The 110003-nt window shown below is 55.7% G+C and overlaps 2 protein-coding genes across 3 annotated transcripts; both read right to left on the reverse strand.

Moving 5' to 3' along the window:
* Positions 1–15382: 15382 nt before the first annotated feature.
* Positions 15383–36794, reverse strand: LOC146751686 (glutamate-rich WD repeat-containing protein 1-like). Of its 2 annotated transcripts, XM_085533791.1 has the most exons (7): positions 36495–36794; positions 34840–34957; positions 29372–29543; positions 23106–23319; positions 20630–20772; positions 19731–19940; positions 15383–15745 (listed from the first exon to the last, which is right to left on the reverse strand). In XM_085533791.1, the coding sequence occupies exons 1-7, from the start codon at positions 36724–36726 to the stop codon at positions 15431–15433; spliced, it is 1404 nt and encodes a 467-aa protein (XP_085389917.1). In that variant the 5' UTR covers positions 36727–36794; the 3' UTR covers positions 15383–15430. The 2 variants fall into 2 exon arrangements, with proteins under 2 accessions (XP_085389917.1, XP_085389916.1); XM_085533790.1 differs by lacking the exons at positions 29372–29543; positions 34840–34957; positions 36495–36794 and adding an exon at positions 16654–16716 and having other exon boundaries at positions 15445–15745; positions 23106–23345.
* An 8135-nt stretch (positions 36795–44929) lies between these two features.
* LOC107307479 (glutamate receptor ionotropic, NMDA 2D-like) lies at positions 44930–106099 on the reverse strand. The gene is made up of 13 exons (XM_085533782.1): positions 105922–106099; positions 101987–102027; positions 97935–98335; positions 85308–86050; positions 77785–77899; positions 72903–73114; positions 66103–66268; positions 62345–62498; positions 60095–60220; positions 56097–56326; positions 52551–52711; positions 49654–49841; positions 44930–45279 (listed from the first exon to the last, which is right to left on the reverse strand). Exons 1-13 carry the CDS (start codon positions 106059–106061, stop codon positions 44930–44932), a joined length of 3027 nt encoding a protein of 1008 aa, XP_085389908.1. The 5' UTR covers positions 106062–106099.
* Between the last annotated feature and the right edge of the window lie 3904 nt (positions 106100–110003).

The raw sequence follows: 110003 nt of genomic DNA on the forward strand, positions 1-110003 counted from the left end.
GTTAATTAATTAATGACCTTGTTAATTAGTGTTAATTAACGTTAATTAACAGATAGAGGAGGACGCGTACCAGGAGGACCTTGGCTTCAGCCTGGGCCATCTGGGCAATGCCACCCCCCATCCCCCCCCCCCCCCACTAATTAATGCCCTTGTTAATTAATTAATGCCCATATTAATTAGTGTTAATTACTGTTAATTAACAGATAGAGGAGGACGCGTACCAGGAGGACCTTGGCTTCAGCCTGGGCCATCAGGGCAATGACCAACCCCTAATAATCAATTACCCCCCCACACTAATTAATGACCCCCCCCCACTAATTAATGCCCATATTAATTAGTGTTAATTAACGTTAATTAACAGATAGAGGAGGACGCCTATCAGGAGGACCTTGGCTTCAGCCTGGGCCATCTGGGCAATGACCCCCCCCATCCCCCCCCCTCACTAATTAATGGCCGTGTTAATTAATTAATGACCTTGTTAATTAGTGTTAATTAACGTTAATTAACAGATCGAGGAGGATGCCTATCAGGAGGACCTTGGCTTCAGCCTGGGCCATCTGGGCTATGTCCAACCCCCAATAATCAATTATCCCCCCCCCACTAATTAATGACCCCCCCCACTAATTAATGACCATATTAATTAGTGTTAATTACCGTTAATTAACAGATAGAGGAGGACGCCTATCAGGAGGACCTTGGCTTCAGCCTGGGCCATCTGGGCAATGGCCAACCCCCATCCCCCCCCCTCCCCCAATAATCAATTACCCCCCCCACTAATTAATGACCATATTAATTAGTGTTAATTACTGTTAATTAACAGATAGAGGAGGACGCCTACCAGGAGGACCTTGGCTTCAGCCTGGGCCATCTGGGTAAGGCCGGCAGCGGCCGCGTGCGACAGACTCAGATCAATGAGGCCAATAAGGCCAGGATCTCCAAGACCCTGCAGGTGGGTGATGGGACCCCCCCCATATTAATAGGGACCCCCACCCATATTAATAGGGACCCCCACCCATATTAGGGACCCCCACCCAAATAGGGACCCCCCCCTTTAATAGGGACCGCCACCCTATAGGGGACCACCACCCTATATAGGGACCACCCCCCAAATAGGGACCCCCACCCATATTGGGGACCCCCACACTATATGGGACCCCCACCCTATATGGGACCCCCACCCATATTAAGGACCCCCACCCATATTAATAGGGACCCCCACGCTATAGGGGACCCCCCCCATATTAATAGGGACCCCCACCCAAATAGGGACCACCACCCTATAGGGGACCCCCACCATATTGGGACCCCCCCCCTTTAATAGGGACCCCCCCTTATTGGGACCCCCCCCCATATTAATAGGGACCCCCCCCTTTAATAGGGACCCCACCCAAATTGGGACCCCCCCCATATTAATAGGGACACCCCCTTTAATAGGGACCCCCCCCTTTAATAGGGACCACCACCCTATATGGGACCCCCACCCATATTAATAGGGACCCCCCCCTTTAATAGGGACCCCCACCCTATATGGGACCCCCACCCTATATGGGACCCCCACCCAAATAGGGACCCCCACCCTATATAGGGACCCGACCAAATAGGGACCCCCACCCATATTAATAGGGACCCCCACCCAAATAGGGACCCCCACCCATATTAATAGGGACCACCACCCTATATATGGGACCCCCACCCTATATGGGACACCCACACTATATGGGACCCCCACCCTATATGGGACCCCCCCCCAAATAGGGACCACCACCCCATATGGGACCCCCCCCTTTAATAGGAACCCCCCCCCCAAATAGAGACCCCCCCCATATTGGGGACCCCCACCCTATATGGGACCACCACCCTATATGGGACCCCCCCCATATTAATAGGGACCCCCACCCAAATAGGGACCCCCCCCCCTTTGATAGGGACCCCCCCATATTGGGATCCCCCCCCTTTAATAGGGACCCCCACCCATATTAATAGGGACCCCCACCCATATTAATAGGGACCCCCACCCTATATGGGTCACCCACCCAAATAGAGACCCCCCCCAATATGGGGGGGATATTGGGACCCCCACCCTATATGGGACCCCCACCCAAATAGGGACCCCCACCCTATAGGGGACCCCCACCCATATTAATAGGGACCCCCACCCTATATGGGACACCCACCCAAATAGGGACCCCCACCCATATTAATAGGGACCCCCACCCAAATAGGGACCACCACCCTATATAGGGACACCCACCCAAATAGGGACCCCCACCCTATATGAGACTCCCCCCATATTGGGACCCCACCCCTTTAATAGGGACCCCAACCCTATATGGGACCCCCACCCATATTAATAGGGACCCCCACCCAAATAGGGACCCCCACCCTATAGGGGACCCCCACCCATATTAATAGGGACCCCCACCCTATATGGGACCCCCACCCTATATGGGACCCCCCCCCCTTTAATAGGGACCCCCACCCCCCTTTAATAGGGACCTCCAACCTATATAGGGACCCCCATTTATATTGGGACCCCCACCCATATAGGGACCCTCCATATTGGGATCCCCCCCCTTATTAGGGATCCCACCTTAATAGGGACCACCCCCAAATAGGGACCCCCCCCCTTTAATAGGGACCCCCACCCATATTGGGACCCCTCCCCATATTGAGACCCCCATCCATATTGGGATCCCCCCCATATTGGGACCCCCCCCCTTTAATAGGGACCCCCCCCATATTGCCCCACATTGGGACCCCCCCATATTGGGACCCCCACCCTATATGGGACACCCACCCTATAGGGGACCACCCCCTTTAATAGGGACCCCCCCAATATGGGGGGGATATTGGGACCCCCACCCTATATGGGACCCCCACCCATATTAATAGGGACCCCCACCCTATATGGGACCCCCCCCATATTAATAGGGACCCCCCACCCTATATAGGGACCACCACCCTATATAGGGACACCCACCCTATATAGGACCCCCCCCTTTAATAGGGACCCCCCCTTATTGGGACCCCCCCCCATATTAATAGGGACCCCCACCCATATTAATAGGGACCCCCACCCTATATGGGACACCCACCCTATATAGGGACACCCACCCTATATGGGACACCCACCCTATATGGGGACACCCACCCTATAGGGGACCCCCCCCCATATTAATAGGGACACCCACCCTATATGGGACCCCCCCCCTTTAATAGAGACCCCCACCCGAATAGGGACCCCCACTTATTGGGACCCCCCCCCATATTAATAGGGACCCCCACTCAAATAGGGACCCCCACCCATATTAATAGGGACCCCCCCCATATTAATAGGGACCCCCACCCATATTAATAGGGACCCCCACCCTATATGGGACACCCACCCCAAATAGGGACCACCACCCTATATGGGACCCAAACCCTATATGGGACCCCCACCCTATATGGGACCCCCACCCAAATAGGGACCCCCACCCATATTAGGGACCCCCCCCCATATTGGGGACCCCCACCCTATAGGGGACCCCCACCCTATTAATAGGGACCCCCACCCTATATAGGGACACCCACCCTATATGGGACCCCCACCCTATATGGGACCTCCACCCTATATGGGACCCCCACCCATATTAATAGGGACCCCCACCCTATATGGGACACCCACCCTATATGGGACCACTGCCCTATATAGGGACACCCACCCTCTATGGGACCCCCACCCTATATAGGGACACCCACCCTATATAGGACCCCCCCCTTTAATAGGGACCCCCACCCTATATGGGACCCCCACCCTATATAGGGACCCCCACCCTATAGGGGACCCCCCCCCAAATAGGGACCCCCACCCTATATGGGACCACCACCCTATATGGGACCCCCCCCTTTAATAGGGACCCCCCCCTTTAATAGGGACCCCCACCCATATTAGGGACCCCCCCCTTATTAGCCCCCCCTCCCTTATTAGGGACACTCTTCTTAATAGGGACCCCCCACCCCCTTTAATAGGGACCCATACCCTTAATAGGGACAATTAATTCCCCCCCCATTCATTAATTATCCCCCATTAATTAATTACCCCCATTAATTGCCCCCCATTAATTAATTGCCCCCGTTAATTGCCCCCCAGCGCACCCTACAGAAGCAGAGCGTTGTCTATGGGGGCAAATCCACCATCAGGGATCGATCATCGGGAACGGCCTCGTCTGTGGCCTTCACCCCATTGCAGGTATAGGGCTATGGGGGCCTATGGGGCCCTATAGGGGCTTATGGGGTCCTATGGGGTCTGATGGGGTCTTATGGGGGTTCTATGGGGTCTTATGGGGTCTTATGGGGGTTCTATGGGGAGATATGGGGGGATATGGGGTCCTATAGGGGCTTATACGGGCTTATAGGGTCTAATGGGGGTTCTATGGGGAGATATGGGGGTATATGGGGGGCTATGGGGGGATATGGGGTCCTATAGGGTCTTATAGGGTCTTATGGGGTCGTATGGGGGTTCTATTGGGAGATATGGGGGGATATGGGGTGGGTATGGGGGGCTATGGGGGGGATATGGGGTCTTATAGGGTCTGGAACAGCCTCGTCTGTGGCCTTCACCCCACTGCAGGTATAGGGTTATGGGGTCCTATGGGGTCCTATAGGGGCTTATGGGGTCTTATGGGGATTCTATGGGGGTTCTATGGGGTCTTATGGGGGTTCTATGGGGAGATATGGGGGGATATGGGGTCCTATAGGGGCTTATGGGGTCCTATGGGGTCTTATGGGGTCTTATGGGGGTTCTATGGGGTCTTATGGGGTCTTATGGGGGTTCTATGGGGTCTTATGGGGTCTTATGGGGGTTCTATGGGGAGATATGGGGGTATATGGGGGTGTATGGGAGGCTATGGAGGGCTATGGGGTCCTATAGGGTCCTATAGGGGCTTATGGGGTCCTATGGGGTCTTATGGGGTCTTATGGGGGTTCTGTGGGGAGATATGGGGGTATATGGGGGTGTATGGGAGGCTATGGGGGGCTATGGGGTCCTATGGGGTCCTATAGGGGCTTATGGGGTCCTATGGGGTCTTATGGGGTCTTATGGGGGTTCTGTGGGGAGATATGGGGGGGATATGGGGGTATATGGGGGGCTATGGGGGGCTATGGGGGAATGTGAGGGTATATGGGGGGCTATGGGGGGGATATGGGGTCTTATAGGGTCTTATGGGGGTTCTATGGGGAGATATGGGGGGGATATGGGATCCTATAGGGTCTTACGGGGTCTTATGGGGGTTCTATGGGGGTTGTATGGGGGGGCTATGGGGAATATGGGGGAATATGGGGTCTTATGGGGGTTCTATGGGGAGATATGGGGGGATATGGGGTCCTATAGGGGCTTATGGGGTCTTATGGGGTCTTACAGGGTCTTACGGGGGTTCTGTGGGGAGATATGGGGGGATATGGGATCCTATAGGGTCTTATGGGGTCTTATGGGGGTTCTATGGGGAGATATGGGGGGGATATGGGGTCCTGTAGGGTCTTACAGTGTCTTATTGGGGTTCTATGGGGAGATATGAGGGGATATGGGGTCCTATAGGGTCTTATAGTGTCTTATTGGGGTTCTATGGGGATATATGGGGGGCTATGGGGGATATGGGGTCTTATGGGGTCTTATGGGGGTTCTATGGGGAGATATGGGGGGATATAGGGTCTTATGGGGTCCTATAGGGGCTTATGGGGTCTTATGGGGGTTCTATGGGGAGATATGGGGGTATATGGGGGGGATATGCGGTGGGTAGGGGGGTATATGGGGGAATATGGGGGTATATGGGGGGCTATGGGGGGGATAAGGGGTCCTATAGGGTCTTATAGGGTCTTATGGGGTCGTATGGGGGTTCTATGGGGAGATATGGGGGGGATATGGGGGGCTATGGGGAATATGGGGGTATATGGGGGAATATGGGGGGGATATGGGGGCCTATAGGGTCTTATGGGGTCTTATGGGGGTTCTGTGGGGAGATATGGGGTATATGGGGGAATATGGGGGTATATGGGGAATATGGGGGTATATGGGGTATATATGGGGGGTATATGGGGAAATATGGGGGTATATGTGGTTCTATGGAGAGATATGGGGGGCTATGGGGGGGTTATGGGGTCTTATAGGGTCTTATGGGGTTTTATGGGGGTTCTATGGGGAGATATGGGGGGCTATGGGGGGGATATGGGGTCTTATAGGGTCTTATGGGGTCTTATGGGGGTTCTATGGAGAGATATGGGGGGCTATGGGGTGGATATGGAGGGCTATGGGGGGGATATGGGGGGGATATGGGGGTATGTAGGGGAATATGGGGGTATATGGGGCATAATGGGGGGGTATATGGGGGAATATGGGGGTATATGGGGGCCTATGGGGGGGATATGGGGTCCTATAGGATCTTATGGGGTCTTATGGGGGTTCTATGGGGAGATATGGGGGGGATATGGGGGAGATATGGGGGAGATATGGGGGGATATGGGGGAGATATGGGGGGATATGGGGGAGATATGGGGGCTATGTGGAGATATGGGGGGGATGTGGGGTCCTATAGGGCCTTATAGGGTCTTACGGGGTTGTATGGGGGTTCTATGGGGAGATATGGGAGGGATATGGGGTCCTATAGGGTCTTATGGGGTCTTATGGGGGTTTTATGGGGTGATATGGGGGGATATGGGGGGATATGGGGTCCTATAGGGTCTTATAGGATCTTATGGGGTCTTATGGGGGTTTTATGGGGTGATATGGGGGGATATGGGGGGATATGGGGTCCTATAGGGTCTTATGGGGTCTTATGGGGGTCTTATGGGGGTTCTATGGGGAGATATGGGGGGTATATAGGGGTAATTGGGGGGGTATATGGGGCATAATGGGGAGGTATATGGGGGTAATGGGGTGGTATATGGGGTTATTGGGGGTATATGGGGCATAATGGGGTGGTATATGGGGGGTATATGGGGTTATTGTGAGTATTATGGGGCATAATGGGGGGGTATATGGGGTTATTGGGGGTATATGGGGCATAATGGGGGGGTATATGGGGCATAATGGGGGGGTATATGGGGTTATTGGGGGTATATGGGGCATAATGGGGGGGTATATGGGGTTATTGGGGGTATATGGGGCATAATGGGGGGGTATATGGGGTTATTGGGTTTATATGGGGCATAATGGGGGGGTATATGGGGTTATTGGGTTTATATGGGGCATAATGGGGGGGTATATGGGGTTATTGGGGGTATATGGGGCATAATGGGGTGGTATATGGGGTTATTGGGGGTATATGGGGTATAATGGGGGGGTATATGGGGTTATTGGGGGTATATGGGGTATATGGGGTATAATGGGGTGGTATATGGGGTTATTGGGGGTATATGGGGCATAATAGGGGGGTATATGGGGCATAATGGGGGGGTATATGGGGTTATAGGGTGTATATGGGGCATAATAGGGGGGTATATGGGGTTATTGGGGGTATATGGGGCATATGGGGCATAATGGGGTGGTATATGGGGTATATGGGGTTATTGGGGGTATATGGGGGAATATGGGGGTATATGGGGTGTATATGGGGCATAATAGGGTGGTATATGGGGTTATTTGGGGTATATGGGGTATAATGGGGGGGTATATGGGGTTATTATGGGTATATGGGGCATAATGGGGGGGTATATGGGGTTATTGGGGGTATATGGGGTTATTGGGGGTATATGGGGCATAATGGGGGGGTATATGGGGTTATTGAGTTTATATGGGGCATAATGGGGGGGTATATGGGGTTATTGGGTTTATATGGGGCATAATGGGGGGGTATATGGGGTTATTGGTGGTATATGGGGTATATGGAGTATAATGGGGGATATATGGGGTTATTGGGGGTATATGGGGTATATGGAGTATAATGGGGGATATATGGGGTTATTGGGGGTATATGGGGTATATGGAGTATAATGGGGGGGTATATGGGGTTATTGGGGGTATATGGGGTTTTTGGGGGTATATGGGGTATAATGGGGGGGTATATGGGGTTATTGGGGGTATATGGGGCATAATGGGGGGGTATATGGGGTTATTGGGGGTATTATGGGGTTATTGGGGGTATATGGGGCATAATGGGAGGGTATATGGGGTTATTGGGGGTATATGGGGTTATTGGGGGTATATGGGCCATAATGGGGGGGTATATGGGGTTATTGGGTTTATATGGGGCATAATGGTGGGGTATATGGGGTTATTGGGGTATATGGGGTATAATGGGGTGGTATATGGGGGGTATATGGGGTTATTGTGAGTATTATGGGGTATAATGGGGGGGGTATATGGGGTTTTTGGGGGTATATGAGGTATATGGGGTATAATGGGGTGGTATATGGGGTTATTGGGGGTATATGGGGCATAATGGGGGGGTATATGGGGTTATTGGGTTTATATGGGGCATAATGGGGGGGTATATGGGGTTATTGGGGGTATATGGGGCATAATAGGGGGGAATATGGGGTTTATTGGGGGTATATGGGGTTATTGGGGGTATTATGGGGTTATTGGGGGTATATGGGGTATAATGGGGGGGTATATGGGGTTATTGGGGGTATGTGGGGTTATTGTGGGTATATGGGGCATAATGGGGGGGTATATGGGGTTATTGGGTTTATATGGGGCATAATGGGGGGGTATATGGGGTTATTGGGGGTATATGGGGCATAATGGGGGGGTATATGGGGTTATTGGGGGTATTATGGGGTTATTGGGGGTATATGGGGTATTATGGGGGGGTATATGGGGTTATTGGGGGTATATGGGGTTATTGGGGGTATATGGGGTATTATGGGGGGGTATATGGGGTTATTGGGGGTATATGGGGCATAATGGGGGGGTATATGGGGTTATTGGGGGTATATGGGGCATAATGGGGTGGTATATGGGGTTATTGGGGGTATATGGGGTTATTGGGGGTATATGGGGCATAATGGGAGGGTATATGGGGTTATTGGGGGTATATGGGGTGGTATATGGGGTATAATGGGGGGGGTATATGGGGTTATTGGGGGTATATGGGGTATAATGGGGGGGGTATATGGGGTTATTGGGGGTATATGGGGTATAATGGGGGGGTATATGGGGTTATTGGGGGTATATGGGGCCGTATATGGGGTTATAGGGGGTATATGGGGTTATTATGGGGTCATTGGACCCATTGAATCCCCCCCCCCCAATTTAGGGCCTGGAGATCGTGAACCCGCAGGCGGCCGAGAAGAAGGTGGCGGAGGCCAACCAGAAATACTTCTCGTCTATGGCAGAGTTCCTCAAGGTCAAGAGCGACAGGGGGGGGACATGAGACCCCCAAAGACCCCCCCATTATGGGACCCCCCCCCATTAGGGGACCCCCCCACAAAGACCCCCCATTATGGGACACCCCCATTATGGGACCTGAGACCCCCAAAGACCCCCCCCATTAGGGGACCCCCCCCCATTATGGGACACCCCCATTATGGGACCCCCCCCCACAAAACCCCCTATAGACCCCATAACCCCCCCCCATTATGGGACCCCCCCCCCCCATTATGGGACATGAGCCCCCCACAAAGACCCCCCCCATTATGGGACCCCCCCCACAAAGACCCCCCCCATTATGGGATCCCCCATTATGGGACACCCCCCTATTATGGGACCCCCCCCCTATTATGGGGCATGACCCCCCACAAAGACCCCCCCCATTATGGGACACACCCATTATGGGACCCCCCCCCACAAAGACCCCCCCCATTATGGGATCCCCCATTATGGGACCCCCCCCATTATGGGACCCCCCCCATTATGGGACCCCACCCCAAAGATCCCCCCCCATTATGGGATCCCCCCCAAAAAGATCCCCCCCCATTATGGGACCCCCCCCATTATGGGACACCCCCATTATGGGACACCCCCATTATGGGACCTGAGACCCCCAAAGACCCCCCCATTAGGGGACCCCCCCACAAAGACCCCCCCCCCATTATGGGACACCCCCCCATTATGGGACCTGAGACCCCCAAAGACCCCCACATTAGGGGACCCCCCCCCCACAAAGACCCCCCATTATGGGACCCACCCCCCATTATGGGACCCCCCCCGTTAAGGGACACCCCTCCAAAGACCTCCCCCATTATGGGACCCCCCCCCAAACCCATCCCCATTATGGGACCCCCCCCCACAAAGACCCCCCTATTATGGGACCCCCCCCACAAAGACCCCCCCCCATTATGGGACCTGACCCCCCCACAAAGACTCCCCTATAGACCCCATAACCTCCCCCCCCCCCATCATTGGACCTCCCCCCCCCAAACCATGGGACCCCCCCCATTATGGGACCCCCCCCCCCAAATCCCTGTCTGTGCCCCCCCCCCCAGTTCCAATACTTGTTGTTTTCTATTGGAGTCTCGTGTTATTTGGGGGGGGGGGGGGGAGGGAGATATGGGGCAGATATGGGGCAGATATGGGGCACGGGGGGGGGGGTGATATGGGGTCCACAGAGCTCATTTTTGGTAAGAAACCCCAAAAATGACGTTTTTTATATGAAAAAGAAGCTTTTAATGCAACAGAAAAAGCCCCTTTGGGGCCCCCCCTTAATCCCCCCATCCCCCTTAACCCCCCCAGACCCCATAACCCCCCCATAGACCCCATAACCCCTCATAGACCCCATAACCCCCCACAGAACCCATAGCCTTCCATAGACCCCATAACCCCCCACAGAACCCATAGCCTTCCATAGACCCCATAACCCCCCCTATCCCCCATAACTGCCCCAGACCCCATAGACCCCATAACTCCCATAGACCCCATACACTCCCCATAGAACCCATAACCCCCCATAGAACCCCATAACCCCCCCATAGACCCCACAGCAACCCCATAGACCCCATAACCCCCCCATAGAACCCCATAACCCCCCCCATAGACCCCATAACCCCATAGCCTTCCATAGACCCCATAACCCCCCCATAGACCCCATAACCCCTCATAGACCCCATAACCCCATAGCCTTCCATAGACCCCATAACCCCCCCATAGACCCCATAACCCCTCATAGACCCCATAACCCCATAGCCTTCCATAGACCCCATAACCCCCCCCACAGACCCCATATAGACCCCATAACCCCCCCATAGACCCCATATAGACCCCATAACCCCCCTATAGACCCCATAACCCCATAGCCTTCCATAGACCCCATAACCCCCCCCCCAGACCCCCTATAGACCCCATAACCCCCCTATATCACACACACACAGTCCTAAACACACTGATCCCATTAATCCCAGTACATCCCCCATAGACCCCATATAGACCCCATAACCCCCCCCATAGACCCCATATAGACCCCATAACCCCCCCATAGACCCCATATAGACCCCATAACCCCCCTATAGACCCCATAACCCCTCATAGACCCCATAACCCCCCTATATCACACACACAGTCCTAAACACGCTGATCCCATTAATGCCAGTACATCCCCCATAGACCCCATATAGACCCCATAACCCCCCCCATAGACCCCATATAGACCCCATAACCCCTCATAGACCCCATAACCCCCCCACAGACCCCATATAGACCCCATAACCCCCCTATATCACACACACACAGTCCTAAACACGCTGATCCCATTAATGCCAGTACATCCCCCATAGACCCCATAACCCCCCTATAGACCCCATAACCCCATAGCCTTCCATAGACCCCATAACCCCCCCCACAGACCCCATATAGACCCCATAACCCCCCCATAGACCCCATAACCCCCCCATAGACCCCATATAGACCCCATAACCCCCCCATAGACCCCATAACCCCCCCATAACCCCATATAGACCCCATAACCCCCCCTATATCACACACACACAGTCCTAAACACGCTGATCCCATTAATGCCAGTACATCCCCCATAGACCCCATAACCCCCCTATAGACCCCATAACCCCATACATCCCATATAGACCCCATTACCCCCCCATAACCCCCTCATAGACCCCATAACCCCCCCCATAGACCCCATATAGACCCCATAACCCCCCATAGACCCCATACCCCCCCCCATAGACCCCATATAGACCCCATAACCCCCCCCATAGACCCCATATAGACCCCATAACCCCCCCATAGACCCCATATAGACCCCATAACCCTCCTATAGACCCCATAACCCCATAGCCTTCCATAGACACCATAGACCCCATAACCCCCCCAATAGACCCCATAACCCCCCCCACAGACCCCATACAGACCCCATAACCCCCCCATAGACCCCATATAGACCCCATAACCCCCCCATACATCCCCCCCATAGACCCCATAACCCCCCTATAGACCCCATAACCCCATAGCCTTCCAGACACCATACAGACCCCATAACCCCTCTATAGACCCCATAACGCCATAACCCCCCCCATAGACCCCATATAGACCCCATAACCCCCCATAGACCCCATAACCCCCCCATAGACCCCCTTAACACCCCCATACATCCCCCCCATAGACCCCATATAGACCCCATAACCCCTCATAGACCCCATAACCCCCCCATAGACCCCCTATAGACCCCATAACCCCCCTATATCACACACACACAGTCCTAAACACGCTGATCCCATTAATCCCAGTACATCCCCCATAGACCCCATATAGACCCCATAACCCCCCCCATAGACCCCATATAGACCCCATAACCCCCCCATAGACCCCATATAGACCCCATAACCCCCCTATAGACCCCATAACCCCTCATAGACCCCATAACCCCCCTATATCACACACACAGTCCTAAACACGCTGATCCCATTAATGCCAGTACATCCCCCATAGACCCCATATAGACCCCATAACCCCCCCCATAGACCCCATAACCCCATAGCCTTCCATAGACCCCATACAGACCCCATAACCCCCCCATAGACCCCATAACCCCTCATAGACCCCATAACCCCATAGCCTTCCATAGACCCCATAACCCCCCCATAGCCCTATAGACCCCATAACCCCATAGCCTTCCATAGACCCCATACAGACCCCATAACTCCCCCTCAGACCCCATAACACCCCCCAGGCCCTATAACAGACCCTATAACCCCCCCATAGACCCCCCATAGACCCCATAACCCCCCCATAGACCCCATAACCCCCCCCATAGACCCCATATAGACCCCATAACCCCTCATAGATCCCATACCCCCCCCATAGACCCCATACAGACCCCATAACCCCCCCATAGACCCCCTATAGACCCCATAACCCCCCTATATCACACACACACAGTCCTAAACACGCTGATCCCATTAATCCCAGTACATCCCCCATAGACCCCATAACCCCCTCATAGACCCCATAACCCCCCCCATAGACCCCATATAGACCCCATAACCCCATAGCCTTCCACAGACCCCATAACCCCCCAATAGACCCCATAACCCCCCTATAGACCCCATAACCCCATAGCCTTCCATAGACCCCATAACCCTCCAATAGACCCCATAACCCCCCTATAGACCCCATAACCCCATAGCCTTCCATAGACCCCATAACCCCCCTATAGACCCCATAACCCCATAGCCTTCCATAGACCCCATAACCCCATAGCCTTCCATAGACCCCATAACCCCCCCATAGACCCCATAACCCCCCCCATAGACCCCATATAGACCCCATAGACCCCCTATAGACCCCATAACCCCCCCACAGACCCCATATAGACCCCATAACTCCCCCCATAGACCCCATAACCTCCCTATATCACACACACACAGTCCTAAACACGCTGATCCCATTAATCCTAGTACATTACCCATAGACCCCATATAGACCCCATAACCCCCCCTATAGACCCCATATAGACCCCATAACCCCATAGCCTTCCATAGACCCCATACCCCCCTATAGACCCCATAACCCCATAGCCTTCCATAGACCCCATAACCCCTCATAGACCCCATAACCCCATAGCCTTCCATAGACCCCATAACCCCCCCATAGACCCCCTATAGACCCCATAACCCCATAGCCTTCCATAGACCCCATAACCCCCCATAGAACCCCATAACCCCCTCATAGACCCCATAACCCCCCCCACAGACCCCATACAGACCCCATAACCCCCCCATAGACCCCCTATAGACCCCATAACCCCCCTATATCACACACACACAGTCCTAAACACACTGATCCCATTAATCCCAGTACATCCCCCATAGACCCCATATAGACCCCATAACCCCCCCCACAGACCCCATACAGACCCCATATAGACCCCATAGACCCCATATAGACCCCCTATAGACCCCATAACCCCCCTATATCACACACACACAGTCCTAAACACACTGATCCCATTAATCCCAGTACATCCCCTATAGACCCCATAACCCCATAGCCTTCCATAGACCCCATAACCCCTCCCAGACCCCATATAGACCCCATAATCCCCCCATAGACCCCATAACCCCCCCCATAGACCCCATATAGACCCCATAACCCCATAGCCTTCCATAGACCCCATAACCCCCCCATAGACCCCATAACCCCCTCATAGACCCCATAACCCCCCCCATAGACCCCATATAGACCCCATAACCCCTCATAGATCCCATACCCCCCCCATAGACCCCATATAGACCCCATAACCCCTCATAGACCCCATAACCCCATAGCCTTCCATAGACCCCATAGATTCCATAACCTCCCCCAACCCCATAACACCCCCCAGGCCCTATAACAGACCCCATAGACCCCATAACCCCCCCCACAGACCCCATATAGACCCCATAACCCCCCCACAGACCCCATATAGACCCCATATAGACCCCATAGACCCCCTATAGAACCCCATAACCCCCCTATATCACACACACAGTCCTAAACACGCTGATCCCATTAATCCCAGTACATCCCCCATAGACCCCATATAGACCCCATAACCCCCTCATAGACCCCATATAGACCCCATAACCCCATAGCCTTCCATAGACCCCATAGACCCCATAACCCCCCCATAGACCCCATAACCCCCCATAGACCCCATATAGACCCCATAACCCCATAGCCTTCCATAGACCCCATAACCCCCCTATAGACCCCATAACCCCATAGCCTTCCATAGACCCCATATCCCCCCATAGACCCCATAACCCCATAGCCTTCCATAGACCCCATAACCCCCCCATAGACCCCATATAGACCCCATAACCCCCCCATAGACCCCATACATCCCATATAGACCCCATAACCCCCCCATAGTCCCCATAGCCCCCCTATAGACCCCATAACCCCCCCCATAGACCCCATATAGACCCCATAACCCCCTCATAGACCCCATAACCCCTCATAGACCCCATATAGACCCCATCGAACCCCATAACCCCATATAGACCCCATAACCCCCCTATATCACACACACACAGTCCTAAACACACTGATCCCATTAATCCCAGTACACAGCATCACCCCTGGGCACTGCGGGTGCCACCTCAGCTCTTTAGGGTCGGGGTCCCCCATATGAACAAACAGAAGCTGTGGGGGGAGCTCGTCATCCCCCCCCATATCCCCTATATCGGCTTCGGGGTCTCTTTCCAACCCCAAATCCCATTGGGTCAAGGCGTCGTCTGCCCCACAAGCTGCCAACACCCCCTTTTCTGTGGGGCACCATTGGAGGGATGTTATGGGGCCGCTGTGGAACTTCAACGTGGCGGCGCTGCGGCCCGTCTGTGGGGCAGAACGGGGTCAGAGAGGGATATGGGGTCAATAGGGGGCTATGGGGTCTCTATGGGGGGCTATGGAGTCAATAGGGGTCTCTATGGGGGGCTATAGGGCCACTAGGGGTTGTTATAGGGGGCTATGGGGTCACTAGGGGTCTCTATGGGGTCTCTATGGGGGTCTATGGGGTCTCTATGGGGTCAATAGGGGGCTATGGGGTCTCTATGGGGGTCTATGGGGTCTCTATGGGGTCAATAGGGGGCTATGGGGACTCTATGGGGGGCTATGGGGTCGATAGGGGTCTCTATGGGGGGCTATGGGGTCTCTATGAGGGGCTATGGGGTCTCTATGGGGGGCTATGGGGTCTCTATGGGGGGCTATGGGGTCATTAGGGCTCGCTATGGGGGGCTATGGGGGGCTATGGGGTCTCTATAGGGGCCTATGGGGTCTTATGGGGGTTCTATGGGGTGATATGGGGGGATATGGGGGGGGATATGGGGTGGGTATGGGGGTATATGGGGGGATATGGGGGGCTAGGGGGAAATATAGGGGTGTATGGGGGGCTATGGGGGGGATATGGAGTCCTATAAGGCATTATAGGGTCTTATGGGGTCTTATGGGGTCTTATAGGGTCTTATAGGGTCTTATGGGGGTTCTATGGGGAGATATGGGGGGTTATGGGGTCTATAGGGGGGTTATGGGGTCTATATGGGGTCTATGGGGGGGATGTATGGGGGTGTTAAGGGGTCTATGGGGGGGTTATGGGGTCTATGGGGGGGTTATGGGGTCTATATGGGATGTATGGGGTCTTATGGGGGTTCTGTGGGGAGATATGGGGGGGATATGGGATCCTATAGGGTCTTATGGGGGTTCTATGGGGAGATATGGGGGGGATATGGGGTCCTGTAGGGTCTTACAGTGTCTTATTTGGGTTCTATGGGGAGATATGGGAACTTCAACGTGGCGGCGCTGCGACCCGTCTGTGGGGCACAATGGGGTCAGAGAAGGATATGGGGTCGGTATGGGGGGCTATGGGGTCTCTATAGGGGGCTATGGGGTCTCTATGGGGGGCTATGGGGTCTCTATGGGGGGCCATGGGGTCAATAGGGGTCTCTATGGGGGGCTATGGGGTCTCTATAGGGGGATATGGGGTCTCTATGGGGGGCTATGGGGTCTCTATGGGGGTCTATGGGGTCTCTATGGGGGGCTATGGGGTCAATAGGGGTCTCTATGGGGGGCTATGGGGTCTCTATAGGGGGATATGGGGTCTCTATGGGGGTCTATGGGGTCTCTATGGGGGCTATGGGGTCTCTATGGGGGGCTATGGGGTCAATAGGGGTCTCTATGGGGGGCTATAGGGCCACTAGGGGTTGTTATAGGGGGCTATGGGGTCTCTATGGGGGGCTATGGGGTCTCTATGGGGGTCTATGGTGTCTCTATAGGGGGCTATGGGGTCTCTATGGGGGCTATGGGGTCACTAGGGGTCGTTATAGGGGGATATGGGGTGGCTATGGGGGGCTATTAGGCTATTAGGGGTCGCTATGAGGGGCTATGGGATCTCTATGGGGGGCTATGGGGTCACTAGGGGTCGCTATGGGGGGCTATGGGGTCTCTATGGGGGGCTATGGGGTCACTAGGGGTCCCTATGGGGTCTCTATGGGGTCTCTATGGGGGGCTATGGGGTCTCTATGAGGGGCTATGGGGTCAATAGGGGTCAAAAGGGGGCTATGGGGTCTCTATGGGGGGCTATGGGGTCAATAGGGGTCTCTATGGGGGGCTATGGGGTTGTTATGAGGCACTATGGGGGACTATGGGGTTATCAGGGGTCGTTATGAGGGGCTATAGGGTCATTAGGGGTCGTTATAGGGGGCTATGGGGTTGTTATGGGGGGCTATGGGGTCACTAGGGGTCGTTATAGGGGGATATGGGGTGGCTATGGGGGGCTATGGGTTCATTAGGGGTCGCTATGAGGGGCTATGGGATCTCTATGGGGGGCTATGGGGTCGGTTTGGGGGGCTATGGGGTCACTAGGGGTCTCTATGGGGTCTCTGGGGTCAATAGGGGTCTCTATGGGGGCCTATGGGGTCAATAGGGGTCCCTATGGGGGGCTATGGGGTCAATAGGGGTCTCTATGGGGGGCTATAGGGCCACTAGGGGTTGTTATAGGGGGCTATGGGGTCACTAGGGGTCTCTATGGGGTCTCTATGGGGGGCTATGGGGTCTCTATTGGGGGCTATGGGGTCAATAGGGGTCTCTATGGGGGCCTATGGGGTCAATAGGGGTCTCTGTGGGGGCCTATGGGGTCACTAGGGGTTGTTATAGGGGGCCATGGGGTTGCTATGGGGGGCTATGGGGTCGTTATGGAGGGCTATGGGGTCATTAGGGGTCTCTGTGGGGGCCTAATGGGGTCATTAGGGGTCTCTGTGGGGGCCTATGGGGTCATTAGGGGTCTCTATGTGGGGCTATGGGGTCATTATGGGAGTCTATGGGGTCATTAGGAGTCGCTATGGGGGGCTATGGGGTCGGTATGGGGGGCCATGGGGTCAATAGGGGTCTCTATGGGGGGCTATGGGGTCAATAGGGGGATATGGGGTCACTATGGGGTCAATAGGGGCTGCTATGAGGGGCTATGGGGTCTCTATGGAGGGCTATGGGGTCTCTATGGGGTGCTATGGGGTCTCTATGGGGGTCTATGGGGTCTCTATGAGGGGCTATGGGGTCAATAGGGGTCTCTATGGGGGGCTATGGGGTCAATAGGGGGATATGGGGTCACTATGGGGTCACTAGGGGCTGCTAAGAGGGGCTATGGGGTCTCTATGGGGTCGGTATGGGGTCTATGGGGTCAATAGGGGTCGCTATGGGGGGCTATGGGGTCTCTATGGGGGCCTATGGGGTCATTAGGGGTCGCTATGGGGTCTCTATGGGTCCCTATGGGTCTCTATGGGTCCCTATGGGTCTCTATGGGTCTCTATGGGTCCCTATGGGTCTCTATGGGGTCTCTATGGGTCCCTATGGGTCTCTATGGGTCTCTATGGCTCCCTATGGGGTCATATGGGTCCCTATGGATCTCTATGGGTCCCTATGGGTCTCTATGGGGTCCCTATGGGTCCCTATGGGTCTCTATGGGTCTCTATGGGTCCCTATGGGTCTCTATGGGTCCCTATGGGTCTCTATGGGCCTCTATGGGTCCCTATGGGGTCTCTATGGGGTCTCTATGGGTCCCTGTGCGTCTCTATGGGTCCCTATGGGTCTCTATATGTCTCTATGGGGTCTCTATGGGTCCCTATGGGGCGCTATGGGACACTAGAGGGTCCCTATGGGGTCCTATGGGGCCATATGGGGGATCTATGTGGCACTATGGGGTCTCTATGGGGTCATATGGGTCCCTATGGGTCTCTATGGGTCCCTATGGGCCTCTATGGGTCCCTATGGGTCTCTATGGGTCTCTATGGGGTCTCTATGGGTCCCTATGCGTCTCTATGGGTCCCTATGGTTCCCTATGGGGCGCTATGGGACACTAGAGGGTCCCTATGGGGTCCTATGGGGTCTCTATGGGTCTCTATGTGTCTATGGGTCAATCTATGGGTCAATCTATGGGTCAATCTATGGGTCACTCTATGGGTCACTCTATGGGTCACTCTATGGGTCCCTATGGGTCAATCTATGGGTCAATCTATGGGTCAATCTATGGGTCAATCTATGGGTCCCTATGGGTCAATCTATGGGTCAATCTATGGGTCAATCTATGGGTCAATCTATGGGTCCCTATGGGTCAATCTATGGGTCAATCTATGGGTCAATCTATGGGTCTCTATGTGTCCCTATGGATCTCTATGGGTCTCTATGTGTCTATGGGTCAATCTATGGGTCAATCTATGGGTCAATCTATGGGTCCCTATGGGTCAATCTATGGGTCAATCTATGGGTCAATCTATGGGTCAATCTATGGGTCCCTATGGGTCAATCTATGGGTCACTCTATGGGTCAGACCCACCTGGAACACCCTCAGGTCCCAGACCCTGACGGCTCCGTCGTCCCCGCCGCTGATCACGTGATGCCCCGCCCCCCGCCCCGCCCCCCCCCAGCTGATGACGTTGACGTCCCCGGGGTGGGCGTGGTCAACGCTCAGCATGGCCCCGCCCCCAGGGGGAGCCCGGATGTCCCAGATCCGAACCGACGAATCACAAGAGCAGGACACGAACACCTGGGGGGCACCGACCAATCAGAACCCACACACCCGGTAGCCCCGCCCCCACATTTGCATAACACCCGCCCATTACCCACACCCCACATTTGCATAACCCCGCCCCATTTTCCCCTGTAGCCACGCCCCCATTGCTTCACCCCCAACCCAATTGGCCGTAGAACTGCCTCATTTGCATAGCCCCGCCCACCAACCATACATTTACATAGCCCCTCCCCTTTTGCCTTAGCCCTCCCTCCCCATTGGCTGCAGCCCCGACTCAATTTGCATAGCCCCTCCCCCTTTGGCCGTAGCTCCTCCCCCATTGCTTCATCCCCAACCCAATTGGCCGTAGTCCTGCCTCATTTGCATAGCCCCGCCCCCCTTTGCCATAACCCCACCCCATTGGCTATAGCCCAGCCTCTATTTGCATAGCCCCGCCCCCCTTGGCCGTAGCCACGCCCCCTTGCACTAACCTCGCCCCCTTGGCCATAGCTGTGCCCCATTGGCTGCAGCCCCGCCTCCATTTGCATAGCCCCGCCCCCACTGCTGTGCCCCCACCCCATTGGCTGCAGCCTAGCCTCTATTTGCATAGTCCCACCGCTATTTGCCGTAGCCCCGCCCATAATGCCTTTAAACCCCGCCCCCATTGCTGTATCGTCACCCCATTGGCTATAGTCCCCACTCATTTGCATAGCCCCGCCCCTTACCGGCGCCTCCCTTGGCGCCCATTGGACGTCCTCCACCGCGGCCGTGTGACCCCGGAAGGGGCGGGGCTTCACGTCCCAGGTCCCGCCCTCCCTCGGCTCCCATTGGTGGATGCGGCCGCCATTATCACCGGACAGAAGGCGGCCTGGGGGGCGGGGCCAAAGGGAACGGACCAATGGGGATGAGAGGAGGGGAGATGGAAGGGAGAGTGAGCCAATGGGAGAGGAGGCACATAGAGCCCCATAGCCACCCCATAGAGCCCCATAGAGCCCCATAACCACCCCATAGGACCCCATAACCACCCCATTGTGACCCATAGACCCCATAGGACCCCATAACCATTCCATAGGACCCCATAGAGCCCCATAACCACCCCACAGGACCCCATAACCACCCCATAGAGCCCTATAGGACCCCATAACCACCCCATAGAGCCCTATAGGACCCCATAACCACCCCATAGAGCCCCATAACCACCCCATAACCACCCCATAGAACCCCATAGAGCCCCATAACCACCCTATAACCACCCCATAGAGCCCCATAACCACCCCATAGGACCCCATAACCACCCCATAGAGCCCCATAACCACCCCATAACCACCCCATAACCACCTCCAACACCCCCTAACCACCTCCAGCACCCCATATCTACCCATAGAGCCCCATAACCACCCCATTACACCCCATAACCACCCCATAGAGCCCCATAGGACCCCATAACCACCCCATAGAGCCCAATAACCACCCTATTGTGACCCATAGACCCCATAACCACCCCATAGAGCCCCATAACCACCCCATAGAGCCCCATAGGACCCCATAACCACCCCATAGAGCCCCACAGAGCCCCATAACCACCCCATAGAGCCCCATAGAGCCCCATAACCACCCCATAGAGCCCCATAGGACCCCATAACCACCTCATAGGACCCCATAACCACCCCATAGAGCCCCATAACCACCCCCTAACCACCCCATAGAGCCCCATAGAGCCCCATAACCACCCCCTAACCACCCCATAGAGCCCCATAGAGCCCCATAACCATCCCATAGAGCCCCATAACCACCCCATAGAGCCCCACAGGACCCCATAACCACCCCATAGGACCCCATAACCACCCCATAGAGCCCCATAGGACCCCATAACCACCTCATAGGACCCCATAACCACCCCATAGAGCCCCATAGAGCCCCATAACCACCCTATAACCACCCCATAGAGCCCCATAGAGCCCCATAACCACCCTATTGTGACCCATAGACCCCATAACCACCCTATAACCACCCCATAGAGCCCCATAGAGCCCCATAACCACCCTATAACCACCCCATAGAGCCCCATAACCACCCCCTAACCACCCCATAGAGCCCCATAACCACCCCCTAACCACCCCATAGAGCCCCATAACCACCCCCTAACCACCCCATAGAGCCCCATAGAGCCCCATAACCACCCCATAGAGCCCCACAGGACCCCATAACCACCCCATAGACCCCATAACCACCCCATAGGACCCCATAGGACCCCATAACCACCCCATAGGACCCCATAGAGCCCCACAGGACCCCATAACCACCCCATAGAGCCCCACAGGACCCCATAACCACCCCATAGAGCCCCACAGGACCCCATAACCACCCCATAGAGCCCCATAACCACCCCATAGAGCCCCACAGGACCCCATAACCACCCCATAGGACCCCATAACCACCCCATAGAGCCCCATAGAGCCCCATAACCACCCCATAACCACCCCATAGGACCCCATAACCACCCCATAGAGCCCCATAACCACCCCATAGAGCCCAATAACCACCCTATTGTGACCCATAGACCCCATAACCACCCCATAGAGCCCCATAACCACCCCATAGGATCCCATAACCACCCCATAGGACCCCATAACCACCCCATAGGACCCCATAGAGCCCCATAACCACCCCATAGAGCCCCATAACCACCCTATTGTGACCCATAGAGCCCCATAACTGCCCCCAGTGCCCCATAACCACCCCATAGAGCCCCATAGAGCCCCATAACCACCCTATAACCACCCATAGAGCCCCATAGAGCCCCATAACCACCCCATAATCACCCCATAGACCCCATAGAGCTCCATAACCACCCCCTAACCACCCCATAGAGCCCCATAGAGCCTCATAACCACCCCATAATCACCCCATAGACCCCATAGAGCTCCATAACCACCCTATAACCACCCCATAGAGCCCCATAGAGCCCCATAACCACCCCATAGAGCCCCATAACTGCCCCACAGAGCCTCATAGAGACCCATAACCACCCTATTGTGACCCATAGAGCCCCATAACCACCCTATAACCACCCCATAGAGCCCCATAACCACCCCATAGGACCCCAAAGAGCCCCATAACCACCCCATAGAGCCCCATAACCACCCCATAGAGCCCCATAACCACCCCATAATCACCCCATAGACCCCATAGCCCCCTTACCAGGCACAGTGGGTGACCAATCCATCGCGTACCCCTCGTCCTGGTGCCCCCCGAAGCTGAACGTGGGTTTCTGCTCCTTCAGCTGCCGCAGGTTGGGGGTCCCATCGCCCCCCTCCTCCTCCAGGACCCCCAGGGCTGGGCCCAGCTCATAGAGCTCCACTGAGCCCCGCTCGGACCACACGGCCGCTATGGGGCCAGGGGGAAGATCTGCCACCTGTGGGGCAGAAAGGGGTTATGGGGTGGGGATATGGGGTACTATGGGGCCCTATGGGGTTCTATGGGGCAGAAATGAGGAGATAGGGGGACCATGGGGTCCTATGGGGTGGATATGGGGGGCTATGGGATCCTATGGGGTCCTATGGGGCAAAGACAGGGGGACTATGGGGTCCTATGGGGCAGAGATGGGGGGGCTATGGGGTCCTATGGGGTTCTATAGGGTCCTATGGGGCAGGGATGGGGAGATAGGGGGGCTATGGGGTCCTATGGGGCAGAGAGAAGTGATGAGGTGAGGATATGGGGCCCTATGGGGCCCTATGGGGCAGAGATAGGAGGGCTATGGGGTCCTATGGGGCAGAAAGGGGTTATGGGGTGGGGATATGGGGCACTATGGGGTCCTATGGGGCAGGGATGGGGAGATAGGGGGCTATGGGGTCCTATGGGGTTCTATGGGGTCCTATGGGGCAGGGATGGGGAGATAGGGGGACTATGGGGTCCTATGGGATTGATATGGGGGGCTATGGGATCCTATGGGGTCCTATGGGGCAGAGATAGGAGGACTATGGGGTCCTATGGGGTAAAGATAGGGGAGCTATAGGGTCCTATGCGGCAAGAGGGGATTATAGAGTGGGGCTATGGGGTCCTATGTGGTCCTATGGGGCAGGAGTAGGGAGATAGGGGGGCTATGGGGTCCTATGGGGTGGATATGGGGGGCTATGGGGTCCTATGGAGCAGAAGGGGTTATGGGGTGGGGCTATAGGGTCCTATGGGGTCCTATGGGGAAGAGATAGGGGTCCTATGAGGTTCTATGGGGTCCTATGGGATCCTATGGGGCAGAGATAGGGGTCCTATGGGGTCCTATGGGGTGGGGTTGGGGGTCCCATCGCCCCCCCCCTCCTCCAGGACCCCCAGGGCTGGGCCCAGCTCATAGAGCTCCACTGAGCCCCGCTCGGACCACACGGCCGCTATGGGGCCAGGGGGAAGATCTGCCACCTGTGGGGCAGAGACAAGTGATGAGGTGGGGATATGGGGCCCTATGGGGTCCTATGGGGCAGAGATGGGGAGATAGGGGGCTATGGGGTCCTATGGGGTCCTATGGGGTCCTATGGGGCAGGGATGGGGAGATAGGGGGACTATGGGGTCCTATGGGGTGGATATGGGTGGCTATGGGGTCCTATGGGGCCCCATGGGGCAAAGATAGGGGGACTATGGGGTCCCATTGGGCAGAGATGGGGGGGCTATGGGGTCCTATGGGGTTCTATAGGGTCCTATGGGGCAGGGATGGGGAGATAGGGGGGCTATGGGGTCCTATGGGGCAGAGAGAAGTGATGAGGTGGGGATATGGGGCACTATGGGGCCCTATGGGGCAGAGATAGGGGGACAATGAGGTCCTATGGGGCAGAAAGGGGTTATGGGGTGGGGATATGGGGTACTATGGGGCCCTATGGGGTCCTATGGGACAGGGATGGGGAGATAGGGGTACTATGGGGTCCTATAGGGTGGATATGGGGGGATATGGGGTCCTATGGGGTTCTATGGGGCAGAAAGGGGGTTATGGGGTGGGGATATGGGGCCCTATGGGGTCCTATGGGGCAGAGATGGGAAGATAGGGGAGCTACACGGTTCTATGGGGTCCTATGGGGTGAAGATAGGGGGGCTATAGGGTCCTATGGGGTTCTACGGGATCCTATGGGGCAGAGATACGGGAGCTATGGGGTCCTATGGGGCAGGGATGGGGAGATAGGGGGGCTATGGAGTCCTATGGAGCAGATATGGGGGCTATGGGGTCGTATAAGGCAGAGATAGGGGTCCAATGGGGTCCTATGTGATCCTATGGGGTAGAGATAGGGGTCCTATGGGGTCCTATGGGGTGGGTCCCTCCTCCTCCAGGACCCCCAGGGCTGGGCCCAGCTCATAGAGCTCCACTGAGCCCCGCTCTGACCACACGGCCGCTATGGGGCCAGGGGGAAGATCTGCCACCTGTGGGGCAGAGAGGGGTTATGGGGTGGGGATATGGGGCTCTATGGGGTCCTATGGGGTCCTATGGGGCAGGGATGGGGAGATAGGGGGGATATGGGGTCCTATGGGGTTCTATGGGGTCCTATGGGGCAGGGATGGGGAGGTAGGGGAGCTATGGGGTCCTATGGGGTCCTATGGGGCAGAGATAGGAGGACTATGGGGTCCTATGGGGTAAAGACAGGGGAGCTATAGGGTCCTATGGGGCAGGAGGGGATTATAGAGTGGGGCTATGGGGTCTTATGTGGTCCTATGGGGCAGGGATGGGGAGACAGGGGGGTTATGGGGTCCTATGGGGTGGATATGGGGGGCTATGGGATCCTATGGGGTCCTATGGGGCAAAGATAGGGGGACTATGGGGTCCCATTGGGCAGAGATGGGGGGGCTATGGGGTCCTATGGGGTTCTATAGGGTCCTATGGGGCAGGGATGGGGAGATAGGGGGGCTATGGGGTCCTATGGGGCAGAGAGAAGTGATGAGGTGAGGATATGGGGCCCTATGGGGTCCTATGGGGCAGAGATAGGGGGGCTATGGGGTCCTATGGGGCAGAAAGGGGTTATGGGGTGGGGATATGGGGCCCTATGGGGTCCTATGGGGCAGGGATGGGGAGATAGGGGGGCTATGGGGTCCTATGGGGTTCTATGGGGTCCTATGGGGCAGGGATGGGGAGATAGGGGGGCTATGGGGTCCTATGGGGTTCTATGGGGTCCTATGGGGCAGAGATAGGGGAGCTATAGGGTCCTATGGGGCAGAAGGGGATTATAGAGTGAGGCTATGGGGTCCTGTGGGGTCCTGTGGGGTCCTATGGGGCAAAGATAGGAAGGCTATGGGGTCCTATGGGGTTCTATGGGGTCCTATGGGGCAGGGATGGGGAGATAGGGGGGCTATGGGGTCCTATGGGGCAGAGATAGGGGGGCTATGGGGTCCTATGGGGCAGAAATGGGGATATAGGGGGCTATGGAGCCCTATGGGGCAGGGAAGGGGGGACTATGGGGCACTACGGGGTCCAAAAGAGCACTTATAGGGCACTATGGTAGTTATGGGTCTGCCCCACAGATCTATGGGGTCTCTATGGGGTCTCTATGGGTCCCTATGGGTCTCTATGGGTCTCTATGGATCTCTATGGGTCCCTATGGGTCTCTATGGGTCCCTATGGGTCTCTACGGGTCTCTACGGGTCCCTATGGGTCTCTATGGGTCTCTATGGGGTCTCTATGGGTCCCTATGGGTCCCTATGGGGTCTCTATGGGTCTCTATGGATCTCTATGGGTCTCTATGGGGTCTCTATGGGGTCTCTATGGGTCCCTATGGGTCCCTATGGGTCTCTATGGGGTCTCTATGGGTCCCTATGGGTCTCTATGGGTCCCTATGGATCCCTATGGGTCCCTATGGGTCTCTATGGGTCTCTATGGGTCTCTATGGGTCCCTATGGGGTCTCTATGGATCTCTATGGGGTCTCTATGGGTATCTATGGGTCTCTATGGGTCTCTATGGGTCTCTATGTGTCTCTATGGGTCTCTATGGGTCCCTATGGGTCTCTATGGGTCCCTATGGGTCCCTATGGGTCCCTATGGGTCTCTATGGGTCCCTATGGGTCTCTATGGGTCCCTATGGGTCTCTATGGGTCTCTATGGGTCCCTATGGGTCTCTATGGGGTCCCGATATTTCTCTATGGGTCCCTATGGGTCCCTATGGGTCCCTATGGGTCTCTATGGATCTCTATGGGTCTCTATGGGTCTCTATGGGTCTCTATGGGTCTCTATGGGTCTCTATGGGTCCCTATGGGTCCCTATGGGTCTCTATGGGGTCCCGATATTTCTCTATGGGTCCCTATGGGTCCCTATGGGTCTCTATGGGGTCTCTATGGGGTCCCTATGGGTCCCTATGGGTCTCTATGGGTCTCTATGGGTCCCTATGGGTCTCTATGGGTCTCTATGGGTCCCTACGGATCCCTATGGGTCCCTATGGGTCTCTATGGGGTCCCGATATTTCTCTATGGGTCCCTATGGGTCCCTATGGGTCTCTATGGGTCCCTATGGATCTCTATGGGGTCTCTATGGGTCCCTATGGGTCTCTATGGATCTCTATGGGTCTCTATGGGTCTCTATGGGTCCCTATGGGTCTCCATGGGGTCTCTATGGGTCTCTATGGGTCCCCATGGATCTCTACGGGGTCTCTATGGGGTCTCTATGGGTCTCTATGAGTCTTTATGGGTCTCTATGTGTCCCTATGTATCCCTATGGGGTCTCTATGGGTCTCTATGGGTCTCTATGGGTCCCTATGGGTCTCTATAGGTCCCTATGGATCTCTATGGGGTCTCTATGGGTCCCTATGGGGTCCCTATGGGTCTCTATGGGTCTCTATGGGTCTCTATGGGTCTCTATGGCGACCCTATGGATCTCTATGGGGTCCCTATGGGTCTCTATGGGTCTCTATGTGTCCCTATGGGTCTCTATGGGTCTCTATGAGTCTTTATGAGTCTTTATGTGTCCCTATGGATCTCTATGGGGTCTCTAAGGGTCCCTATGGGTCTCTATGGGTCCCTATGGGTCTCTATGGGTCTCTATGGGTCCCTATGGATCTCTATGGGTCCCTATGGATCTCTATGGGTCCCTATGGGTCTCTATGGGGTCTCTATGGGGTCCCTATGGGTCTCTATGGGTCTCTATGGGTCCCTATGGGTCTCTATGGATCTCTATGGGGTCTCTATGGGTCTCTATGGGTCCCTATGGGTCTCTATGGGGTCCCTATGTGGTCCCTATGGGTCTCTATGGGTCTCTATGGGTCCCTATGGGTCTCTATGGGTCCCTATGGGTCCCTATGGGTCTCTATGGGTCCCTATGGGTCTCTATGGGTCTCTATGGGTCTCTATGGGTCCCTATGGGTCTCTATGGGTCCCTATGGGTCTCTATGGGTCTCTATGGGTCTCTATGGGTCCCTATGGGTCCCTATGGGTCCCTATGGGTCCCTATGGGTCTCTATGGGTCCCTATGGGTCTCTATGGGTCCCTATGGGTCCCTATGGGTCTCTATGGGTCCCTATGGGTCCCTATGGGTCTCTATGGGTCCCTATGGGTCCCTATGGGTCCCTATGGGGTCTCTATGTGTCCCTATGGGTCTCTATGGGGTCCCTATGGGTCTCTATGGGTCTCTATGGGTCTCTATGGGTCCCTATGGGTCTCTATGGGTCCCTATGGGGTCTCTATGTGTCCCTATGGGTCCCTATGGGTCCCTATGGGTCTCTATGGGTCTCTATGTGTCCCTATGGGTCCCTATGGGTCCCTATGGGTCTCTATGGGTCTCTATGGGTCTCTATGGGTCCCTATGGGTCTCTATGGGTCTCTATGGGTCCCTATGGGTCTCTATGGATCTCTATGGGGTCCCTATGGATCTCTATGGGGTCTCTATGGGTCCCTATGGGTCTCTATGGGTCCCTATGGGTCTCTATGGGGTCTCTATGGGGTCTCTATGGGTCTCTATGGGGTCTCTATGGGTCTCTATGGGGTCTCTATGGATCTCTATGGGTCTCTATGGGTCTCTATGGGTCTCTATGGGGTCTCTATGGGTCTCTATGGGGTCTCTATGGGTCTCTATGGGTCTCTATGGGGTCTCTATGGGTCTCTATGGGTCTCTATGGGTCCCTATGGGTCTCTATGGGGTCTCTATGGGTCTCTATGGGTCTCTATGGGGTCTCTATGGGTCCCTATGGGTCTCTATGGGTCCCTATGGGTCTCTATGGGTCTCTATGGGGTCTCTGTGGGGTCTCTATGGGTCTCTATGGGTCCCTATGGGTCCCTATGGGTCTCTATGGGTCTCTATGGGTCCCTATGGATCTCTATGGGTCTCTATGGGTCCCTATGGATCCCTATGGGTCCCTATGGGTCTCTATGGGGTCCCGATATTTCTCTATGGGTCCCTATGGGTCTCTATGGGTCCCTATGGACCTCTATGGGTCTCTATGGGTCCCTATGGGTCTCTATGGGTCTCTATGGGGTCTCTATGGGTCTCTATGGGTCTCTATGGGGCGCTGACCCACCCGTACGCGGTTGATGGTCCCATAGTGTGGGATCATGGCCAGGTGCAGCCGTGGGCTCCGCTCTTCATCTTCATCTTCATCCTCATCCTCCTCATCCTCACTGTCGCTGTCTGCCCCACTGCCGGCCCCACGGCGCGGCCCGTGGAGGTTCAGCATCTTCAGCACCATCAGCCTGTGGGGAGATGTGGGGCAGCCCTATAGATCTGTGGGGCTGGACCCATAGATCTCTATTGGGGGGCGGAGAGATGGGGGGCTGGACCCATAGATCTCTATGGGGAGGGGAGAGATGGGGGGCTGGCCCCATAGATCTCTATTGGGGGGCAGAGATGGGGGTCTGGACCCATAGATCTCTATGGGGGGCGAAGAGATGGGGGGCTGGACCCATAGATCTGTGGGGCTGGACCCATAGATCTCTATGGGGGGCGGAGAGATGGGGGGCTGGACCCATAGATCTGTGGGGCTGGACCCATAGATCTCTATGGGGAGGGAGATGGGGGCTGGCCCCATAGATCTGTGGGGCTGGCCCCATAGATCTCTATTGGGGGGCGGAGAGATGGGGGGCTGGACCCATAGATCTCTATGGGGGGGGGAGATGGGGGGCTGGACCCATAGATCTGTGGGGCTGGACCCATAGATCTCTATTGGGGGGCGGAGAGATGGGGGGCTGGACCCATAGATCTGTGGGGCTGGACCCATAGATCTCTATTGGGGGGCGGAGAGATGGGGGGCTGGACCCATAGATCTCTATGGGGAGGGAGATGGGGGTTGGCCCCATAGATCTGTGGGGCTGGACACATAGGTCTCTATGGGGAGGGAGATTGGGGCTGGCCCCATAGATCTGTGGGGCTGGACCCATAGATCTCTATGGGGAGGGAGATGGGGGCTGGCCCCATAGATCTGTGGGGCTGGACCCATAGATCTCTATTGGGGGGCGGAGATGTGGGGCTGGACCCATAGATCTCTATGGGGGGGGAGATGGGGGGCTGGCCCCATAGATCTGTGGGGCTGGACCCATAGATCTCTATTGGGGGAGGAGATGTGGGGCTGGACCCATAGATCTCTATGGGGATGGAGATGGGGGGCTGGACCCATAGATCTGTGGGGTTGGACCCATAGATCTCTATGGGGGGGGGAGAGATGGGGGGCTGGACCCATAGATCTGTGGGGCTGGCCCCATAGATCTCTACTGGGGGGCGGAGAGATGGGGGGCTGGACCCATAGATCTCTATGGGGGGCGAAGAGATGGGGGACTGGCCCCATAGATCTGTGGGGCTGGACCCATAGATCTCTATTGAGGGGCGGAGAGATGGGGGGCTGGACCCATAGATCTGTGGGGCTGGACCCATAGATCTCTATTGGGGGGCGGAGAGATGGGGGGCTGGACCCATAGATCTCTATTGGGGGGCGGAGAGATGGGGGGCTGGCCCCATAGATCTGTGGGGCTGGACCCATAGATCTCTATTGGGGGGCGGAGAGATGGGGGGCTGGACCCATAGATCTCTATGGGGGGCGAAGAGATGGGGGGCTGGACCCATAGATCTGTGGGGTTGGCCCCATAGATCTCTATTGGGGGGCGGAGAGATGGGGGGCTGGACCCATAGATCTCTATGGGGGGCGAAGAGATGGGGGGCTGGACCCATAGATCTGTGGGGTTGGCCCCATAGATCTCTATTGGGGGAGGAGATGTGGGGCTGGACCCATAGATCTCTATGGGGGGGGAGATGGGGGCTGGACCCATAGATCTGTGGGGCTGGACCCATAGATCTCTATTGGGGGGCGGAGATGGGGGTCTGGACCCATAGATCTGTGGGGCTGGACCCATAGATCTCTATTGGGGGGTGGAGAGATGGGGGGCTGGACCCATAGATCTGTGGGTCCCCATGTCTCCCTATGTGTCCTGCCCCATAGATCTATGGGTCCCCACGTCTCCCTATGGCTCCTGCCCCATAGATCTATGGGTCCCCATGTCTCCCTATGTGTCCTGCCCCATAGATCTATGGAGCCCACCCCACACATACATGGGTCCCCATAGAGCCCCATAACCACCCCATAGATCTATGGGTCCCCATGTCTCCCTATGTGTCCTGCCCCATAGATCTATGGGTCCCCATGTCTCCCTATGGGTCCTGCCCCATAGATCTCTGTGTCCTGCCCCATAGATCTATGGGTCCCCATGTCTCCTATGGGTCCTGCCCCATAGATCTATGGGTCCCCATGTCTCCCTATGGGTCCTGCCCCATAGATCTATGGGTCCCCATGTCTCCTATGGGTCCTGCCCCATAGATCTCTGTGTCCTGCCCCATAGATCTATGGGTCCCCATGTCTCCCTATGGCTCCTGCCCCATAGATCCATTATGTGTCCAGCCCCATAGATCTATGGGTCCCCATGTCTCCCCATGTCTCCCTGCCCCATAGATCTATGGGTCCCCATGTCTCCCTATGGCTCCTGCCCCATAGATCTATGGGTCCCCATCTCTCCCTATGGGTCCTGCCCCATAGATCTCTGTGTCCTGCCCCATAGATCTATGGGTCCCCATGTCTCCCTATGGCTCCTGCCCCATAGATCTATGGGTCCCCATGTCTCCCTATGTCTCCTGCCCCATAGATCTATGGGTCCCCATGTCTCCCTATGGGTCCTGCCCCATAGATCTATGGGTCCCCATGTCTCCTATGTGTCCTGCCCCATAGATCTATGGGTCCCCATGTCTCCTATGGGTCCTGTCTCATAGATCTCTATGTCCTGCCCCACAGATCTATGGGTCCCCATGTCTCCCTATGGGTCCTGCCCCATAGATCTATGGGTCCCCATGTCTCCCTATGTGTCCAGCCCCATAGATCTCTGTGTCCTGCCCCATAGATCTATGGGTCCCCATGTCTCCCTATGGCTCCTGCCCCATAGATCTATGGGTCCCCATGTCTCCCTATGTGTCCTGCCCCATAGATCTATGGGTCCCCATGTCTCCTATGTGTCCTGCCCCATAGATCTATGGGTCCCCATGTCTCCTATGGGTCCTGCCCCATAGATCTATGGGTCCCCACGTCTCCTATGTGTCCAGCCCCATAGATCTATGGGTCCCCATGTCTCCCTATGGGTCCTGCCCCATAGATCTATGGGTCCCCATGTCTCCCTATGGGTCCTGCCCCATAGATCTATGGGTCCCCATGTCTCCCTATGGATCCTGCCCCATAGATCTCTGTGTCCTGCCCCATAGATCTATGGGTCCCCATGTCTCCCTATGGCTCCTACCCCACAGATCTATGGGTCCCCATGTCTCCTATGGGTCCTGCCCCATAGATCTGTGTCCTGCCCCATAGATCTATGGGTCCCCATGTCTCCTATGTGTCCAGCCCCACAGATCTATGGGTCCCCATGTCTCCCTATGGCTCCTGCCCCATAGATCTATGGGTCCCCATGTCTCCCTATGGGTCCTGCCCCATTGATCTATAGGTCCCCATGTCTCCCTATGGCTCCTGCCCCATAGTTCTATGGGTCCCCATGTCTCCTATGGGTCCTGCCCCATAGATCTATGGGTCCCCATGTCTCCCTATGTGTCCTGCCCCATAGATCTATGGGTCCCCATGTCTCCCTATGTGTCCTGTCCCATAGATCTCTGTGTCCTGCCCCATAGATCTATGGGTCCCCATGTCTCCTATGTGTCCAGCCCCATAGATCTATGGGTCCCCATGTCTCCTATGGGTCCTGCCCCATAGATCTATGGGTCCCCATGTCTCCCTATGTGTCCTGCCCCATAGATCTATGGGTCCCCATGTCTCCTATGGGTCCTGCCCCATAGATCTATCGGTCCCCATGTCTCCCTATGTGTCCTGCCCCATAGATCTATGGGTCCCCATGTCTCCTATGGGTCCTGCCCCATAGATCTATGGGTCCCCATGTCTCCAAAGTGTCCTGTCCCATAGATCTCTGTGTCCTGCCCCATAGATCTCTGGGGCCCCATGTCTCCTATGGGTCCTGCCCCATAGATCTATGGGTCCCCATGTCTCCCTATGGCTCCTGCCCCATAGATCTATGGGTCCCCATGTCTCCCTATAGGTCCTGCCCCATAGATCTATGGGGCCCCATGTCTCCCTATAGGTCCTGCCCCATAGATCTATGGGTCCCCATGTCTCCCTACAGGTCCTGCCCCATAGATCCATGAATCCTGCCCATAGATCTATGGGTCCCCATGTCTCCCTATAGGTCCTGCCCCATAGATCTATGGGTCCCCATGTCTCCCTATGGATCCTGCCCCATAGATCTCTGGGGCCCCATGTCTCCCTATGGCTCCTGCCCCATAGATCTATGGGGCCCCATGTCTCCCTATGGATCCTGCCCCATAGATCTGTGTCCTGCCCCATAGATCTATGGGTCCCCATGTCTCCCTATGGGCCCTGCCCCATAGATCTATGGGTCCCCATGTCTCCCTACGGCTCCTGCCCCATAGATCTATGGGTCCCCATGTCTCCCTATGGCTCCTGCCCCATAGATCTATGGGTCCCCATGTCTCCCTATGGGTTCTGCCCCATAGATCTATAGGTCCCCATGTCTCCCTATGTGTCCTGCCCCATAGATCTATGGGTCCCCATGTCTCCCTATGGGTCCTGCCCCATAGATCTATGGGGCCCCATGTCTCCCTATAGGTCCTGCCCCATAGATCTATGGGTCCCCATGTCTCCCTATGGCTCCTGCCCCATAGATCTCTGTGTCCTGCCCCATAGATCTCTGTGTCCTGCCCCATAGATCTATGGGTCCCCATGTCTCCCTATAGGTCCTGCCCCATAGATCCATGAATCCTGCCCCATAGATCTATGGGTCCCCATGTCTCCTATGTGTCCTGTCCCATAGATCTCTGTGTCCTGCCCCATAGATCTCTGTGTCCCCATGTCTCCCTATGTATCCTGCCCCATAGATCTATGGGTCCCCATGTCTCCTATGGGTCCTGCCCCATAGATCTGTGTCCTGCCCCATAGATCTATGGGTCCCCATGTCTCCTATGGGTCCTGCCCCATAGATCTATGGGTCCCCATGTCTCCCTATGGGTCCTGCCCCATAGATCTATGGGTCCCCATGTCTCCCTATGTGTCCAGCCCCATAGATCTATGGGTCCCCATGTCTCCCTATGTGTCCTGCCCCATAGATCTATGGGTCCCCACGTCTCCCTATGGGTCCTGCCCCATAGATCTATGGGTCCCCATGTCTCCCTATGGGTCCTGCCCCATAGATCTGTGTCCTGCCCCATAGATCTATGGGTCCCCATGTCTCCTATGGCTCCTGCCCCATAGATCTATGGGTCCCCATGTCTCCCTATGGGTCCTGCCCCATAGATCTATGGGTCCCCATGTCTCCCTATGTGTCCTGCCCCATAGATCTATGGGGCCCCATGTCTCCCTATGGCTCCTGCCCCATAGATCTATGGGTCCCCATGTCTCCCTATGGGTCCTGCCCCATAGATCTATGGGTCCAGCCCCACCTGTTGCCCTGGGCCGTGTTGGCCTGTGTCCCCGCACACAACAGCAGCGACAGCGGCAGCGACTCACGATCGTCCCCCAGGTCGTCCTTAATGATGTCCAGGCTGAGACATGGGGCTCCTATGGGGCAGCCCCATAAGTGACACATAGAGACACATAGCCACCCCATAGAGACCCATAGCCACCCCATAGAGACCCATAAGTGACCCATAGAGCCCCATAGCCACCCCATAGAGACCCATAGCCACCCCATAGAGACCCATAACCACCCCATAGAGACCCATAGCCACCCCATAGAGACGCATAGAGCCCCATAACCACCCCATAGAGACCCATAAGTGACCCATAGAGACCCATAACCACCCCATAGAGCCCCATAACTGCCCCATAGAGCCCCATAGCCACCCCATAGAGCCCCATAAACACCCATAGAGCCCCATAGAACCCCATGACTGCCCAATAGGGCCCCATAGAGACCCATAACCACCCCATAGAGACCCATAACCACCCCACAGAGACCCATAACTGCCCCATAGAGACCCATAAGTGACACAGAGTCCCATAACCACCCATAGAGTCCCATAAGTGACCCATAGAACCCCATAGAGACCCATAGAGCCCCATAACCGCCCCATAGAACCCCATAAATCCCACATAGCCCCCCATATCCCCCTATATACCCCCATAGAACCCCATAACAGCCCCATAGAACCCCATAGAACACCACTGAACCCCATATCCACCCCATAGAGCCCCATAGATCCCCATAAAGCCCCACAGACCCCATAGAATTCCATAGAGCCCCACAGAACCCCATAGAAACCCACAGAACCCCATAGATCCCTATATAACCCTATAGGACCCCATAGAGCCCCATTACTGCCCTATAGGATAACATAGAGACCCCATAAAAACCCCATAGACCCCATAGAGCCCCACAGACCCCATAGAACCCCATAGAGCCCCATATAACCCCATATAACCCCATAGAGCCCCATAGAGCCCTATATAACCCTATAGGACCCCATAGACCCCATAGAGCCACACCGAACCCCATAGATCCCCATAGAACCCCACAGCCCCCATATACCCCCATAGACCCCATAGAGCCCCATAGAAACCCCATAGGACAACATAGGGACCCCATAGAGCCACATAGAACTCTATAGACACCCCATAGACCCCATAGAGCCCCATAGAACCCCACAGATCGCCATAGAAACCTATATAACCCTATGTAACCCCATAGAACCCCATAGAGCCCCATAGAACCCCATAGGATAACATAGGGACCCCACAGAGCCCCACAAAACCCTATATAACCCTAAGGGACCCCATAGAACCCCATATATCCCCATAGAGCCCCATAGAACCCCATATATCCCCATAGAACCCCATATATCCCCATAGAGCCCCATATATTCTCATAGAACCCCATAGAACCCCATAGCGCCCCATAGAGCCCCATATATCCCCATAGAACCCCATAGAGCCCCATATATCCCCATAGAACCCCATAGAGCCCCATATATCCCCATAGAACCCCATAGAGCCCCATATATCCCCATAGAACCCCATAGAGCCCCATATATCCCCATAGAACCCCATAGAGCCCCATAGCGCCCCATAGAGCCCCATAGAACCCACAGTCCGTTACCGGTCCCGGCGCGGTGCAGCAGCCTATAGGCCGCAGTGTCCACCACCATTTCCTCGTCCGGACCGGGCGGGGGGGCTCGACCCGGAATATAAACACGTCCAGCCCCATTTCCGGTTGACCTCGCCCCATTTCCGGTTGACCTCGACCCACTTCCGGTAGGCCTCGAGCCTCTCCGCCGATCCCGGGAGCTCCGGAGCCTCGTGGATCCAGCGTTACCGCTGCGGGCCGCCATCTTGGTCTGCTTCCGGTCACGTGCTGCACGCACTTCCGGTCACGTAAAGCAAAATGGCGGTCGCTTCAAACGCACTTCCTGTCTCATTGCAATTCTACTTCCGGTTCTTCCCTCTCTCTTTTCTTATTGGTACTTCCGGTGTTCAGCTGGATGCACTTCCGGTTCGACGCGCAGCACTTCCGCCTTCTTGCCCCTTTCACTTCCGGCCCGGCCGCCATTTTGTTGCCCTTGTTGCCATAGCGACGGTGCAACCCGCGGCCTAGTCGCAACCCCCGCCTTGATTTTAATTAATTAACGCGTAATTAACGACGCTTAACGAACTTAATGAGCTACAAAAGCTTTAATTAAGGACGAGACAGCAGAGCACGGAGACACGGAGGGGTAAAATGGGGGAAAAAAGGGCAGAAAAGGGACCAAAATGGCGGCGGAAATGAGGGGGGGGGGGGGAGACACAGAGCGGCCATTTTGGGGTCACGTAGGGTCATGGTAGGGGTTACTAAAGGTCATTGTAGGGGTTATTTAAGGTCATTGTAGGGGTTATTTAAGGTCATTTGGGGTCATTTAAGGTCATTGTAGGGGTTATTTAAGGTCATTTAGGGTCGTTTTGGGGTTATTTGGGGTCATTTTAGGGTCGTTTTAGGGTCTTTTGGGGTTATTTAGGGTCATTTAGGGTCGTTTTGGGGTTATTTAAGGTTATTTAGGGTCGTTTTGGGGTTATTTGGGGTCGTTTTGGGTCATTTAGGGTCGTTTTGGGGTTATTTGGGGTCATTTTAGGGTCGTTTTAGGGTCTTTTGGGGTTATTTAGGGTCATTTAGGGTCGTTTTGGGGTTATTTAGGGTCATAAAGGGTCGTTTTAGGGTCTTTTAGGGTTATTTAGGGTCATTTTGGGGTTATTTAGGGTCATTTAGGGTCGTTTTGGGGTTATTTAGAGTCATTTAGGGTCGTTTTGGGGTTATTTGGGGTCATTTAGGGTCATTTAGGGTCGTTTTAGGGTCTTTTAAGGTTATTTAGGGTCATTTAGGGTCGTTTTGGGGTAATTTAGGCTCATTTAGGGTCGTTTTGGGGTTATTTGGGGTCATTTAGGGTCGTTTTGGGGTTATTTATGGTCATAAAGGGTCGTTTTGGGGTTATTTAGGGTCATTTAGGGTCGTTTTGGGGTTATTTAGGGTCATTTTGGGTCGTTTTGGGGTTATTTAGGGTGAAAAAGGGTCGTTTTAGGGTCGTTTTGGGGTTATTTAGGGTCATTTAGGGTCGTTTTAGGGTTATTTAGGGTCATTTTAGGCTTATTTAGGGTCACTTTAGGGGTCCTTTAGGGTCATTCTGGGGTCACAAAGGACATTTTGGGGTCACAGGGGACAGTTTAGGGTCTATTAGGGTCCATTAGGGGTCATTTAGGGTCATTTAGGGTCACAAAGGACATTTTAGGGTCATTTAGGGTCATTTAGGGTCATTTTAGGGTTATTTAGGGTCATTTAGGGTCATTTTGGGGTTACTTAGGGTCGTTTTGGGGTCACAAAGGACATTTTAGGGTCATTTAGGGTCACTTAGGGTCATTTTGGGCTCATTTAGGGTCATTTTGGGGTCACAGCTGCGGTCGCTCACAGTTATTATTATTATTATTATTATTATTATTATTATTAATTTCTTTGTATTTCCGGCCCCAAAATGACCCAAATTTGGGTCAAAATGGAGACGGTCACAGTGACAATATGGCGGATGGGGGGGGGGGGGGGGTGTCAATGTTACCCTATGGGGACCCCCCCCACCCCATTGACTCCCCCCCCTATAGGGTCACCCACCTATAGGGACCCCCCCCCCCCATTGGACTCCTCTATAGGCAGCCCCATATAAGGACCCCCCCCCTTTATTATGGGGACACTTCAATATCACCCTATGGGGACCCCCCCCCATCCTATTGGTACCCCCTTATAGGGACCCCAACCCCATTGTAACCCCCCTCCCCCCCATAGGGAGCCCCCACACTTTATTGCTACCCCCTATAGGGACCCCCCCCCTTATTACAATGGGGACCCCTCAAATCCCCCCCCCTTATTAAGACCCCCACACCCAATTGCCACCCCCTATAGGGACCCCCCCCATTACAATGGGGACCCCTCAAAGCCCCCCCCCCCCCATTAAGAGCCCCCCCACCCCATTGGAACCCCCCTATAGGGACCCCCCCCATTACAATCCATTACAATGGGGACCCCTCAATGCCCCCCCCCTATTAAGCCCCCCTCCTCTATTGACACACCCTATAGGGACCCCCCCAACCTATTGGTACCCCCTTCCCCCCCTATATGGACCCCACCCACACTATAGGGACCCCCTATAGGCCACCCCCCCCCATTGCCACCCCATATAGGGACCCCCCCCATTACAATGGGGACCCCTCAAAGTCCCCCCCCCATTAAGCCCCCCCCACCTCATTTGTATCCCTTTACATGGACCCCCTCGACACTATAAGGACACCCCACCCCCCTATAGGGACCCCACCCACACTATAGGGACCCCCTATAGGGCCCCCCCCCAATTAAGACCCCCCTCACCCCATTGGTACCCCCCTCCAACCCTATAGGGACCCCCCCACCCTAATGCCACCCCCCTACCCACCTATAGCTATATTGTAATCCCCCTCCCCACCTATAGCCCGCCCCCCCCCCCATTGCCACCCCCTATAGGGACCCCACCCACACTATAGGGCCCCCCCATAGTCCCCCCTCCCCCCATTGCCACCCCCTATAGGGACCTCCCATATAGGGAGCACCCCTTACCCCATAGGGATCTCCCTATAGGGACCCCCCCCATTACAATGGGGACCCCTCAAAGCCCTCCCCCCAATTAAGACCCCCAAACCCCATTAATACCCCCCTATAGGGACCCCCTCCCACTATAGGAATCCCCCCACCCCATTTAACCCCCCTCCCACCCTATAGGGAACCCCCCTTACCCCATTGCCCCCCCTATGGGGACCCCCCCCCCACTATAGGGCCCCCACCCCACCCCATTAAGACCCCCTATAGGGACCACCCCCCTACCCCACTCTAACCCCCCTCCCTCCCTATAGTCCCCCCCCCCCCCCCCCCCCCCCCATTGTCACCCCCTATAGGGACCCCCCCTATAGGGCCCCCTATAATCCCCCCCCCACCCCATTGCCCCCCCCCCTATAGGGATCCCCCCCACTATAGGGCCACCCTATAGGGCCCCCCCCTATAGTCCCCCCCACACCCCATTGCCCCCCCCTATATAGACCCCCCCCCCACTATAGGGACCACCCACCCCCCTATAGGGAACCCCCCACACTATAGGGACCCCTATAGTCCCCCCCCACACCCCATTAAGACCCCCTATAGGGACCCCCTTATTACAATGGTGACCCCCCCCCCCCCCCCATATTTCACACCTCGGACTCCAAGCTGGAGTAATGCGGCTCCCCCCTCCTCCCCCCCAACCCCCCCCACCCCCCATTAAACCCCATTTCCTCCTCCCCTCCCCCCCCCCTCCCCATTGACACCTATGGGGTCTCCTCGGGGGGGGGGTCCAAGCTCTTCCCCCTCCCCCACCCCATCCCCCCCCCCTCAATTTCCTGCCTCCCCATTGGCTGAGATCCTCCAGGCTCCTGGATGCGGTGGGGGGGGGTGGGGTGGTTAATGGGGGGGGGGTCGTTAATATGGGGGGGGGTCGATGATGGCGGCGCCGGTGGCGGCGGTGACAGCGACAACGGGGGGGGTGGGGGTGGGGGGGGGCTATTAAGGAATGGGGGGGTCCCATATAATAAGGGGGGGGGTCCCAATCTCGGAGGTGCTCGGCTGAGCAGCAGCGGGTCGGGGGGGGCTCATAGGGGCAGGGGTGGGGGATGGGATGGGGGGGGGGCAGCGGCTCTAAGCTGCCCCATAATGTGGGGGGGGGGCCTCTATTGCCCCCTCCCCCCCCCCCCATCCTACCCCCCCCATCATGGCGGACGGTGCAAGCTCCGCCCCCTTTATAGGCCACGCCCCCATCGGAAACCACGCCCCCTTTATAGGCCACGCCCCCTCCGGAAGCAACGCACCAATCACAAGCTCGGCCTTTTTTAGAGGCCACGCCCCCCTTTGAAGCCACGCCCCCTCTATAGGCCACGCCCCCATCGCAAACTCCGCCCCCTTTATAGGCCACGCCCCCTCCAGAGACAGCGAGCCTATCAGAAGCCACGCCCCCTCCAGAGGCCACGCCCCCATCGCAAACCCCGCTTCCTCTATAAGCCACGCCCCCTCCGGAAGCCACGCCTTCTTTAAAGGCCACGCCCCCCTCACAAGCTCCGCCCCCTTTATAGGCCACCACCCAATCACAAGCGCTGCCTCCTCCCGAGGCCACGCCCCCTTTTGTGACGTCACCCCTTCCGGAGGCTCCGCCCCCTCTATAGGCAACCGCCCAATCACAAGCGCCGCCTCCTTTAGAAGCCCCGCCCCCTTTAGAGGCCCCACCCCCTTTATAGGCCACCGCCCAATCACAAGCTCCTCCTCCTCCAGAGGCCACGCCCCCTTCGTAAGCCCCGCCCCCTCCCGAAGCCCCGCCCCCTTTATAGCCCACTGCCCAATCGCAAGCGCCGCCCCCTTCGTAAGCCCCGCCCACTGTCTCAGCCGACCAATAGCGTGGCCACAATGGCTGGCAATGGGGCTGTGGGGGGGGGCAGCAGTAATGGCGGCGGTGGGGGGGGCAGTGGTGACAATGGTGGGGGGGGGGCGACGGGGAGGAAGCATCTGATTCGCTGTCGCTGGAGTCGGAACCGGAAGTGAGGGGGGGTTGTACTTCCGGGTCGGCTCTTCCACTTCCTGTCACGTGACTGTCATGGCGGTGATGATGATGATGGTGGTGGGGATGGTGGGGGGGGGTGGTCACGTGGGGTGGGGGGGCACTTCCGGGTGGGGGAGGGGCACGTTCGTCTTCGTATGATAATAAAGTGTAAGGGGGGGGGCGATAAGGGGGGGCACTTCCGGTCCCACCCCCCCCACTTCCTGTCCAGCCTCCACTTCCTGTTCCTCCCCCTCCACTTCCTGTTCCGGTCCAATGAGGGGTCCCACTTCCTGTCCAGCCCCCCCCACTTCCTGTTTCTCCCCCCCCACTTCCTGTTCCGGTCCAAAGAGGGTCCCCACTTCCTGTTCCTGTCCATAGGGAGCTCCCACTTCCTGTCCACCCCCCCCCACTTCCTCTTCTTCCCCCCCCACTTCCTGTTTTCACCCCCCAACTTCCTGTTTCTCCTCCCCCACTTCCTCTTCCGGTCCATAGGGGATCCCCACTTCCTGTCCAGCCCCTACTTCCTGTTCCTGCCCCCCCACTTCCTGTCCCTCCCCCCTTACTTCCTGTCCAGCCACTTCCTGTCCAGCCCCCACTTCCTGTTCCTGCCCCCCCACTTCCTGTCCAGTTACTTCCTGTCCAGCCCCCACTTCCTGTTCCTGCCCCCCCACTTCCTGTCCCTCCCCCCCCACTTCCTGTCCAGCCACTTCCTGTCCAGCCCCCACTTCCTGTTCCTGCCCCCCCACTTCCTGTCCAGCCCCCACTTCCTGTCCCCCCCCCACTTCCTCTTCCTGTCCACCCTCCACTTCCTGTCCCCCCCCCACTTCCTCTTCCGGTCCCCCTCCCCCCCCCACTTCCTGTCCTCCCCCCCATAGAGAACAATGGGGGGCTCCTGTTATAGGGGGGGGTTCCCATAGGATCCAATGGGGGGTTGGGGGTCGCCCCACTGAGTTCAATGGGGCCGTAGAAGTGATGGGGGGGGGGGGGGGTGGTCGTGGGGGGGGGGCGGGGGGTCGATGGGGGGGGGAGGGGCTGGTGGGGGGGGGGGAGGGGGTGGGGGGGGGCGTCTTCGGGGCGGCAGCAGCTGTACATGCCCTATAGGGAATAGGGGGGGGGGGGTTAGTGCTATGGGGGGCCCCATATCGACCCCCATATCCCCCTATATCCCCCCATAGAGCCCCATTACTGCCTCATAGAGCCCCATATCCCCCCATAGATCCCCATTACTGCCCTATAGCCCCCCATAGAGCCCCATTACTGCCCCATAGAACCCCATTACTGCCCCATATCCCCCTATATACCCCCATAGAACCTCATAACTGCCCCATAGAGCCCCATTCCTACCCCATATCTCCCTGTATTCCCCCATAGAACCCCATTACTACCCCATATCCCCCCATAGAACCCCATTACTGCCCCATAGACTTACCCTACTGATGGCCAGCAGCCCCCCATGTCCCCGTAGCGCCCCATAGACCCCCATTACTGCCCCATAGACGCCCTTACAGGCCCATAGAACCCCATTACAGCCCCATATCCCCATAGACTCACCCTACTGATGGCCAGCAGCCCCCCATGTCCCCGTAGCGCCCCCCGCAGGCGTCGATGCACGAGGTGCTCAGCCCCGAATGCGATGAGGCTGAGCCCCATAGCGACCAGCAGCCCCCCATAGACCCCCATATCCCCCCATAGAACCCCATAACTGCCCCATAGACCCCCATATCCCCCCATAGAACCCCATATACCCCCATATCCCCCCATAGAACCCCATTACTGCCCCATAGCCCCCCATAGAACCCCATAACTGCCCCATATCCCCCTATATCCCCCCATAACCGCCCCATATCCCCCCCATATCCCCATAGACTCACCCTACTGATGGCCAGCAGCCCCCCATGTCCCCGTAGCGCCCCATAGAACCCCATAACCGCCCCATATCCCCCTATATCCCCCCATAGAACCCCATTACTGCCCCATATCCCCCTATATACCCCCATAGAACCCCATTACTGCCCCATATCCCCCTATATCCCCCCATAGAAGCCCATTACTGCCCCATATCCCCCTATATACCCCCATAGAACCCCATTACTGCCCCATAGAGCCCCACATCCCCCCATAGAACCCCATTACTGCCCTATATCCCCCCACAGAGCCCCATTACTGCCCCATAGAGTCCCATTACCACCCCATAGCCCCCCATATCCCTCTATATCCCCCCATAGAACCCCATTACTGCCTCATAGAGCCCCATATCCCCCATAGATCCCCATTACTGCCCTATAGCCCCCCATAGAGCCCCATTACTGCCCCATAGAACCCCATTACAGCCCCATAGAACCCCATATCCCCCATTACAGCCCCATAGACTCACCCTACTGATGGCCAGCAGCCCCCCATGTCCCCATAGCACCCCATAGAACCCAATAACCGCCCCATAGCCCCCTATATCCCCCCATAGAACCCCATAACCGCCCCATAGCCCCCCATATCCCCCTATATCCCCCCATATCCCCCCATATCCCCATAGACTCACCCTACTGATGGCCAGCAGCCCCCCATGTCCCCGTAGCACCCCCCGCAGGCGTCGATGCACGAGGTGCTCAGCCCCAAAGGCGATGAGGCTGAGCCCCATAGCGACCAGCAGCCCCCCATAGACCCCCATATCCCCCCATAGAACCCCATTACTGCCCCATAGAACCCCATTACTGCCACATAGAACCCCATTACTGCCCCATAGAACCCCATTACTGCCCCATAGACCCCCATATCCCCCCACAGAACCCCATAACTGCCCCATATCCCCCCATAGAACCCCATTATTGCCCTATAGAACCCCATAACTGCCCCATAGTACCCCATTACTGCCCCATATCCCCCTATATACCCCCATAGAACCCCATTACTGCCCTATAGCCCCCCATAGAGCCCCATTACTGCCCCATAGAACCCCATTACAGCCCCATAGAACCCCATATCCCCCCTATTTCCCCATAGACTCACCCTACTGATGGCCAGCAGCCCCCCATGTCCTCATAGCGCCCCATAGAACCCCATAACCGCCCCATAGCCCCCTATATCTCCCCATAGAACCCCATAACTGCCCCATATCCCCCTATATCCCCCCATAGAACCCCATAACCGCCCCATAGACCCCCATAGCCCCCTATATCCCCCCATAGAACCCCATTACTGCCCCATAGAACCCCATTACAGCCCCATATCCCCATAGACTCACCCTACTGATGGCCAGCAGCCCCCTATGTCCCCGTAGCGCCCCATAGAACCCCATAACCGCCCCATAGCCCCCTATATCCCCCCATAGAACCCCATAACTGCCCCATATCCCCCCATAACTGCCCCATATCCCCCCATAACCGCCCCATAGCCCCCCATAACCGCCCCATATCCCCCCCATATCCCCATGGACTCACCCTACTGATGGCCAGCAGCCCCCCATGTCCCCGTAGCGCCCCATAGAACCCCATAACCGCCCCATAGACCCCCATATCCCCCCATAGAACCCCATTACAGCCCCATATCCCCATAGACTCACCCTACTGATGGCCAGCAGCCCCCCATGTCCCCGTAGCGCCCCCCGCAGGCGTCGATGCACGAGGTGCTCGGCCCCGAATGCGATGAGGCTGAGCCCCATAGCGACCAGCAGCATGTAGAACACCCCGGCCATGTTGTCAATGTCCAACTTGCTGCTCACGGCCTCACTGCGCTCCTGGTGGCAGATACCGGACAGCCACAGCCGCTCCAACAGCTCCAGCTCATCTATGGGGCACCAATGGGGCTGGGTTACCTCTATGGGGACCTATGTCATCTCTATGGGGTCCTATGTCACCTCTATGGGGCAGCAATGGGGCTGGGTTACCTCTATGGGGCAGCAATGGGGCTGGGTTACCTCTATGGGGTCCTATGTTACCTCTATGGGGCAGCAATGGGGCTGTGTTAACTCAATGGGGCCCTATGTCATCTCAATGGGGCTCCAGCCCATCTATGGGGCAGCAATGGGGCTGGGTTACCTCTATGGGGCAGCAATGGGGCTGGGTTACCCCAATGGGGCCCTATATCACCCTATAGCTGTGTCACCCCATAGCTGCGCTCCTGGTGGCAGATACCGGACAGCCACAGCCGCTCCAGCAGCTCCAGCTCATCTATGGGGCACCAATGGGGCTGGGTTACCTCTATGGGGTCCTATGTCACCTCTATGGGGCACCAATGGGGCTGGGTTACCTCTATGGGGCAGCAATGGGGTCCTATGTTACCTCTATGGGGCAGCAATGGGGCTGGGTTATCTCTATGGGGCCCTATGTTACCTCTATGGGGCAGCAATGGGGCTGTGTTAACTCAATGGGGTCCTAAGTCATCTCTATTGGGTCCTATGTTACCTCTATGGGGCAGCAATGGGGCTGTGTTAACTCAATGGGGTCCTAAGTCATCTCTATGGGGTCCTATGTTACCTCTATGGGGCAGCAATGGGGCTGTTATCTCTATGGGGTCCTATGTCATCTCAGTGGGGTCCTATGTCACCCCAATGGGGCTCCAGCTCATCTATGGGGCAGCAATGGGGTCCTATGTTACCTCTATGGGGCAGCAATGGGGTCCTATGTTACCTCTATGGGGCAGCAATGGGGTCCTATGTTACCTCTATGGGGCCCTATGTCACCTCAATGGGGTCCTATGTTACCTCTATGGGGCAGCAATGGGGCTGTGTTATCTCTATGGGGCCCTATATCACCCCATAGATGTGGGACCCCATAGCTGCGCTCCTGGTGGCAGATACCGGACAGCCACAGCCGCTCCAGCAGCTCCAGCTCATCTATGGGGCAGCAATGGGGCTGGGTTATCTCTATGGGGCAGCAATGGGGCTGGGTTACCTCTATGGGGCTGCAATGGGGCTGGGTTACCTCTATGGGGCACCAATGGGGCTGGGTTACCTCTATGGGGCAGCAATGGGGTCCTATGTCACCTCTATGGGGTCCTATGTCATCTCTATGGGATCCTATGTCACCCCAATGGGGCTCCAGCCCATCTATGGGGCAGCAATGGGGCTGTGTTACCTCTATGGGGCAGCAATGGGGTCCTATGTTACCTCTATGGGGTCCTATGTTACCTCAATGGGGCTCCAGCTCATCTATGGGGCACCAATGGGGTCCTATGTCACCTCTATGGGGCCCTATGTCACCCCAATGGGGTCCTATGTCACCTCAATGGGGCTCCAGCCGATCTATGGGGCAGCAATGGGGTCCTATGTTACCCCTATGGGGCAGCAATGGGGTCCTATGTTACCTCTATGGGGCCCTATGTCACCTCAATGGGGCTCCAGCCCATCTATGGGGCACCAATGGGGCTGTGTTACCTCTATGGGGCAGCAATGGGGCTGTGTTAACTCAATGGGGCCCTATGTCATCTCAATGGGGCTCCAGCTCATCTATGGGGCAGCAATGGGGTCATATGTTACCTCTATGGGGCAGCAATGGGGCTGGGTTACCTCTATGGGGCAGCAATGGGGTCATATGTTACCTCTATGGGGCAGCAATGGGGCTGGGTTACCTCTATGGGGCAGCAATGGGGCTGGGTTACCTCTATGGGGCACCAATGGGGTCCTATGTCACCTCTATGGGGCAGCAATGGGGCTGGGTTACCTCTATGGGGCACCAATGGGGTCCTATGTCACCTCTATGGGGCAGCAATGGGGCTGGGTTATCTCTATGGGGCAGCAATGGGGCTGTTATCTCTATGGGGTCCTAAGTCATCTCTATGGGGTCCTATGTTACCTCTATGGGATCCTATGTCACCTCAATGGGGCTCCAGCTCATCTATGGGGCAGCAATGGGATCCTATGTTACCTCTATGGGGCAGCAATGGGGTCCTATGTTACCCCTATGGGGTCCTACGTCACCCCAATGGGGCTCCAGCTCATCTATGGGGCACCAATGGGGTCCTATGTCACCTCTATGGGGACCTATGTTACCTCTATGGGGCAGCAATGGGGCTGGGTTACCTCTATGGGGCAGCAATGGGGCTGGGTTACCTCTATGGGGCAGCAATGGGGCTGGGTTACCCCATTGACTGTATCCACCCCATAACCCCACATATTTACACTATATCCCCCCATATCAGCCCCACATCTCCCCATATCCCCCTATATCCGCCCCATATCCCCCCATATCTGCCCCATATCCCCCCATATTAGCCCCATATTCCCCCCTAAAACCCCATATCCCCCCATATCCCCCTATAACCTCCCCCTGGCCCCCCATATCCCCCCATATCTGCCCCATATCCCCCCATATAACCCCATATTTATCCCATATCCCCCCATATCTGCCCCATATCCCTTCATATCTGCCCCATATCCCCCTATATCAGCCCCATAACCCCACATATCCCCCACAGCCCCACATATCCCCCCATATCTGCCCCATATCCCCCCATATCCACCCCATATCCCCCCATATCTGCCCCATATCCCCCCATAACCCCCTATAACCCCCCCAGCCCCACATATCCCCCCATATCTGCCCCATAGCCCCCCATATCTGCCCCATAACCCCCTATAACCCTCCCCAGCCCCACATATCCCCCATATCCCCCCATATCTGCCCCATATCTGCCCCATATCCCCCCATATCTGCCCCATATCCCCCCATATCTGCCCCATATCCCCCCATATCTACCTCATATCCCCCCATATCCCCCCCCAGCCCCATATCTGCCCCATATCCCCCCATATCCCCCCTCACCGTCCCCCAGCAGCTGTAGCAGTGCCAGGTCCATGGCCCTTTTCCATGGGGATCCCTTTTGCAGCCCCAGCCCGTACCCACCCCATAACCCCCCCCAGCCCCATATCTGCCCCATATCCCCCCATATCTGCCCCATATCCCCCCATATAACCCCATATTTACCCCATATCCCCCCATATCTGCCCCATATCCCCCCATATCTGCCCCATATCCCCCCTTACCGTCCCCCAGCAGCTGTAGCAGTGCCAGGTCCATGGCCCTTTTCCATGGGGATCCCTTTTGCAGCCCCAGCCCGTACCCACCCCATAACCCCCCCCAGCCCCATATCTGCCCCATATCCCCCCATACCTGCCCCATATCCCCCCATATCTGCCCCATATCCCCCCCATATCTGCCCCATAACCCCACATATCCCCCCATACCTGCCCCATATTCCCCCTAAAACCCCATATCCCCCCATATAACCCCATATTTACCCCATATCCCCCCATATCTGCGCCATATCTGCCCCACATATCTCCCCATATCCCCCCATATAACCCCATATTTACCCCATATCCCCCCATATCTGCCCCATATCCCCCCCAAGCCCCACATATCTCCCCATATCCCCCCATATCAGCCCCATGTCCCCCCCATAACCCCCTATAACCCCCCCCAGCCCCACATATCCCCCCATATCCCCCTATATCCGCCCTATATCCCCCCATATCAGCCCCATGTCCCCCATATCCCCCCATATAACCACATATTTACCCCATATCCCCCCATATGTGTCCCATATCCCCCCATAACCCCCTATAACCCCCCCAGCCCCACATATCCCCCCATATCTGCCCCATATCCCCCCATATCAGCCCCATAACCCCACATATCCCCCACCAGCCCCACATATTTCCCCATATCTCCCCATATCTGCCCTATATCTCCCCATATCTGTCCCATATCCCCCCCATAACCCTCTATAGTCCCCCCCAGCCCCATATATCCCCCCATATCTCCCCATATCTACCCCATATCCCCCCATATCCGCCCCATATCCCCCCCATAACCTCCTATAACCCCCCCCAGCCCCCCATATCCCCCCATATCTGCCCCATATCCCCCCATATCTGCCCCATATCCCCCATATCTGCCCCATATCCCCCCATATCTGCCCCATATCCCCCCATATCAGCCCCATATACCCCCCATAACCTCCTATAACCCCCCCAGCCCCACATATCCCCCCATATCTGCCCCATATCCCCCCCATAACCCCCTATAACTCCCCCAGCACCATATCAGCCCCATACCTGCCCCATATCCCCCCATATTTACCCCATATCCCCCCATATCTGCCCCATATCTCCCCATATCCCCCCATATCCCCCCATATCTGCCCCATATCCCCCCTTACCGTCCCCCAGCAGCTGTAGCAGTGCGAGGTCCATGGCCCTTTTCCATGGGGATCCCTTTTGCAGCCCCAGCCCGTACCCGGTGCTGGCGAACACTTTCCCGGCTCCAATAGTCACCAATTTACAGCCCTCGTCCTTCCGGGCCATGTAATTCAACACGGCAGCGTCGTAAATGAAAGCGTCCAATCGCCTGAGGGCATGGATATGTAAATTAAGGAGACCGACCAATCGCGGGGCACGGCCACACACCTGTAGGATGCGCCCATTGGGTAGAAAACCCGACCGTTGAGGAGCTGAGCCAATCAGAGGAGGCGCAGTAGGCATTAGGCCACGCCCACAGCTCATGAGCCCCGCCCACCTGCCATAGGATGTGTCAATCACCCACAGGCCACGCCCACTAACCCATAGGCCACGCCTATTGAGGAGCTAAGCCAATCAGAGGAGGCACAGTAGGCATTAGGCCACGCCCATAGCTCATAAGCCCCGCCCACCTGCCATAGGACGCGTCAATCACCCACAGGCCACGCCCACTAACCCTGGGCCACGCCCACTAACCCACAGGCCACGCCCATTGAGGAGCTAAGCCAATCAGAGGTGGGTATTATAGGCATTAAGCCACGCCCACAGGACATGTCAATCACCCGTAAGCCACGCCCACTGACCATAGGCCACGCCCACAACCCATAGGCCACGCCCATTGGCTAGAAATCCCGCCCATTGAGGAGCTGAGCCAATCAGAGGAGGCACAGTAGGCATTAAGCCACGCCCACAGCTCATAAGCCCCGCCCACCAGCCATAGGATGTGTCAATCACCCGTAGGCCACGCCCACCACTCATAGGCCACGCCCATTGTGGAGCTGAGCCAATCAGAGGAGGCACAGTAGGCATTAAGCCACGCCCACAGCTCATAAGCCCCGCCCACCAGCCATAGGATGTGTCAATCACACATAGGCCACGCCCACTAACCCATAGGCCCCGCCCATTGTGGAGCTGAGCCAATCAGAGGAGGCGCAGTATGCATTAGGCCACGCCCACAGCTCATAAGCCCCGCCCACCAGCCATAGGACGTGTCAATCACCCATAGGCCACGCCCGCTACCCATAGGCCACGCCCATTGGCTAGAAACCCCGCCCATTGTGGAGCTAACCCAATCAGGGGTGAGCAGAGGAGGGATAAAGCCACCATCCATAGGCCACACCCCTTCCTGTCTAGGCCCCTCCTTTTCCTGTTTAAGCCCCTCTTCTTCCTGTTTAGGCCCCTCCCCTTCCTGTCTATGCCCCTCCTCTTCCTGTCCAAGCCCCTCCACTTCCTGTTTTAGCCCCTCCCCTTCTTGTTTAGCCCCCTCCTCTTCCTGTTTAGGCCCCTCCTCTTCCTGTTCATGCCTCTCCACTTCCTGTCTATGCCCCTCCCCTTCCTGTTTAAGCCCCTCCCCTTCCTGTTTTAGCCCCTCATTCTCCTGTTTAAGCCCCTCCCCTTCCTGTTTAGGCCCCTCCCCTTCCTGTCCAAGGCCCCCCCGCCCCCAAATCCTGTCCAAGCCACTTCCTCTTCCTGTTTAGGCCCCTCCCCTTCCTGTCCAAGCCGCTTTCCTTTCTGTTTCTGTCTAGGCCCCTCCCCTTCCTGTTTAAGCCCCTCCTCTTCCTGTTTTAGCCCCTCCCCTTCCTGTTCGTGCCCCTCCCCATCCTGTCGAAGCTACTTTTTTTTCCTGTTTAGGCCCCTTCCTCTTCCTGTCCAAGCCCCTCCCCTTCCTGTTCGTGCCCCGCCCCCTTCCTGTTTAGGCCCCTCCCCTTCCTGTCTTAGCCCCTCCCCTTTATGTTTTAGCCCCTCCCCTTTGTGTTTTAGCCCCTCCCCTTCCTGTTTTAGCCCCTCCCCTTCCCGTTTAAGCCCCTCCCCTTCCTTTTTAAGCCCCTCCCCCTTCCTGTTTAGGCCCCTCCCCTTCCTGTTTCAGCCCCTCCCCTTCCTGTTTAGCCCCTCCTGTTTAGCCCCTCCCCTTCCTGTTTTAGCCCCCTCCCCTTCCTGTTTGTGCCCCATCCCCTTCCTGTTTTAGCCCCTCCTCTTCCTGTTTTAGCCCCATCCCCTTCCTGTTTAAGCCCCTCCCCTTCCTGTTTAAGCCCCTCCCCTTCCTGTTTAAGCCCCTCCCCTTCCTGTTTGTGGCCCCCTCTTCCTGTTTAAGCCCCTCCCCTTCCTGTTTTAGCCCCTCCCCTTCCTGTTTTAGCCCCTCCCCTTCCTGTTTAGGCCCCTCCCCTTCCTGTTCAGCCCCTCCCCTTCCTGTTTTAGCCCCTCCTTTTCCTGTTTTAGCCCCTCCCCTTCCTGTTCAGCCCCTCCCCTTCCTGTTCCCACCCTTCTCTTCCTGTTTAGGCCCCTCCCCTTCCTGTTTAGGCCCCTCCTCTTCCTGTTTAGGCCCCTTCCTTTTCCTGTCTATGCCCCCTCCTTTTCCTGTCTTAGCCCCTCCTTTTCCTGTTTAAGCCCCTCCCCTTCCTGTTTTAGTCCCTCCTTTTCCTGTCTAAGCCCCCCCTCCTGTTTAGGCCCCTCCCCTTCCTGTTTAAGCCCCTCCTCTTCCTGTTTGTGCCTTTCCTGTTCCTGTCTAAGCCCCTCCCCTTTCCTGTTTAGGCCCCTCCCCTTCCTGTTTCTGCCCCTCCCCTTCTTGTTTTAGCCCCTCCCCTTCCTGTCCAAGCCCCTCCCATTCCTGTTTTAGCCCCTCCCCTTCCTGTTTTAGCCCCTCCCCTTCCTGTTTTAGCCCCTCCCCTTCCTGTTTTAGCCCCTCCCCTTCCTGTTTCCGCCCCTCCCCTTCCTGTTTTAGCCCCTCCCCTTCCTGTTTCTGCCCCTCCCCTTCCTGTTTGTGCCCCTCCCCTTCCTGTTTGTGCCCCTCCCCTTCCTGTTTAAGCCCCTCCCCTTCCCGTACCCGGCCTTGAGGTGCCGCAGCGCGTCCTCGACCCCCCTCTGGTTGTAGGGCGCCATGTGTCGGTGCATTGTGGGGTAGTTGCTGCGCAGGTTCTTCTCGGTGCTGCCGTTGGGGACCGTCCCAAAGCGGAGGGGGGGGTACTGCTCGTGGGGGCGCTGGAACTGGAATATAGTGACCCATAAGTGACCCCATGGCTGCCCCATAGCTGCCCCATAGCTGCCCCATAGAGACCCATAGCTGCCCCATAGAGACCCATAGCTGCCCCATAGAGACCCCATGGCTGCCCCATGGCTGCCCCATAGACACCACATAGATAGCCCATTGATACCCCATAGCTGCCCCATAGCTGCCCCATAGATGCCCCATAGATGCCCCATAGCTGCCCCATAGAGACCCCATGGCTGCCCCATAGAGACCCCATGGCTGCCCCATAGATACCCATAGAGACCCCATAGACAGGGGTACTGCTCGTGGGGGCGCTGGAACTGCAACATAGTGACCCATAAGTAACCCCATAGCTGCCCCATAGCTGCCCCATAGACACCCCATGGCTGCCCCATAGATACCCATAGACACCCCATAGCTGCCCCATAGATACCCATAGAGACCCCATAGCTGCCCCATAGCTGCCCCATAGACACCCCATAGACATCCCATGGTTGCCCCATAGAGACCCCATAGACAGGGGTACTGCTCATGGGGGCGCTGGAACTGAACCATAGTGACCCATAAGTAACCCCATAGCTGCCCCATAGACACCCCATAGATAGCCCATTGATACCCCATAGCTGCCCCATAGAGACCCCATAGCTGCCCCATAGATACCCATAGAGACCCCATAGACAGGGGTACTGCTCATGGGGGCGCTGGAACTGAACCATAGTAACCCATAAGTAACCCCATAGAGACCCCATATACCCCAACCAGCCCCATATCTCCCCGCATATACCCCATATCTCCCCCCATATCCCCCCATATCCCCTTTTATACCCCATATCTCCCCCCATATACCCCATATAACCCCATATCTCCCCCCATATACCCCATATAACCCCATATCTCCCCCCATATCCCCTTTTATACCCCATATCCCCCCATATCCCCTTTTATATCCCATATCTCCCCCCATATCCCCTTTTATACCCCATATCTCCCCCCATATACCCCATATCTCCCCCCATATCCCCCATATCTCCCCATATACCCCCCATATACCCCATATCTCCCCCCATACACCCCATATACCCCATATATCTCCCCCCATATACCCCATACACCCCCATATCCCCCCATATACCCCATATATAACCCCATATCTCCCCACCTTCCTATTGCTGAGCCCAGACACCGTATCCACGTACTCCTCCTGGATCATACACACCCCACACCCCCCATATACCCCATATACCCCATATCTCCCCCCATATACCCCATATATCCCCCCATATCCCCTTTTATACCCCATATCTCCCCCTATATACCCCATATACCCCATATCTCCCCCCATATTCCCCATATCCCCCATATAACCCCGTATCTCCCCATATACCCCCCATATACCCCATATCTCCCCCCATATCTCCCTCCATATACCCCATATACCCCCTTATCTCCCCCCATAATCCCATACACCCCATATCTCCCCACCTTCCTATCACTCAATCCAGACACGGTATCCACGTACTCCTCCTGGATCACATACCCCCATATACCCCATATCTCCCCCCATATCCCCCCCATATCCCCACCCAACCCCATATACCCCATATCTCCCCCCATATACCTCATATCTCCCCCCATACACCCCCCATATACCCCATATAACCCCATATCTCCCCCCTTATACACCATATACCCCATATCTCCCCCCATATACCCCATATCTCCCCCATATCCCCTTTTATACACCATATATCCCCCCATATCCCCTTTTATACCCCATATCTCCCCCTATATACCCCATATCTCCCCCTATATACCCCACATCTCCCCTAATATACCCCATATATCCCCCCATATCCCCTTTTATACCCCATATCTCCCCCCATATACCCCATATCTCCCCCCATATACCCCATACACCCCACATAACCCCCCATATCTCCCCCCATACACCCCATATCTCCCCCCATACACCCCATATCTCCCCCCATACACCCCATACACCCCCATATCTCCCCCCATATCCCCTTTTATACCCCATATATCCCCCCATATACCCCATACACCCCATATCTCCCCCCATATACCCCCATATACCCCATATCCCCCCCCATATACCCCATATCTCCCCCCATATACCCCATATCTCCCCCCATATACCCCCATATACCCCCATATCCCCCCCATATAAGCCCCCCCCAGCCCCATATACCCCATATCCCCCCCCATATGCCCCATATACCCCCATATCTCCCCCCATATACCCCATATACCCCCATATCTCCCCCCATATACCCCATATAACCCCATATCTCCCCCCATATACCCCATATAACCCCATATCTCCCCCCATATAACCCATATCTCCCCCCATAACACCCTATCCCCGCTCATATCCCCCCATATACCCCATATTTCCCCCCATATACCCCATATCTCCCCCCATATCCCCTTTAATACCCCATATCTCCCCCTATATACCCCATATAACCCCATATCTCCCCCCTTATACACTATATAACCCCATATCTCCCCCCATATACCCCATATACCCCATATCTCCCCCCATATACCCCATATACCCCATATCTCCCCCCATATCCCCCATACACCCCCTATCTCCCCCCATATACCCCATACACCCCATATCTCCCCTAATATACCTCATATCTCCCCCCATACACCCCCCATATACCCCATATACCCCATATCTCCCCCCATATACCCCATATCTCCCCCCATATCCCCCATATATAACCCCATATCTCCCCACCTTCCTATCGCTGAGCCCAGACACCGTATCCACGTACTCCTCCTGTATCATACACACCCCACACCTCCCATATACCCCATATCCCCCCATATACCCCCCATATATCCCCCCATATACCCCATATCTCCCCCCATATACCCCATATTTCCCCCCATATAGCCCATATACCCCATATAACCCCATATCTCCCCCCATATACACCATATAACCCCATATCTCCCCCCATACACCCCATATCTCCCCCCATACACCCCATATCTCCCCCCATATCCCCCATATACCCCATATCTCCCCCCATATACCCCATATCTCCCCCCATATCCCCCATACACCCCATATCCCCCCATACACCCCATATATAACCCCATATCTCCCCACCTTCCTATCGCTGAGCCCAGACACGGTATCCACGTACTCCTCCTGGATCATATACCCCCCCTATACCCCATATACCCCATATCTCCCCATACCCCCCCCATATACCCCATATATCCCCCCATATCCCCTTTTATACCCCATATCCCCTTTTATACCCCATATCTCCCCCCATACACCCCACATCTCCCCCCATATACCCCATATCCCCCCCCATACACCCCATATCTCCCCACCTTCCTATCGCTGAGCCCAGACACGGTATCCACGTACTCCTCCTGTATCATGAATGCCGCCAGGTTTGCGGTGTAGCTGGCGAGGAAGATGACGGCGAAGAAGGCCCAGACCAGCACCAGGATTTTACTGGTGGTACCGCGGGGATTCTCCACCGGAACCGAGTTGTTGAACACCAGGGCCCACAGCAGCCAAACAGACTTACCCACTGTGAATGTGGGGCCGCCAGCACCTGCATAGCATAGAATGGGACCCTATGGGATCCTATAGGACCCTATGGGACCCAATGGGACCCTATGGGATCCTATGGGACTCTATGGGACTCTATGGGACTCTATGGGACTCTATGAGACCCTATGGGACCCTATGGGACCCTATGGGACTCTATGGGACCCTATGGGATCCTATGGGATCCTATGGCACCCTATGGGACCCTATGGGACTCTATGGGATTCTATGGCAACCTATGGGACTCTATGGGACCCTATGGGACTCTATGGGATTCTATGGCAACCTATGGGACTCTATGGGACCCTATGGGAAACTATGGGACTCTATGGCACCCTATGGGATCCTATAGGACTCTATGGGACCCTATGGGACCCTGTGGGATCCTATGGGATCCTATGGGACCCTATGGCACCCAGTAAGACTCTATGGGACCCCATAAGACCCTACGGGATCCTATGGCACCCAGTGGGACCCAATGTGATCCTATAGGACCCTATAGTACCCTATAGGACCCTATAGGACTCTATGGGACCCTATGGGACCCTATGGGACCCTATGGGAAACTATGGGACTCTATGGGACCCTATGGAACCCTATGGGACCCTATGGGACCCTATGGGACCCAATAAGGCCCTATGGGACCCTATGGCACCCAATGGGACCCAATAAGGCCCTATGGGACCCTATGGCACCCTATGGGACCCTATGGGACTCTATGGGACCCTATGGGATCCTATGGCACCCTATGGGATCCTATGGGACCCTATGGAACCCAATGACACCCAATGGGACCCAATAAGACTCTATGGGACCAATGGGACCCTATGGGATCCTATAGAATCCTATGAGACCCTATGGGACCCTATGGGACCCTATGGGATCCTATGGGACCCTATGGGAAACTATGGGATCCTATAGTACCCTATGGGACCCTATGGGATCCTATGGGCCCACAGCAGCCACACAGACTTACCCACTGTGAATGTGGGGCCGCCGGCACCTGGAGAGCATAGAATGGGACCCTATGGGATCCTACAGGATCCTATGGGACCCTATGGGACTCTATGGGACTCTATGGGATCCTATGGGCCCACAGCAGCCACACGGACTTACCCACCGTGAATGTGGGGCCGCCAGCACCTGCATAGCACACAATGGGACCCTATGGGATCCTATGGGACCCTATGGGATCCTATAAGACCCTATGGGACCCAAAGGAACTCTATGGGACCCTATGGAACCCTATGGGACCCTATGGGACCCAATAAGGCCCTATGGCACCCAATGGGACCCTATGGAACCCTATGGGATCCTATGAGACCCTATGGGACCCTATGGGATCCTATGGGACCCAATGGGACCCTATGGGATCCTATGAGACCCTATGGGACCCTATGGGATCCTATGGGACCCTGTGGAACCCAATGACACCCAATGGGACCCAATAAGACTCTATGGGACCAATGGGACCCTATGGGATCCTATAGAATCCTATGAGACCCTATGGGACCCTATGGGACCCTATGGGACTCTATGGGACCCTATGGGACGCTATGGGACTCTATGGGATAGAATGGGATCCTATAGCACCCTATGGGATCCTATGGGACTCTATGGGACCCTATGGGACTCTATGGGACCCTATGGGATAGAATGGGATCCTATAGCACCCTATGGGATCCTATGGGACTCTATGGGACCCTATGGGACCCTATGGGACTCTATGGGACCCTATGGGATCCTATAGGACTCTATGGGACCCTATGGGACCCTATGGGACCCTATGGGATCCTATGGGCCCACAGCAGCCAAACAGACTTACCCACTGTGAATGTGGGGCCGCCAGCACCTGCATAGCACACAATGGGACCCTATGGGATCCTATAGGACCCTATGGGATCCTATGGGACCCTATGGGATCCTATGGGACCCAATGGGACCCAATGAGACCCTATGGCACCCTATGGGACTCTATGGGAAACTATGGGATCCTATAGAATCCTATGAGACTCTATGGGACCCTATGGAACCCTATGGGATCCTATGGGACCCTATGGGACCCAATGGGACCCTATGGCACCCAGTAAGACTCTATGGGACCCAATAAGACCCTATGGGACCCAATGGGATCCTATGGGACCCAATAAGACCCTATAGCACCCAATGGGACCTTATGGGACTCTATGGGACCCAATAAGACCCTATGGGACTCTATGGGACCCAATGGGATCCTATAGAATCCTATTAGACCCTATGGGACCCTATGGGTCTCTATGGAACCCAATGACACCCAATGGGACCCAATAAGACCCTATGGAACCCTATGGGACCCAATGGGATCCTATGGCACCCTATGGGACTCTATGGGACCCTATGGGACTCTATGATACCCAATGGAATCCAATGGCACCCAAATGGTATCCCAATGGCACCCAATGGGACCCTATGGGATCCTATAGGATCCTATGGGACCCTATGGGACCCTATGGCACCCTATGGGACTCTATGGGATCCTATGGGCCCACAGCAGCCAAACAGACTTACCCACCGTGAATGTGGGGCCGCCAGCACCTGGAGAGCATAGAATGGGACCCTATGGGATCCTATGGGACCCTATGGGACCCAATGGGATCCTATGGGACCCTATGGCACACTATGGGATCCTATGGGACCCTATGGGACCCAATAAGACCCTATGGGACCCTATGGGATCCTATGGGACCCTATGGTACCACAGCAGCCACACGGACTTACCCACTGTGAATGTGGGGCCGCCAGCACCTGCATAGCACACAATGGGACCCTATGGGATCCTATAGGACCCTATGGGATCCTATGGCACCCAATGGGATCCTATGGGACCCTGGGACCCAATAAGACCCTATGGCACCCAATGGGACCCTATGGAACCCTATGGGATCCTATGAGACCCTATGGGACCCTATGGGATCCTATGGGACCCTATGGGACCCAATGGGATCCTATGGGACCCTATGGGATCCTATGGGACTCTATGGGACCCTATGGGACTCTATGGGACTCTATGGGATCCTATGGGATCCAATAAGACCCTATAGTACCCTATGGGACCCTATAGGACTCTATGGGACCCTATGGGACCCTATGGGATCCTATGGGCCCACAGCAGCCACACGGACTTACCCACCGTGAATGTGGGGCCGCCGGCACCTGGAGAGCATAGAATGGGACCCTATGGGATCCTATGGGATCCTATGGGACCCTATGGGATCCTATAGGACCCTATAGTACCCTATAGGACCCTATAGGACTCTATGGGACCCTATGGGACCCTATGGGATCCTACGGGACCACAGCAGCCAAACGGACTTACCCACCGTGAATGTGGGGCCGCCGGCACCTGGAGAGCATAGAATGGGACCCTATGGGATCCTATGGGATCCTATGGCACCCTATGGGATCCTATGGGACTCTATGGAACCCTATGGGAAACTATGGGACCCTATGGCACCCTACGGGATCCTATGGGACCCTATGGGATCCTATAGGACCCTATAGTACCCTATAGGACCCTATAGGACTCTATGGGACCCTATGGAACTCTATGGGATCCTACGGGACCCAATAAGACCCTATGGCACCCTATGGGACCCTATAGGACCCAATGGTACCTCATGGCACCCAGTAAGACTCTATGGCACCCAATGGGACCCTATGGCACCCAATGGCCCCCATTGGCAGCCAATGGCCCTTAATGGCCCCCAATGTCCCCCCATGTCCCCCCACTCACGCTTGCCGCTGCTGAGGCTGCGGTTGTATCCGACGGGGCTGAAATACTCGAAGATGAAGACGGTGACGGCCACGACCGTCAGACACATGACGAACATCATCACCCACACGGCCGGGCTGTACGGCTCTATGGGGACAACATGGCGGCATCAACAACATGGCGGCATCAACATGGCGGCATCAACATGGCGGAAACAAGATGGCGGAAACAAGATGGCCGCATCAACATGGTGGAAACAAGATGGCGGTATCAACATGGTGGAAACAAGATGGCGGCATCAACATGGCGGCAACAAGATGGAGGAATCAAGATGGCGGAAACAAGATGGCCGCATCAACATGGCCGCAGCAACATGGCGGAAACAAGATGGCGGAAACAAGATGGCGGCACCAAGATGGCGGAAACAAGATGGCGGCACCAAGATGGCGGAAACAAGATGGCGGCACCAAGATGGAGGCACCAAGATGGCGGCATCAACATGGCAGCATAAAGATGGTGGAAACAAGATGGCAGAAACAAGATGGCGGCACCAAGATGGCGGAAACAAGATGGAGGCACCAAGATGGCGGAAACAAGATGGAGGCACCAAGATGGCGGCATCAACACCAAGATGGCGGATCCAAGATGGCGGCTCCAAGATGGCGGCACCAAGATGGTGGCATCAACATGGCCGCATCAACATGGCGGCATCAACATGGCGGCAACAAGATGGAGGAATCAAGGTGGAGGCATCAACATGGCAGAAACAAGATGGCGGCATCAAGACGGTGGAATCAACATGGCGGCACCAAGATGGGGGCATCAACATGGCGGAAACAAGATGGCGGCATCAAGATGGAGGCACCAAGATGGCAGAAACAAGATGGCGGCATCAACATGGTGGCATCAACATGGCGGAAACAAGATGGCGGCATCAACATGGCGGAAACAAGATGGCGGAAACAAGATGGCGGAAACAAGATGGCGGCATCAACATGGCGGAAACAAGATGGCGGAAACAAGATGGCGGCATCAACATGGCGGAAACAACATGGCGGCATCAACATGGAGGAACCAAGATGGAGGCATCAACATGGCGGCAGCAACATGGCGGAAACAAGATGGCGGAAACAAGATGGAGGCACCAAGATGGCGGCACCAAGATGGCGGAAACAAGATGGCGGCACCAACATGGTGGAAACAAGATGGTGGAAACAAGATGGCGGCACCAAGATGGCGGCAGCAACATGGCGGAAACAAGATGGAGGCACCAAGATGGCGGCATAAAAATGGCGGCATCAACATGGCGGAAACAAGATGGCGGAAACAAGATGGCGGCATCAACATGGCGTCCCCTATTGACCCCCGACCCCCATATCCCCCTATAATCCCATATCCCCCCCTACTGACCCCATATCCCCCCATATACCCCCATATCCCCTCCTATTCCCCCCATATCCCCCTATATCCCCCCATACACCCTATATCTCCCCATATACTGACCCAGAAATGCCGATGGTGACACGGTCCCGTTGCTCCGTGCCACCATGACGCTGATACCCCCATATACCCCCATATCTCCCCATATACCCCCCTACTGACCCCATATCTCCCCATATCACCCCATATCCCCCCATATCACCCCATATACCCCACTATTGACCCCATATCACCCCATATACCCCCCTATCGACCCCATATCCCCCCATATACCCCCCTATTGACCCCATATCCCCCCATTTCCCCCCCATTCACCCCATATACCCCCCTACTGACCCCATATCTCCCCATATCCCCCCATATCCCTCCCTACTGACCCCATATCCCCCCGTATCCCCCTATAACCCCCCATATCCCCCCATATCTCCCCCATATCCCCCCCTATTGACCCCATATCTCCCCATATCCCCCCCTATTGACCCCATATCTCCCCATATCCCCCCCTATTGACCCCATATCTCCCCATATCCCCCCCTATTGACCCCATATCTCCCCATATCCCCCCCTATTGACCCCATATCTCCCCATATCCCCCCCTATTGACCCCATATCTCCCCATATCCCCCCCTATTGACCCCATATCTCCCCATATCCCCCCATATCACCCCATATTGACCCCATATCACATCATATCCCCCCATATCTCCCCATATCACCCCATCTTGACCCCATATCACCCCATATCCTCCCATATACCCCCCTACTGACCCCATATCTCCCCATATCCCCCCATATACCCCCATATCCCCCTATATCTCCCCCTATACTGACCCAGAAATGCCGATGGTGACACTGTCCCATTGCTCCGTGCCACCATGACGCTGATCCCGGTCTCGACGAATGGGACGCTGAAGTCGATGACCTCGGAACGTTCCTCATTAATAGTCAGCGAACCAATGGCCATGTCCGCACGGCCAGACACCACCTGACCAATCAGAGAGCGGCTTAGGGAACCAACCTGACCAATGGGGAGAGGCTTAGGGATCAACCTGACCAATGGGGAGAGGCTTAGGGACCAATCTGACCAATCAGGGAGGGACCTAGGGTACCTGTAAGGGGGCAGGGCCTAAGAAGTGGGCGGAGCCTGATTGGTGGGTGTGGCATATGGGGGCGTGGCCTATGAGGGGGCGTGGCTTAGAATGGGGGCGTGGCCTATAGGGTTTGTGTGGCCAATAGGAGGGGATACGGAAGGGGGCGTGGCTTAGGAGGGGGTGGGGTCTGTGAGGGGGCGTGGCCTACGAGGTGGGCGTGGCTTAGAATGGGGGCGTGGCCTATAGGGTTTGTGTGGCCTATAGGAGGGCATATGGGAGGGGGCGTGGCCTATGAAGGGGGCGTGGCTTAGGAGGGGGTGGTGGCTGTGAGGGGGCGTGGCCTATAGGGTTTGTGTGGCCAATAGGAGGGGATACGGGAGGGGGCGTGGGTTAGTGGGTGGGCGTGGCCTACATAGGGGGCGTGGCTTAGGAGGGGGGCGGTGTCTGTGAGGGGGCGTGGCCTGTGGGGGTGGGCGTGGCCTCAGAGGGGGTGTGGCCTATAGGGTTTGTGTGGCCTATACGAGAGGGTATGGGAGGGGGTGTGGCCTAGTGGGTGGGTGTGGCTTAAGAGGGGGCATGGCCTATAGGGTTTGTGTGTCCTATAGGGTCATTGTGTCCTATGGGGTCACTGTGTACTATGGGTTCATTGTGTCCTATGGGGTCATTGTGTCCTATAGGGTTTGTGTGTCCTATGGGGTCACTGTGCCCTATGGGGTCATTGTGTCCTATGGGGTCATTGTGCCCTATGGGGTCATTGTGTCCTATAGGGTTTGTGTGTCCTATGGGGTCACTGTGCCCTATGGGGTCATTGTGTCCTATGGGGTCCCTGTGTCCTATGGGGTCCCTGTGTCCTATGGGGTCCCTGTGTCCTATGGGGTCATTGTGTCCTATGGGGTTTGTGTGCCCTATGGGGTCATTGTGTCCTATGGAGTCATTGTGTCCTATGGGGTCACTGTGCCCTATAGGGTCATTGTGCCCTATGGGGTGGTTGTGCCCTATGGGGTCACTGTGCCCTATGGGGTCACTGTGTCCTATAGGGTCACTGTGTCCTATAGGGTCACTGTGTCCTATAGGGTTTGTGTGCCCTATGGGGTCACTCTGCCCTATAGGGTCATTGTGTCCTATGGGGTCATTGTGCCCTATAGGGTCACTGTGTCCTATAGGGTTTGTGTGTCCTATAGGGTTTGTGTGCCCTATGGGGTCATTGTGTCCTATAGGGTTTCTGTGTCCTATAGGGTTTGTGTGTCCTATGGGGTCATTGTGCCCTATAGGGTCACTGTGTCCTATAGGGTCACTGTGTCCTATAGGGTTTGTGTGTCCTATAGGGTTTGTGTGCCCTATGGGGTCATTGTGTCCTATAGGGTTTCTGTGTCCTATAGTATAGGTTTGTGTGTCCTATGGGGTCCCTGTGCCCTATGGGGTCATTGTGCCCTATGGGGTCATTGTGTCCTATAGGGTTTGTGTGTCCTATGGGGTCATTGTGCCCTATAGGGTCATTGTGTCCTATAGGGTCACTGTGCCCTATGGGGTCATTGTGCCCTATGGGGTCATTGTGTCCTATGGGGTGGTTGTGCCCTATGGGGTGGCTGTGCCCTATGGGGTGGCTGTGCCCTATGGGGTCACTGTGCCCTATGGGGTCACTGTGTCCTATGGGGTCATTGTGCCCTATGGGGTCCCTGTGCCCTATGGGGTCATTGTGCCCTATGGGGTCCCTGTGCCCTATGGGGTGGCTGTGCCCTATGGGGTCATTGTGCCCTATAGGGTCATTGTGTCCTATAGGGTCACTGTGTCCTATGGGGTCACTGTGCCCTATGGGGTCATTGTGTCCTATGGGGTCCCTGTGCCCTATGGGGTCATTGTGCCCTATAGGGTCCCTGTGCCCTATGGGGTCATTGTGTCCTATAGGGTTTGTGTGTCCTATGGGGTCACTGTGCCCTATGGGGTCCCTGTGTCCTATAGGGTTTGTGTGTCCTATGGGGTCACTGTGCCCTATGGGGTCATTGTGTCCTATGGGGTCATTGTGCCCTATGGGGTCATTGTGCTCTATAGGGTTTGTGTGTCCTATGGGGTCATTGTGTCCTATAGGGTTTGTGTGCCCTATGGGGTCATTGTGTCCTATGGGGTCACTGTGTCCTATGGGGTCATTGTGTCCTATGGGGTCATTGTGTCCTATAGGGTCACTGTGCCCTATGGGGTGGCTGTGCCCTATGGGGTCCTTGTGCCCTATGGGGTCATTGTGCCCTATGGGGTCCCTGTGCCCTATGGGGTCATTGTGTCCTATGGGGTCATTGTGCCCTATGGGGTCACTGTGTCCTATGGGGTCACTGTGCCCTATGGGGTCATTGTGCCCTATGGGGTCATTGTGCCCTATGGGGTCACTGTGTCCTATGGGGTCACTGTGCCCTATGGGGTCATTGTGCCCTATGGGGTCACTGTGCCCTATGGGGTCACTGTGTCCTATGGGGTCACTGTGTCCTATGGGGTCACTGTGCCCTATGGGGTCCCTGTGTCCTATGGGGTCATTGTGTCCTATAGGGTTTGTGTACCCTATAGGGTCATCGTGTCCTATAGGGTCATTGTGCCCTATAGGGTTTGTGTGTCCTATAGGGTTTGTGTGTCCTATGGGGTCATTGTGCCCTATGGGGTCACTGTGTCCTATGGGGTCACTGTGCCCTATGGGGTCCCTGTGTCCTATGGGGTCATTGTGTCCTATAGGGTTTGTGTACCCTATAGGGTCATCGTGTCCTATAGGGTCATTGTGCCCTATAGGGTTTGTGTGTCCTATAGGGTTTGTGTGTCCTATGGGGTCATTGTGCCCTATGGGGTCACTGTGTCCTATGGGGTCACTGTGCCCTATGGGGTCACTGTGTTCTATAGGGTCACTGTGCCCTATGGGGTCATTGTGCCCTATGGGGTCATTGTGTCCTATGGGGTCATTGTGCCCTATGGGGTTATTGTGTCCTATGGGGTCCCTGTGCCCTATGGGGTCCCTGTGCCCTATGGGGTCACTGTGTCCTATGGGGTCACTGTGTCCTATGGGGTTTGTGTGCCCTATGGGGTCACTGTGCCCTATGGGGTCATTGTGCCCTATGGGGTCATTGTGTCCTATAGGGTCATTGTGCCCTATGGGTCATTGTGTCCTATAGGGTCATTGTGCCCTATGGGGTCACTGTGCCCTATAGGGTCATTGTGCTCTATAGGGTTTGTGTGTCCTATGGGGTCATTGTGTCCTATAGGGTTTGTGTGTCCTATAGGGTTTGTGTGCCCTATGGGGTCACTGTGCCCTATAGGGTTTGTGTGCCCTATGGGGTCACTGTGCCCTATAGGGTTTGTGTGCCCTATGGGGTCATTGTGTCCTATAGGGTTTGTGTGTCCTATAGGGTTTGTGTGTCCTATGGGGTCCCTGTGCCCTATGGGGTGGCTGTGCCCTATGGGGTCATTGTGCCCTATGGGGTGGCTGTGCCCTATGGGGTCATTGAATCCTATGGGGTGTGTTACCTCCCCCACCATCCCGTTCCAGACCCCGTTGATCTTCTTGCCGTGTTTCCCGTTGGTCACCAGGTACAAGTCGTACGTGAAGGACACGGAGCGGGACAAGCGCTTCAATAGGTCGATGCAGAAACCCTTACAGCAGCGCTTCTCAAACGGGGACCAGGGGGCAGAGCTGATATAGGGGATATAGGAGATATATGGGGTTATAGGGGATATGGGATTATAGGGGATATAGGGGGTATATATGGGGTTATAGGGGGGGATATGGGGATGGATGCAGAAACCCTTACAGCAGCGCTTCTCAAACGGGGACCAGGGGGCTGAGCTATGGGGTTATAGGGGATGTATATGGGGTTATAGGGTGATATAACAGGTTATAGGGGGTATATATGGGGTTATAGGGGGGATATGAGGGGATATGGGGGGATATAGGGGGTATATATGGGGTTATAGGGGGTTATAGGGGGATATAGGGGGGAAATGGGGGGTTATAGGGGGTATATATGGGGTTATAGAGGGGATATGGGGGAATATGGGGGGATATAGGGGGTATATATGGGGTTATAGGGGGGATATGGGGGGATATGGGGGGATATAGGGGGTATATATGGGGTTATAGGGGATATGGGGATGGATGCAGAAACCCTTACAGCAGCGCTTCTCAAATGGGGACCAGGGGGCTGAGCTATAGGGGATATATGGGGTTATATGGGGTTATAGGGTGATATATGGGGTTATATGGGGTTATAGGGGGTATATATGGGGTTATAGGGGGGGATATGGGGATGGATGCAGAAACCCTTACAGCAGCGCTTCTCAAACGGGGACCAGGGGGCTGAGCTAATATGGGGGATATAGGGGGTTATAGGGTTATATATGGGGTTATAGGGGGTATATATGGGGTTATAGGGGTTATAGGGGGGATATAGGGGATATAGGGGATATAGGGGATATACGGGATATACGGGATATAGGGGATATGGGGATGGATGCAGAAACCCTTACAGCAGCGCTTCTCAAACGGGGACCAGGGGGCTGAGCAATGGGGTTATAGGGGATATATGGGGTTATAGGGTGATATATGGGGTTATAGGGGGTTATATGGGGTTATAGGGGGGATATATGGGGTTATAGGGGATATGGGGATGGATGCAGAAACCCTTACAGCAGCGCTTCTCAAACGGGGACCAGGGGGCTGAGCTATAGGGGATATAGGGGATATATGGGGTTATAGGGGATATAGGGGAGATATGGGGTTATAGGGGGTTATAGGGGGTTGTAGGGGGGATATATGGGGTTATAGGGGGTTATAGGGAGGTTTTAGGGGGGTTATAGGGGGGATAGGGGGGGTTATAGGGGGATATATGGGGTTATAGGGGGGATATAGGGGGTTATAGGGGCGATATAGGGGGTTATAGGGGGTTATAGGGGGGATATAGGGGGTTATAGGGGGGATATGGGGGAATATGGGGGGATATAGGGGGTATATACGGGGTTATAGGGGGTTATAGGGGATATAGGGGATGGATGCAGAAACCCTTACAGCAGCGCTTCTCAAACGGGGACCAGGGGGCTGAGCTATGGGGGATATATGGGGTTATATGGGGGGTTATACGAGGATAGGGGGAGTCAATGGTGTCAATGGGTTCAATAGGGTCAATAGGGTCAATAGGGTCAATGGGTTCAATAGGGTCAATGGGGTCAATGGGGTCAATAGAGTCAATGGGGTCAATGGGCTCAATGGGTTCAATAGAGTCAATAGGGTCAATGGGCTCAATGGGGTCAATGGGTTCAATAGAGTCAATGGGGTCAATGGGTTCAATAGGGTCAATGGGATCAATGGGATCAATGGGGTCAATGGGTTCAATAGAGTCAATAGGGTCAATGGGTTCAATAGAGTCAATGGGGTCAATGGGTTCAATAGGGTCAATGGGATCAATGGGGTCAATGGGATCAATGGGGTCAATGGGATCAATGGGGTCAATGGGTTCAATAGAGTCAATGGGGTCAATGGGTTCAATAGGGTCAATGGGTTCAATAGGGTCAATGGGATCAATGGGGTCAATGGGATCAATGGGTTCAATGAATTCAATAGGGTCAATGGGGTCAATAGAGTCAATGGGTTCAATAGGGTCAATGGAATCAATGGGGTCAATGGAATCAATGAATTCAATGGGGTCAATGGGGTCAACAGAGTCAATGGGTTCAATAGGGTCAATGGGGTCAATGGGATGAATGGGTTCAATAGAGTCAGTATGTTCAATGGGGTCAATGGGTTCAATAGGGTCAATGGGGTCAATGGGATCAATAGGGTCAATGGGGTCAATGGGGACTATAGGGTCAATGGGGTCGATGGTGCTGATGGGGCAGCTCCTCACCTGTATGTGCGGTTGAGCGGGGATATGGGGTCAATGGAACAATGGGATCAATGGTGCCAATGGGGTCAATGGTGTCAATGGGAACAATGGGGTCAATGGGGTCAATGGTGCCCATGGTGTCAATGGGGTCAGCGATGCCAATGGGGCAGATCATCACCTGTGTGCGTGGTTAAGCAGAGATATAGGGTCAATGGGATAATGGGATAATGGGGTCAATGGGATAATGGGGTCAATGGGGTCAATGGGGTTAATGGGGTCAATGGTGCCAATGGGGTCAATGGGGGCAATGGTGCCAATAGGGTCAATGGGGTCAATGGGGTCAATGGGGTCAATAGGGTCAATGGGGTCAATAGGGTCAATGGGGTCAATGGTGCCAATGGGTTCAATGGGGTCAGTGGTGCCAATAGGGTCAATGGGGTCAATGGTGCCAATGGGGTCAATGATGCCAATAGGGTCAACAAAGACAATAGGGTCAATGGGGTCAATAGGGCCCAATGACACCAATAGGGTCAATGGGGCTCAATGGTATCAATAGGGTCAATGATGCCAATAGGGTCAATGGGTCCAATAGGGTCAATGATACCAATAGGGTCAACAGAGCCAATAGGGTCAACGATGCCAATAGGGTCCAACGATCCCAATGATCCCAATGATCCCAACGATCCCAATGACCCCAATGTATGTAACGTATCCCATCTATCCCATATATCCCACATATCCCATATATCCCATACATCCCATATACCCCACATACCCCATATACCCCATATATCCCATATACCCCATACACCCCATATACCCCATATACCCCATATTCCCCATATACCCCATACACCCTATCTATCCCATAATCCCCTATACCCCACCTATCCCATAACCCCCTACACCCCATCTATCCCATAACCCCTCACGTGTGTGTGCGGTTGATTGGCCCCTATATCCCATCTATCCCATACACTCCACCTATCCCATAACCCCTCACGTGTGCGTGCGGTTGATTGGCCCCTACACCCCACCTATCCCATAACCCCTCACGTGTGTGTGCGGTTGATTGGCCCCTATACCCCACCTATCCCATAACCCCTCACGTGTGGGTGCGGTTGATTGGCCCCTACACCCCACCTATCCCATAACCCCTCACGTGTGGGTGCGGTTGATTGGCCGCCTGCAGGGCACCGAGTCCCCATCTATCCCATAATCCCCACATATCCCATAACCCCCACCTATCCCATAACCCCCTATACCCCACCTATCCCATAATCCCCACCTATCCCATAATCCCCACCTATCCCATAATCCCCACCTATCCCATAATCCCCTATACCCCATCTATCCCATAACCCCACCTATCCCATACACCCCATCTATCCCATAATCCCCACCTATCCCATACACCCCACCTATCCCATAACCCCCACCTATCCCATAACCCCTCACGTGTGCGTGCGGTTGATTGGCCCCTACACCCCACCTATCCCATAACCCCTCACGTGTGTGTGCGGTTGATTGGCCCCTATACCCCACCTATCCCATAACCCCTCACGTGTGGGTGCGGTTGATTGGCCCCTACACCCCACCTATCCCATAACCCCTCACGTGTGGGTGCGGTTGATTGGCCGCCTGCAGGGCACCGAGTCCCCATCTATCCCATAATCCCCACATATCCCATAACCCCCACCTATCCCATAACCCCCTATACCCCACCTATCCCATAATCCCCACCTATCCCATAATCCCCTATACCCCATCTATCCCATAACCCCACCTATCCCATACACCCCATCTATCCCATAATCCCCACCTATCCCATACACCCCACCTATCCCATAACCCCCACCTATCCCATAACCCCTCACGTGTGCGTGCGGTTGATTGGCCCCTACACCCCACCTATCCCATAACCCCTCACGTGTGGGTGCGGTTGATTGGCCCCTACACCCCACCTATCCCATAACCCCTCACGTGTGGGTGCGGTTGATTGGCCCCTACCCCCCACCTATCCCATAACCCCTCACGTGTGTGTGCGGTTGATTGGCCCCTATACCCCACCTATCCCATAACCCCTCACGTGTGGGTGCGGTTGATTGGCCCCTACACCCCACCTATCCCATAACCCCTCACGTGTGTGTGCGGTTGATTGGCTCCTATATCCCATCTATCCCATAATCCCCACCTATCCCACAATCCCCACCTATCCCATAACCCCTCACGTGTGGGTGCGGTTGATTGGCCCCTATACCCCACCTATCCCATACACCCCACCTATCCCATAACCCCTCACGTGTGGGTGCGGTTGATTGGCCCCTATACCCCAGCTATCCAATAACCCCTCACGTGTGGGTGCGGTTGATTGGCCCCTATATCCCATCTATCCCATAATCCCCACGTATCCCATAATCCCCACCTATCCCATAACCCCTCACGTGTGGGTGCAGTTGATTGGCCCCTATACCCCACCTATCCCATAACCCCTCACGTGTGGGTGCGGTTGATTGGCCCCTATACCCCACCTATCCCATAACCCCCTATACCCCACCTATCCCATAACCCCCTATACCCCACCTATCCCATAATCCCCACGTATCTCATAATCCCCACCTATCCCATAACCCCTCACGTGTGGGTGCGGTTGATTGGCCGCCTGCAGGGCACTGAGTCCCCACCTATCCCATAATCCCCACCTATCCCATAACCCCCACCTATCCCATAATCCCTATCTATCCCATAATCCCCACCTATCCCATACACCCCACCTATCCCATAATCCCCTATACCCCACCTATCCCATACACCCCATCTATCCCATAATCCCCACCTATCCCATACACCCCACCTATCCCCTATACCCCACCTATCCCATAATCCCCACCTATCCCCTATACCCCATCTATCCCATAATCCCCACCTATCCCATAATCCCCTATTGAAGGGCCCCTATATCCCCTATACCCCATACACCCCATCTATCCCATACTCCCCACCTATCCCATAACCCCCACCTATCCCATAACCCCTCACGTGTGGGTGCGGTTGATTGGCCCCTATACCCCACCTATCCCATAACCCCTCACGTGTGGGTGCGGTTGATTGGCCCCTATACCCCATCTATCCCATAACCCCTCACGTGTGGGTGCGGTTGATTGGCCCCTATACCCCACCTATCCCATAACCCCTCACGTGTGCGTGCGGTTGATTGGCCCCTATATCCCATCTATCCCATACACCCCACCTATCCCATAACCCCCTATACCCCATCTATCCCATAATCCCCACGTATCCCATAACCCCACCTATCCCATAACCCCTCACATGTGGGTGCGGTTGATTGGCCCCTACACCCCAGCTATCCCATAACCCCTCACGTGTGCGTGCGGTTGATTGGCCCCTATATCCCATCTATCCCATAATCCCCACCTATCCCATAATCCCCACCTATCCCATAACCCCCTATACCCCACCTATCCCATAATCCCCACCTATCCCATAACCCCCTACACCCCACCTATCCCATAATCCCCTACACCCCACCTATCCCATAATCCCCTACACCCCACCTATCCCATAATCCCCTATACCCCACCTATCCCATAATCCCCTACATCCCACCTATCCCATAATCCCCTATACCCCATCTATCCCATAACCCCCTATACCCCATCTATCCCATAATCCCCACCTATCCCATAATCCCCACCTATCCCATAATCCCCTATACCCCATCTATCCCATAACCCCACCTATCCCATACACCCCACCTATCCCACAATCCCCACCTATCCCATAACCCCTTATACCCCACCTATCCCATAATCCCCATCTATCCCATAATCCCCACCTATCCCATAACCCCCTACACCCCATCTATCCCATAACCCCTCACGTGTGGGTGCGGTTGATTGGCCCCTATACCCCACCTATCCCATAACCCCTCACGTGTGGGTGCGGTTGATTGGCCCCTATACCCCACGTATCCCATAACCCCTCACGTGTGCGTGCGGTTGATTGGCCCCTACACCCCAGCTATCCCATAACCCCTCACGTGTGGGTGCGGTTGATTGGCCCCTACACCCCACCTATCCCATAACCCCTCACGTGTGCGTGCAGTTGATTGGCCCCTATACACCACCTATCCCATAATCCCCACCTATCCCATAACCCCTCACGTGTGCGTGCGGTTGATTGGCCCCTACACCCCAGCTATCCCATAACCCCTCACGTGTGGGTGCGGTTGATTGGCCCCTACACCCCACCTATCCCATAACCCCTCACGTGTGGGTGCGGTTGATTGGCCCCTATACCCCACCTATCCCATAACCCCTCACGTGTGGGTGCGGTTGATTGGCCCCTACACCCCACCTATCCCATAACCCCTCACGTGTGGGTGCGGTTGATTGGCCCCTACACCCCAGCTATCCCATAACCCCTCACGTGTGGGTGCGGTTGATTGGCCGCCTGCAGGGCACGGCGTCGCGGATGCAGGTCCCTGTGATTGGGTCGGTGTGTTCCACGATGACGAATGGCCGCTCCTCCAACGTGGCCACCGACAAATGGCGGCTGTCGGAGCCGGGCGCCGGGATGCGCCCATAGCGCGACCACGCGGGGTGGCGCAGCTCCAGGGCGCCATGATGCCAGCTGCCAACCTATAGGGGGTAATGGGATATAGGGTAATGGGGGCTATGGGGGTAATGGGGTCTATGGGGGGATATGGGGTATATGGGGGGTATAGGGTCTATGGGGTCTATGGGGGGTATAGGGTCTATGGGGTCTATGGGGTATATGGGGACTATGGGGGTATATGGGGGCTATGGGGGGCTATGGGGTATATGGGGTTGATGGGGGGATATGGGGAGTATGGGGTCTATGGGGGGCTATGGGGCCTGTGAGGGGATATAGGGGGTATAGGGTCTATGGGGGGACTATGGGTCTATGGGGGGCTATGGGGTCTATGGGGGCTATGGGGTCTATGGGGGCTATGGGGTATATGGGGGTAATAGGGATATGGGGGCTATGGGGGCTATGGGGGGGTATAGGGTCTATGGGGTCTATGGGGGGATATGGGGTCTATGGGGCCTGTGAGGGGATATGGGGGATATAGGGTCTATGGGGTTTATGGGGGGATATTGGGTCTATCGGGGGATATGGGGTATATGGGGGGATATGGGGGATATGGGGGGATATGGGGGATATGGGGGATATGGGGCTTATGGGGGCTATGGGGTATATGGGGTTGATGGGGGATATGGGGGGTATGGGGTCTATGGGGGTATATGGGGTATATGGGGGTTATGGGATCATATGGGGTATATGGGGTTATGGGGTCATATGGGGTAATGGGATCATATGGGGTATATGGGATATAGGGGTAATGGGATCATATGGGGTATATGGGGGGATATGGGGGCTATGGGGTCTATGGGGTCTATGGGGTATATGGGGTAATGGGGGTAATTGGATCATATGGGGTAATGGGATCATATGGGGTATATGGGATCATATGGGGTATATGGGATCATATGGGGTAATGGGGGTAATGGGATCATATGGGGTAATGGGATCATATGGGGTATATGGGATCATATGGGGTATATGGGATCATATGGGGTATATGGGATCATATGGGGTAATGGGGGTAATGGGATCATATGGGGTAATGGGATCATATGGGGTATATGGGATCATATGGGGTGACGCAGCTCCAGGGCGCCATGATGCCAGCTGCCAACCTATAGGGTATATGGGGGGTTATAGGGTTAATGGGGGCTATGGGGGTAATAATGGGATCATATGGGGTGACGCAGCTCCAGGGCGCCATGATGCCAGCTGCCAACCTATAGGGTTATATGGGATATAGGGTTATATGGGATCATATGGGGTAATGGGATCATATGGGGTAATGGGATCATATGGGGTGACGCAGCTCCAGGGCGCCATGATGCCAGCTGCCAACCTATAGGGTAATAGGGTATATGAAGTAATAATGGGATCATATGGGGTATATGGGGTAATGGGATCATATGGGGTAATGGGATCATATGGGGTAATGGGATCATATGGGGTAATGGGATCATATGGGGTATATGGGGTAATGGGATCATATGGGGTAATGGGATCATATGGGGTAATGGGATCATATGGGGTATATGGGGGTTATGGGATCATATGGGGTATATGGGGTAATGGGATCATATGGGGTATATGGGGGTAATGGGATCATATGGGGTAATGGGATCATATGGGGTATATGGGGGTAATGGGATCATATGGGGTATATGGGGTAATGGGATCATATGGGGTATATGGGGGTAATGGGATCATATGGGGTATATGGGGTAATGGGATCATATGGGGTATATGGGGTAATGGGATCATATGGGGTAATGGGATCATATGGGGTATATGGGGTAATGGGGGGATATGGGGTCTATGGGGTATATGGGGTAATGGGATCATATGGGGTATATGGGGTAATGGGGGGATATGGGGTCTATGGGGTATATGGGGTCTATGGGGGGATATGGGGGATATGGGGAGTATGGGGGATATGGGGGGATATGGGTGCTATGGGGGGATATGGGGGGATAAGGGGGATGTGGGGGGATATGGGGGCTATGGGGGCAGAGGGGGTGATGGGGGTGATAGGGGGTAATGGGGTCTATGGGGTCTATGGGGGGATATGGGGTTGATGGGGGGCTATGGGGCCTGTGAGGGGATATGAGGGATATAGGGTCTATGGGGGGATATGGGGGGATATGGGGTCTATGGGGGGATATGGGGGGATATGGGGTCTATGGGGGGATATGGGGTCTATGGGGTATATGGGGTAATGGGGGTAATGGGATCATATGGGGTAATGGGATCATATGGGGTAATGGGATCATATGGGGTATATGGGGGTAATGGGATCATATGGGGTATATGGGATCATATGGGGTAATGGGATCATATGGGGTATATGGGATCATATGGGGTATATGGGGTAATGGGATCATATGGGGTAATGGGATCATATGGGGTAATGGGATCATATGGGGTATATGGGGGTAATGGGATCATATGGGGTAATGGGATCATATGGGGTAATGGGACCATATGGGGTAATGGGATCATATGGGGTAATGGGATCATATGGGGTATATGGGGTAATGGGATCATATGGGGTATATGGGGGTATATGGGATCATATGGGGTGACGCAGCTCCAGGGCGCCATGATGCCAGCTGCCAACCTATAGGGGATATAGGGGGTTATAGGGTCAATGGGGTATATGGGGTAATGGGACCATATGGGGTAATGGGACCATATGGGGTAATGGGACCATATGGGGTAATGGGACCATATGAGGTAATGGGATCATATGGGGTAACGGAGCTGGAGGGCACCGCGCTGCCAGCTGCCAACCTATGGGATAGGGGCAATGGGGGTGCTATGGGGTGCTATGGGGCGCCATAGGGTGCCATAGGGTCCCATAGGGTGCCATAGGGTTCTATGGGGCACTATGGGGTTCCATAGGGCGCTATGGGGCGCTATGGGGTGCTATAGGATGCTATGGGGTACTATAGGCTGCTATGGGGCGCTATGGGGTGCCATAGGGCGCTATGGGGCGCTATGGGGCACTATGGGGCACTATAGGGTTCTATGGGGCGCTATGGGGTGCTATGGGGCGCTATGGGGCACTATAGGGTTCTATGGGGCGCTATGGGGTGCTATGGGGCACTATGGGGCACTATGGGGCACTATGGGGCACTATAGAGTTCTATGGGGCGCTATGGGGTGCTATGGGGCGCTATGGGGCACTATAGGGTTCTATGGGGCGCTATGGGGTGCTATGGGGCACTATGGGGCACTATAGGGTTCTATGGGGCGCTATGGGGCACTATAGGGCGCTATGGGGCGCTATGGGGTGCTATGGGGCGCTATGGGGTTCCATAGGGTTCTATCGGGCGCTATGGGGCGCTATGGGGCGCTATGGGGCACTATAGGGTTCTATGGGGCGCTATGGGGTTCCATAGGGCGCTATGGGGCGCTATGGGGTGCTATGGGGCGCTATGGGGCGCTATGGGGTGTCATAGGGTTCTATAGGGCGCTATGGGGCGCTATGGGGTGTCATAGGGTTCTATAGGGCGCTATGGGGCGCTATGGGGCACTATGGGGTGCTATGGGGCGCTATGGGGTTCCATAGGGTTCTATCGGGCGCTATGGGGCGCTATGGGGCGCTATGGGGCACTATAGGGTTCTATGGGGCGCTATGGGGCGCTATGGGGTTCCATAGGGCGCTATGGGGCGCTATGGGGCGCTATGGGGCGCTATGGGGTGTCATAGGGTTCTATGGGGCGCTATGGGGCGCTATGGGGCACTATAGGGTTCTATGGGGCGCTATGGGGCCCTATAGGGTTCCATAGGGCGCTATGGGGCGCTATAGGGTTCTATGGGGCGCTATAGGGCGCTATGGGGCGCTATGGGGTGTCATAGGGTTCTATGGGGCGCTATGGGGTTCTATGGGGCGCTATGGGGCGCTATAGGGCACTATAGGGTTCTATGGGGCGCTATGGGGCCCTATAGGGTTCCATAGGGCGCTATGGGGCGCTATAGGGTTCTATGGGGCGCTATAGGGCGCTATGGGGCGCTATGGGGTGTCATAGGGTTCTATGGGGTGCTATGGGGCACTATAGGGTTCCATAGGGCGCTATGGGGCGCTATGGGGCGCTATGGGGTGCTATGGGGTACTATAGGCTGCTATGGGGCGCTATAGGGTGCTATGGGGCGCTATGGGGCACTATAGGGCGCTATGGGGTGCTATAGGCTGCTATGGGGCGCTATGGGGCGCTATGGGGCGCTATGGGGCGCTATGGGGCGCTATGGGGCACTATAGGGTTCTATGGGGCGCTATGGGGCGCTATGGGGCGCTATGAGGTGCTATAGGGTTCTATGGGGCGCTATGGGGCGCTACGGGGTGCTATAGGGCACTATGAGGCACTATAGGGTTCCATAGGGCGCTATGGGGCGCTATAGGGCACTATAAGGTTCCATAGGGCGCTATGGGGCGCTATGGGGCACTATAGGGTTCCATAGGGCGCTATGGGGCGCTATAGGGCACTATAAGGTTCCATAGGGCGCTATGGGGCGCTATGGGGCACTATAAGGTTCCATAGGGCGCTATGGGGCGCCATGGGGTGTCATAGGGTTCTATGGGGCACTATAGGGTTCTATGGGGCGCTATGGGGCGCCATGGGGCACTATAGGGTTCTATGGGGCTCTATGGGGCGCTATGGGGCACTATAGGGTTCTATGGGGCGCTATGGGGCGCACTCACCACCTCCCACGCTCTCTCCTGGCTCAGCGCGATGACGACGAGTTCGGGGTCGGCCAAGTAACCGTCAGCATTGAACGACAAACGGCGCCGCTGCCACGTCACGTTACGGAAATACCTGCACACAGTGGGGGATGTGGGGCACCACACAGACACATAGGAGCCCCATACAGCCCCATAGATCCCCATACAGCCCCATAGATCCCCATAGATCCCCATAGGTACCCACAGATCCCCATAGGTACCAATAGGTGCCCATAGATCCCCATAGGTACCAATAGGTGCCCATAGATCCCCATAGGTACCCATAGGTGTCCATAGATCCCCATATATGCCCATAGGTGCCCATATATGCCCATAGGAGCCCATATATGCCCATAGGAGCCCCATACAGCCCCATAGATCCCCATAGGTACCTATAGGTACCCATAGGAGCCCCATAGATCCCCATTGGAGCCCCATAGATGCCCATAGATCCCCATACAGCCCCATAGATCCCCATAGGTACCCATAGGTACCCATAGATCCCCATACAGCCCCATAGGTACCCATAGATCCCCATAGGTACACATACAGCCCCATAGATCCCCACAGGAGCCCCATAGATCTCCATAGGTACCCATACAGCCCCATAGATCCCCATAGGTACCCATAGATGCCCATACAGCCCCATAGATCCCCATGGGAGCCCCATACAGCCCCATAGATCCCCATAGGTACCCATAGGTACACATAGATCCCCATACAACCCCATACAGCCCCATAGGTACCCATAGATCACCATACAGGCCCATAGATCCCCATAGGTACCTATAGGTACCCATACAGCCCCATAGATCCCCATAGGTACCCATACAGCCCCATAGGTACCCATACAGCCCCATACAGCCCCATAGGTACCCATAGGTACCCATAGGTACCCATAGATCCCCACAGATCCCCATAGGTACCCATAGATCCCCACAGGTGCCCATAGATCACCACACAGCCCCATAGGTACCCATAGGTACCCATAGATCCCCATAGGTACCCATACAGCCCCATAGATCCCCATAGATCCCCATAGGTACCCATAGATCCCCATACAGCCCCATAGATCCCCATAGGTACCCATAGATACACATAGATCCCCATAGAGCCCCATAGGTACCCATAGGTACCCATAGATCACCATACAGCCCCATAGATCCCCATAGGTACCCATAGGTACCCATACAGCCCCATAGATCCCCATAGGTACCCATAGGAGCCCCATAGATCCCCATTGGAGCCCCATAGATGCCCATAGATGCCCATAGATACCCATAGATCCCCATAGATCCCCATACAGCCCCATAGATCCCCATAGGTACCCATAGGTGCCCATAGATCCCCATAGGAGCCCCATAGATGCCCATAGGTGCCCATAGGTACCCATAGATCCCCATACAGCCCCATACAGCCCCATAGGTACCCATAGGTGTCCATAGGTACCCACAGATCCCCATAGGTACCCACAGGAGCCCCATATATGCCCAAAGGTGCCCATAGATCCCCATACGAGCCCCATAGATCCCCATAGGAGCCCCATATATGCCCATAGGTGCCCATAGATCCCCATAGGAGCCCCATAGATGCCCATAGGAGCCCCACAGATCCCTATAGATCCCCATAAATCCCCATAGATCCCAATGGGTACCCATAGGAGCCCCATAGATGCCCATAGGTGCCCATAGGAGCCCCATAGATCCCCATACAGCCCCATAGATCCCCATAAGAGCCCCATAGATGCCCATAGGTGCCCATAGGTACCCATAGATCCCCATAGGTACACATACGTACCCATAGATGCCCATACAGCCCCATAGATCCCCATACAGCCCCATAGACCCCCATAGACCCCTACAGGAACCCCATAGACCCCCATATTAGCCCCATAGATCCCCATAGGTACCCATAAGTATCCATAGATCCCCATAGATCCCCATAGATCCCCATAGGTACCCATAGGTACACATAGATCCCCATACAGCCCCATAGATCTCCATAGGTACCCATACAGCCCCATAGATCCCCATACAGCCCCATAGATCCCCACACAGCCCCATAGATCCCCACAGATCCCCATAGGTACCCATAGGTACACATAGATCCCCATACAGCCCCATAGATCCCCACACAGCCCCATAGGTGCCCATAGATCCTCATAACAGCCCCATAGATCCCCATAGAGCCCCATAGGTACCCACAGGAGCCCCATAGATCCCCATACAGCCCCATAGATCCCCATAGGAGCCCCATAGATCCCCATAGGTACCCATAGATCCCCATACAGCCCCATAGATCCCCATAGGAGCCCCATAGATCCCCATAGGTACCCATAGATCCCCATAGGTACCCATAGGAGCCCCATAGATCCCCATAGGAGCCTCATAGATGCCCATACAGCCCCATACAGCCCCATAGGTACCCATAGATCACCATACAGCCCCATAGATGCCCATACAGCCCCATAGATCCCCATAGGTGCCCATAGGTACCCATAGGTACCCATAGATCCCCATACAGCCCCATAGATCCCCATAGGAGCCCCATAGGTGCCCATATATGCCCATAGGTGCCCACAGATCCCCATAGGAGCCCCATAGATCCCCATACAGCCCCATAGATCCCCATAGGTACCCATAGATACACATAGATCACCATACAGCCCCATAGATCCCCATAGGTACCTATAGGTACCCATACAGCCCCATAGATCCCCATACAAACCCCATAGATCCCCATAGGTACCCATAGATCCCCACAGGTACCCATAGATCCCCATAGGTACCCATAGATCCCCATAAGAGCCCCATAAGAGCCCCATAGGTACCCATAGATCCCCATAGATCCCCATACAGCCCCATAGATCCCCATGGGAGCCTCATACAGCCCCATAGATCCCCATAGGTACCCATAGATCCTCATAAGAGCCCCATAGATACCCATAGGTGCCCATAGGTACCCATAGATCCCCATACAGCCCCATAGGTACACATAGGTACCCATAGATCACCATAGATCCCCATAGGTGCCCATAGGTACCCATAGACCACCATACAGCCCCATAGATCCCCATAGGAGCCCCATAGGTACCCATAGGTACACATAGATCGCCATACAGCCCCATAGGTCCCCATAGGTCCCCATAGGTACCCATAGGTACACATAGATACCCATACAGCCCCATAGGTACCCATAGGTACCCATAGATTATCATAGAGCTCCATAAGTGCCCATAGATCCCCATCGGAGCCCCATAGATCTCCATAGGTACCCATAGGTATCCATAGATCCCCATAGGTAGCCATAGATCCCCATAGGTACCCATAGGTACCCATAAGTACCCATAAATCCCCATACAGCCTCATAGATCCCCACAGATTCCCATAGGTACCCATAGGTGCCCATACAGCCCCATAGGTGCCCATAGGTACCCATAGATCCCCATACAGCCCCATAGGAGCCCCACAGACCCCCATGGAGCCCTATATTAGCCCCACAGAGCCCCATAGATACATATAGGAGCCCCACAGATCCCCATAGACCCCCATAGGGCCCTATATTAGCCCCATAGATCCCCATAGTTCCCCATAGACCCCCATATTAGCCCCATAGATCCCCATAAGAACCCCATAGATGCCCATATTACCCCATAGACCCCCATAGAGCCCTATATTAACCCCACAGACCTCCATATTAGCCCCATAGACCCCCATAGAAGCCCCACAGACCCCCATAGAGCCCCATATTAGCCCCACTGACCCCTATAGAAGCCCCATAGACCCCCATAGGGCCCTATATTAGCCCCATAGACCCCCATAGACCCCCATAGACCCCCATATTAGCCCCATAGATCGCATAGGAGCCCCATATTAGCCCCACAGACTCCCATATTAGCCCCATAGACCCCCATAAGAACCCCATAGATCCCCATAGGAGCCCCATAGACCACCATAGTTCCCCATAGACCCCCATATTAACCCCATAGATCCCCATATTAGCCCCATAGACCCCCACAGACCCCCATAGACCCACATAGAGCCCCATAGATCCCCATAGGAGCCCCACAGACCCCCATAGAAGCCCCATAGACCCCCATATTAGCCCCATAGATCCCCATAGACCCCCATATTATCCCCATAGGAGCCCCATAAACCCCCATATTAGCCCCATAGACACCCATAGAGCCCTATATTAGCCCCATAGATCCCCATAGAGCCCTATATTAGCCCCATAGACCCGTATAGGAGCCCCATAGACCCCCATATTAGCCCCATAGATCCCATATACCCCCATAGAGCCCTATATTAGCCCCATAGATCTCCATAGACCCCCATAGGAGCCCCATAGATCCCCATAGACCCCCACAGACCACCATAGATTCCCACAGACCCTTATATTAGCCCCATAGATCCCCATATTAGCCCCACAGACCCCCATATTAGCCCCACAGACCCCCACAGACTCCCATATTCGCCCCATAGACCCCCATATTCGCCCCATAGATCCCCATAGACCCCCATATTCGCCCCAAAGACCCCCATATTCGCCCCATAGATCCCCATAGACCCCCATATTCGCCCCATAGACCCCCATATTCGCCCCATAGATCCCCCTAGACCCCCATATTCGCCCCAAAGACCCCCTTATTCGCCCCATAGATCCCCATAGACCCCCATATTAGCCCCATAGACCCCTATAGATCCCCACAGACCCCCATATTAGCCCCATAGACCCCCATAGACCCCCTTATTAACCCCATAGACCCCCATATTCGCCCCATAGATCCCCATAGACCCCCATATTCGCCCCATAGACCCCTATAGATCCCCATAGACCCCCATATTCGCCCCATAGACCCCCATAGTTCCCCATAGACCCCCATATTAGCCCCATAGACCCCCATAGACCCCCATATTAGCCCCATAGACCCCCATAGATCCCCATAGACCCCCATATTAGCCCCATAGATCCCCATAGACCCCCATATTAACCCCATAGATCCCCATATTAGCCCCATAGACCCCCACAGACCCCCATAAGAACCCCACAGACCCCCATAGATCCACATAGAGCCCCATAGATCCCCATAGGAGCCCCATAGACCCCCATAGGAGCCCCATAGATCCCCATAGACCCCCATATTAGCCCCATAGATCGCCATAGGAGCCCCACAGAGCCCCATAGAGCCCTATATTAGCCCCATAGACCCCCATATTCGCCCCATAGACCCCTGTAGATACCCATAGACCCCCATATTAGCCCCAAAGACCCCTATATATACCCATAGACCCCCATAGACCCCCATATTAGCCCCATAGACCCCCATATTAACCCCATAGAGCCCCATATTAACCCCATAGACGCCCACAGACCCCCATAGAACCCTATATTAGCCCCATAGACCCCCATAGTTCCCCATAGACCCCCATATTAGCCCCATAGATCCCCATAAGAACCCCATAGACCCCCATAGAGCCCTATATTAACCCTACAGACCTCCATATTAGCCCCATAGACCCCCATAGAAGCCCCATAGAGCCCCATATTAGCCCCACTGACCCCTATAGAAGCCCCATAGACCCCCATAGGGCCCTATATTAGCCCCATAGACCCCCATAGTTCCCCATAGACCCCCATATTAGCCCCATAGACCCCCATAGGAGCCCCATAGACCCCCATAGAGCCCTATATTAGCCCCATAGATCCCCATAGTTCCCCATAGACCCCCATATTAGCCCCATAGACCCCCATATTAGCCCCATAGACCTCCATATTAGCCCCATAGATCCCCATAGACCCCCATATTAACCCCATAGAGCCCCATAGTTCCCCATAGATCCCCATATTAGCCCCATAGACCCCCATAGATCCCCATAGACCCCCATATTAGCCCCACAGACCCCCATAGAAGCCCCATAGACCCCCATAGAGCCCTATATTAGCCCCATAGACCCCCATAGTTCCCCACAGATCCCCATATTAGCCCCATAGATCCCCATAGAGCCCTATATTAGCCCCATAGACCCCCATAGACCCCCATATTAGCCCCATAGACCCCCATAGATCCCCATAGACCCCCATAGATCCACATAGAGCCCCATAGATCCCCATAGGAGCCCCACAGACCCCCATAGGAGCCCCATAGATCCCCATAGACCCCCATATTATCCCCATAGGAGCCCCATAAACCCCCATATTCGCCCCATAGACCCCCATATTCGCCCCATAGATCCCCATAGACCCCCATATTCGCCCCATAGACCCCCATATTAGCCCCATAGACCCCCATAGATCCCCACAGACCCCCATATTAGCCCCATAGACCCCCATATTAGCCCCATAGACCCCCATAGATCCCCACAGACCCCCATATTCGCCCCATAGACCCCCATATTAGCCCCATAGACCCCCATAGATCCCCATAGACCCCCATATTCGCCCCATAGACCCCTATAGATCCCCATAGACCCCCATATTAGCCCCATAGACCCCCACAGACCCCCATATTAGCCCCATAGACCCCCTAGACCCCCATAGTTCCCCATAGATCCCCATATTAGCCCCATAGATCCCCATAGACCCCCATATTAGCCCCATAGACCCCCATAAGAACCCCACAGACCCCCATAGATCCACATAGAGCCCCATAGATCCCCATAGGAGCCCCATAGACCCCCATATTAACCCCATAGACCCCCATATTAACCCCATAGATCCCATAGGAGCCCCATAGACCCCCATAGGAGCCCCATAGATCCCCATAGACCCCCATATTATCCCCATAGGAGCCCCATAAACCCCCATATTAGCCCCATAGACCCCCATATTAGCCCCATAGACACCCATAGAGCCCCATATTAGCCCCATATTACCCCCATAGACCCCCATATTAGCCCCATAGACCCCCATAGATCCCCATAGACCCCCATATTAGCCCCATAGATCCCCATAGACCCCCATATTAACCCCATAGATCCCCATATTAGCCCCATAGACCCCCACAGACCCCCATAGATCCACATAGAGCCCCATAGATCCCCATAGGAGCCCCACAGACCCCCATAGAAGCCCCATAGATCCCCATAGACCCCCATATTGGCCCCATAGATCCCATAGGAGCCCCACAGACCCCCACAGAGCCCTATAATAGCCCCATAGACCCCCATATTCGCCCCATAGATCCCCATAGACCCCCATATTAGCCCCATAGACCCCTTTAGATCCCCATAGACCCCCATATTAGCCCCATAGATCCCCATAGACCCCCATATTAGCCCCATAGATCGCCATAGGAGCCCCACAGACCCCCATAGAGCCCTATATTAGCCCCATAGACCCCCATATTCGCCCCATAGACCCCTATATATACCCATAGACCCCCATATTAGCCCCATAGATCCCCATAGACCCCCATATTAGCCCCATATTCGCCCCATAGACCCCCATATTAACCCCACAGACCCCCATATTCGCCCCATAGATCCCCCCCCATCACTCACCGGTGCAGCCCCCCCCCCGCTCTGGGCCTCCTCTCCCTACAGTCCCCTCCTCCATCTCCATCATCTTCATTTCCGCTTCCGGTCGTAACACTTCCGTTCACCCCACTTCCGCTCCCTCCACTTCCGGTGGTTCCACTTCCGCTAGATCCACTTCCGGCGGCACCACTTCCGGCAGGCCCACTTCCGGCTCCACCACTTCCGCTTCCGCCTTCCCTCCGTTCCCTCCTCATGGCTTCCGTCCCTTCCGCCACCACCGCCATCCCGGCCCTTAACCTCTCTCCCAAAGGGTCCCTCCATGCTGCAGCCAACACCACGAACAACCCATCCGGTGCCTCCTCCATCACCGGATCCTCATCCGACCCCAAACCGGCACCGACCGAGAACCAAACGTAACCGGAACCAGCGACACCGGCAGCGCGAGCAGCCCGGAACACATAACGCAGCTCATCGGCGGAACAATAAAGCAAGCGGACTCGTGACGTCACTTCCCGTAAGCGACGCTCTAGCTCTCTTCCATCCGGGTCATCTCCATTGGGGTCTATGGTGGTGACGCCTCTATGATCCCAGCCGATAAAGCTGCCGTCGGTGATGGCGTCGATGGCGGAGGTAAAATGGCGGCGGCCCGGCCTTAAGGTGGTGATAACGGAGAACGTGGTCCAGTCGTATTCCTCCAACAGCTCGAAGATCACGCGGAGCTGCTGCTCCGTGGACGAACCGAGCTGAAGGAACGTGGAGCCGGGCTCCTATGGGGAGATATGGGGGGATATGGGGGGATAAGGGGGGAGGCCCCATAGAGACCCATAGATTCCCATATAACCCCATAGAGCCCCATAGGGACCCCATAGGGATCCATAGGGACCCCATAGAGATCCATAGGGACCCCATAGAGACCCATAGGGACCCACAGAGACCCATAGAGACCCCATAGAGACCCATAGAGACCCATAGGGACCCATTGAGACCCATAGATCCCTATAGGAGCCCCATAGATGCCCATAGAAGATCCATAGACCCCACAGAGCCCCATAAGAGCCCCATAGAGACCCACAGGGACCCATAGAGACCCACAGGGACCCATAGAGACCCATAGACCCCATAAGGACCCATAGAGACCCATAGGGACCCCATAGAGACCCATAGGGACCCCATAGAGACCCATAGAGACCCATAGGTGCCCCATAGATCCCCATACATTCCCATAGAAACCCATAGAGACCCATAGACCCCCATAGAGACCCATAGAGACCCATAGGGATCCATAGAGACCCCATAGAGACCCATAGGGACCCATAGGGACCCATAGAGACCCCATAGGGACCCCATAGGGACCCATAGAGACCCATAGAGACCCATAGGGACCCATAGGAAACCCATTGAGACCCATAGAGACCCCATAGGGACCCCATAGAGCCCCATAGATCCCCATAGGAGCCCCATTGAGACCCATAAGAAACCCATAGATCCCCATAGACACCCCATAGAGCCCCATAGAGCCCCATAGCAGCCACATGGAGCCCCATAGAGACCCATAGAGACCCCATAGAGCGCCATAGAGACCCATAGGGACCCATATTAGCCCCATAGAGACCCATAGGGACCCATATTAGCTCCAAAGAGACCCATAGGGACCCATAGGGACCCATAGGAGCCCCATAGAGACCCCATAGAGACCCATAGGGACCCATAGAGACCCCATAGAGACCCCATAGAGACCCCATAGAGACCCCATAGAGACCCATAGAGACCCATAGAGACCCCATAGAGACCCCATAGAGACCCATAGGGACCCCATAGGGACCCCATAGAGACCCATAGAGACCCCATAGGGACCCATAGAGACCCATAGGGACCCATAGAGACCCATAGAGACCCCATAGAGACCCATAGGGACCCATATTAGCTCCAAAGAGACCCATAGGGACCCATAGAGACCCCAAAGAGACCCATAGGGACACATAGAGACCCCATAGAGACCCATAGAGACCCCATAGAGACCCATAGGGATCCATAGACCCCACAGGGACCCCATAGAGACCCATAGATCCCCATAGAGACCCATAGGGACCCATAGAGACACATAGGGACCCATAGATGCTTATAGGGACCCATAGAGACCCATAGGGACCCATAGGGACCCATATTAGCCCCATAGAGACCCATAGGGACCCATATTAGCTCCAAAGAGACCCATAGGGACCCATAGAGACCCCATAGACCCCCATATTAGCCCCATAGAGACCCATAGAGACCCCATAGAGACCCCATAGGGACCCCATAGGGACCCCATAGAGACCCATAGGGATCCATAGACCCCATAGGGACCCATAGAGACCCATAGGAGCCCCACAGAGACCCATAGACCCCCATAGGAGCCCCATAGAGACCCATAGATCCCCATAGAGCCCCATAGCAGCCACATGGAGCCCCATAGAGACCCATAGAGACCCCATAGAGCGCCATAGAGACCCATAGGGACCCATATTAGCCCCATAGAGACCCATAGGGACCCACAGGGACCCATATTAGCTCCAAAGAGACCCATAGAGACCCATAGGGACCCATAGGGACCCATAGAGACCCCATAGAGACCCATAGAGACCCCATAGAGACCCCATAGAGACCCATAGATCCCTATAGGAGACCCATAGATGGTATAAGGGTATAAGGGGGATGCCCCATAGAGACCCATAGATTCCCATATAACCCCATAGAGCCCCATAGGAGCCCCATAGAGACCCATATTAGCCCCATAGAGACCCCATAGAGACCCATAGGGACCCCATAGAGACCCATAGGGACCCATAGAGACCCCATAGGAGCCCCATAGATCCCCATAGACCCCCATATTAGCCCCATAGAGACCCATAGATCCCCATAGAGACCCATAGGGACCCATAGGGACCCATAGAGACCCATAGAGACCCATAGGGACCCCATAGAGACCCATAGATCCCTATAGGAGACCCATAGATGGTATAAGGGTATAAGGGGGATGCCCCATAGAGACCCATAGATTCCCATATAACCCCATAGAGCCCCATAGGAGCCCCATAGAGACCCATAGAGACCCATAGGGACCCCATAGGGACCCATAGAGACCCATAGGGACCCATAGGGACCCATAGAGACCCCATAGAGACCCCATAGAGACCCCATAGAGACCCCATAGAGACCCCATAGAGACCCATAGGGACCCCATAGAGACCCATAGAGACCCATAGATCCCTATAGGAGACCCATAGATGGTATAAGGGTATAAGGGGGATGCCCCATAGAGACCCATAGATTCCCATATAACCCCATAGAGCCCCATAGGAGCCCCATAGAGACCCCATAGAGACCCATAGAGCCCCATAGGAGCCCCATAGAGACCCATAGGGACCCATATTAGCCCCATAGAGACCCCATAGAGACCCATAGGGACCCCATAGAGACCCATAGGGACCCATAGAGACCCATAGGGACCCATAGAGACCCATAGGGACCCATAGAGACCCCATAGGAGCCCCATAGATCCCCATAGACCCCCATATTAGCCCCATAGAGACCCATAGATCCCCATAGAAGACCCACAGAGACCCATAGGAAACCCATTGAGACCCATAGAGACCCCATAGAGACCCATAGATCCCTATAGGAGACCCATAGATGGTATAAGGGTATAAGGGGGATGCCCCATAGAGACCCATAGGAAACCCATTGAGACCCATAGAGCCCCATAGGAGCCCCATAGAGACCCATAGAGACCCATAGGGACCCATAGGGACCCCATAGGGACCCCATAGGGACTCCATAAAGACCCATAGGGACCCATAGAGACCCATAGATACCCCATAGAGACCCATAGATCCCCATAGGAGCCCCATAGAGACCCATAGGGACCCATAGGGACCCCATAGAGACCCATAGGGACCCATAGGGACCCCATAGACCCCCATATTAGCCCCATACAGAACCATAGGGACCCATAGAGACCCAAAGGGACCCATAGAGACCCCATAGAGACCCATAGGGACCCCATAGGGACCCATATTAGCCCCATAGGGACCCCATAGAGACCCATAGGAGACCCATAGATCCCCATAGACCCCCATATTAACCCCATAGAGCCCCATAGGAGCCCCATAGATCCCCATAGGAGCCCCATAGAGACCCATAGGGACCCCATAGAGACCCATAGGGACCCATATTAGCCCCATAGAGACCCATAGGGACCCATATTAGCTCCAAAGAGACCCAAAGGGACCCAAAGAGACCCCATAAAGACCCATAGAGACCCCATAGGGACCCATATTAGCTCCAAAGAGACCCATAGGGACCCATAGATCCCCATAGGGACCCCATAGACCCCCATATTAGCCCCATAAAGACCCATAGAGACCCATAGGGACTCCATAGAGACCCATAGGGACCCCATAGAGACCCATAGGGACCCCATAGACCCCATAGAGACCCCATAGAGACCCATAGAAACCCATATTAGCCCCATATTAGCCCCATAGAGACCCATAGGGACCCATATTAGCTCCAAAGAGACCCATAGGGACCCATAAGGACCCACAGAGACCCCATAGAGACCCATAGGGACCCCATAGAGACCCATAGGGACCCATAGGGACCCATAGGGACCCATAGAGACCCCATAGAGACCCATAGAGACCCCATAGAGACCCCATAGAGACCCATAGAGACCCCATAGGGACCCCATAGGGACCCCATAGAGACCCCATAGAGACCCATATTAGCCCCATAGAGACCCATATTAGCCCCATAGAGACCCCATACGGACCCATAGAGACCCCATACGGACCCATAGAGACCCCATACGGACCCATAGGAGCCCCATAAACCCCCATAGACCCTAATAGGAGCCCCATAGATCCCCATAGACCCCCATATTAGCCCCATAGAGACCCATAGATCCCCATAGAGACCTATAGGGACCCATAGAGACCCATAGAGACCCATAGACCCCCATAGGGACCCACAGGGACCCACAGACCCCATAGAGACCCATAGGGATCCATAGACCCCATAGGGACCCCATAGAGATCCATAGACCCCATAGGGTCCCCATAGGGACCCATAGAGACCCCATAGACCCCCATAGACCCCCATATACCCCAATAGGAGCCCCATAGATCCCCATAGACCCCCATACATCCCCATAGACCCCCATATTAGCTCCATAGAGACCCATAGGGACCCCATAGATCCCCATAGACCCCCATACATCCCCATAGACCCCCATAGATCCCCATAGACCCCCATACATCCCCACAGACCCCCATACATCCCCATAGGAGCCCCATAGACCCCCACAGATCCCCATAGGAGCCCCATAGGCCCCCATACATCCCCATAGGAGCCCCATAGACCCCCATACATCCCCATAGGAGCCCCATAGATCCCCATAGATCCCCATAGAGACCCATAGAGACCCATATGGACCCATAGGGACCCATAGGGACCCATAGGGACCCCCATACATCCCCATAGACCCCCATATTACCCCCCTATTAGCCCCATATTAGCCCCCATTACCCCCCCTTACCTTGGGCGCCATGACAGTGGCCGCCCCCCCGCTGACTCCCACTATGGGCACCGCGGCCTGAGCCGACCCCCATAGACCCCCATACATCCCCATAGACCCCCATACATCCCCATAGAGCCCCATACATCCCCATAGACCCCCAAACATCCCCATAGACCCCCATACATCCCCACAGACCCCCATACATCCCCATAGAGCCCCATACATCCCCATAGAGCCCCATACATCCCCACAGACCCCCATACATCCCCATAGAGCCCCATACATCCCCATAGAGCCCCATACATCCCCATAGACCCCCATACATCCCCACAGACCCCCATACATCCCCACAGACCCCCATACATCCCCACAGACCCCCATACATCCCCATAGACCCACATACATCCCCATAGACCCCCATACATCCCCATAGACCCCCATAGGACCCCCATAGACCCCCATACATCCCCATAGAGCCCCATACATCCCCATAGAGCCCCATAGGAGCCCCCTAGATCCCCACAGGTGCCCCATAGACCCCCATAGACCCCCATAGGAGCCCCATAGAGACCCATAGGGACCCATAGGGACCCATAGAGACCCCATAGAGACCCATAGGGATCCATAGGGATCCATAGACCCCATAGAGACCCATAGGGACCCATAGACCCCCATATTAGCCCCACAGAGACCCATAGGGACCCATAGGGACCCATATTAGCCCCATAGAGACCCATAGAGACCCATAGACCCCCATAGGAGCCCCATAGGGACCCATAGAGACCCCATAGAGACCCATAGGGACCCATAGGGACCCATAGACCCCCATATTAGCCCCACAGAGACCCATAGGGACCCATAGAGACCCATAGGGACCCCATAGGGACCCACAGGGATCCATAGACCCCATAGAGACCCATAGAGACCCATAGAGACCCATTACCCCCCCTTACCTTGGGCGCCATGACAGTGGCCGCCCCCCCGCTGACTCCCACTATGGGCACCGCGGCCTGAGCCGACCCCCATAGACCCCCATACATCCCCATAGAGCCCCATACATCCCCATAGAGCCCCATACATCCCCATAGAGCCCCATACATCCCCATAGAGCCCCATACATCCCCATAGACCCCCATACATCCCCATAGACCCCCATACATCCCCACAGACCCCCATACATCCCCATAGACCCCCATAGGTGCCCCATACATCCCCATAGACCCCCATACATCCCCATAGACCCCCTTAGACCCCCATACTTCCCCATAGGAGCCCCATACATCCCCATAGATCCCCATAGACCCCCATACATCCCCATAGACCCCCATACATCCCCATAGACCCCCATAGGTGCCCCATACATCCCCATAGACCCCCATACATCCCCATAGACCCCCTTAGACCCCCATACTTCCCCATAGGAGCCCCATACATCCCCATAGATCCCCATAGACCCCCATACATCCCCATAGACCCCCATGCATCCCCACAGATCCCCATAGACCCCCATATATCCCCATAGACCCCCATATTAGCCCCATAGAACCCCATAGAGACCCATAGAGCCCCATAGAGACCCATAGAGACCCATAGAGACCCATAGAGCCCCATAGAGCCCCAAATACCCCCATACATCCCCATAGACCCCCATAGGAGCCCCATACATCCCCATAGACCCCCATAGAAGCCCCATAGATCCCCATAGACCCCAATAGGAGCCCCATAGATCCCCATAGACCCCCATATTAGCCCCATAGAGCCCCATAGAGACCCATAGACCCCAATAGGAGCCCCATAGATCCCCATAGACCCCCATATTAGCCCCATAGAGACCCGTAGAGACCCCATAGGAGCCCCATAGATCCCCATAGACCCCCATAGGAGCCCCATAGAAACCCATAGGGATCCATAGACCCCATAGGGACCCCATAGAGACCCCATAGACCCCACAGAGACCCATCGAGACCCCATAGAGACCCAGAGACCCCATAGAGACCCATAGAGACCCATAGGGATCCATAAGAGACCCCATAGAGACCCCATAGAGACCCCATAGAGACCCATAGAGACCCCATAGAGACCCCATAGAGACCCATAGAGACCCATAGGGACCCATATTAGCCCCATAGAGACCCATAGAGACCCCATAGAGACCCACAGGGACCCCATAGAGACCCCATAGGGACCCTTAGAGACCCCATAGAGACCCATAGAGACCCCATAGAGACCCATAGAGACCCATAGGGACCCCATAGAGACCCGTAGAGACCCCATAGGAGCCCCATAGATCCCCATAGACCCCCATAGGAGCCCCATAGATCCCCATAGACCCCCATATTAGCCCCATAGAGACCCATAGGGATCCATAGACCCCATAGGGACCCCATAGAGACCCCATAGGTCCCCATAGAGACCCATAGAGACCCCATAGAGACCCACAGAGACCCGTAGAGACCCCATAGGGACCCATAGAGACCCATAGACCCTCATACATCCCCATAGACCCCCATACATCCCCACAGACCCTCATACATCCCCATAGACCCCCCATACATCCCCATAGACCCCCCATACATCCCCATAGACCCCCATATTAGCCCCCATAGGCCCCCATATCCCCCCAATAGACCCCCATAGGAGCCCCATAGACCCCCATATTAGCCCCCATATCCCCCCCTTACCTTGGGCGCCATGACAGTGGCCGCCCCCCCGCTGACTCCCACTATGGGCACCGCGGCCTGAGCCGACCCCCATAGACCCCCATACATCCCCATAGACCCCCATACATCCCCATAGAGCCCCATACATCCCCATAGAGCCCCATACATCCCCATAGACCCCCAAACATCCCCATAGAGCCCCATACATCCCCATAGACCCCCATACATCCCCATAGACCCCCAAACATCCCCATAGAGCCCCATAGGACCCCATAGGAGCCCCATAGACCCCCATACATCCCCATAGACCCCCATACATCCCCATAGACCCCCAAACATCCCCATAGAGCCCCATACATCCCCATAGACCCCCATACATCCCCATAGAGCCCCATAGGACCCCATAGGAGCCCCATAGATCCCCATACATCCCCATAGACCCCCATACATCCCCATAGACCCCCAAACATCCCCATAGAGCCCCATACATCCCCATAGAGCCCCATAGACCCCCATACATCCCCATAGAGCCCCATACATCCCCATAGACCCCCATACATCCCCATAGACCCCCAAACATCCCCATAGAGCCCCATACATCCCCATAGAGCCCCATAGACCCCCATACATCCCCATAGAGCCCCATACATCCCCATAGACCCCCATACATCCCCATAGACCCCCATAGAGCCCCATAGACCCCCATACATCCCCATAGAGCCCCATAGGAGCCCCATAGACCCCCATACATCCCCATAGACCCCCATACATCCCCATAGACCCCCATAGGTGCCTCATAGATCCCCACAGATCCCCATAGGAGCCACACAGACCCCCATAGACCCCCATAGGAGCCCCATAGATCCCCATACATCCCCACAGACCCCCATATCCCCCCTATTACCCCCATATACCCCCATATCCCCCCATAGACCCCCATACATCCCCATAGACCCCCATAGGAGCCCCATAGACTCCCATAGACCCCCATAGTAGCCCCATAGACCCCCATACATCCCCACAGACCCCCATACATCCCCACAGACCCCCATAGGAGCCCCATAGATCCCCACAGACCCCCTATTACCCCCATATCCCTCCTATTATCCCCAAAGATCCCCATAGGAGCCCCATAGATCCCCACAGACCCCCATAGACCCCCATAGAACCCTATATTAGCCCCACAGACCCCCATACAACCCCATAGAGCCCCATACATCCCCATAGAGCCCCACAGGAACCCCATAGACCCCCATACATCCCCATAGAGCCCCATAGGAGCCCCATAGATCCCCATAGACCCCAATAGGAGCCCCATAGACCCCAATAGGAGCCCCACAGATCCCCATATTAGCCCCATAGAGACCCCATAGAGACCCATAGATCCCCATACATTCCCATAGAAACCCATAGAGACCCATAGACCCCCATAGACCCATAGAGACCCCATAGAGACCCACAGACCCCCATATTAGCCCCATAGAGACCCATAGAGACCCATAGGGACCCATAGAGACCCCATAGACCCCATAGACCCCCATATACCCCAATAGGAGCCCCATAGATCCCCATATTAGCCCCATAGAGACCCATAGAGACCCATAGGGACCCATAGACCCCATAGAGACCCATAGACCCCATAGAGACCCATAGGGACCCATAGAGACCCCATAGACCCCACAGAGACCCATCGAGACCCATAGAGACCCATAGGGACCCATAGAGACCCCATAGACCCCATAGGGACCCCATAGAGACCCCATAGACCCCACAGAGACCCATCGAGACCCCATAGAGACCCATAGACCTCATAGGGACCCCATAGAGACCCCATAGACCCCATAGGGACCCTTAGAGACCCCATAGACCCCACAGAGACCCATCGAGACCCCATAGAGACCCAGAGACCCCATAGAGACCCCATAGGAGCCCCATAAACCCCCATAGACCCCAATAGGAGCCCCATAGATCCCCATAGACCCCCATATTAGCCCCATAGAGACCCATAGACCCCCATAGGAGCCCCATACATCCCCATAGACCCCCATATTAGCCCCATAGAGACCCATAGATCCCCATAGAGACCCATAGAGACCCCATAGAGACCCATAGGGACCCATAGGAGCCCCATAGACCCCCATAGGAGCCCCATAGACCCCCATACATCCCCATAGACCCCCATACAACCCCATAGACCCCCATATTAGCCCCCATAGGCCCCCATATCCCCCCAATAGACCCCCATAGGAGCCCCATAGACCCCCATACATCCCCATAGACCCCCACAGATCCCCATTTTAACCGCATACATCCCCATAGGTGCCTCATATATCCCCATAGACCCCCATAGATCCCCATAGACCCCCATAGGACCCCCATAGACCCCCATACATCCCCATAGAGCCCCATACATCCCCATAGAGCCCCATAGGAGCCCCCTAGATCCCCACAGGTGCCTCATAGACCCCCATAGGAGCCCCATAGACCCCCATAGGAGCCCCATAGAGACCCATAGGGATCCATAGACCGCATAGGGACCCCATAGAGACCCCATAGACCCCATAGGGACCCCATAGAGACCCATAGACCCCCGTATTAGCCCCATAGAGACTCATAGGGACCCATAGAGACCCCATAGACCCCATAGAGATCCATAGACCCCATAGGGACCCCATAGGGACCCATAGGGACCCCATAGACCCCCATATACCCCAATAGGAGCCCCATAGATCCCCACAGACCCCCATACATCCCCATAGACCCCCATAGAAGCCCCATAGATCCCCATAGACCCCAATAGGAGCCCCATAGATCCCCATAGACCCCCATATTAGCCCCATAGAGCCCCATAGAGACCCATAGACCCCAATAGGAGCCCCATAGATCCCCATAGACCCCCATATTAGCCCCATAGAGACCCATAGAGACCCCATAGAGACCCCATAGGGACCCATAGAGACCCATAGAGACCCCATAGACCCCCATAGACCCCAATAGGAGCCCCATAGATCCCCATAGACCCCCATATTAGCCCCATAGAGACCCACAGAGACCCGTAGAGACCTCATAGGGACCCATAGAGACCCATAGGGACCCATAGAGACCCCATAGAGCCCCATAGAGCCCCAAATACCCCCATACATCCCCATAGACCCCCATAGGAGCCCCATACATCCTCATAGACCCCCATACATCCCCATAGAGCCCCATAGGAGCCCCATACATCCCCATAGACCCCCATAGAACCCTATATTAGCCCCATAGACCCCCATAGGTGCCCCATAGACCCCCATAGACTCCCATATTACCCTCATAGCCCCCCATAGACCCCCATAGGAGCCCCATACATTGCCATAGACCCCCATACATCCCCACAGACCCCCATAGACCCCCATAGGAGCCCCATAGACCCCCATATTAGCCCCCATTACCCCCCCTTACCTTGGGCGCCATGACAGTGGCCGCCCCCCCGCTGACTCCCACTATGGGCACCGCGGCCTGAGCCGACCCCCATAGACCCCCATACATCCCCATAGACCCCCATACATCCCCATAGACCCCCATACATCCCCATAGACCCCCATACATCCCCATAGAGCCCCATACATCCCCATAGAGCCCCATAGGTGCCCCATAGACCCCCATAGACCCCCATACAACCCCATAGACCCCCATAGGAGCCCCATAGACCCCCATACATCCCCATAGACCCCCATAGACCCCCATACATCCCCATAGACCCCCACAGATCCCCATAGGACCCCCATAGACCCCCATACATCCCCATAGAGCCCCATAGGAGCCCCATAGACCCCCATAGGAGCCCCATAGACCCCCATAGGGACCCATAGGGACCCCATAGGGACCCATAGGGACCCCATAGACCGCATAGGGACCCCATAGAGACCCATAGACCCCCATATTAGCCCCATAGAGACCCATAGGGACCCCATAGAGACCCACAGGGATCCATAGACCCCATAGAGACCCATAGGGACCCCATAGAGACCCATATTAGCCCCATAGAGACCCATATTAGCCCCATAGAGACCCCATAGAGACCCATAGGGACCCATAGGGACCCCATAGAGACCCCATAGAGACCCATAAGGATCCATAGAGACCCATAGACCCCCATATTAGCCCCACAGAGACCCATAGATCCCCATAGATCCCCATAGAGACCCATAGGGACCTCATAGATCCCCATAGACCCCAATAGGAGCCCCATAGATCCCCATAGACCCCCATATTAGCCCCATAGAGACCCATAGGGACCCACAGACCCCCATATTAGCCCCATAGAGCCCCATAGGGACCCATAGAGACCCATAGAGACCCCATAGACCCCCATAGACCCCAATAGGAGCCCCATAGACCCCCATATTAGCCCCATAGACCCCCATATTAGCCCCCATATCCCCCCCTTACCTTGGGCGCCATGACAGTGGCCGCCCCCCCGCTGACTCCCACTATTGGCACCGCGGCCTGAGCCGACACAAAGTCCAAGATATGGGCCACGGCCTCGGCTCCGGCCTTGTCGTCAAACACCACCCCGTGCAGCTTTAACGACGACAACAGGTCACATAACCGGACCAATAAACTCCTGGGATCCCCTTCGTCCATCCTTAAAGGTACCGGAGTCACCCCCGGTGGGAACGGAGGGTTTAAAAGATCGCTCGGGATCGGGGATCCGCGTAACACTATGGCGACGTTTAATGGCGGCCGCTTCACTTCCGGGAAAGGCCCCGCGCACGAGAGAGTGAAAGCGAGGAAAGCAGGAAGGAGGGGGATAGAGCGGCTCCATGGGGTCATCGCAGACACAGCGCCGCCTGGAGGACCGGAGGGGAATTGCGGTGTTAGTTAAAGGGGGGGCGGAAGTTGCCGAGGGGTGACGGAGATTGACGAGGGCGAATATAAGGCAGCCAATGGGGGGGCGGAGATTGCCGAGGGGAGCCGAAGGTTGCCGAGGGGAGCCGAAGGTTGCCGAAGGCAGCCAATGGGAGCCAATGGGAACCAATGGGGACACGAAGGTTGCCGAGGGGACCCGAGGGCATTTAATGGGACCCGAAAGTTGCCGAGGGGAGCCGAAGGTTGCCGAGGGCAGCCAATGGGAGCCAATGGGGACCCGAAGGTTGCCGAGGGGAGCCGAAGATTGCCGAGGGCAGCCAATGGGAGCCAATGGGGACCCGAAGGTTGCCGAGGGGACCCGAAGATTGCCGAGGAGACACGAAGGTTGCCGAGGGGACCCGAGGGCATTTAATGGGACCCGAAGGTTGCCGAGGGGAGCCGAAGGTTGCCGAAGGCAGCCAATGGGAGCCAATGGGGACCCGAAGGTTGCCGAGGGGAGCCGAAGGTTGCCGAAGGCAGCCAATGGGAGCCAATGGGGACCCGAAGGTTGCCGAGGGGAGACGAAAGTTGCCGAGGGGACCCGAAGGCAGCCAATGGGAGCCAATGGGAGCCAATGGGGACCCGAAGGTTGCCGAGGGGACCCGAAGGTTGCCGAGGGCAGCCAATAGGAACCAATGGGGAGACGGAGGTTGCCGAGGGGACCCGAAGATTGCCGAGGAGACACGAAGGTTGCCGAGGGGACCCGAGGGCAGCCAATGGGACCCGAAAGTTGCCGAGGGGACCCGAAGGTTGCCGAGGGCAGCCAATGGGAGCCAATGGGGACCCGAAGGTTGCCGAGGGGAGACGAAGGTTGCCGAGGGGAGCCGAAGGTTGCCGAAGGGACACGAAAGTTGCCGAAGGGAGACGAAGGTTGCCGATGGGACCCGAGGGTTGCCGAGGGCAGCCAATAGGAACCAATGGGGACACGAAGGTTGCCGAAGGGAGACGAAGGTTGCCGAGGGGACCCGAAGATTGCCGAGGGCAGTTAATGGGAGCCAATGGGGAGCCGAGGGTTGCCGAGGGGAGCCGAAGGTTGCCGAGGGCAACCCGAGGGCAGTTAATGGGAGCCGAAGGTTGCCGATGGGACCCGAAAGTTGCCGAGGGGACCCGAAGGTTGCCGAGGGCAGCCAATGGGGGCCAATGGGACACGAAAGTTGCCGAGAGAACACGAAAGTTGCCGAGGGGACCCGAAAGTTGCCGAGGGGACCCGAGGGCAGTTAATGGGACCCGAAGGTTGCCGAGAGCAGCTAATGGGAGCCAATGGGAACCAATGGGGACCCGAAGGTTGCCGAGGGGAGCCGAAGATTGCCGAGGGCAGCCAATGGGAGCCAATGGGGAGACGGAGGTTGCCGAAGGGACCCGAAAGTTGCCGAGGGAAGCCAATGGGAACCAATGGGGACCCGAAGGTTGCCGAAGGGACCCGAAGGTTGCCGAAGGCAGCCAATAGGAACCAATGGGGACACGAAGGTTGCCGAGGGGACCCGAAGGTTGCCGAGGGCAGCCAATGGGAGCCAATGGGGACCCGAAGGTTGCCGAGGGGAGCCGAGGGGAGCCGAAGGTTGCCGAGGGCAACCCGAGGGCAGTTAATGGGAGCCGAAGGTTGCCGATGGGACCCGAAAGTTGCCGAGGGGACCCGAAGGTTGCCGAGGGGACCCGAGGGCATTTAATGGGACCCGAAAGTTGCCGAGGGGACCCGAAGGTTGCCGAGGGCAGCCAATGGGGGCCAATGGGACACGAAAGTTGCCGAGGGGACACGAAAGTTGCCGAGGGGACCCGAAGGTTGCCGAAGGGAGCCGAGGGCAACCGAGGGCACCGAACGGCACCCAATGGTACCCAGTGCATACAGCTGCCCCATAGCATCACCCCATAGAGCTGCCCCATAGCCGCCCCATTGCACCCCATGGCACACCATAGAGCCCCATAGCTGCCCATAGAGCCCCATAGCTGCCCCATAGCACCCCACAGTGCTCCATGGCACCCCATAGCTGCCCATAGCTGCCCCATAGCACCCCATAGCTGCCCCATAGCTGCCCTATAGCACCCCATAGCACACCATGGCACCCCATAGCACCCCACAGAACCCCATAGCACCCCATAGATGCCCCACAGCGCTGCATAGCTGCCCCATAGAGCCCCATAGCACCCCACAGAGCCCCATAGCTGCCCCATAGCACACCACAGGTGCCCCATAGCACCCCATAGCACCCCACAGCTGCCCCATAGCGCCCCATAGCTGCCCCATAGCACCCCATAGCACCCCATAGCACCCCATAGCGCCCTATAGCACCCCATAGCTGCCCCACAGCGCTGCATAGCTGCCCCATAGCACCCCATAGCACACCATAGAGCCCCATAGCTGCCCATAGAGCCCCATAGCTGCCCCATAGCACCCCACAGTGCTCCATGGCACCCCATAGCTGCCCATAGCTGCCCCATAGCACCCCATAGCTGCCCCATAGCACCCCATAGCACACCATGGCACCCCATAGCGCCCCATAGCGCCCCATAGCACCCCATAGCTGCCCCACAGCGCTGCATAGCTGCCCCATAGAGCCCCATAGCACCCCAGAGAGCCCCATAGCTGCCCCATAGCACACCACAGGTGCCCCATAGCACCCCATAGAACCCCATAGCACCCCATAGCACCCCACAGCTGCCCCATAGCGCCCCATAGCTGCCCCATAGCACCCCATGGCACCCCATAGCACCCCATAGCGCCCCATAGCACCACATAGCTGCCCCACAGCGCTGCATAGCTGCCCCATAGAGCCCCATAGTACCCCACAGAGCCCCATAGCTGCCCCATAGCACCCATAGCTGCCCCATAGCACACCACAGGTGCCCCATAGCACCCCATAGCATCCCATAGAACCCCATAGAAGCCCATAGCACCCCACAGCTGCCCCATAGCGCCCCATAGCTGCCCCATAGCACCCCATGGCACCCCATAGCACCCCATAGCGCCCTATAGCACCCCATAGCTGCCCCACAGCGCTGCATAGCTGCCCCATAGCACCCCATAGCTGCCCCATAGCCCCCCATAGCTGCCCCATAGCACCCCATAGAGCGCCATAGCTGCCCCATAGCACCCATAGCACCCCACAGTGCCCCATGGCACCCCATAGCACCCCACAGAACCCCATAGCACCCCATAGCTGCCCCACAGCGCTGCATAGCTGCCCCATAGCACCCCATAGCTGCCCCATAGCACCCATAGCACCCCATAGATGCCTCATAGCACCCCATAGCGCCCCATAGCACCCATAGCTCCCCATAGCTGCCCCATAGCTGCCCCATAGCACCCATAGCGCCCCATAGAACCCCATAGCACCCCACAGCTGCCCCATAGCGCCCCATAACTGCCCCATAGCACCCCATAGCGCCCCATAGCGCCCCATAGCACACCACAGGTGCCCCATAGCACCCATAGCGCCCCATAGATGCCCCATAGCACCCCATAGCGACCTATAGCACCCCATAGCACCCTACAGCTGCCCCATAGCGCCCCATAGCTGCCCCATAGCACCCCATAGCGCCCCATAGAACCCCATAGCACCCGATAGCACCCCATAGCGCCCCATAGCGCCCCATACCTGGGTGCAGCTCCTCTCTTGGGGGCTCCTCCTCATTGCGGCTGTTTGGGGGATGAAGAGTTGTGGGGTGCAAGGGGGGGGGGTGTCCACATCCCCCATAGCCCCCTATATCCCCCTATAGCCCCTATATCCCCTATATCCCCTATATCCCCTATATCCCCTATATCCCATATATCCCCTATATCCCCTATATCCCCTATATAACACTATATCCGCTATATAACCCTATATCCCCTATATCCCCTATATAACCCTATATCCCCTATATAACCCCATATCCCCTATATCCCCTATATCCCCTATATAACCCTATATCCCCTATATCCCCTATATCCCCCTATATCCCCCTATATCCCCTATATCCCCCTATATCCCCCATATCCCCTATATCCCCTATATCCCCCTATATCCCCTATATCCCCTATATCCCCCTATATCCCCTATATCCCCTATATAACCCTATATCCCCTATATCCCCTATATCCCCTATATCCCCTATATCCCCTATATAACCCTATATCCCCTATATCTCCTATATAACCCTATATCCCCTATATCCCCTATATCCCCTATATCCCCTATATCCCCCTATATCCCCTATATCCCCTATATAACCCTATATCCCCTATATCCCCTATATCCCCTATATAACCCTATATCCCCTATATCCCCTATATAACCCTATATCCCCTATATCCCCTGTATAACCCTATATCCCCTATATCTCCTATATAACCCTATATCCCCTATATCCCCTATATCCCCTATATCCCCTATATCCCCTATATAACCCTATATCCCCTATGTAACCCTATATCCCCTATATCCCCTATATCCCCTATATCCCCTATATCACCTATATAACCCTATATCCCCTATATAACCCCATATCCCCTATATCCCCTATATCCCCTATATCCCCTATATCCCCTATATCCCCCTATATACCCTATATAACCCTATATCCCCTATATCCCCTATATCCCCTATATAACCCTATATCCCCTATATCCCCTATATCCCCTATATAACCCTATATCCCCTATATCCCCTATACCCCCTATATCCCCTATATCCCCCTATATCCCCTATATCCCCTATATCCCCTATATCCCCTATATAACCCTATATCCCCCTATATCCCCTATATCCCCCTATATCCCCTATATCCCCTATATCCCCTATATCACCCTATATCCCCTATATCCCCTATATCCCCTATATCCCCTATATCCCCCATATCCCCTATATCCCCTATATCCCCTATATCCCCCTATATCCCCCTATATCCCCTATATCCCCTATATCCCCCTATATCCCCTATATCCCCTATATCCCCTATATCCCCCATATCCCCCATATCCCCCCCATACATTCCCATAGCCCCCATATACCCCTATATCCCCCATTGCCCCCTATAGCCCCATATCCCCTATATCCCCCCATAGCCCCATAGCCCCCCATAGCCCCATATATCCCCTATAGCCCCCTATCCCCCCATAACCTCCATATCCCCCCATAGCCCCCATAGCCCCTCATAGCCCCATATCCCCCCATAGCCCCTATAGCCCCCATATCCTCCTATAGCCCCATATCCCCCATATCCCCCCATAGCCCCTATAGCCCCCCATACCCTATAGCCCCCATATCTCCCTATAGCCCCCATATCCCCCTATATCCCCTATATCCCCTATATCCCCTATATCCCCTATATCCCCCTATATCCCCTATATCCCCTATATCCCCCTATATCCCCTATATCCCCTATATCCCCCATATCCCCTATATCCCCTATATCCCCTATATCCCCCTATATCCCCTATATCCCCCCATATCCCCCTATATCCCCTATATCCCCTATATCCCCCTATATCCCCTATATGCCCTATATCCCCTATATCCCCTATATCCCCCTATATCCCCTATATCCCCTATATCCCCTATATCCCCTATATCCCCCTATATCCCCTATATCCCCTATATCCCCCCTATATCCCCTATATCCCCTATATCCCCTATATCCCCTATATCCCCTATATCCCCCTATATCCCCTATATCCCCTATATCCCCTATATCCCCTATATAACCCTATATCCCCTATATCCCCTATATCCCCTATATCCCCTATATCCCCTATATCCCCTATATCCCCCTATATCCCCTATATCCCCTATATCCCCTATATAACCCTATATTCCCTATATCCCCTATATCCCCCTATATCCCCTATATACCCTATATCCCCTATATCCCCCATATCCCCCCATACATTCCCATAGCCTCCATATACCCCTATATCCCCCATTGCCCCCTATAGCCCCATATCCCCTATATACCCCATATCCCCCATAGCCCCCCATAGCCCCATATATCCCCTATAGCCCCATATCCCCCCATAACCTCCATATCCCCCCATAGCCCCCATAGCCCCCATTGCCCCTATATCCCCTATATCCCCTATATAACCCTATATCCCCTATATCCCCTATATAACCCTATATCCCCTATATCCCCTATATCCCCTATATCCCCTATATCCCCTATATCCCCTATATCCCCCATATCCCCTATATCCCCCTATATCCCCTATATCCCCTATATCCCCCTATATCCCCTATATCCCCTATATCCCCTATATCCCCTATATAACCCTATATCCCCTATATCCCCTATATAACCCTATATCCCCTATATCCCCTATATCCCCTATATCCCCCTATATCCCCTATATAACCCTATATCCCCTATATCCCCTATATCCCCTATATCCCCTATATAACCCTATATCCCCTATATCCCCTATATCCCCTATATCCCCTATATAACCCTATATCCCCCTATATCCCCCATATCCCCTATATCCCCCTATATCCCCTGTATCCCCTATATCCCCTATATCCCCCTATATCCCCTATATCCCCTATATCCCCCTATATCCCCTATATCCCCTATATCCCCTATATCCCCTATATCCCCTATATCCCCCTATATCCCCTATATCCCCTATATCCCCTATATCCCCCTATATCCCCTATATCCCCCCATATCCCCTATATAACCCTATATCCCCTATATCCCCTATATCCCCCTATATCCCCTATATCCCCCTATATCCCCTATATCCCCTATATCCCCTATATCCCCCTATATCCCCTATATCCCCTATATCCCCCTATATCCCCTATATCCCCTATATCCCCTATATCCCCTATATCCCCTATATCCCCCCATATCCCCTATATCCCCCTATATCCCCTATATCCCCTATATCCCCTATATCCCCTATATCCCCTATATTCCCTATATCCCCTATATCCCCCTATATCCCCTATATCCCCTATATCCCCTATATCCCCTATATCCCCCTATATCCCCTATATAACCCTATATCCCCTATATCCCCTATATCCCCTATATCCCCTATATCCCCTATATAACCCTATATCCCCTATATCCCCTATATCCCCTATATCCCCTATATAACCCTATATCCCCTATATCCCCTATATCCCCTATATCCCCTATATAACCCTATATCCCCTATATCCCCCTATATAACCCTATATCCCCTATATCCCCCCATATCCCCTATATATCTCCCAGCCGCCGCCGTCTCCGTGCTCTGCATGTTAATGTTCCCCTGCAGCAGCAGCGCTGCCCCATTCACTCTAATGGGGTGGAAAGACCCGTTTTAAGCCTCATTTTGGGGCCAATTCACCCGATTTTGGGGCTTTTTATAATAGGATCAATAGGGGAAGATTTGGGGTCGTTGGGATATGGCAGAAAATCGGGGTTTTTTTGGGGTTTTTTGGCCTGTTTTTCGGGTCTTTTCTAAAGGGGTTTTCATGGTCCTATAGGGGCCCGTTATGGGTTTTAATATGGGGTGGGGGGGGGGTGATTTTTGGGGTCATTTCGGGCCGTTTTGGGGACTCACCTCCTCCCGCGCCCCCTCTGCAAAGCGGACGCTTGGCCACGCCCCCTTCCCTTTAAGCCACGCCCCTTTATTAGCATAAGCCACGCCCACTTCCATCTAAACCACGGCTCCTTATTAGCATAAACCACGCCCACTTCCATCTAAACCACGACTCCTTATTAGCATAAACCACGCCCCCTTCCCTTCAGACCACGGCTCTTTATTAGCATAAACCACGCCCACTTCCGTCTAAGCCACGGCTCTTTATTAGCATAAGCCACGCCCCCTTCCATTTAGAGCGCGCCTCTTCATTAGCATAAACCACGCCCCATCCCCCTTTAGACCACGCCCCCTTCCCTTTAGACCGCGGCTTATTAGCATAAACCACGCTCTTTATTAGCATAAACCACGCCCCCCTTCCTTTTAGACAGCGGCTCTTCATTAGCATAAACCACGCCTCTTTATTAGCATAAACTACGCCCTTTTCCCTTTAGACAGCGGCTCTTTATTAGCATAAACCACGGCCCTTGATTAGCATAAACCACGCCCCCTTCCCTTTAGACAGCGGCTCTTCATTAGCATAAACCACGTCCCTTCATTAGCATAAACCACGCCCCCTCCATCTAGACAGCGGCTCTTTATTAACATAAAGCACGCCTCTTTATTAGCATAAACCACGCCCACCTCCATTTAGACAACGTCTCCTCATTAGCATAAGCCCACCCCAAGCCCCCCCAGTGTCCTCAAGACCCCCAAAGACCCCCCCCAAGACCCTCAGGACCCCCCCATGTCCCCCTTAATACCCTCAGGACCCCCTCATGTCCCCCTTAATACCCTCAGGACCCCCCCCAGGACCCCCCCAATGCTCTCAGGACCCCCCCCAGGACCCCCCCCAAAACCCTCAGGACCCCCCCAGGACCCCCCCATGTCCCCCTTAATACCCTTAGGACTCCCCCAGGACCCCCCCAAGACCCTTAGGACCCCCCCAGGACCCCCCCATGTCCCCCTTAATACCCTCAGGACCCCCCCAAGACCCCCCCAGGACCCTCAGGACCCCCCCATGTCCCCCTTAATACCCTCAGGACCCCCCCAATGCCCTCAGGACCCCTCCAAAGCCCCCCTAATACCATCAGGACCCCCCCCCAATGCCTTCAGGACCCCCCCAAGACCACCCAAATACCCTTAGGACCCCCCAGGACCCCCCCATGTCCCCCCAGTGTCCTCAAGACCCCCAAAGACCCCCCCAAGACTTTCACAGGACCCCCCCAAGACCCTCAGGACCCCCTCAAGACCCTCAGGACACCCCCAGGACCCTCAGGACCCCCCCAGGACCCCCCTAGTGTCCTCAAGACCCCCAAAGACCCCCCTATTACACTCAGGACCCCCCTATGTCCCCCTTAATACCCTCAGGACCCCCCCAGGACCCCCCCAATACCCTCAGGACCCCCCCAGGACCCCCCCCAAGACCCTCAGGACCCCCCCAAGACCCTCAGGACCCCCCCAAGCCCCCCCAGTGTCCTCAAGACCCCCAAAGACCCCCCCATTACACTCAGGACCCCCCCCCCCATGCCCCCCTTAATACCCCCAAAGACCCCCCCAGTGCCCTCAGGACCCCCCCAAAGCCCCCCCAAGACCCTCAGGACCCCCCCAAGTCTCCCTTAATACCCTCAGGACCCCCCCCCAATGCCCTCAGGACCCCCCCCCACGACCCCCCCAGGACCCTCACGACCCCCAAAGACCCCCCTATTACACTCAGGACCCCCCCATGTCCCCCTTAATACCCTCAAGACCACCCCCAAGACCCCCCTAAGACCCTCAGGACCCCCCCAGGACCCTCAGGACCCCCCCATGTCCCCCTTAATACCCTCAGGACCCCCCCCAAGATCCCCCTAAGACCCTCAGGACCCCCCCAATGCCTTCAGGACCCCCCCAAGCCCCCAAATACCCTTAGGACCCCCCCAGTATCCTCAGGAACCCCCTCAAGACCCTCAAGACCCCCCCAGGACCCTCAGGACCCCCCCAATACCCTCAGTACCCCCCCCAATGCCTTCAGGCCCCCCCCAAGGCCCCCCAAATACCTTTAGGACCCCCCAGGACCCCCTCATGTCCCCCCCAGTGCCCTCAAGACCCATAAAGACCCCCCAAGACCCTCAGGACCCCCCCCATGTCCCCCTTAATACCCTCAGGACCCCCCCAGGACCCTCAGGACCCCCCCAAAGCCCCCTCAATACCCTCAGGACCCCCCCCCCAATGCCTTCAGGACCCCCCCAAAGCCCCCCCTAAATACCCTTAGGACCCCCCAGGACCCCCCCATGTCCCCCCCAGTGTCCTCAAGACCCCCAAAGACCCCCCTATTACACTCAGGACCCCCCCATGTTCCCATTAATACCCTCAGGACCCCCCCAGGACCCCCCCAATACCCTTAGGACCCCCCCAGGACCCCCCCAAGACCCTCAGGACCCCCAAAGACCCCCCCAAGACCCTCAGGACCCCCCCATGTCCCCCTTAATACCCTCAGGACCCCCCCAATGCCCTCAGGACCCCCCCCCCCCCCCCAATGCCTTCAGGACCCCCCAAGACCCCCCTAAATACCCTTAGGACCCCCCAGGACACCCCCATGTCCCCCCCAGTGTCCTCAAGACCCCCAAAGACCCCCCCAGGACCCTCACGACCCCCAAAGACCCCCCCATTACACTCAGAACCCCCCCATGTCCCCCTTAATACCCTCAGGACCCCCCCAATGCCCTCACGACCCCCCCAAGACCCCCCCCAAGACCCTCAGGACCCCCCAAGCCCCCAAATACCCTTAGGACCCCCCCAGTATCCTCAGGAACCCCCTCAAGACCCTCAAGACCCCCCCCAGGACCCCCAGGACCCCCCCCAAATCCCCCCCAATACCCTCAGGACCCCCCCCCCCCCCAATGCCTTCAGGACCCCCCCATGTCCCCCCCACTGTCCTCAAGACCCCCAAAGACCCCCCCCATTACACTCAGGACCCCCCATGTCCCCCCCAATACCCTCAGGACCCCCCCCCACGACCCCCCCAGGACCCTCACGACCCCCAAAGACCCCCCCAAGACCCTCAGGACCCCCCCCATGTCCCCCTTAATACCCTCAGGACCCCCCCAATACCCTCAGTACCCCCCCCAATGCCTTCAGGGCCCCCCCAAGGCCCCCCAAATACCTTTAGGACCCCGCAGGACCCCCTCATGTCCCCCCCAGTGCCCTCAAGACCCATAAAGACCCCCCCAAGACCCTCAGGACCCCCCCAGGACCCTCAGGACCCCCCCATGTCCCCCCCAGTGCCCTCAGGACCCCCAAAGACCCCCCCCATTACACTCAGGACCCCCTCAAGACCCTCAAGATCCCCCCAGGACCCTCAGGACCCCCCCATGTCCCCCTTAGTGCCCTCAGGACCCCCCCCAGGACCCCCCCAAGACCCTCAGGACCCCCCCCCCGCCCCCCTTAATACCCTCAGGACCCCCCCCAGGACCCCCCAGTGCCCTCAAGACCCCCAAAGACCCTCCCATTACACTCAGGACCCCCCCCAGTGCCTTCAGGACCCCCCCATGTCCCCCTTAATACCCTCAGGGCCCCCCCATTACCCTCACGACTCCCCCCAACCCCCCCCATTACACTCAGGACCCCCACCATGTCCCTCTTAATACCCTCAGGACCCCCCCCAGGACCCCCCCCAATGCTCTCAGGACCCCCCCCAGGACCCCCCCAAGACCCTTAGGACCCCCCCAGGACCCCCCCATGTCCCCCTTAATACCCTCAGGACCCCCCCCAGGACCCCCCCAAGACCCTCAGGACCCCCAAACCCACTCAAGTACATTAAGGGGGGGGGGGGGGGGCTTCTATGGGTTGGGGGGGGACAGAGAATGAATATAAAAGTGGGGGGGGGGGGGCTCAAAGCCTTTATTAAGCTCCATTAACAGCAGTAAATGGGGGGGGATCCATGGGGGGGGTTACAGCCAAGGGGGGGGGGCTTTGATGGGGGGGGGTTGATGGGGGGGGGGGTTTGATGGGGGGGGGCTTCTTTTGGGGGGGGGTCCATGGGGGGGGGGAGGTTGATGGGGAGGGGTCCATGGGGGGGGGGT

This window comes from Coturnix japonica, unplaced genomic scaffold (assembly GCF_054131305.1).
Source record: "Coturnix japonica strain WE unplaced genomic scaffold, WE-NBRP24 Scf063, whole genome shotgun sequence".
Taxonomy (NCBI): domain Eukaryota; kingdom Metazoa; phylum Chordata; class Aves; order Galliformes; family Phasianidae; genus Coturnix; species Coturnix japonica.

Bases quoted from the DNA above. Each gene is read 5' to 3' on its own strand.
- LOC146751686 (XM_085533791.1), bottom strand. From the start codon at position 36,726: ATGGCGGCCCGCAGCGGTAACGCTGGATCCACGAGGCTCCGGAGCTCC. The intron at 20,773-23,105 runs GTAAGGGGGCTA...CCCGCCCCCCAG, and splicing joins TTGGTCACCCACTGTGCCTG to GCCGCCTTCTGTCCGGTGAT. The intron at 19,941-20,629 runs GTAAGGGGCGGG...GGTGCCCCCCAG, and splicing joins GGGCGCCAAGGGAGGCGCCG to GTGTTCGTGTCCTGCTCTTG.
- LOC107307479 (XM_085533782.1), bottom strand. From the start codon at position 106,061: ATGGAAGTGGGCGTGGTTTATGCTAATAAGGAGCCGTGGTTTAGATGG. The intron at 62,499-66,102 runs GTAACACACCCC...CTGATTGGTCAG, and splicing joins GGAACGGGATGGTGGGGGAG to GTGGTGTCTGGCCGTGCGGA. The intron at 60,221-62,344 runs GTCAGTATAGGG...TTGTCCCCATAG, and splicing joins GTCACCATCGGCATTTCTGG to AGCCGTACAGCCCGGCCGTG.